This window comes from Carassius carassius, chromosome 34 (assembly GCF_963082965.1).
Source record: "Carassius carassius chromosome 34, fCarCar2.1, whole genome shotgun sequence".
NCBI classification, from domain to species: Eukaryota; Metazoa; Chordata; class Actinopteri; order Cypriniformes; family Cyprinidae; genus Carassius; species Carassius carassius.
In genome coordinates, this window is record NC_081788.1 from 3,360,448 (window position 1) to 3,504,626 (window position 144,179).

The 144,179-nt window shown below is 39.7% G+C and overlaps 2 protein-coding genes across 9 annotated transcripts in view; one reads left to right on the forward strand and one right to left on the reverse strand.

The window, feature by feature from the left end:
- Nucleotides 1-6,510: 6,510 nt before the first annotated feature.
- Nucleotides 6,511-105,785, reverse strand: LOC132115326 (cytosolic acyl coenzyme A thioester hydrolase-like). Of its 7 annotated transcripts, none has more exons than XM_059523732.1 (10): nt 105,573-105,785; nt 95,546-95,663; nt 94,946-95,102; nt 81,854-81,945; nt 81,522-81,636; nt 78,217-78,231; nt 77,941-78,027; nt 35,395-35,511; nt 26,906-27,090; nt 6,511-6,937 (listed from the first exon to the last, which is right to left on the reverse strand). In XM_059523732.1, exons 1-10 carry the CDS (start codon nt 105,617-105,619, stop codon nt 6,839-6,841), a joined length of 1,032 nt encoding a protein of 343 aa, XP_059379715.1. In that variant the 5' UTR covers nt 105,620-105,785; the 3' UTR covers nt 6,511-6,838. The 7 variants fall into 7 exon arrangements, with proteins under 7 accessions (XP_059379715.1, XP_059379716.1, XP_059379713.1 ...); XM_059523733.1 differs by having other exon boundaries at nt 105,560-105,785; XM_059523730.1 differs by lacking the exon at nt 105,573-105,785 and adding an exon at nt 104,775-104,964.
- A 19,084-nt stretch (nt 105,786-124,869) lies between these two features.
- LOC132115333 (espin-like) overlaps nt 124,870-144,179 on the forward strand; it is a 115,764-nt gene continuing 96,454 nt past the window's right edge. Inside the window, exons 1-2 of one of the 2 annotated variants that reach the window (XM_059523748.1) lie at nt 124,870-125,310; nt 127,533-127,726. In XM_059523748.1, coding sequence (XP_059379731.1) covers nt 125,017-125,310; nt 127,533-127,726 — 488 coding nt within the window. In that variant the 5' untranslated portion in view covers nt 124,870-125,016. The remainder of the gene's footprint in view (nt 125,311-127,532; nt 127,727-144,179) is intronic. The other variant, XM_059523749.1, reaches the window with a different exon arrangement.

A 144,179-nucleotide genomic window follows, 5' to 3' on the forward strand; every position in this document is an offset into this window, starting at 1 on the left:
TATAATATCTTTAAATAAGCAATGCATAAGATCAAATTATATATATATATATATATATATATATATATATATATATATATATATATATATATATATATATATATATATATATATTTATATATATATACAGTCGTGGCCAAAAGTTTTAAAAATTACATAAATATTGGAAATTGGAAAAGTTGCTGCTTAAGTTTTTATAATAGCAATTTGCATATACTCCAGAATGTTATGAAGAGTGATCAGAAGAATTGCATTGTCCTTCTTTGCCATGAAAATTAACTTAATCCCAAAAAAACCTTTCCACTGCATTTCATTGCTGTCATTAAAGGACCTGCTGAGATCATTTCAGTAATCGTCTTGTTAACTCAGGTGAGAATGTTGACGAGCACAAGGCTGGAGATAATTATGTCAGGCTGATTGGGTTAGAATGGCAGACTTGACATGTTAAAAGGAGGGTGATGCTTGAAATCATTGTTCTTCCATTGTTAACCATGGTGACCTGCAAAGAAACGCATGCAGCCATCATTGCGTTGCATAAAAATGGCTTCACGGGCAAGGATATTGTGGCTACTAAGATTGCACCTAAATCAACAATTTATAGGATCATCAAGAACTTCAAGAAAAGAGGTTCAATTCTTGTAAAGAAGGCTTCAGGGCGTCCAAGAAAGTCCAGCAAGCGCCAGGATCATCTACTAAAGAGGATTCAGCTGCGGGATCGGAGTGCCACCAGTGCAGAGCTTGCTCAGGAATGGCAGCAGGCAGGTGTGAGCGCATCTGCACGCACAGTGAGGCGAAGACTTTTGGAAGATGGCCTGGTGTCAAGAAGGGCAGCAAAGAAGCCACTTCTCTCCAAAAAAAACATCAGGGACAGATTGATCTTCTGCAGAAAGTATAGTGAATGGACTGCTGAGGACTGGGGCAAAGTCATATTCTCCGATGAAGCCCCTTTCCGATTGTTTGGGGCATCTGGAAAAAGGCTTGTCCGGAGAAGAAAAGGTGAGCGCTACCATCAGTCCTGTGTCATGCCAACAGTAAAGCATCCTGACACCATTCATGTGTGGGGTTGCTTCTCATCCAAGGGAGTGGGCTCACTCACAATTCTGCCCAAAAACACAGCCATGAATAAAGAATGGTGCCAAAACACCCTCCAACAGCGACTTCTTCCAACAATCCAACAACAGTTTGGTGAAGAACAATGCATTTTCCGGCACGTTGGAGCACCGTGCCATAAGGCAAAAGTGATAACTAAGTGGCTCGGGGACCAGAATGTTGAAATTTTGGGTCCATGGCCTGGAAACTCCCCAGATCTTAATCCCATTGAGAGCTTGTGGTCAATCCTCAAGAGGCGGGTGGACAAACAAAAACCCACTAATTCTGACAAACTCCAAGAAGTGATTATGAAAGAATGGGTTGCTATCAGTCAGGATTTGGCCCAGAAGTTGATTGAGAGCATGCCCAGTCGAATTGCAGAGGTCCTGAAAAAGAAGGGCCAACACTGCAAATACTGACTCTTTGCATAAATGTCATGTAATTGTCGATAAAAGCCTTTGAAACATATGAAGTGCTTGTAATTATATTTCAGTACATCACAGAAACAACTGAAACAAAGATCTAGAAGCAGTTTAGCAGCAAACTTTTTGAAAACTAATATTTATGTAATTCTCAAAACTTTTGGCCACGACTGTATATATATATATATATATATATATATATATATATATATATATATATATATGTATGTGTATATGTATATATGTATATATCACACACACACACACAAAACACAGATTACAGATTCGTACAAATACTGCATGTAAGGCCAGAATATACACAGTGGCATAAATGAACAGAGATAGGCAGAATACTAAATACAAAGAAAGAAAATTTAAAATAAATAAAAACATAAATAAATAATAATAATAAAAAAATAATTATAATGAAAAGGCAAAATTATTGTGTCACATGGAAAGACAGCGTCACATAAGACCAAAAGTCTTCCCAAACCAGAATACACACAGGGACATCTCCTTCATTCTTATTATGCAGTTTGTAAAGCAAACGTTCATACAAGGCTGTCTTAGTCATTATGAAAAAGTATGAAAAAGTATGGTAACCCTTACTATGAATTGTTGCTCTGCATTTAACCCATCCAAGTGCAAATTGAGTAGGGAACACACACACACACCATGAATACACAACAAGAGCAGTGGGCAGCTATTTTTACCAGCACCCAGGGAGTGCCTTGCTCAGGGCACTTTAGCCATGGGTATCGAGGGTGGAAGAGAGTACTGTTCATTCACTCCCCACACCTACAGCCCTGCTGGCACTGAGATTTAAACCTGCGACCTTCGGTTTACAAGTCCAACTCTCTAAGTATTAGGCCACAGCTGCCCTTTATGTTGACCCATGCTTTTAGCTCTGGGGTTTTGGGAGTTCTTCATTGTTTTAAGATGACTCTAGCCATCACAGAGACCCCCACCATGATCACTGCAAACTCTCTGTTTGAAATATTTGGCATCTGCTCCCTGTCTCCCAATAGACGCAACCTTGGTGATAATGGTATTGTTGTTCCAAGCAATCCAATCCAAGCTAAATATTTAAAGTTTGGTTCCATAAAGGCTAAGTAAGTGGGCATTCCCAGATACAGTGAATAAAACTACCTCTGTCCTTTTGAAATTTCCAGCAAACATTATTATTTGTCAAACCCATTCTATTGAGTCTGTCAAATAAAACGTGTATAATTTTATGTTGTATAAATTGTCCTCTAGCTTCTTTAACAAATTTACCTGTATTTGACAAAATTATTTTCCACTCTTTGTCCCCGATTTCAACCCCAATGTCCTTTTTCCATATTGTCTTTAAATCAACGCAGTCATTGCTGAGCACATGGTTGGTCATCCTGTAAAATACAGAGGCTTTTTGTTGGGGATGAGGCAGTGTTATGAAGTCCAAAATATGGTTTCTGTGTGTACTGGACTCTTTTTCTCACACACACACACACACACACACACACACACACACACACACACACACACACACACACACACACACACACACACACACACACACACACACACACACACACACACACACACACACACACACACACACACACTGTTCTGTTTCTTCATATTATTTCAAACAGACTGGATGATGATGAGATCAGAGCTCTGTGTGGAGCGCTGGCTGTTGTCAGACTCCTTGTGCAGACAAAAATCTCACTGGATTATTACATTTAATGGCAAAATTAATGTTTGAAAATGTAAGCTGATATTTCCTACTGACACAGTACAGCAAAACATAGAAATAACTGACTTAAAACCTTAAAACCTATATATATATATATAAATCAATAAAATCAACACATACCAAGGACTCTAAAGGCCAAATCACGACTATAACAAATAAACAAATATATATCCATTTTGGAAAAATATTTTATTGTGGAAGAAGCGGTATAATTGTTAATAATGGCCTTTATACAGAAAATAAATAAATAAATCTGCCCCTGCATATGCGAATGAAAATACAGTGCATACTTTTGCATAAACGCATTTAGTATTGCTTGTATTTAGCAGTGCGAGTCAATAGCTGCTCCCCCTACATTTTTGCAGGGCATGTATTAATTGTATCATATAAACCGATGTAATTGCAATGCACTGGCAACAGGCCAGCCTTCGCTCCCCATGTGCATCAGTGAGCCTTGACCACCCATGACCCTGTCGCCGGTTCACCACTGTTCCTTCCTTGGACCACTTTTGATAGATATTGACCACTGAAGACCAGGAACACCCAACAAGAGCTGCAGTTTTGGAGATGCAGTGACCCAGTCGTCTATCCATCACAATTGGGCCCTTGTCAAACTCACTCAAATCCTTACGCTTGCCCATTTTTCTTGATTCTAACACATACAATTTGAGAAAATGTTCACTTGCTGACTAATATATCCCACCCACTAACAGGTGCCGTGATGAAGAGATAATCAGTGATCACTTCACCTGTCAGTGATCATAATCTTATGCCTGATTGGTTTAAATTAGAATTCAGTATTGCATTATCAAACATTTCTAAATGTAATAAATATTAATTTTAAAATATTCTGAAATATGACTGAGATATGACTAAAAACAACCGTTCTATATTTTACAAATTAAATCATTAGCTTATGGCAGAAGGGGTACATTAGTATTTTTTTTTCCATCGCTTAAATCGAACCCGAATCGAACTGCACATATTTTACATAAAGTTGTTTCTAACCACACATGACATTTTCACTTGATTCAAGGCAGATAAAAGCCAGGATACTGAAAATCAATAACAAGAGAAGCAGTAATACAAAAAGAATAACAGGTAAATTACTACAATCCCTCCTGCTTTTCTGCATTGAGCCAGGTGACCTGGAAGTAAAATATGACAGCAAACATTCCAGCCTACTCATTCGCCCTGGCCTCAGGCACAGACGCTCCTCTCCTGCTCTGCTTCATGGAGCTTGAGGGACAGCTCCAGAACTTCAGCATCAGAGCAGACAGTAGCACTCCTATATGCTCATCTACACGCTGAGAAATTCAGCTTGATTCATTCCCCTCTCTAATGCTAGCATCTTTGGCACAGGCCACAGCAACTCTCAAAAAACAAGAACAAATGGATGTGGCATAGTTTTTATACTAAACCAAACTGACTTCTGTGATTTAGGAGAGTTAAACTGTCTTTGTCTGGCATCACATTTCAGTCATTTATATTTTACTTAAAATAGTAACGTATACTAAAAACAATCAAAATACCTTAGCTTATACTGGCATATTGTTGGAAATATTAGCAACGGCAAGCACCACTTACATTTTGTTCAGAAAATATAAACATTATCAATTTACTTTAACTGTGTCCATTGATAGGATCATTTTAATTTTGTGGATAAAAGAGGTAACATCAGCAAAACCGCAAACTAACAAGAACAGAGGGACACTTGACAAATTAAACCAATTACCAAATTAAAATAATCCTGAATCGTTCTGTTTTGGCAAACATGTATTAGAAGCTTTTAATGACTGATACAAATTTGATTCTCAAATCAAACAAATTACTGATTAATACTAAAAATGTATAGTACTCCTATTCCATTGTCTTAAAATAAGACAATATTAAAATATTACATAGACACCTTTTTTCGCCTTTGATTTAAATAATGTCACTCACTACCATCTGTCACATGGTGCAGTTTCCCAGCTAAAATATATTTCTTGTTCATCCCTACGTCTTTCCATGTACTCCCATGAGAACAGAGTTCAGCCCAGTATAAATGCAGCCACTATCCTATTTTGGACTAAATTTGGCATGATTAGATATACAGTACTGTACAAATTATGATAACGAGCTAACATTTTTAAATGCCCTACAGTAGCAGTTTACTTTGGTTGGTTGTAGAGCTATTTTGTTAGAACTACTCTATGGAGTACATTCCATTAATGACAGAAGACGCCCCCTCCACATTTAAAACAGTAAATCATTAGCTTATGGCAGAACACAGGGGCCATTATAAAGAACATTTACCATTTACACAATTTGAATTTAACATTGTTTGTACATTACAGGTTTCAGCTTCTTCATACTTTATTTGCTATCAAGAATCATTTGCTATTTTTTGCTTATATTACCCAGACTCCTGTTTGAGCATTTTAGTATATTCTGCACTAGGACTCCAACTTTTACATAAAGAGGCTGTTTCTTACTACATAAGAAATATGAATTTGATTCCAGGAAATCAATTGAATCTAGATATGTTGTTAACATTTTGATAACAAGTTTTAATTAATTCAATTCAGCATTCTGTTTTCACACCACTGTCAGCCACCTCTTTCTGTGCACACTGCCTGAACTGCAAATCACACAAGCCTGTCATCAATTATCATGCCAATTAAGGACAGCTTATGTACCCACCACAAACACACAGTCATTGCCTGGTCTCCACCAAGAACAGTCAGACTCCTTAGCTCTCTTTTACCACTGGACTTTCCTGCATTTGTTTAATTTTTGGTTTTGTCTCTGCAGTCTATTTGACTGATCTTCTGTGAACGAACCAGCATTATCAATACAATAAAAAATAAACAAACAGCTGTAATCAGCATTTTGATGAGCCAGTTGAACGACTGTTTAAGCCTGCTTACTAAGCTACCCTAATGATGAATTAAATTAATAATTTAAATCATTCAGACACCACACATAGCACAAATGAAAGTACAACTGCATCGAGATATGCTATATTGAGCTATTTATTACCAAATAACCTAAGTAATAAACTTCAGCATAACTACTTGTGCTGCATTCATGAATTATATCTAATCTCCCTATCTTAGAATAATTCACTTGGTAGCAGAAAAACTCCCATCCCGATATAGATCCGGAACAAAGAGAAGTAAGTAGCATCCCAAACTGTCTGCCTATCTATTTGTGATTAGGTTGTAACATTCTGTCGATCAAGGATTATGGTACACTGAACAATATTTCACAGCAAAACCAGTTGTAGTTGAATTAGCATGCTTTTATTAGTTCATAATACAGCTCTGCACATTTCACAAATAATTCTTTACAACAAAACATAAATTATATATATATATTTTTTTTTTCCGCTTAATATACATAGACAAGTTCTTTGGAAAACTCAGAAAATTCAATTAAACCTATATACTTTTCCTATATATACTGTATTTATATATATATCTTTCTATTTAGTGAGCTACATGTGGGATAAAGCAGAGGTTCTTTATTAAGTATGTTGTACATTGAGGCTCTATTATTAAATACTTTTCATCTACAACACAATATGGTGTTTGTGTGGTAAAAGTCATTGTTGTCGCTCCTTATCTGCGAGTCTCTTTGCCTTGTTCTGCAGGTAGCGTGCTTTCCCTTCTTCAAACCGCTTCTGCTCCTCTTCACCTTCCAGCTGCAAGAAAACAAATGACACATTTTACACATTGGTACAGTGAAGTTGGACATTGTGGTGTACTAGAAACCCTGTAAAACCCTGTTTATGCACTGTGAACTAACATTAATAAACAATTAACAATTTTATTTTTTCCCAAAGTAATAAAATAAAGCTTTTTGGATTATATATATATTTTTTTTAATAAAAAAAAAAATAATAATAATAAAAAAGTTATTTCAGTATTTATACTTCAAAATTTCATGTTAATTTCTGTTACTTGTGGTTTCTTTATAATTATTATTATTATTATTATATAAAAAAAAATTATATATATATATAAGATACATGGAAATAAGCCAATTACTGCGGCTTAAAAAACATTCACTAACATTATAAGTGAATTATTATAATAAATGTAATATTTTAAGATCACTGTGCCCTGTGGTACTCACTCTATGGTCATAAACTTTGAGCTCAACTAGCTTCATTCACACGCATGCAAACTCAGGAGACCGTAAATGCACATGAGACGAGAAGACGTCTAACAAACAGAGAGTCTAAACGTCACAGACCGAGAGAGCTGAACAGAAAGAACGTAAATGTTGCAGGTTTACAAAGTTATGGGAAAATGGAGAACAGCAAATGGTATATTTTCAAATTCTTGTTTTTTGTTGATACTTTTATACTGCAAATAATTTGTGGAACAATTATGCGTCCATTCATCAATAGTCATGTGTGAACTTGACAGTTGCAAAAAATTTCTTGGAGACCTAAAAGAACACAAAAAGATGTTTGCTTTCGGAGCTCAGCTTCATCATAGACAAACAACAATACTGTGCAGGATGTCAGTTGGTGTTAGGCTGCATCTTGCAGCTGCACACTACACCATGGCTATTCTTATCATTGGCTATAGGTCACCAGCTAGTCATGCGCGGCAATGGCAGAAGGCGGCCAACCTTAGGGAACAAACTGTGCAGTGACAACTGAAGCAGCCTGGCTGATTAGGGCATATGCACAAATGAGGACTACAGATATAGAAAGCATATCCACAGCAAGGTTATATAAGCACAAGCAGATACAGTAAACTTCACAGGGTTAATGATGTTGAGAAATGTTATGTTCCTGAGGTGACCCAGTTTAATGGAGAGCATATGAACTGTTGCAATCATTTTTATTTAATTTAAGTGTCAGTTCTGGCTGTCAGTGGCTAACATTAATTAAATATTTCATAAAGCTCTGTAATAACCTGGTTTAACTAATGAAACTTGTATGTGAACAGCTGTCTTTTGCAACAAAAGCAAAACAAAACAGCTCTCCCTGTAATTTCTATCTGAAAACATCATGTGACCTTGAAGGAAGCCCTGGCTGGGTCAGTGACTGTCCTGTTGCTCAGACTCGTGAGGCCAAGCCATAGCTGCAGTGCTTGTCTTGAACAAATTAAATTAAGCTGGAGGGAAATTCAGTGCCTCAGTCACAGAGAGACTGACTGGCAGAAGACCAGAGCGATTGCTCAAAGTGGAAAACATTATAAAATGTAAGTGTTAAGGAAAAAACAACAGTAGTTAAATGGAAACTACAAATGGAAATAGCCAATATGGATGCTGAAGAAAGTTTGTGTGGTTTGTTTTATCTGCTAAGACTGGAACTGTTTTGGAGTAGGCCTCTACACAAATACATGAATGTAGACACTTCTAGCTATGCAAGCTTGAATTCACATACCACATGCTCTCTATGTGTCCCAGCATATATAGCAACACAGGCACTGTCATATTCTTAAAGTTACTGCAATGGACACTATAGCAGGACTTAACCATTACTTCTCCTCTCAGCTCAACTACTGTAATGTCACGGCAAAGAAACTTCTGCAGAAAGTTAATTAAACTGATTAGTCAACCCACTTGAGAACTGGGGTTCCTTACACCACAGTATCAGAAGAAAACACATTATATACAGTATGGACAATGAGACTGCACACTTGCAATGGTATAACCAAATTAAATTAGTAGTATTCAACTGGTCATGTGGTTATCTCAACACTTCTGCCTCCATGAGGGCTCCATGTAAACATTAGCAAAATAAGGAAAAAGTAGACTTTGAAAACAGTATTATAACTTATAAACGACAGGACATTGTAAAAAATAAAATAAAATCAAAATTTCAATAATATGAATCCATAATGAACATTGCACTAGATACCCAAAGTTACTTCAGCCATGAACATAAGAATCTATTCCTTAAGCATGTTTAAATGAACAAGAATGGCCTGACCTATACTTTCAACAATGTTGAAATTGAAATGTATTGTTGCTACCTAACATAGTTCCCTTTCAGTCGGTCAATCTCGACGCCACGTCGGTGACCGACGAATATGGGATATCGCTTCGATAGATCTACTTCGAGTGTAAACTAAACGAGCCAATGCACATTGGCATGCAATTATTGCATCCAGCTGCCGCTGATCACTGCGTGAGTATAAGAGGGCAGCAGGTGCAATGCATACCAGCTTTTCGCTTCGGAGTTGAGCATTAGTATCGCTCTGCTCAACTGTGTCTGCTGTGAACTACGAGTTCAGCACGCTCTCGGAAGCTTCGTGTGTTGGCGAGACGGCGCTTCAGCGGCGGTCGTTCCTGTGTCGAGTGGATTGCACACTGCAGGCCCCTGTCGTGTTGCAAACGGCCAATTCCCCTGTGCGCCTAAGCACTAAAAGAGCATTTCCTAAAGAGCTAATTTCTCTAAAAGAGCTTCACAGGTGCGTCTTTGTAAAGACGACGGATCGTCCTTATAAGGATGCCGTTTCACCCATGCGTTTCTGGGTGCGGTCGTTACCTGGCAACGGGTGATGGTCACGAATCGCTGCCTCACGTGTCTGGGCGTCGAGCACGCTGAGGTGGCTTTCGTGGATGAGTCGGGTTCTCACTGCGGGAATATGACCATCTCGGAGCTGCGAACCAGGCTTCGCTACCTTAAGGGGGGCGGAGTCCCGCTGCCGCAATCTGGGGCTCGTTCTGGCGGCCGACAGACGAGAACCACTTCCGGCAGTAGCGCGGATGGTTTGAGGGTCACAGTGGTGGCAAACCCCGCAGGGAACCAACCCTCTGGGGACCACCACTCTAAGGTCTGGCAGACATGAGGGACACCGACAAGGTCCGGTTTCTCAATGCCCCTGTGTCCCAGACCGGCCTCTTTGGCGACGCAGTCGAGAACTTGGCCCAGCAAGTCTCGGCTGCCCAGAAGCAGACTGAGGCGATCTGACACATCCTGCCCTGGCAGGCAGCTGCTGCCTCTACCCGCCTGCCGGCCGCAGTGCCCCAGCCTGCTCGTCGCCGAGGGCAGCCCCCTGCATCCGCCCCCACTCACGCGCCGCATCTGCAGCAGCCTCCAAGTGGTGCCGTGGAGCTGGGGGCAGGCAGGCTGCCCCTCCCGTCCCGGCCCCCGTTAAACTTGGCGGTGAGCAGAAGAGCAAGAGGCCCCGGGACGGGTGACCCAGAGAGAGGTAGCTGCTTTCTGGGGGATGGTGAAGGCACCTCTCCCTCCCCTGGAGGAGGGCCAGGCGGAGAATCTGGAAATCTCGACAGGAGAGCAGTTTTCTCCCTCTCTGGGTCCCAGGAGGGCACGGAGAGTTGTGGACGGCCAAGCTCCGGACCTCACTCATCCTCCTCCTTAGCCAGATGGCAGCAGCGGGCGGTTCGAGAGCGTCAACAGAGGCCCTACTCACGTACCCTCTGCCAACCCGTGGAACCAGGTGAGCCCTGCACCCCACACTCGCACCACACTCCGGCCTGCTCACAAGCCGCCCGAGTTGGGTCCCTGTGTTCCACCTCGCTGCCCCACTGCGGGTACGGCTGTGGTTCCGCTGGTCCCGCTTGTACGGTTTTTAAGCGCCTGGTCAGCGCTACCCAGCCTGTCTCGCTGGCCACTGCGAGCCTCGGCTATGCGATTCAGATCGCCCGGCATCCCCCCAAGCTCTGCGGTGTCCGCTCCACTACAGTGAAAGCGTCCGATGCCCCTGTCCTGCGGGAAGGGATCGCAGTCCTACTGGCGAAGGACGCGATAGAGCCGGTCCCTCCAGCCGATATGAGGATGGGGTTTTACAGCCCGTACTTCATTGTACCCAAGAAAGGCGGTGGGTTACGACCGATCTTGGATCTGCGAGTTTTGAATCGGGCCCTCCATCGGCTACCATTCAAAGTGTTGACACAGAAACGCATTTTCGGGTGCGTCCGTCCCCAAGATTGGTTTGCAGCGATCGACCTGAAGGACAAGCACTTTCATTTGTCCATCCTTCCGCGCCACAGACCTTTTCTGCAGTTTGCGTTCGAAGGACTGGCATATCAGTACAAGGTCCTGCCCTGCAAGCTGTCCCGGTCTCCCCGTGTCTTTACGAAAGTCACGGAGGCAGCTCTCGTTCCTCTCAGAGAGCAGGGTGTTCGCATTCTCGACTACTTAGACGATTGGCTGATACTAGCACAGTCTCCAAATCAGTTGTGCGAGCACAGGGATGTGGTGCTCCGGCACCTGAGCCTGTTGGGCCTTCAGGTCAGCTCGGAAAAGAGCAAACTCCCATGGAGGATCTCTTTTCTCGATATGGAGTTGGATTCGGTCGAACAGACAGCACGCCTCACAGAGGAACGTGCGCGGTCGGTGCTAGCCTGCTTGAATACGTTCAAGAGAAGGACAGCGGTCCCACTGAAACTCTTTCAGAGGCTCCTGGGGCATATGGCAGCCGCAGCGGCACTTACACCGCTCGGCCTATTACATATGAGACCGCTCCAGCACTGGCTTTATGGCCGAGTCCCGAGGTGGGCGTGGAAGCACAGCACTCACCGGGTCCAAGTTACACCGGCCTGTCGCCAAACCCTCACTCCGTGGTCAGATCTTGCATTTCTAGGGTGCCCCTAGAGCAGATTTCCAGGCATGCTGTGGTTTACACGGATGCCTCCACCACCGACTTGGGGGCCACGTACAACGGGCATGCAGTCTCAGGGGTTTGGACGGGCTCGCAGCTGCAGTGGCACATCAATTGCCTAGAGTTGCTAGCAGTACACCTTGCCTTGAACCGTCTCAAAGGTCTCTTGTGAGGCAAGCATGTGCTGGTCCGAACGGACAACACTGCGACCGTTGCGTACATCAACCGACAAGGTGGTCTGCGCTTCCGTCGCATGTCGCAACTCGCTCGCCACCTCCTCCTTTGGAGTCAGAAGGTTCTGAGGTCACTTCGTGCCATTCACATTCCAGGCCTGCTCAATCATACAGCCGACGAGCTGTCTCGAGCAATGCTCCCGGGAGAATGGCGACTCCATCCCCTGACGGTCCAGCTGATTTGGAGATGGTTCGGAGCCGCTCAGGTAGACCTGTTTGCTTCTCCAGAGACCTCTCACTGCCAGTTGTTCTACTCCCTGACCGAGGGAACTCTCGGCACGGATGCACTGGCACACAGCTGGCCGCGGGACCTACGCAAGTATGCGTTTCCCCCAGTGAGCCTTCTCGCACAGACACTGTGCAAAGTTTGGGAGGACAAGGAGCAAGTCTTGCTAGTAGCGCCGTATTGGCCCATGTGGACCTGGTTCCCTGAACTAGTGCTCCTTGCGACAGCCCCTCCTTGGCCAATTCCTCTGACGAAGGATCTACTGACTCAGAGATGGGGCACCATTTGGCACCCGCGTCCAGACCTTTGGAAACTCCATGTCTGGTCCCTGGACGGGACGTGGAGGTTCTAGGTGACCTACTCCAAGAGGTAGTGAAAACCATCACTTCGGCGAGAGCACCGTCTACGAGACACGCTTACACCTTGAAGTGGAACCTGTTCGTTGAGTGGTGTTCTTCTCGCCGAGAAGACCCCCGAAGATGCCCGATTGTGGTCGTGCTATCCTTTCTGCAGCAAGGGTTGGAGCGAAGGCTATCTCCCTCCACCCTCAAAGTCCAGGTTGCCGCTATTGCTGCGTACCATGACCCCGTGAATGGGAAGTCTCTGGGTAAGCATGACCTCATCGTCAGGTTCCATAGAGGGGCCAGGAGGTTAAATCCTTCCCGGCCCCCCTGTATACCCTCTTGGGACCTGTCTCTAGTGCTTAAATCACTACAGCAGGGCCCATTCGAGCCTTTGCATTCAGTTGAGCTAAAGTTTCTTTCATTGAAAACTCTGCTCCTGCTTGCACTGGCCTCCATCAAGAGGGTAGGGGACCTGCATGCATTTTCGGTCGACGATTCGTGCCTACAGTTCGGGCCGGCTGACTCCCAGGTAATCCTGAGGCCCCAGCCTGGCTACGTGCCCAAGGTTCCCACTACACCCTTCAAAGACCAAGTGGTGAACCTGCAAGCGCTGCCCCTGGAGGAGGCAGACCCAGCCCTGGCTTTGCTTTCTCCCGTCCGAGCATTAAGGTGCTACGTAGACCGGACACAAAGCTTCAGGACCTCAGACCAGCTCTTTGTCTGTTACGGAGGCCGGCAGAAGGGAAGTGCCGTCTCTAAGCAGAGGATGGCCCACTGGATTGTGGATGCCATAACCCTTGCTTATCAGGCTCAGGATGTGCCCTGCCCATTCAGGTTGTGAGCTCACTCAACTAGAAGTGTTGCATCCTCCTGGGCGCTGGCTCGTGGCGCCTCGCTGACAGATATTTGTAGAGCTTCATCTACAGCGATATCGTTGACTTCATTGCAAATAAATGCACAGACACTATTTAGCTGAACAGAGATGACATCACTGAATTCAATGATGAACTGCCTTTAACTATCATTTTTGCATTATTGACACTGTTTTCCTAATGAATGTTGTTCAGTTGCTTTGACGCAATGTATTTTGTTTAAAGCGCTATATAAAGGTGACTTTGACTTTGCGGGCTGGGCAACCCCTAACACGTTCGCTAGGTTCTATAGCCTTCGTGTAGAGCCGGTATCCTCCTGTGTTCTCACCTCAAACGGGTAGTGGCACTGAGAGGCCCCGGTTAGTGTCGGCTTGCTTAAACCCCTCCAGAGTGTCCGTATTGTAGACCCTGTTGAGATCCTCCATCACCCTAAGCAGCTGGACGCAGCGGAACGTCAGGCGCCAGACCTTCATGATGAATCTGTGAGAACCATGGAAGGGTGGGTTCCATATTGAGACCTAAGCGGTACTCATATGTGTATAGTCCACGGTATAGCCTTAGAGCCTGTGTTTCCCCGGCAGACTTCTGCCTTCCCAAGAGGGTTTTAATCACCTCAAATTTCTCCTTATACTCCTAAACGGATGCTATATGTGTATTTGCCTCCGAGACCTCCTTCGGGAAGGATGGGGCTTCCGCAGCGTCCCGGCTCCAAGCGGACCGGGTACGTTTTCCCAGTGTTATCCAATCTCACCCAGTGAGGTAGTGCTTTGACAATGGTGAGTGGAGCTACTTGTTCTGAGCCCCGGCCCACACCTAATAGGGGCGCAGGCGGCTCGCACAGGGCACTGGAAGGGGCAGCACCCATGGCGCTTTGATAGGGATCCCATATTCGTCGGTCACCGACGTGGCGTCGAGAGTGACCGACTGAAAGGGAACGTCTCGGTTACGTATGGTAACCCTCGTTCCCTGAAGGAGGGAACGGAGACGCCACGTCCCGTCGCCATGGTTGCTTTACCGCCGCTGAGCTGCCGGGTCCCCGGCTCGGCTCCTCAGCGAAAAACTGGCATGCATTGCACCTGCTGCCCTCTTATACTCACGCAGTGATCAGTGGCAGCTGGATGCAATAATTGCATGCCATTGTGCATTGGCTCGTTTAGTTTACACTCGAAGTAGATTGGTCTATCGAAGCGATATCCCATATTCGTCGGTCACCGACGTGGCGTCTCTGTTCCCTCCTTCAGGGAACGAGGGTTACCATACGTAACCGAGACGTTTCATAGATTCTGCCTGGTCTGACCCTAAAACATAGTTCAGTTTGTGCAACTTAATGTAAAAAAGTTGACCCAGTCATATTAAGTAACATTATAGCTTGGATAAAACCATTTCATTTTGATATTATTTTATTTATTTTTTCACCAAAAATGAACCATAAAAAAGTTTAATATTGAGTAGTCCAACTTCTGAAGCCATACAAAAGGAAATAGGAACACCAGAAACTCGTATTCACTAAACTTCTCTAAAATGGAACCTCTGCAAATGTCATTTGCAACTGAGTTCAGGTTCAAAAATTGTTTGTTGTATGGGAAAGACTTGCTGTCGTGTTAATGCGCATCTCGTCAGTAAAGCCGGTTCTCTAATCAGCGGTAAATTCCCTCAGCTGCGTGATTTCACATAGAGTAGCTGTTACTACACAGAGCCGTTGTTAACGGAGAAGATGCGCAAATAAACGCTGAAAATGAATGTGGATGTGCGCATCTTCTCAGTTAACCACGGCTCCGTGTAGTAACCGCTGCTCTATGTGAAATCACGCACCTGAGGGAATTTACGTTTGATTAGAGAACCGGCTTTACTGACGAGATGCGCATAACGATCGGCCGATCGTGATCGGAGCAGCCCTAGTTTAGAAAGATATGAGGATGAGTACAGTCGTGGCCAAAAGTTTTGAGAATTACATAAATATTGGAAATTGGAAAAGTTGCTGCTTAAGTTTTTATAAGAGCAATTTGCATATACTCCAGAATGTTATGAAAAGTGATCAGATGAATTGCATAGTCCTTCTTTGCCATGAAAATGAACTTAATCCCAAAAAAACCTTTCCAGTGCATTTCATTGCTGTCATTAAAGGACCTGCTGAGATCATTTCAGTAATCGTCTTGTTAACTCAGGTGAGAATGTTGATGAGCACAAGGCTGGAGATCATTATGTCAGGCTGATTGGGTTAGAATGGCAGACTTGACATGTTAAAAGGAGGGTGATGCTTGAAATCATTGTTCTTCCATTGTTAACCATGGTGACCTGCAAAGAAACGCGTGCAGCCATCATTGCGTTGCATAAAAATGGCTTCACAGGCAAGGATATTGTGGCTCCTAAGATTGCACCTAAATCAACAATTTATAGGATCATCAAGAACTTCAAGGAAAGAGGTTCAATTCTTGTAAAGAAGGCTTCAGGGCGTCCAAGAAAGTCCAGCAAGCGCCAGGATCGTCTCCTAAAGAGGATTCAGCTGCGGGATCGGAGTGCCACCAGTGCAGAGCTTGCTCAGGAATGGCAGCAGGCAGGTGTGAGTGCATTTGCATGCACAGTGAGGCGAAGACTTTTGGAAGATGGCCTGGTGTCAAGAAGGGCAGCAAAGAAGCCACTTCTCTCCAAAAAAAAACATCAGGGACAGATTGATCTTCTGCAGAAAGTATAGTGAATGGACTGCTGAGGACTGGGGCAAAGTCATATTCTCCGATGAAGCCCCTTTCCGATTGTTTGGGGCATCTGGAAAAAGGCTTGTACGGAGAAGAAAAGGTGAGCGCTACCATCAGTCCTGTGTCATGCCAACAGTAAAGCATCCTGACACCATTCATGTGTGAGTTTGCTTCTCATCCAAGGGAGTGGGCTCACTCACAATTCTGCCCAAAAACACAGCCATGAATAAAGAATGGTATCAAAACACCCTTCAACAGCAGCTTCTTCCAACAATCCAACAACTGTTTGGTGAAGAACAATGCATTTTCCATCACGATGGAGCACCGTGCCATAAGGCAAAAGTGATAACTAAGTGGCTCGGGACCAGAATGTTGAAATATTGGGTCCATGGCCTGGAAACTCCCCAGATCTTGATCCCATTGAGAACTTGTGGTCAATCCTCAAGAGGCGGGTGGACAAACAAAAACCCACTTATTCTGACAAACTCCAAGAAGTGATTATGAAAGAATGGGTTGCTATCAGTCAGGATTTGGCCCAGAAGTTGATTGAGAGCATGCCCAGTCGAATTGCAGAGGTCCTGAAAAAGAAGGGCCAACACTGCAAATACTGACTCTTTGCATAAATGTCATGTAATTGTCGATAAAAGCCTTTGAAACGTATGAAGTGCTTGTAATTATATTTCAGTACATCACAGAAACAACTGAAACAAAGATCTAAAAGCAAACTTTTTGAAAACTAATATTTATGTAATTCTCAAAACTTTTGGCCACGACTGTAGATTATGACAAGAGCTTTTGTGTGGGTGATCTTTTCCTTTATCAATGTCCATTAAAAACACACAAGCTGTAGAAAACTTGAGCTGCGGAGCCTGGCTATTAATTAATGAGAGAAATGTGGTTTGGGTCCCTGAGCCCTTTCACTTCTTAAATTACACAAATTACACTTAAAGCGTTTTGGCTAAAATAACTTCAGAGAAATGACACTGTTATGCAACATCAAGGCAATTAATAGCCTGCTAATATACCAGATTTCTATACAGAAGATATGACACCACATTTGTGCTGTTTTGTCAACAAGCAACCAGTGTTGGGAAGGTTACTTTGGAAATGCAATTGGTTACAGATCACACATTACCTTATTAAAAATGTAATAAGTAGTGTAACTATTTTAGTTACTTTATGTAATGTAATTGATTACATTTGATTACTTTTCTAAATTTCTAACAGAGTTTTTTTAACTGTTAATCATTTTCAAACATTTATACCAGGCAGGGTTAAGGTAACAGTAGTACACTGATTACCGTCAGACGTTCAAAATCCTTAATCACTTGGATTTAGATCATAAAAAATTATTATAAAGCACAGTTACCAAAATATCTGTCTTTAGCACCTGTTTTTACTTGGTGATTATACAGTATACAGACTTGGGTGGTTTATTGAGGACACAAATGTGTATAATGGCATGGGTACTACAATGTAAACATGGTTTACGAGGACACTTCCTGTGTCCCCATAATTCAAAAGACTTTAAAAACATACTAAATTGTGTTTATTGAAAATCTAAAATGCACAAAGTTTTCTGTGAGGGGTTTGTTTAAGTGTAGGGTATATAGAAAAAGGGTACATAGAAAATACAGTTTGTACAGTATAAAAACCATTATGCTTATGGAGAGTAACCATAAACCACTAATATCAACATCTCTTACATCCATAACCACCTTTACATTGATTCTCATACATAACCAAAAAAAAAAAATTGTTTATAACAATGGCAAAATGGCTCTCATGCAGCCTAGAGCCAAAACTTACCTAAAATGTTAACATTATCCTATTGATGCCTAATCTAGTATCACATCACTACTCTTATTTTGCAAACTACATTTTACTATACTGTGCTGATGATCCAGCTGTTAAGAAGAAAAGTGCTTTAACTATAGCTCTGTGATCACCAGTGTCTCAATTAACCTTTCGTTCTTTGGTCTTTGCAGCTGCTCCTAGAATGCCTCTCCATGTTAGTGCACAACTAAACACTATACAGGTATCTTCTTTGAAAGTTTGTATTTTTTATTTTTTGATAATCTACTGTACGATATCGGAGATGGTTAAAATTTTACACTCTGTAAAGGTGCTCCGTTTAAAATATTAATTGACTTCAAGATGGTGGCTTTCAGAGTTCAGGATATATGCCAGAACACCCATGACATCTTGACCTCGCCAGGTTCTTATTTTTAGCGCACCTAAAATTTGAAATGTTTAGGCCGCCCTTTGCTCATCTTCATGTCAAGGATGTTTAACAGATTGTTCATGCTGCTCTTTTCCAGGGTACGAAAGAATACAATGACCAGAAGATAAAAAGCTTCAAAGAGAACATAAATGCACTATTAAGGAGGCTTGAAACTGAGCTGTTATTTGCAGAAAATCTTCCCATTCACCAAATATTTGCTTCTGCATATACTCGTCAAAAATGGCACAAAGCCTTTTGATGTACCAATTATAATATGGACGCACAAATTTCTGTCTGTCCGCAACACAAGGCTATATGGCTTCAGAAGACTTATATAAAGCACAGTAATATAAAGCACAATCAATATGAACTGATGTTATACATTACAATCCTCCACGTCCGCTGCGTTCTCAAAACTCAGGCATTTTGATAATACCTAGAATATCAAAATCAACTGCGGGCGGCAGATCCTTTTCCTATTTGTCGCCTAAACTCTGGAATAACCTACCTAATATTGATCGGGAGGCAGACACACTCTTGCAGTTTAAATCTAGATTAAAGACCCATCTCTTTAACCTGGCTTACACATAACATACTAATATGCTTTTAATATCCAAATCCGTTAAAGGATTTTTAGGCTGCATTAAGTAGGTAAACCGGAACCGGGAAAACTTCCCATAACACCCTATGTACTTGCTACATCATTAGAAGAATGGCATCTACGCTTATATTAGTCTGTTTCTCTCTTATTCCGAGGTCACCGTAACCACCAGATCCAGTCTGTATTCAGATCAGAGGGTCACTGCAGTCACCCGGATCCAGTACATATCCAGCCCAGATGGTGGATCAGCACCTAGAAAGGACCTCTACTTCCCTGAAAGACAGCGGAGACCAGGACAACTAGAGCTCCAGATACAGATCACCTGTAAAGACCTTGTCTCAGACGACCACCAGGACAAGACCACAGGAAACAGATGATTCTTCTGCACAATCTGACTTTGCTGCTGCCTGGAATTGAACTACTGGTTTCGTCTGGTCAGAGGAGAACTGGCCCCCCAACTGAGCCTGGTTTCTCCCAAGGTTTTTTTCTCCAATCTGTCACAGATGGAGTTTCGGTTCCTTGCCGCCGTCGCCTCTGGCTTGCTTAGCTGGGGTCACTTCATCTACAGCGATATCGTTTACTTGATTGCAAATAAATGCACAGACACTATTTAAACTGAACAGAGATGACATCACTGAATTCAATGATGAACTGCCTTTAACTATCATTTTGCATTATTGACACTGTTTTCCTAATGAATGTTGTTCAGTTGCTTTGACGCAATGTATTTTGTTTATAAATAAAGGTGACTTGACTTGACTTATAATACTTTTTTTTTTTTGGATCGCTTCTAGTCGTCATATGCTTACTGTGGCATGCAAACGTTTGGGAACCCCTTGCAGAATATGTGAATAATTTTAACAAAGCAAGAGAGATCATTGGAGCATGAGAGTGACCGTACAGTGACTGTATGATTGTGAGATCCATCTTTTCACACTGAGGAGAATTGAGGGATTCAAACACAGCTATTAAAAAAGGTTTAAACATTCACTGATGCTCTAGAAGGAAAAACGATGCATTAAGAGCTGGGGGTGAAAACCTTTGGAATTGGAAGATCAAGGTAAATTGAACTTAATTTGTGTTTCGGGAAAAATGCAAGTATTTTCTGTTGCTTCGGAAGGGCAGTACTAAATGGATATTTCAACAAAATAAGAAAAATTTGGACCTGTTCAAAAGCTCTTAATGCATCGCGTTTTCTTCTGGAGCATCAGTGAATGTTTAAAACTTTCTTAATAGTTGTGTTTGAGTCCCTCAAAGATGGATCTCAAAATCATACAGTCACTGCTGGAAAGGATTCAAATATGCAAAGATGCTGGAAAACTGAAGAATCTGCAGGACCTGGAGGCTTATCCTGAAGAACAGTTCTGTTTAACTGTTCAGAAAAAACAAGGGACTCATGAACAACAATCACAAAACCGTCATGGATCATCCAAGTAACCACACACAGTATTAAGAACCAAGGGTTCCCAAACTTTTGATTGAGGTTACTGTATCTTAATAATTTCAGCTATTTTTTTGTCTTGTGGACTAAATGTAAACATCTTTTATGTACAATATCTTAATCAGGACAGTACTAAATAAAAAATAACATGCATTTTGTATGATCTCTCTTATTTTGTTAAAATTATTCACATTTTCACAGATTCTGTAAGGCGTTTCCAAACTTTTGCATACCACTGTATGTGTATGGAAATGGACATTGTGAACACATTTCAAAACATCTCTTTTTGTGTCCCACAGAAGAAAGAATCTCATACAGATTTGGAACAACACGAATTTTCCAGCTATTTCTTTGGTACTAAACCAAACTCTAGCTATATTCTGTCCAAGTGCTATAAGTCTGTCTGACAGATCATGCATTTTTATTGGCTCCTTACCCAAGTCTATTGCCATATATGCAATGTTTATACACATATGTAGTATGTATACTTCAGGAAATCTTATCAATATGTTTTCACACGGAAAGCACTGACTACCAAGCAATGAGTGAATCATGTATTTCTGTTCGTTTTCATGTTTGATGCGTGATATCACACTTTTAACCTCTTATTGCACACACATCACAAGCTGTTTCTAAAAATAAACACTGTTATCATGCTGCAAACCCAGTGGTTGCTAGGGCAACTCAACTTGTTTGTTTGGCATGGACTAGCTTTGTGTTTGTCAAAAGCATTAATGGTTCCAGAAAGTCTGTGTGATTACACTGCAAAATAATTGGTAAAATGTTTTTTTTTTTTTTGTAAAACAAAAAATCTAAACACTTAAAACCAGATGCATTTATTAGAGATGTAAAATTAAGTCATGTCTTAAGGTAAATATTTTGCTATTTATGTAAATTTTGTGTTAAGAAACTAACCAACTAACGTTAGTGAGGTTTATGCTAATTTCATGATACATTCTCCTGAAATATATTATTTTACATCATTTTGCTCCCCAAGTAAATTTATATTAAAACTCTTTAGATATTATTACTTAAAAAAAGTATACTGTTCTTATGAGAACATGATATTTTCCTTCATCTTGTCTTACAATGAAATGTTTCCTGAGAAAACCCTCACTCCAAAAAGACAAACCTCTGAATGTCTGGGTGATCCTTGCCGCTTTCATTATGAGCAGCATGGCATTCAATGGTCCCACCCATCCCATGATCCCCCACTTCTCGGCGCTTTCGCACCAAGTGCTGTTCACCCCTCCCCCAGCCCATAACTCCCCTCCACCAAGAGCTAAATCTGGATATCCTAAAAATAGAATGAAAGATCTTTTACTGAAGGAAGAAGACCTGAAGTCTGAAATAGCAGGAAAAGTCTGTCAATATACTATTTATATTCTGAAACATGAGAATGAACAGCCACATTATGACTGATGCTCATGCAGTTTTCATTTGCGTTTCCATTTATGGAATGGAGACCTCAAAAAAATAGGGCTGAAAAGCAATAGTTATATCTAAACCAAGTAGCTGAACAACTCTATATTTAGGGATACATCTGACAGAAACCAAAAGTCCAAAAATTAAATTAACTTTCTTCTGCTGTGAGGTAATACATCCCTTTAATGTTTTTTATGTAATAGCAGAGCTTAAACAGCATTTTTTTTATATTATAGTCACTGATTAATTACATTTTATAAATAAATTTATTAAAATAAATAAATAAATAAATAAATATTTATTCATTTAGCAGACTCTTTTATCTAAAGCTACTTACAGTGCATTCAGGGCTAACATTTGTTTTTTTGTACCTAACATTACATTTGAAGCGATGCATTTGGAGAAACGAAAAGTGTTCTTTGCACATTAATATAAGACAGTAACAAGATGTATTATAAATCGGCATTAAAGGTTATTGCAATCTTTTGTGATATATTATTCAAAAACTTTAATATACTGTGATATACAATTCATTTCATGGCATTTCAGAAGCAGCATTTTAAGTTCTGTATAATATTAGAAGATGTTAAAGACAGATGACGTGAGTAACATAGTTGACCAGACACATTACATGACAACAAATCTTTATTTAAAACAGTTATATTCAAAACATTATAGTTTAGTTATAAAATAAAGTTATGTTTTGTAAACAGTTTGGTAACACTGAATAAATTATGCATATCGTATAGGCCTAAAATAAAATACTGATCTGTTTATAACACTAACAGATAACATTGTTGAATTTTTTATTTTTATTTTGGCATGTAATGTCAGCATTAGGCATTTCATAGACCACCATGCATTTTAAACAATTTATATATCATAATTATATTTAAAATTTAAACTTGCATTTTTATTGAATACGTGTAGAACACAAAACATATAATAATTTACTGCATATTGCAGTATTGTGCTATCATTGATGTTCTATGGGCTATTATCTAAAATTTCTCTTGAGATAAATGTAAATTGTAACAGATTTTCCATGTATTTTATAAACTGGTGTGCTCCTTTAGAATTCAAAACTGCAACGGTCACCCCAGTCTTAAAAAAGCCTGGCCTTGATCCCTCTGGCATTCTAATTTATATTTAAAACATTATATATAAATTACACCTTATATAAAAAACACCTTCAATACCATGACTTAGGTGCCCTTGAGCAAGGCATCGAACCCCCAACTGCTCCCCGGGCGCCGCAGCATAAATGGCTGCCCACTGCTCTGGGTGTGTGCTCACAGTGTGTGTGTGTGTTCACTGCTCTGTGTGTGTGCATTTCGGATGGGTTAAATGCAGAGCACAAATTCTGAGTATGGGTCACCATACTTGGCTGAATGTCACTTCACTTTACCTATTCTATCTAAGCTGCTAGAGAATGTGGTGGCAGAACAAAAATAAATAAATAAATAATCCTATGTCATCTCACCACTTTAAATGTTTCTTATTGGGCTTCCTCTCCCTTCACAGCACTGAAACGCCACTTCTGGAGTTCTCAATGATCTCCTCATGACCACTGACTCCGGTTCCATTAGTATCCCAAGTCTCTTAAAACCTCTGCTCTGCTTTCAAGACCATCTCTCATAGTATTCTCATCTTGCATCTTTCTGCTCTTGCCATTTTTAAAACTACCTGTCTGTCTATACTCCACTACTTCCCCTTTCTCTCATGGTGTTCCTCAGGGTTCTGTGCTTGGTCCTTTACTTTCATCACTTCCATTAGGTCACATAATTCATTGGCATGCTGATGACACCCAAACTTACATAATTTTTTAATCTTCTCTCTCTTTCCTTCACATTACCTAACTTACTAAGCTTTAGTAACATATTATTGCATATCTACAGGGCTGTCGCTATTTTAGGGGCCCCCACTGCCCAAGGGGCCCACTAAATCCAGCAGTTCTTCTATATATTACTCTACTCTTATATGAATAATGTTAGTATATATGTTTCAAAGGCCTGAGAGTTTAATGAAAACCGGAATTTTATTAAAAATCCTTTCCAAATATCTCCTCTGTCCCCTCCATAAAAATGGTTTAGTCTGATCATTATTAATTATTTCAACTCAGTCAGCTACAAAAAGGAGAAGGACCAAAAAAAATCACAGGTCCACTAGTTAACAGAACCAATCAGAGTTGAGGCTGCTGCAAGATCAGTTGAAGTTAGAAGTAAAGTTACAGTCGAAGTGAGAGTGACTGAAAATGCTGAGGGAAACCAATCTGGGTACCAGTAATTTCAAAGGGAGAGGGAAGTCAGGATAACGGCTTGCTCCTCTCCTAATCTGTCTATCAAAACGTTATTTTGCAAGACAAGACAACAATTTGAATGCAACTCACTGCACTGATGGATACATTTATCAGCTATATTTAGTAAAATATTATGCAGTAGCATATTATCTTCATAAAAAATGGTGACAATGATACATTTAAGTGGTTTTATTTTACATGTGACTGCATTCTTTCACATTCCTGAACATTTACCTCAGCTGTTAGACATTTATATTGCTTGTAGGCCTTCTTGTATTAATGGTAGGTTTATTTAATTATTTTATTAATTTCTTGTCTTTTTTATTATTAATTTGTACTGACTGATAACTTAAAACAATGTTTCAAGTTATTAATCAGTTTTGATTTAGTATTTTTTTATTAACTTTGTATAGCCTATAGATTTATATAAAATAAGCAAAAGCAACATTTGTATTGTATTGTTGTGATTAGCTGTCAAATGTACTCAAGACTGGTTCAAAATTGTGTATTAATGCTGCAAAGTGTGGCTTTTATGGGTTTTCAGTAGAGAGCTGAGATTGCCTCCTGTCACTATCATATCGAAGGCGTCTCTGCATGCCTGCTTACAGCCAAAATGATGATTGATTGACCTTCTGTTGAATATCTGACTGAGGTCATTCTTATGTAAATGCTTTATTTGTTGCATAACTCATGTGCTCATGAGGGTCTTAGGGCACAAGATTTAGCATATCATTTGCAGTTCATTTCATGACCCAAATTATTTATTACATAATGAAAAATTACAAACCATATAAAACACAAGGAAACTGCTCATTAGGGTTAACCATAAACTTCAGCACATAGTCTTTTTGGAAGTGTTGGGTTCACTGTGATCAGACTCTTCTGCTCAACTTCTGCTCTCAGAATTTTCACCTGGTGAATAATAAACTAAGAGAAAAAAATTCCATATACTTTCACAGAAGGTGTTTTAGTTACCATAATACCAGTACATGCAGCACTACCTTTTAGGCTCATTTTTAAGACAACAGAAACAATTGTGAGATCACATATAAAGATGTACTTAAGTCTTACTTGAGTGGTTACACTGTTCAACTAATTAAAAATAAATGTAAACTATATGAATTAAATTTAAATTCACATGCAATTAATTGCTCAAAACATCAGTCAGGCATACATAAATTGGTACAGGTCAAACACATCTATCTAGTGCAACAACAATTATTGCAGAAAAATGCAGCACAATGTAACACACATAAAATTCAATAAATAAATAAAAATACTGCCCTTAAACTACATCCTTAACAACCCCATGCCATCCCCCATTTATATGACTTTCTTTCAGATGAACACAAACAAAGAGTAATCGTAATCCATCTCTCTGCATATAATACAAGTGGATGGGATATTCAAAGATGAAACTGAGAAAAGTACACAAAGTGAATGAGATGGTAACTCATACAATCCCTGTTGATGAATTAGTGTCTTCTGAAGTACAATGATGGCCAAGTGTAAGAAAAATACTAATATTTTTAACTTGGGTTCCCTTTGTGTGGTTTTTAAAAATGTTTCTTTCTGTTCATCTGAAAAAAGAAAATAATATTCATCTGGGATGGCATGAGGGTGAGGAAATCATTAAATAATTTTAATTTTGGGTGGAGTTTCTCTTAAATGAGCCAGATGTTAATATAAGATCATTGATGATACAATATACATTATACAATATTGACTTTTAAAGCCATTTTGTCTATTTAACGCCCCGTCTGCAACAATAAATAATCTTTTAATTGTTGATTTATCTCCTTTGGTGTGTTTATCTCAGTAAATGTTGGTATGTAGTTATTTTCAATTAATTACATAATTAATGAGCACATCATGTAATTAATTAAATAAAAACAATTTAACTGACAGTCAGTCATAACTGTTTATCAATATATCTTTATAATACTACTTATTCACTCCCATGTAAGAACATCATTAAACATGATTTACAGTTAATTTATACAGTGTTCACTTAAACATTTTCTGATGATTTGCAACAATTAAAAAATAATAATAATAATCATGGCCACCAAAATATTAATTGTATTTAAACTCTCATCACTCATTTTATTTGTACTCAGTCTTGTGCATTCAGACAATATACTACATAGACAGCTAATGACTATATCAAAACAGATATAAATAATGGTGAACTTTTTAAGCCATAAATTTCCCTGTGTCACTGTTTATCGAATGTCATGCATACATGTTTGAGTTTCCGTTTACCATATTTAATGTGATAAGATAGAAGATAAAAATAAAAAATAAAAGATAAGATAAAATAAAATTGCAAAAATTTAAGTTGAAATAATGTAAGAAGTAAAAAGTAATGTTTTTTACTGTGATCAAGTAAAAGTACAAGTGGTCAGTTTAAATTGTACTTGAACAGAGAACGAATACCCCAAAATAATACTTAAGTACAGTAATCAAGTGCTTGAAAAGACCAAAGACTGAAAGCATCACCCTCATGAAGATAATTTCAAATAATCATCCAAAGTGTTTTGTGCTGCCTTGTGTCAAAAAAAATAAAATAAAAATCTTAAAAGGTAGATCACCAAGTCTCATGCACAAGACTCAGAATACATACTAGACAGCACTTCTTACACTAAAACTTGATTTTAAGTTTGGTATATTCATCAATATTACTATATTACAGTGTACAAACAAGTTCTGCATTACTCACCTTCAGTGGTGGTACAGGAAGGGGCTTGTTGTCTTTGTCCAGGGAGATGTAGGTGAAGAAGGCTGTGACAGCCCTATATTTTCCCTTCTCAGTCTCCACAAGTGGGTCAGCATCTACTAAAACCTCAATCTCCATTGACTTATTACTGGTGAAGGTCATTCGGCCGGAAATAGTAATGACACAGCCTGCAGGGAAATATAATTTTATTACATCTACTGATCATGCCATAATAATTTAAAACATATATATATATATATAGTACAGACCAAAAGTTTGGAAACACTACTATTTTTAATGTTTTTGAAAGAAGTTTCTTCTGCTAATCAAGCCTGCATTTATTTGATCAAAAATACAGAAAAAACAGTAATATTGTGAAATATGATTACAACTTAAAATAATAGTTTTCTATTTGAATATACTTTAAAAAAATAATTTATTCCTGTGATGCAAAGCTGAATTTTCAGCATCATTACTCCAGCCTTCAGTGTCACATGTAACATCAGTCTATCACATGATCATTTAGAAATCATTCTAATATTCTGATTTATTATGAGTGTTGGCAACAGTTCTGCTGTCTAATATATTTGATCAATAAAAGGTTAAAAAGAACTGCATTTATTAAAAAAAAAAAATAATAATAATAATATATATTCTAATAATATATTTTCTTTCCTATAACTTTTTAATAAATTTAACACATCCTTGCTGAATAAAAGTATTGATTTTATTTAAAAAAAGAAAGAAAAATTACTGACCCCAAATTATTGACCAGTAGTGTATATTGTTATTACAAAATATTTATATTTTAAAAACATAGCTTCTTTTTTTTTTTTTTTTATTCATCAAAGTATCCTAAAAAAGTATCACATGTTCTGAAAAAATATTAAGCAGCAGAACTGTTTCCAACTTTGATAATGAATCATCATATTAGAATGATTTCTAAAGGATCATGTGATAATGATCCTAAAAATTCAGCTTTGCATCACAGAAATAAATGATAATTTAAAGTATAATAAATTTAAAAACAATTATTTTAAATTGTAATAATATATCACAATATTACATTTTTTTCCTGTATTTTTGATCAAATAAATGCAGGCTTGATGAGCAGAAGAAACTTCTTTTAAAAACATTAAAAATAGCAATGTTTCCAAACTTTTGGTCTGTACTATATATATATATATATATATATATATATATATATATATATATATATATATATATATATATATATATATATATATGTTTATATTAGCACAGTGGATATATGCCCTACTATATATAAACACACACATGTATAAAGAATTAAGTTGCTTTTAAGCTTTTCTGGTGGAATAGTATATTTAACAGTAAGCGGGAAAGTTAGTGTACTAGATGATAGTTTATGTATTGTGAAGGGAGGAGCACAAGACAGACACAGTGGGCGTGGCGTCAGGCCTCGGAGAGGCTTTTATTAAAAGAAAATCAAATAAAACGGGATAAAGGTGGCCAAAGGGGAAGAGTGTCCAAAACAAACAGGGAATCTGGTGTCCTCGTCGTGTTGCGGGGTTCGTGTGGGTCGGGCAGTGTTCATGGAGGAAGGGTCCAGGTAAGGAGCAGAGTCCGGCGGCCGTACACGCTCTGCTCTTCGGTCCGGGGCGCGAGGGGCTTTTAAACAGCGGCGGTGATGAGGCTCCATTTCCTTCAGGTGTGCCCCATCACACGCCGCCAGCCCTGACTCGTCCAGCGCCCCTCCTCTCACACACCCACTCCAGTCGGGAGCCTGGTGAAGGCCAGCGATTTAGGACGGGGTGCCGGTGACAATCAGGGAGGAGGCAGCTGACTCACAGTATATACTAATCGAATAATTATATAACAACAATGCAGTTACAAATTCAGTGACAACCTTCTTATTATGATGAATTAACAAGTTTTTTTATATTATTATTATAAGGAAAAAATTTTTTGGTGGTCTGACATGCCACCTAATGAGTCAAGTAAAATAACTGTAATCACAAGGATTTCAGACACTTCAAATGTGATACCTGCGGAGTCCAATCTTAAGCATACATTTTCATTTATTTGGCCGATGCTTTTATGAAAAGTGACTTGTTTATACATGTTTATATATGCACACATTAGTGTATTAAACTTTAATTAGTACATAAGAAGTGTAGGAATGTTCTACAGGTGAGTTATCTGAAGCCTAGTAAAAACTGTTATTTCAGAAACTGTTTGTGAAACTGTTTTTTTAGTTATGTTTTTTACTTCTCACTGGTGATGCAGCTTTGACGCCAGCCTCTATTAAACACACTCCAGAAATGGACAGACCTCATTATCCCTTGTATATACCACCTTCATGGATTCTAGAAAAAAGAATACTAAAATGTACTTTTAAGCATTTAATGGAGCCCTGAGGTAGATGCAGAATGGCTTAATAAGACTTGGGGACTTTGAATTTCTAGTTACAGTGTAGAAAAGTGGATCTTGCCCATTTAAAAAGCATTCGTAGCAATTTGTCATTAAGAACAATGGTGATAAAAAGAGTATGGTTAAAATTGTTAGGTCCATTTCCTGGCTTCTTTGATGTATACGTCTAAACCTTATTTCCATGGAAACAGAGCCTGAGGGCAGATATATTATTTTGTTCTATCGTTCCTTCAGAGACATTCCGGTCAATTAATCTGGTCTCTTAGGAAAAATGTACAGTTGGCATAGAATATCAGATATACATAAAAATAAATAAATAAATAAATAAATAAATAAATAAAATCAAAATGTGGTTTTTGAGTATTCAATGTTTGTGTTCTGCTCCCAAATCTCACATTCCATCCTTTTCATTAAAATAACATAAGTGTGGCAAGCCTTTTGAAGTACAGAGCGAGAGAGAGAGAATGAAGGGAAAATATGTAAAGAAAATTGCATTATTTTAATACCAAGTTAATTCTTTGATAGTAGTTAACATACTGTCATGTCACCTTAAAAAAAAAGTAAACATCTAGGCGTAGTGCTGTAACTGACTAAACATCATGTGCAATTTTAAATAAGCCTAAAGTTGAACTGCTCAAACTGGTTGGACTTCGAGAACTGTATTATCTTGATAGAGATAAAGAAATATCTGCAGTTCTTTGAAAGCTATTCTGGGATTTGACTTCCCAAATAATGTATTGTTGTGTCCTTGGAGAAATCTGAGCTGGTCAGCCACTTCTGGGAATAGTCTCCAGTGTTCAGTCTTCTCATTTGAGAAGTAACATAGCCACCATTTGGTTCAGTGTCGAAGGACATTATAAATAGTTTGTAACCTCTCAGATTCATTTATCTCAACAGCTTTTTTTTTCAGCAATTTTGTTTTTGTGACACTGTAGAAGTTTTGTAATGACTACTTTTCTCTGATCGAAAACATGCATTTTAAACTCAACAGTACAACATCTTGTCTTTGTTAAATAACCAACTCCTAAATAACCAACTAAAGCATGTTGTTCTCTTACTTTCAAGAAAAGTGACTTCTGGAACCCACTATTTCAGCACAAATGAACAGCTAGCAAAGCACATGCTAAATGTACAGTATCTTATATTGCATGTAAATTTAATGAACAAGATAGTACTTGTCACTTGTCATATGTCCTTGCCGAGTATCAAATATTTTATCTGATCATATAAAACCACTGAGAGAGATACATATGCAATAAAAGAAGGTACAGTGAATACTTTTTGAAGTTTTCACCTCATAATTTTCAAGGTATAAAAAAGAATAATACTGAATGCTATACTGAATTCTGTTTGTTTGTTTTGTAGTCAGCCTAGTCTTAATAAAGACCAAAATACTGATTGCCAGCATCAGCAGTAATAACTGTAGCTGATTAACCTGCTGATAAACAGAAGTGTGTTCTGAAATCCACATCAGTGGATATAATCTATAGACCGTATAGATGTACTGAAATCCACAATGCTATGATGTAAAACACTTGTTTACCATATCACTGTGCAGCTCCCATAGTGAACTGTTATTTTCTATATCCTGCATACAAAGTGGGAGGTGTAATGTTAGATACCAGAGGGAAAATCTGGGATTTTTAATGACATGCTTTGTCTTTACCAGAGAATGTAATATGCCTGCATGTGGTTGTCTTAGTACAAGGAGGCAGGGTATGAATAGTTCCACTTATGACGTTTATAAAAGGGTGCCCGGGAACGGTGAAAGACAAGTTTAAAGCATCCCACAAAGTTGACCTAGCCATTAAAGCCATTAAACCATTTTGCCATTACAAGTTTTGACCTAACTTAAGTTCACTGATTCCAGGAAGGGATGCTTATGTTTGATGTACAGCAACTAGGACATCTGGAAAAAAATCAACGCTGTGCATCACCACAGGCAGTCAGCACGCTCATTCCCTTACACAGCAGAAACAGAAAATCTATATCCTAGTCACACAAACCACCCTTTCCTTTCATCCACCCAGCAAACAATAAGAGGAAAAAATCAATTCTACAAAGTGAACAATAAATGTAATAAGAATGAAAATGAATAAGAAATTAAAAGGGTCACATGACGTTGCTAAAAAGAACATTATTTTGTGTATTTGGTATAATGTGTTTATGCTGTTATTAACTAATTATTTTCCACATGCTGTACATTATGGTTTCTCCTCTATAACCCGTTTTTCTGAAATGCATTGATTTTTATAAAGCTCATCATTCTGAAAAGCAAATGCTCTGATTGGCCAGCGATCCAGTGCGTTGTGATTGGCCGAATACAATTCCAGCGTGTGATGGAAATGTTATGCCCCTTACCAGATTCAGGAAACTTTCCTCTGTAAAGTGTGCTGCATACACTAGAATATTGGGGATGTACTGTTCTGGAACAGTGTTGTACATAAAAATTAACCACTGATTTCTAGTTGTGTCCTCTTTTGGTAGGCCGTAGTTTGGTTTTAGGAGGGCGTGGCTGAGCGTTCACTTTTATAAAGAATATCGATTTGGGTTTGAGACTTTAATCTTTCCAACTTTATGGATCTTCTGTATGCATAAACAGCATTTAACACTCGCAAGACAAAGGAAAACATGAAATCACATCATGACCCTTTTAATTGTTTCTGTAAGGCATTTTAAATGAACAGAAAAATAACAGAATACCAGTTCGGAAAGACGTGGAGTAAATAAATACATTTAGGTGTGAACTATTCCTTTAAAACATGCCGTAGTGTTACTAATAAACCATTAACAGCTAAACTGCTGTTACTGTCTGCACCCCAGTAAGCAGTGTTGGTGGTAACACATTAGAAGTAATGCATGTTACATAATTAGATTACTTTTTTCAAGTAACGCAATACTTTTTAATTTACAAGAAAATATCTGATTAACTTTTTTTTCAAATAAGTAATGCCAGTTTCCTTTTTTTCCCCCACTGTGAGAAAAAAAAGAAAGAAAAGAAAACATTCAGAATTCCTCAAAATAAATAAAATCAGTAAAAAGCAAACTCAGAATATGATACAAACCTGAAATATTTAAATTATGTTAATTAACACAGCAACACTTTAGTTTAGTGGCAATTATCACTATTAACTAGTTTCTCGTGCATATTTCTAGCATATTGGTTGTTAATTAGTAATTATAAAGCACATATTAATGCCTTATTCTTCATGACCATATTTTAGATCCCTTAATCCAAAAAAAACATACTAAACAACTACCTTAATAATCAGCAAATTAGGAGATTACTGGGGCAAAAGCCATAGTTATCAGTTTGTTAACAGTAAGAAGTGGACCCTAAACTAAAGTGTGACCAATAACACAAATACCCATTAAGTATTTAATCCCAGTTTATTGACAAATATCCAGTTCAACCATACTAATAAGCAAAAAAATGACATTAGTTAACAGCACATTTGTTTTTCATTGCTGTATTAAGAGTATTGAACTACTTCTGCTGCGTCCTATACTTCATGCAATCCAGAATGGCAGCACAGCAGAAAGGTTTGTTTGAGCTGTGTCCTTTACTCATTTCACTTTTCTAGTGAACCAATTTTACTTTTGCCAAAAATAGAAAGTTTTTTTTATTAAAAACGAAGTAAGTTCAGCCCAGATGAGAAAAAGTAACATAATGCATTACTTTCCATAAAAAGTAATTCCTCAACACTGCAAGTAAGCATGCGCCACAAGTCTATACTCACTGTTCACTGTGTCTTTCAGACAGAATTAACATTTACACATTAATTTTCTCTTCCAGAGAACTATGCAGACTGTGTGGCATCAGATCACCGCTCTTTCCAACTGAGCATTTGACCAGTCAGACGGAGTTTAGTTTTGGAATATTTGTTCTCCCTACTAACTGCAGAGTTTCAATTATGTTTGGTGATGGCACTGATGTAGAAATGAACACTAAACAGTTAAAATCTAAACAAAGTAGCTGCCGCTGAAATAAGACTCAGAAAACTGAATAATTAAAAATCCTGAGAGCTTTACCAAGTTCATGTCAGAAAGATACAAATGGCTTTGAAGATATTTTAAAATGAGAAGAATGATTATGAGCAAGATTTTGTGACACACTAGAAAGAATGTGCTTTTTGTATATTTACACACCTTTAACAAAACATTGGCTTTTTTGTCGTCTCATAAAGTTAGCACATGAAAAAGTTTTTGAGTATGCAAACATGAATGTGTCAGATGAGTAATGAATTAATGGAGAATGTAATAAGCAAATGAATAAGTGGAATGGATAATTCGTTTTTGTTCAGTTATTTAATATGGAAGAATAGTAAACCTTAAGGGTTCATGTGGCAGCTGAGTCAAGCTCTCAGTTTATTTTAGTGGAAGTATGAAGAGTCCCTGCTTTGGAGAAATTATGCATAGCCACAGTGTCATCCATTGTACAGTATATATACAGAAGATCTGTGAGGCTGTTGTTTTCTTGAATTCTCAGTTATACAGAGTCCTACAAATTCAAGTTGTTTTATCACGCACTCTGTTTGCTCCCCTCTGGTATATGATTGCATGACGCTACTTAGGCCCAATCCCAATTCTACCCCTTAGCCCTTCCCCTTTCCCCATGAAGGGGTAGGGGTGTCTCGATTCTATTTTGGTTGGAGGGGAAGGGGTAAGGGGAAGGGCCAGATAGGCCTTCAAACGAAGATTTTTAGGGACCACACTTCAAATGAAGGGGTATGAATTATCTTGGCAACATGGCTGCTACAGCGAACAAAAAGACACATAAATGTAAGCTTTTTTGGCATAAATAAAGATTTTTACGAAAAGTAATCATCTGTTTTATGTTACATTCAATTGTGAGTTCATATTAACGGTCATGTTACTCAAAGAAATGTTTGCAAAAAATCGCTAATATTTGCTAACGTCATATCATTACAGACTGCATGAAAGTGCCACAGCATATGTCTGATCAGGGCCATAACTGCCGTAGACACTGAAGGGGGCTAATCCGCCCAATAATTAGAAATCGCTAAACCATTTTCTCAAATATTGCCTAATCGAGAGAGAGAGAGAGAGAGAGAGAGAGAAAGAGAGAGAGAGAGAGAGAGAGAGAGAGAGAAATGAAGGTTGCGTGTATTCGCATCTGTGCGTTTATCTTTTTAGAGAGAGTTTACTTAAAAACAGCGATTTTATCCTCTCATCGCTGGGGAAATATAATGTAGCGATTCAGTATGTAAACTGTATTTAATAAAAGTCGTGGGGCAGCGTTGACAAGTTTATTTTCTCCTGGATGTGTGAGCTGCGCGATTTTCAATATGTGTGTGTGTGTGTCAGTAAGCAGCTCATTAATACAGAACGATAATTAAAGGCTCTAATGCACACCAGCACACCAGTATATGTGTGTATTGTAAGAGCTAGACGACGAATGATGGCGTGTGACGTCATGGTAGTGGTGTCCCAATCCTTGGTGGAATATTTTTCGTGGCGGGGGTCTTGCAGTTGTTTTTAAAGACAAGTTTAAGTGTAGACTTTCACCTTCTGCGTCTCAGTTAATTACGCTGAATTCTTTTAAATCTGTGTTATGTGTTTTGATTTATAGACCCCCAAACTCTCATGGGGATTTTATACAGGAGTTTTCTGAATTTTTATCTGGTATTCTTCTTTTGAAAATATTTTAATTTTGGGGGATTTTAATATACATGTATGTGTGCTGTCCTTCAAAGACCCTGGACAAAGAATTTTTTAATTTATTAGAGTCGTTTGATTTTTTGCAATGTGTTTTGGGTCCAACTCATGAACGTGGTCATACGCTTGACCTTGTATTATCTTTGGGATTTTCTATTTATGGCATGAAGATTTTACTTGGGTTTTGAAGCATATGAGAAACAACTTTACACTAAACTTTTTACAACCCATGCTACTTAAAGGCTGTCTGTCTTTAACTAAATCACAACTGAAGACCACTTTTTGGAAATTACATGAAGTAATTGAAGATTAAATTTCTGTGAAAATCAGAAACCATGTACCAACAATATTCTGTATGTTACAATGAAAAGAAGCAATATATGTATGTGTTTTTTAATTACCTTTCTTGATCTTACGATGAAAGTTAATGGCATCTACAGATGCCGTCACAATGTTGGTCTTGCAATGACGAGCAGCAACAATCCCTGCCACCTCGTCCATCAGTTTCATGGTCACACCTGAGGATGACAGATATCAGGGCAATTTACAATCTCATTTACAATCAGAAGCATCAAAGTAAAAACCATCCAAAGGTCATTCACATAAACCCCCCTTCCTCAAATCTTGCCCTGGAGGTCCAACGCACTGCAGAGTTTAGCTCCAACCCTGATCAAAGTCACTGGTCTGTGATTTTCGAATGATCCCAAAGACAGTGATTGGCATTGATTAGCATGCTCAGGTGTGCTTGATTAGGGTTAAAGCTAAACTCTGCATTAGGGATGTGCACGGATAGTCGAACATTCGAATATTCGTTCTGCTCTAATTATTCGATAAATAAAAATATTCGAATTTCGCAAAAAAAAAAAAAAAAAAAAAGTTCACAATAAAACCTAATTTGGTCACTTTCTGTGATTCTCCACGGCATATTTGAAGGTGTATGCAAGCAAAAAACAATTAATGAATGATTAAGGGGCCATTCACATATCGCGCCTAATAAGGCGTGGAAAAGGCTATGCGCTCCGCTTTCTCCTTCTTTCCAAAGCGCTCGGGCAGAAGCGCTCCTGAGGCGACGCGTTCTCTCCATGAAGACGCGGAAATTTCAGCAAAGGATAAATGGATTTGCAGCACAAAAAAAATCGCTTTCAGTAGCTCTGCTACTAAATTTATTTCAAAATGCCAATCCATATACAGCTATGATCAGCTGTTCCTTCATCTTGGCTGAGCTTTCAACGTTGTTACAGGAAAGGATGAAGCTGAATGTTTAGTTCTTGTCACATGACCCGCGGTTTGCTTGCGGCATTCTGAAAAGTTGAGATGTTTTTAACTCGATGCGGTGCGGATGGGCCTAGAAAAAACGGGCGCGTCGCACCGCGTGCGCATCGCGACCACACCGCTTCCCTTATGGGCGTGCATACCACACGCCTACATTGGAAATAACGAACTTGAGCATGCAAAAGACGCGATATGTGAACGCCCCCCTAAGAGCTGCGGTCTTCTACAGTACTTCAAATATGCCGTGGAGAATCACAGAAAGTGATCCAAGAACATTGTTGCAGCATCTCTCAAGCAACGAATAAACAACGTTAACTTGGAGAATGCAGTGAAAACTCCTCTTCTCGCGTCTGCCCTAGACCCTCGGCACAAACATCTCAGGTTTCTCGATGAAAACATGAGAGAAGTAAGAAAAAAAAACTTTTTTGAACATTATCGGATCATTTCCCTTGATGCGAGTGGTGCGGATGCAGCCGCCGTCACCAACGATGAAGAAGATGCAATGCCCACTCGTCGGAAAAGGCAGAGCCAGTTCTCCAGCGATGATTACAGAGAGTCCAGCCGAGACGAGTGGGAACAGTTCTTGCTGGAGCCATGTATTCCACCAGATGAGGATCCCATTCAGTGGTGAAACGAAAACACGAAGCGCTTCACAAAACGTATTCGGTTAGCACACCGTCATTTGTGAGTCCCGCCAACGTCTGTGCCGTCAGAACGCGTTTTCTCCGCGGCCGGCCTTATTGTTAACAGACTAAGGAGCCGACTTTCCTCCGATCATGTTTACATGCCCGTATTTCTTAACAAGAACATTTGAAACAATAGAAAAAAAGCAAAAAAGATTTGCCGACAGTTTAAAAGTTAGGTGTAAGCTACATTCTGTACAATAGCCTAATTGCTGCAGGCTGCTTTACGTTTTTTCTTTGTTCACTTTTTTTTTTTTTTGCTTTTAATCTGTACTTTTGTTTGTTTGCACGCATTTTTAAAGGTTTTCAGCTACAAAACATGATGTGTAATGTTCAAGCTTATTGTAAGCTTGTTCAAAATGACGAAAACAAATGTTGCTGAAAAATAACGTCTGACTCATTAAACTTAATTTAAATAAACGAATATTCGAATATTCGTTTTTTGTGAGCTCAAATATTCGAATGTGATATTTGTGGAAAACGCCCATCCCTACACTCTAAAAAATGTTGGGTTATTTAATCTACCCAACCGCTGGGTTATGAAATGCTTTACCCATTATGGGTTATTTATATGGAATTTGGGTTATTTTGTGCAACTCATGCGTTATTACTCATGCATATTACTTTATGTCCTACAATCCAAACAATCCATTTAAATCTAGTTTTCTAATCTAGATTTTACCTGTGTGTGTGTTTCTGATTAACAGTCCTACATCAGATATCAAAAAGGCACTGGCTTAGGGTTTGGTTCAGTCATTTACCTGTTTGAAAGACTCAAGCAGTGGCAACGTGAGTTTTTTTTTTTTAATGTCATTGAGATTTATTTGGGTTGTCATGATCCTCAAACCGATTTAGTTTGATTTTTAAGGTTGCAATCCAATTCGATTTTCAATTTAAACTATTCTTCGTTTACTGGAGTCAGCCGAGGGCTCTACCAGGCCCCCTTCTGTTTTTGCTAGATTTCCTATGTACTGTAGATCTCCTATTTCTGGTGAATCCTCACCAAAGAATACACACTAGGGTTTGTACATGTGAAAATTTTCCCGCAGGTCCTTTAAAAAGTTTTAAATAAATAATTGGGAATTTGAGGCCTTAAATTAGAAAAACTTCCATATTTCAGTTTCTGACAACTTTGTTCTTTTTTTACAGAATGTACCATATCAGATGAACACAGTTTGCGTCACAGTTTAACAAATGGTTGAGAAACAATTCTCAGCCCCTCAGCCAGATAGAGACCTACAAAGGACCAAGTGGATTAGGGACAACAATTGGACCATCGATCAGATCCTCGAAGAGTTCCCTCGCTTAATGACCAAAGGCATGGTAGGTATAGGGAAATATGATCTTACTTATGAGGAAACATTGTTTATAATGTCTTATTAGTGTGCCACATTAAATTGGTTTTAAAAATGTGTTTTCCATTTTACAGATTGCACGGGACTTTCTTGTCCTACATGGGGATGCTGCATCAAAGTTGTCTGAAACTTGGCTACCCATTTATGTTGAGAAGATCCTGTACCTGTAAGACAGGAGGGGAAGCTGACATTGCCCCTGGATAGATTAACACCAGGTAATATATTCTTGTCAGCAGATCTTGTAAATGAAGGGAATGCAATGGAAGATGTGGGGTATTCACGCAATTATATACGATGAAATTGCAGGTATTGTGAAATCACAGGTATGCTATTTCACATCGTATTGACACCTATGTCTTCCTACAGATGGTGTTGGGGAACTCACCCTGATGCAGTTGCCAGCCTTGCTTCTACCTACAATTTACAAAGTTGGCCGTGGCCACGGTGTGAAAGTAGTTCGCCTCACCATACAGGAATGCATCTTGGCCTTCATCAACCATAAGCCTGTAAGTCCTCAAGCACATCTAAAGGGGAAACTTTATTCATTTTGTCAACATATCTGAGCTCAAGACTGTGCACGCACACATGCATATCCAGGTTTGTTTTACTATACTTTTGGGGACAGGCATCAAATATAGCCCGACAGTATTAGCTGTTCTACAAGCTTACAACTCGTTGGTCACTACCAAAGCATCCTAGAACACCTCAGCAATGCTACAGGTTGTTTACCTCTGTACCACACTGATGCAGTAATTTGTTCTAAAACGGGTAAATTGTTTTCTGTAATGTGAGCTATATGCTCTAAGACTTAGTCAAAAGGTTTGGAATATTGGTTATTTGCAATGAAATGTAAACTATTACAGTTCAACTTTTTTAATTAGAAATGCACTGAATCTTTTCCAAATTGTAAAGCTAACTAGACTTTATCATAAAACAGTAATTTCTCTAGTGAGGACCAGGAAAATGGTCCTCACAATGTCTGTATTTCAATTCTACTATAGTAATCGATTGACATTTGGTCCTTACTCACTCGTACTCTCGCTCTCTTGTATTTTCTTTTTTAGCCTGGAATAAACATGGTGGAGTACCTCCATGAGGCCAAGGCATGCAAGCCATATCCCCACATCCTGATGCTGGGAAATGATCAGAGTGCATTTCAGGCCTTCATCTAAAATGGTTAAGTTTATTCAAACTAGAATTCTTGCTTGCAAGTAGAGCTAATGGCTCTTAAAAGCAGCAATTAGGAATTTGAATTTATTCACTATAGAGCTGCTGTTGGTCTGTTGAATGTTCAGGATGTTCAATCGAAATTGTTGTTTTGCTCTGAATGTTTGAACTGAATCATTTCTACTATATTGTTGATATTAGTGTAATAAATGGGTAAAACATTCCATTGCTTTGTTTTTGAATTTAATTGTTTATTGCATAATATGCATAAATCTAGCATGTATTCGGTTCTAGGTTTGTAGTTTCACAGTTTTATATGGGTAGTCTATTGCAGTTTATTTTCCTATTGTAATGTTAGAATTAATCTGGTTTATGGGTTAATTTTACCCAGCTTAATATGTAGTTGAATCAACCCAAAATTGTAATTAATTTGACCCAGCATTTGGGTACGCTACATAACAAATATGTAGTTAAATCAACCCATAATTGTATTTAATTTGACCCAACGTTTGGGTAGAATATTTAACAAATATGTAGTTAAATCAACCCATAATTGTATTTAATTTGACCCAACGTTTGGGTAGAATATTTAACAAATATGTAGTTAAATCAACCCATAATTGTATTTAATTTGACCCAACGTTTGGGTAGAATATTTAACAAATATGTAGTTAAATCAACCCATAATTGTATTTAATTTGACCCAACGTTTGGGTACACTATTTAACAAATATGTAGTTAAATCAACCCATAATTGTATTTAATTTGACCCAACGTTTGGGTAGAATATTTAACAAATATGTAGTTAAATCAACCCATAATTGTATTTAATTTGACCCAACGTTTGGGTAGAATATTTAACAAATATGTAGTTAAATCAACCCATAATTGTATTTAATTTGACCCAACGTTTGGGTAGAATATTTAACAAATATGTAGTTAAATCAACCCATAATTGTATTTAATTTGACCCAACGTTTGGGTACACTATTTAACAAATATGTAGTTAAATCAACCCATAATTGTATTTAATTTGACCCAACGTTTGGGTACACTATTTAACAAATATGTAGTTAAATCAACCCATAATTTCATTTAATTTGACCCAACGTTTGGGTAGAATATTTAACTCATCTGTTGGGTTAAAAATGATCAACCCATCTTGCTGGGTCAAATTAACTACTGTTGGTCTGGTGCAATAGTGACCCAGTGGTTGGGTTATAGAACAACCCAAGTTGGGTTATTTTTAACCCATCATTTTTTTGTGTGTACTCTGCATGAAAGTGGATCTCGAGGTCCAGATTTGAGGATCCCTGACATAAACTGTTGGTTATTCTGAAAGAAAACGCAAAGACACATAAAAATGGTCAAATCTCCTGCTTATGGTGCATATATAACTAGAATTCACTGCATCAACAGTATGTGCAGTAAATATCCTCTGTCCTCACAATAAAAAAAGCAAATTATTTTAATGCTTTACAGGAACAACAATGATAATTTTCTCACTAAAATTATTGCTTTTGAATTTTGAAATAGCCCTGTTGTCATGACAAGAGCTCAGTGTCAGGCTGGATGGATGATGACACTGCTATGACAGTGTTGCAGTGACATTTAAATGTGTGAAATTCTATCATTTAAAGCCAAAATAGAACTAACAGCATAATATAGGCAAATAACAACAGCAGCATCATAAAAACTTAATGCAAGCTAATAGTCGAGAGTTCATTTAATTATCATCACTATTTTGGCTGATATTGCTATTATCATACTAAATATATACACAAGTGAAACACAAAACCTGTTGTTATATGACAGAGATTTACATTAAAGCACAAATGATGCAGTATCATTACTGCTTAGTAAGCACTGTAACAGTAATCATTTAAACTGCATAGTGCACGGCTGGGACAAAGTTCATTGCTTTATGAATTATACATCTCTCATGGCATGCTTTATGAATTATACATCTCTCTGGGCAGAACAGGTCACCATCAGTCTCAGGAGAATCAGACCACTTGTTCTGAATCACAATATCTGACTTGGAAATTTCACTGTCCAAACCCATTCCAATAGGCTTGTGTGAGGATAGTTTGTGTGATATAGATTAGTTGATAAGTTGTTTTTCTTTTATAATCGTCCCATTAGCCAAAGCTCTGAAATCTAATTTGGGTTGCATTCAGATTCAAAAATGGCATAACAAGGTACCATGGCCCATTTGACGATATAGACAGAATTGACCCCAAACGCTATTGGTACTTACAAGTATTAGAATAATGTGTGATCAGTGTTGGGGGTAACGAGTTACAAAGTAACGGATTACAGTAAGATATTACTTTTTTGGGTAACGAAGTAAAGTAACGCATTACACTAATAATATTGGTAACTACACTTCTTTACTAGACTATAGGAACGCGCTTTCCTGCGTTACACATGCCGTGTTTGCCTGTGTGTAAAGTTCTGGGCCAGGTTTCCCGATAACTATTGATCTTAGCGATTAGAGGCGCCATAGTGTACGTGATTACGTCATCGCATTTTGACAACACTGATTCGTCAGAAGAAACCAATGCTTTTGTTCCTCTGAGCCAAACAGAAATGATTGGTGATGCTTAGTCCCACCCCCGTGCCCAGATTGGTTTAAACTCTCCCATATTAAACCAATAAGTAGTCTTTTGAACTACTACTTAACAAAGCCTACTGCTTTGGAAAATGAACGAAAACAAAGTGAAAGTCTGTGGTGAGTGCATGAATACAAACACACAATAACACATTTGCATGAGAAAACTCTCCGAAAAAGCACAAAAAACACTTGACAGAGTCGTTTGACATAAAACAAATCAAAAACAAGGATAAAACAGTTTTACATATCTGATAAAGCACTGGAATTTATGTCTTGGTTGCGATGTCCCGGTAAAATCGATTCTGACACAGATTAGCCAACGGATCGATCATTTATATTATGCATACTATGTAAATCATTATATAATTATACAGTTCATAAAGATAGTTGCACTATTTTATTTTTCTGTTGCACTCTGAATATTTCTCACTCATTTTGAATGTAGTTTGTGAATCATTTGCACTGTTTTTGCACTGTATTGTTGAAGACAATTTGTGCAATTGTTTTTACTATATGCTGCATAGTTTGTGTTTGTTGTTCATACTCAGATTGAAAATATATTTCTCAGAAGAAGAAAAAAGAAATGCAATTTATATTTAAAAGAAAATCTAAATGAATGTTTTATGCCTTCATTTGATAACCAGAAAAATCTAAATACACAACAGAATTTCTGAGGGGAAAAAACATTTCATAAGGCTATTTTAAGAAAATTTAATAAATGAAGTTGTTTTTATGCATTTAAATAATTACACATGCTAAAAAAATAAAACATATGGTGAAGAATTTTTAATAAATTGCTGTGAAAATGTATAAGTGTTATGAATTAAATTAATTAGACATGCTTTTTGATGAATACAATTAAATGTAACCATTAAAAAGGAGTTGAGAAAAAATAAAACTGATTTTATAGGGCCCTAAAAAAAGTAAAGTAATAAGTAGTGAAGTTACTTTTCAAATGCAGTAACTAGTAAAGTAATCTCATTACAATTTACAGAAGTAACTAGTAACTAGTAACTAATTACATTTTTTGAGTAACTACCCCAACACTGTGTGTGATCATGATCAGAATTTCTAGATGAGAGTAAACAATGCCAGAATTTTTTATTTTAGGGTGAACTGTTGCTTTGAAATCAGTGATATATATTGCACTGAATATACTATAAAATGTGTTTTAACATATGTTGCTTGCATTTTACAGTTTTTTAAGAAATCGCAACATTAAGAATCATATAAGTAAAATACAGAAAAAATAAATAATAAAAATAGTTTTTGATCCATACACATTTAAAAGTTTCAAATTAAATGCTAATTAAAAATAAAATCTGTAATTCATGCCATGTCTAACATTCATGAAACTCTTGTCCAAAGCACACCCTTCACATCTGGTTCCTCTTGCAAATACATACAATAGTAGCCATAGTTTTTACCAGAATACATGGTGATTTGAGTTGCACCAATTTTGTAGGTTACTATACTATTGTGGAGTTTTTTTTATACATGATGCCTTAGAATTTGGGTAATGTATCAACCAAAATGCCTAATACAATCACAGAGCTAATATATATTTTACTAACCGCTCAGGAGCAGAAATGATATGAACAGTCAGCTCATTAAAGTCACTGTGAAGACTGCTAAGAATGGCCACAAATTCAAGAAAATACAGTATATGGAAGATGCTGGTGCTCTCCGGGTTCGAAAAAAAAAAACATCTGGCATGATAAATGTAAGCAGACTGTATGTGATTTAAGGCCTTTAACGACCATTTCTAACGGTATGCTGTAGCATTAAGAATATGACATCACAGCAATAACCAACAGATGATTAAAGCAGAGAAAGTTTTTTTAAATTACCGTATTATTATTCTGTAACCAATTACAGTGCAATAGTTTTGAATGGGGACATGTAAATTCGTTTTTTTTTTCATGCTAAAAAAATATATCAAATAATGTAACTTAAGTATCTTGATAATTATGTCTGTAGTATATCATGAGAACACAGCACACAAATGGCATTCCAATGTTTCCTTAGAATGATCTTTGTAATGACACTTGATCTAATGATCATTCTAAAGGTCATTAGATCAATGCTAATCGATTAGATCAGGGACAAATGTTTGACATAACTATTATGGTTGTAAAAAACTGTATCTTTCCATCAAAGAATCATAATCATTTAGAGCTAGATTAAATAAATTATATATATATATATATATATATATATATATATATAAAATAGAACTCAAAACGGATGGTTAATTTAGCAAGAAGGTCAGCAGGTTGCGCAGATACAGAACAGAATGACAATACTAGGAATATTTATATTCCAAGATGATTTGTGATTCACAGTGCCAATGCATGTTTTGTAAGCTCCCTTGACACCAGACAGGCAGAGACTTGACTACTCTGGATCACTTTATGAGCTGGTTTTAGCGATGGACCCTGGTGACTCTCATCCCCAAGATTGATTCCCTAAATATACACATGCACTGAAAGCACACTCCACCCTCAAAAACTCTCCAAACAATCTGTGGCAAAGTTTCTTCACAAATATCAGCTAGTGAGAATGCATCACCTCTGGAAGTGCAGAGATGTGAAAATATAGGAGAAGCATGAAATGGCTGTTGAAAGTTGCATGAGTGCCATAAAAGGGGTCATTTTGGACTTAAGAATATGAGTTTTGTCAGGCAAGAGGCTCCTTCTGCAAGCTTTCACACCTGATCCTGTGTGATTCAACACCTTGTCTTCCCTGAGTTGCAAACTATTCACATTCATATGACAAAATTCTACAGTGGATATCCTGTTAAAACTGCAGCTTTTATCAAACAATGATAATTCAAGTAAAAATCATTTTTACTACATTTAATGTAATACAGAAATCAACAAAATGCATAAAACAGACATATAAACTTTTAAGGAATATATACAATTATGGTCACACTTTAGTTTGGTGACAAATTCTCTATATTAACCAACTATTAACTATGATTTATGACTTTACAATATGCTGCTTATTAATGGTTAATAAGCTAGTTTGTTAAGTTTAGATATCAGGTAGGTTTAAGGGATGTAAAATATAGTCATGCAGAATAAGACATTAATATGTACTTTAAAAAGCCAATATTCTAGTAATATGCATGCTAATAAGCAAATAATTGATACTAGCATAATTTAAATAATGCCTATGCTAATTTTATTTTCCTTTGTTTTGTTAATATTTGCTACTTAAATTTTGTTCCTCTTCAGGAACTCGAGCTGCGTCGAAAAACGCTTTGGGGGAACGTTTTTCGACGCAGTGTCTCGTTCCCTCGAGGAACTAGGGTTACATACGTAACCTAGAGACATTTTTTCTAATGTTGATTTAAAGGTGGAAAAAATATATATTTTTTTATTTTTCTTGGATTCATTTTTAGATCTTAAAAAGCTGCAATTTTAAACAAGTGTGTAGTCCAGTGTGTAGTCCATTGTATGATATTTTGTTGGTTCAAACTGGAATAGATAGTATACTGGTATATCCATGCTCTTGACCAACAAGACTTAGCTGACAAGCATGGTCCTTCTAGTGAACCTGGTCTTACTAAATTAGTTAAAAAGCATTCTAGGGATGCCACCGGCATAACATTCTGGGATATAAGCATCCATTCCACAATATATGCAGGTTGGTTCAGTCACCTCTTTCCACCTGGTATTAAGATGCATTTTCTGTGCAGTGCACAAATAGATTTGAAAGTACAAAACCATGATACGTGGCTTATGAGCACATTGTGAACATTATGAACATGAATGCTAGTGAATTAATAATAACCTAGGGAAAAGAATGAATGAAAAGGACAAAAGAATGAAAAAGACAAAATAAAAGACATAAAAATATAAATAAACCAACACCTGAAAACAACTGTGACAATGAAATTGTGTCACAAGTGTTTGTTTCTTTCAAGCATTCATATCTTTGCTCTGTTCTCTTTCTGTTCTGTTGTTTTCATGGTGACATGATCCGGTCTTTGAACTGCTGTTAATTCACCACACAGACTTTCATACTTCACAGTACACCCTGGACTACATTTCCCATAATCCATTGCACCAATCACAAGTTCACCTGATAACAATCACACCATGCACCTGAGAACAATCACACACACACACGCACGCACGCACGCACGCACGCACGCACGCACGCACGCACGCACACACACACACACACACAGCACAATCAAGACTTCTTCTCACACACTGCCAAGTATTGTTTAGCGCTTATCACTCTCCTAGAGAGTTTACCTTACGGAGTCACTTCTAGTTTCATCTTAGTTTGTTTCCTGACCTTTTGCCTCTGTGTATCGGATTAACCTTTTGTCTTCTGTTTCGGACTGTGTTCGCACCTTTCCTGGACTATTGCTCGTGTCATTGGATTCCCCCTCTTGACTACCCCTCTGGATATTGTTCGCTCATCGAAGACCCACGCTTGGTCTAGGATCTTTCTTTCTTTTTTGTGTTATACCTGATTGCCATTGTTTGACCCACGCCTGTTTATGACCAAGTCTCTTAATAAAGCCTTGCATATGGATCCACATGTCTCACTCACGTCTCTTCAGCCCCATAATACATGGTCTAGTACATCAGGCAAAAAATAAATCCAAGAAAGAAAAAGAAAGGAATAATCCAAGAATAAATTTAAACACAAGCATTTCATTTTTTTTTCAGTGTCATAAGGACAAAAACTCAGTATTAAGATCAGTGAGAATGTCTATTACAGTTATTTAAATTCATGAAAGCTCCCCTATCCATCTCCATCTGCCTTTGGTAAGGTGAAATGAAAGTCAATCTGACTGACTCTCATGATGGGCAGAGAGTTTTTGCCACTGCAGTTAAATTATGGAAGCGACATTTGAAAACTGATTTTATTTTATTTTCTGTTATTTATATATGCCTCCATAACTGTCAGTTTAGAATGATTTCTATTGGCTGATTTGCATAGACAAATTAATCTAAGCCTGGTGATACAGTCAATAATACGGCAGATATCTTAATATATCTGACTTCTGTCACACTTCTGGACTGTTTGTTGTGTTTTCTCTGCCCATGTGCTCTGTGTGACCTAGTTCTGTCTCCCATTCATTAAAGGGTTAGTTCACCCCAAAATGAAAATAATGTCATTAATTACTCACCCTCATGTCGTTCCAAACCTGCAAGACCTTCGCTCATCTTTGGAACGCAAATTAAGATATTTTTTATGAAATCGGAGAGCTATCTAATCCTCCACAGACAGCAACCCAACTGAAATGTTTCTAGGTCCAGAAACATAGTAAATTTGTAGGTAAAACAGTGGTATCAGTGGTTCAACTTCAATTTTGCAATGCTACAAGAATACTTTTTTTTTTTTTGTGCAAAGAAAACAGCATATAACATAATTTGCTAAACCATTCTTTTCTCCTGAGTTAAGTCTTCTGCCATTTTATACCCACGGTTTCCCTTAAGCATAAACAATGCGTATTACACAGATAAGGCTCATGTGCATGCTTTCCCCCGAATGTAAACCACGCTGACACGCTGATTACATCCAATATGTTCCTGGGTACTCTCCAAAATGGCGGAAGCCATAACATGGGGGAGAAAAATGGTTGAGTAAATTATGTTATTTTTTAGTATTCTCGTAGCATCGCAAATCTGAAGTTGAGCCACTGATGTCACATGGACTGTTTTACCGATGTATTTACTACGTTTCTGGACCTGGGAACATTTCAGTTGTGTTGCTGTCTATGGTAGGGTCAGATAGCTCTCCGATTTCATCAAAAATATCTTAATTTGTATTCTGAAGATGAATGAAGGTCTTACGGTTTTTGAAGCGACATGAGGGTGAGTAATTAATGACATCACTTTCATTTTGGGGTGAACTAACCCCCTAAGTCATTTGCTTCAGGTGTGTCAAGTAGTGATGTTACGTATGACACTGAAGCTTCGATGTGCATAACAAGCATGCACAAAATGTCTAGTGAAGACTCGCATCAGGGCAAGTATTGGTTTGCAAGAGACATGTGATCGACGACAAATGAAGTCTCACTTTCTATCCAATCACATGCGTGTTTTGCTTTGCAAGAATGTTAGATCCCCAGATCTTACTTAACGAGTAAGTTTTAATTCTAACTTATTCAGTTACATTTTAGATACCCAGTCATACAAGTAATATGACGAATAAAAATTATTTCAGGAAAATTTTATATTTGTCATATGCAACTCATATGTGTACATTATACTTCTAATGCCTAATAACCAAATGACTTAATGAACGGGAGACAGAAACTAGGTCACACAGAGCACATGGGGAAAGTAAACACACCAAACAGTCCAGGGGTGTGAAAACTTCAGACTGAAATTGAATGATTCAGGATATCTCACCCACCGGTTCTGCAATTAAACGGTCACCATAAAAGTCACCATTAGAAGGATTCGCTGTTATAATCTTCATCGTGCCTTCGACTCCCTAACAGCGTGACAGAATACCAGACAGCAAACAGTGAACACAACACAACTTAAGTATGTTGGCAAATGAAGATAATTAACTAGACATACCTGAACCAAATGACTTAATGAACGGGAGACAGAAACTAGGTCACACAGAGCACATGGGGAAAGTAAACACACCAAACAGTCCAGGGGTGTGAAAACTTCAGACTGAAATTTAATGATTCAGAATATCTCACCCACCGGTTCTGCAACAGTACCCAGATTTTACAATAATCTAATGCAATGATAAAAATACAAATTGTATACTCATACATTGTATACTAATACAATGATAAAAAAGTATGAATAAATAAATACATAAATAAATAAAAGAAAGCACTTTTATTAATATTATCAATCATTATATAGTATACAAGCTGTTCAATTAATTGACATGATATGAACTGAATAGGAAAATTGAACGTTTGATTATAAAATAAGCAACATCTATTTATTTATGCACATCAATTAACAATAGCCTAATTACATATAATTATGTGCTGCATTTCCCCCCCCAAAACCAACCTATTTCTGGATCATGGACTATCAGCTGAGAACCATGTTTATTTAGTTACTTGTTTGTTAGTTTGTTTATTACATTAAGGAGCCTGTCAAAGAAGAAACTTCTAAAAAGTTTAACATCAACAAGACTGCAAAAAGATGCTTGCAAAACTGAATATCTGTCTGTATGCAAATGACCATAATGGCAACTGCACAGTCAAAGAATGATGTATGGTTCCTGGGCTCCAGCTCTGAGAGGAGTAATGAGGGCTCAATGGGAAAACAACAATTAAAAAGCCAGTCCCAGAGGAACCTTTGCTGCTAGCAAGTGGTTAAATTATAACATTTCTTGTGATGATTACCCACATTTTTTCCCCCTGAACAGGCTGAGCCGTGAGCCACCATGATAAATGATGAAATATTCCTCTTCAATCTAGTACTCTTAGGCCTGGTTTCACATACAGGGCTTAGGTTTAACCAGGACTAGGCCATAGTTCGATTAGGACATTTAAGTGTCTTAAGTGTTAGAAATGTGCCTTATAAATAACATTACTTGTGTGCATTTTAAGACAAAAAAAATAACACTAAAATATTTTAAGATCAGTCAGTGCAAGTTTCTTCCGGACAGGCATTTTAGTCTGAAACTAGGCTTAAGCCTCGTCTATGAAACCTTGGGATAATGCTCAGTTGTTTTTGTTTTTTTTATCTCTCCACTACATTTCAGACAATTTCAGGTCTACTTAGAAAAACAGCTGTACCATCAGCAAAACCAAACAATCTGTTTACTTCACAGTATAGCACCCTCTCTCTTTTTTCTTTTAATCTTAATGGTAAAATAAAAATAATTATTAATAAAATGCCTTTGTAATGAAGTGTTAACACAGAAAGAGGTTCTGAGAAATTCTCAAAATAGAAACAAATATTTGCTTTATACTTGTACACTGTGAGTATTACCAGCTGCTAGTTAGTGTGGCAGCTTACAGCAACAGTTTTACTTTATTTAAAGCCTTTGTGAGTCATAATGAATTCACTTGTGGATGTTAAATACCTAAGCTAGCAAATACTCTGATCTACAAAAAATGACTTATCACTCTATTTTTGATGGACCTTTTAATCTACACATCAACTAACTTTCACTAGAGTATTAGTAGACTTTTAATAAGTGATAAAACTTTAGTCAATAGTTGTCTCAAAAATCATTCACTCTCATGTGTTTTCAAACCCATATGCTCTGATTTTTCTTTATAAAACACAAAAGCAGTAGTTTTTAAGCATCTTCACAGACTCATCTCTTGCATACAATAGCAGTTCATAATATCTACTTCTGTCACGTTACGAAAAGGTATAACAGCATAAAAGTAAGGTGAAAAATTCAACTGAAATTCTGAACAAACTAAAATGATTCCCCTCTGCTGAAAAGCTGAAATTTCATTCACGTCCGCTTTTTTTATTTTTATTTAACGGACTACAAATTGTAATGGGAAAAAAGCTGCAAAAACTATTTGTCTTTTTGTGTACAAAAGGGTGAATAAATGATGGATGAATTGTCTGTCTTCCACAAATCAATGCAAAATAAATATAATGTTTGTGGTTATAATCTTGCAAACACGTTTCATTTTTTAAACATTAATTTGCAGTGCTGCATGCTTGCTTGCTCGCTAAGCTTTCAATAGAAGCTCATCACTGCACACACATTTTCCATTCATGCAACGGTTTCTGCCCAGAGTTGTATTTAATGCAAAATATTCCTTTAACATATTTTTAGTAGTTTAATATCTGGTAAAGACTCAGCTGGGTTTACTCATACACAACTCCCACTTTCTTACTACAGATAACAGTGCCATATTGGCACACAGCCTTTCTTACGGAGTAACACACACAGATATAAACACACTCACACTTGATCTGTGATGAATGTAACCTGTCTGCACTCTATAATCTTTTCTGATGGAGCTCGGCTGGAGGAAATCCAGATGCATTTATGCACCCATCTGTTAGTTTTATCGATGCCTCCTCTCCACACACACACTTCATCTCTGTCCATTAACCGACATACTTTCTCGTCCCCACACACACAATCTCCCAAAAGACACATTGCTCAGGCTCCAATGATTCAGCTGGCAGCTCTTTCAGTCTGTGTTTTTCTATGATCTCATATGTTCTCCCATGTGAACGCAGATCCTAAACAGCCACTAGACCAGAACTGCAACTCCTATAACGTTGTTAAGATCATACGATTTGTATTATGAAGTAATGTTTAGTCTTCATCTTGCTTTATAACCTTATTTTTAAGACAACAGGATCCATTTAACAGCTAAAAGTGAACTGTCACACTGAACTGTCTTTCATTCATTTAGAGTAGGCATTCCCAGACTTTTCTGTCAGCAAAACCCCTCTACAGGTAACATGTGAACAAGTGAAAGCGCTGAAGACTCTGATGTGTCACAGTGAGAGCTGTGTTCTGTGGCTATGTGGGTTGACAGATTCAGATTCTATTAAACCTTTAAAGATGAGAAAACATGATCCCATGCACAATGCCTACACAAGACTGCTATTCATAGCAACCTGTCACACAGCAAAGTCAAATGAGCTTTGAATTTTTAAAATCTTCTCTCAGCCCTCACATATTTCCCTCTCAAGAACCAAAGCACATTACACTATCTTACCTTCTAGTTCAAAAGTGTTGTTTAAAGCAACATCAACTGTTTATCTGAGCAATAAATGACAGAACCCGCAATTCAAAATCTGCAGCAGGATTATATGCTTTTCAGAAATGATTTGAGAATTCCTTTTTGAATTCAAATTCACTTCATTAATTAGAGTTAAATTTTCACAGAGCTAGAAAACGGGAAGCAGAGTTACAATGAAGAGTGGTGAAAAGTGATGAACTTAATTTTTAATAAAGTTAAGACAGGCTCTGAATTTTAGGCTGTAGATTAATGGAAAATGGTGGACACTTAAAAATAAAGACACTTTATTTTCCAGATGCAAATACTCATTGAATTTCTTTAAATTATAACTCAGTAAATCCAAAAATGCACAAAATCATTTTCACAGACTTTGAAATTAACTTTTCCCTACTTCTGGAATGACCTGCCCAACTCAATCTTAGACCATCTTCAAGAAACAGCTAAAAACACATCTCTTCCATCTTCATATGTTTCTCTAACTTTAGCACTCTCTATTCTAATTTTAAGAAAGAAAACAAAAACCTCGACCCTTTAACACTTGCACTCTCAATTTAATTTATATCCTTACTACTCGTCTTTGTTTTTCTGTTTATTTATTATAAAAACAAACAAGCAAACAAACTTTGCTATATGTAATGCATTACACTCGGAGTAGACTGGTCTTTCTAAGCGAGATTCCCAATTCGTCGGTGGCAACGTTTCGAGGGTTACATACATAACTGAGACGTTTTATAAAGAGATTTGTGAGTAATGAGTAAAGGAAGATTTTAAGTTTTTTTCATTCTTGGAGCTTTACAGCTTTAGTCACTAAGAACAGTTGTGGCATGGAAAAAGGCAGCCTGAATAATCATCAAAAACGTCCCTTTTCTATTGCAGTGAAAAAAGATAACATATCGGTTTGGAACAATATGCAGATGTGATGACTGACTTTTCATTTCTGAATGAACTGTTTATTTAACAGCATAGGAAAGGGGAGAAAAAAAGAGAATGCTTCTTCAACCAAAGTAAAATTATTAACTTGAATGCCAGACAAGTTATGAATGAGATAAATACTAATAAGACAGAAATGAGATGGAGGCAAAAGGACAATTCCATATCAAAGAGGGAAATCACAGCTGTCATATTGCTTTTGTGTCGTGCAACAGAGGTTGCCAAGGGCCAGGCACAAACAGGATCTCCCTCATCCCTCTGACAAACAGCCAGTCTCTGATCCTTTAGAAATCCATTCAGGATATTCAGTAGCTTTGGTCTGCTTTCATCATGCGTAATGGGGAAAAGCAGACGTGGAAACAGACGGTGAAGGCAGAGAGCGAGAATGTGGACATGTGTGTAAGACAAACGTCCTTGCATACAGACACAGCTGTGACAGAGAGCTTTGGGGGGGGGGGGGGGGGGTTGTATTTTCTCTTGCACTGGTCTGCTCATAGGACTGAGTGAACCATCTTTCTATCTTAAAAAAAAAAGAAAGAAAAAAAACACACCTAAACCTTATACCAGTGATTCATATTTTATACCTTTAATTATTATTTAAACGAAAGAACAGCAATCTATTCCACTCTCAATACCCATGGCTGAAGTGTCCTTGAGCAAGGCACTAAATCCCCAGTTGCTCCCCGGGCGCTGGATCTATAGCTGCCCACTGCTTCGGGTGTGTGTTCACGGTGTGTTCACTTCTCACTGCTGTGTGTGTGCACTTGGATGGGTTAAATGCAGAGCACCAGTTCAGAGTATGGGTTACCATACTTGGCAAATGTCACGACTTTCACTTTTCACTTTCACTTAACTATGTATTTTATTATATTTCTGTTACTGCAGTTTTATATAAATAAATAAAAAAATCATGCCTGTTTCTCTTACGAGAGTTCTCTCGTACTGCGTCTTAGCTAAGATGCTACGGGAAAAGTCTCTTTTCACGATACACTGAAGCAAAAAATTATCCTTAATTTTGAATTATTGTAAAGCGCATTTGCAGCAGCACACAGCCATAGGCGAGACGGCTCCCTCGCTCATTGGCTGCTCTGCGGCAACTGCATAAGCCTATCGAGCGCAGGCTGATGCAACATCAGACCAATGAGGTCACCCAAAGTCCCGCCGAGACGGGTGTGGCCTAGCCCTATAAAGGGAGCTCGAAAAGGCTGACTCACCTGATTTTTCATCTCTTCAGCGAAGCTCACGCACCGTTGATCACGAGAAGAAGCAACGCGTTGTCTGATCAGCATCTCAGTGGGACGAGCCATTCCTGAAGCTGCTGGCCAACGCCACCTTCCACTGCCGTTCCTGCTGCGCTCTCCGGCGCCCATATCCTTTTTTTAATTCCTTTTATCCTGTGTGTGTCGCAGAGCTGCGTCTTTTTAAAGATGCCTTCTTGCGGCTCGTGCAGAGCCCCACTCAGCGAGGGAGACCGTCACGTCATCTGTGTCTCCTGCCTGGGTGAAGATCATGCAGTGCTCGCGCTCGCTGACGGCGGATGCCCTCACTGCGAGCTGTTGCCAATGGTGACTCTGAGGACTTGCTTGGCTTTTTTCTCTGAGCCTGCATTCTCTGCTGCGCTGTGGCGCCGTAAAAAGCGCCGCTTCCAGCGGATTCCGGAACCGTCTCCAGCTCAACCCAATCACGCTGGCCGCGACGAGCCTCGGCCTCGAGTGGTCTGCACCAGCGCCCCCTCTCGTTCCCGGCTGGATGGTTTCCTTTCGGATGAGCGTACTTCTCCAAACTCAAAGCCCGCCCCATTTCTTCCTGAGCTTCACGAAGAGGTGGCAAAGGTTTGGAACGTTCCATATTCAGCACGAACTTGTTCGTCTGTCTCACTAGCATTCTCCACACTGGATGATGCTAAAAACAGGAACTACCAGTCACTTCCGCCGGAGGAACAGGCGATAGCGACGCACCTTTGCCCGTCCTCTGCTGGACGGCGGACGAAAGCGGTGTTGCCATCTAAAGCCTGACGCATGACGTCATCTCTGCTCGCGCGGATCTTTTCTGCTGCTGGGCAGGCTGCGTCTGCACTACACACCATGGCCACGCTGCAGATATTCCAGGGTGATCTCCTCCGTAAGCTGGACGAGATGGGACCTGAGGCTATCTGTCTCGCGGATTTGAGGAGTGCTTCGGATCTCTCTCTTCGCGCTACTAAATCCGCTGCACAGGCCATGGGACGAGTTATGGCTTCCGCTACGGTGGCTGAGAGGCATCTATGGCTGACGCTCTCAGACATGGCAGAGTCTGAACGCACTGCGTTCCTCGACGCCCCGCTGACTCCCGCTGGCCTCTTCGGATCTTCTGTCAACGAGTTCATTGAGAGATTTGTCGAGGACCAGAAAGCGTCGCAAGCATTCAAGCAATTCCTCCCGAAGCGCTTCGGTTCTGCAGCGAGTCGTGCTAGACCGGACCCGCAAAGCTCTCAGCCACACCCCCCACCTCCTGCTGCTTCATCGCAACAGCGTCAGCAACGCAGCTCGAGACCCCGTTCTCGCTCTACCGGCCGTCGTACCGTGCCGCGGGGACCACGGCAGAGGATTATGGTGAGGCTGGAAGCCCCGAAGCCATCCTAGCACTCCTAGGAAAGCACCGGTGTACGAGTCCCACCGCGGCCGAACTCTCACCCAAGCGCGCCGCTGTTTCAGTTCCAGGGATTGTGAGTGTCTCAGCATCTTTTGCAATGCGCAAGCCTGTACAGTTGCCCGCTTGCCTGCACACAAAAACCGTTATCTCGGCTACCCAGATATTTCCCGAAAAAGGTGCATTTCTGGTGTCCCGGCCACGGCCGATGGTGTTATAAATGTAGTGACGATGCCCACTGCTCAGTGCCCATCTCCACATATAAGCACAGCCCTTCACACAGGGCTCGCGCCCATAAAAGCAACTCAGGTCGATCGCGCGCACTACATAGTAAACGTGCCCACTCCTCAGTGCCCACAAACACTATGTCACACACGTCATGTGGTTTCTGTAAAAACGAAACCCGTGCACGTTCGTTCTGCCCAGGCAGACAGCGAGTCAAAAGCAGTAAATGTGCACGCTTACAGCCCACAATTACTCACAGACAGCACGAGTCCCACGGGACCCGCTCAGCCCTCCCTCACTCGGTTAAGCACCGTGGAGGGGTCGAGGACGAGCGATCTGCCCGCTGTGATCAGTGCGCTCCCCGCCTCAAATGTCACAGGCATAACGCCCATGTTACAGCACATCGAAGCGTTGCCATTGCCCTGCCAACAGAGCGCGCTTCGCATCCAACCCTTAGCCATTTATGCAGTACGTTTACGAAGTGCATGGACGCAGCGCTCGCTCCTCTCAGACTCAGAGGCATGCGAGTGCTGAACTATTTGGACGACTGGCTGATTCTGGCTCAATCACGATCAGAGCTCATGGAACACAGGGCCATTTTACTCGATCACCTCGAGAAACTTGGTTTCAGTGTCAACTGGACGAAGAGTTCGCTGAACCCCAGTCAGACGACACTGTTTTTGGGTATAGCTCTGGACTCACGCTCCATGATGGCGCGGCAGTCGCCACAGCGCGCGTCGGGCATTCAGCACGCAGCGAGCTCTCTCCGCTGCGGCGCGACCTTCTCGCTCAGAGAATTTCAGAAGATGTTAGGTCTCATGGCCTCAGCATCACCAGTTCTTCAGTTGGGCCTGCTCCGCATGCGCCCCTTGCAGTTCTGGCTGAAAGCGCGAGTACCGCGCAGAGCGTGGATATCCGGTCAGTTGCGTCTCAAGGTCAATCAGAGCTGTGTTACAGCCTTGAAACCCTGGACAGCGAACGACTGGTACCAATCAGGTGTAAGCCTGGGGACTTCCTCGAAAGTGAAAATGGTGTCGACGGACGCTTCCACTTCGGGATGAGGAGCGCTGCTCGAGGGCAGACCGTTCTTTGGCCTGTGGTCAGAACGGGAAAAGCTCCAATATATCAATATATCTGCAATATATCTGTCTGGAAATGCTGGCAGTAGAGAACGCGCTGACGCGCTTTTGTCAAATATGTCTGTGGTGTCCTACATAAATCGCCAGGGCAGTCTCAGGTCCCGAAACCTGTACAGGTTGGCGGAACGCCTCCTGGTTTGGGCTCAGCGCATCTTGTGCTCGCTGAGAGCAGTTCATGTGCCTGGGCTACGGAATCTGGGTCCAGACAGACTGTCCAGAAACAACATTCCCACGGGCGAATGGTCTCTACACCCACAGACAGTCCAGCTGCTGTGGGAGAGATTTGGCAGGGCGGAAGTGGACCTCTTCGCGTCCCACGAAAACGCTCACTGCCCCGCATTCTTTTCCAAGAATGAAAGCGCGCTGTCACAAAGGTGGCCGCGCTGCTCGCTCTATGTTTTTCCCCCCGTCTCCCTCCTTCCGCAGGTGATAGAACGGGTGAGGGAAACAAGATGCTCAGTACTGCTTGTAGCACAACTTTGGAAGAACCAACCATGGTTTCCAGATTTGATGCAGTTAGCAGACACTGCCCTGTGGCCAGTGCCGTTGAGGAGGGACCTCCTCTCGCAGGCCAGGGGCTCGATTTGGCACCCTCAACCGGAGTTGTGGTCCCTCCATGTGTGGGCGCTCAACGGTTACCTGGTGATCTCTCAGTGGGAGTGCTAAATACTATCACTCAGGCTAGAGCTCCGTCGACTCGACGGCTATATGCCTCGAATTGGTCAGTATTCTCCAGCTGGTGCACAGCTCGGGGAAGTTCACCCCTTAGTTGTGAGGTGACAGAGGTTCTCTCCTTCCTACAGGAGCTGTTGGATAAGGGCAGAGCCCCCTCCACGCTCAAAGTTTACGTGGCGGCTATCGCAGTGTTTTCTGAGACAAGGCTCGGTCAGTCAATAGGAAGGAACGATTTGGTCATCCACTTCCTTAGAGGAGCTAGGAGGCTGAATCCTCCCAGACCTCCGTCAGTCCCTGTATGGGACCTCTCGACGGTTTTGGAGGCCATGAAAGGTTCCACTTTAAAGCCTATCCAAACGATTAGCATCAAATATCGGTCATTCAAGACAGTGTTCTTGTTGGCTCTCGCTTCAGTGAAGCGTGTGGGTGACCTGCACGCGCTCTCGGTGAGCCCGACGTGCTTGGAGTTTGGGCCTAATGACTCAAGGGTCATACTCAAACCTAGGCACGGTTATTTGCCGAAATCCCTCAACACGCCGTTTCGGGCTCAGGTTATTTCCCTGTCTGCCCTGTCGGTGTCAGGAGAGGATGGAGACTCGAGTCTTCTTTGCCCCGTTAGGGCTTTAAGAGCTTATGTGTCTCGCTCCGCTGTCTTCAGACAGACTGAGCAGCTGTTTGTCTCGTTCAGTGGACGTTCCAAGGGAATGGCTGTTTCGAGACAGACTCTATCCAGATGGATAGTTGACGCTATAGCGTTAGCTTACGCTTCCAGGGCGTCAGAGCACACTCCACAAGAGGCGTTGCCTCGTCGTGGCCGTGGTCTAGTGGGATCTCCTTACAGGATATATGTATGGCAGCAGGAAGGGCCTCGCCGTCTACATTTATCAGGTTCTATAACCTGGAGGTTCCCGCCCTGCAAGCAAAGCTGCTGTCGGTAAAGTTTAATCAGGGTCCTGATTGGAACTCTGAGATCGCAAGCGCTATGTGCTGCCAACTGTTATATGGGCAGTATTGCGTAAGACCCACGTTACCACATTGGTCAGGCCTTGCCTTGATTATGTGATGTCATATTGCCGCGTCTACGGACGCTGCTAGATATGGGACGGAGGGTCACCCCCCCTCCTGTTCTAGGACTCTCTGTGAGTCCCTCTGGTGATTGTGCACTGTAAATCCTGGGCGTCGCTTCCAGGTTTATTGGTGTGTGATCCCTGCACGCACGGCGCTTTACATTGGGTTCCCGTAGCGTCTTAGCTTAGACGCAGTACGAGAGAACTCTCGTAAGAGAACGTACTCGGTTACTAACGTAACCTAGGTTCTCTCTAGAAGAGGGAACGAGTACTGCGTTCTCTGCCGTGCATACGATTCACTCTGGTTCGCTTCGGCAATGAAATAAATCAGGTGAGTCAGCCTTTTCGAGCTCCCTTTATAGGGCTAGGCCACACCCGTTTCGGCGGGAAGTGGCATGGAGGGCGCGAAGCGCTTATGATAGGCTTATGCAGTTGCCGGAGAGCAGCCAATGAATGAGCGAGCCGTCTCGCCTATGGCTGTGTGCTGCTGCAAATGCGCTTTACAATAATTCAAAATTAAGGATAATTTTTTGCTTCAGTGTATCGTGAAAAGAGACTTTTTCCGTAGCGTCTTAGCTAAGACGCAGTACTCGATCCCTCTTCTAGAGAGAACCGAGGTTACGTTAGTAACCGAGTACGTTTATTCACATTGTGCAAAAGACCTGGAAGTACTAAAATGCTACCTCATTTCTAGGTTTTGACGAAACAAAACAAAACTCATCAATACAGGAATCTATTCACATGATTGCACAAGTCTAAGTAGTAGGCATTTTATTCCTCAAACCTCCAGAAAATACTACAGACAGGACAAAGATGAAAAGCTTCTAATCCGCATGCATCAACCGCAAGCAATCTAATGGAGTACTTTAAAATGGTATGTTTGCCTATATGCAGACACTGATCATTTATGTCAAAACTCTGTATTCTTTGGGTTTAGTGCACCATCCAAAAATGTTCTCATCATTTACTCACCTTCGGTCCCAGATGCATCTGAGGTTCTTTCTTCAGATGAACAAAGATTTTTAGTCAAATAATCCTTCTCTGGGAGTCAACACAACACAAGCAAACACAAAGTAAACCATACATCTACAGCTGATGAATTAATATCTTTTGAAGTGAAACATTAGAGATGTGTAAGAAAAAATAAATTAAAAAAAGTATGTTTTTACTATAATCTGTCACTTTGAGGTAACTGACAGTTGACATGCAGATTTATGAGACCTTTGTGAAGCATGATGCAAGTGTATTTTGAAGCTCACCCAAGAAGTCAAGCAGAAGCAAAGAGGACCATAACTTCTCATGTGATTTTTACAATGTGCTGATGTTTAAGTCAAGCGTGGACTCATGAACCCAAATATGACAGTTGGCCAAAAATTATGGTCCATGGTTTAAAAAGTTTAATATATTAGCATTTTTCAAACAAATACCTAACTTTTCACTTCAGAAGTCAATAATTCATCAACTGGGGTTGTATGGATTAGTACTTATGTGGTTTTTGAAACTTTTGTGTCACATACATTTGCATTATATGGACTCACAGAGATGCATTACTTTTCTATAAATCTTCATCTTTGTTCTTCTGAAGAAAGAAAGTCATATATTGGCATGAGGGTGAGTGAATGAGGAAAAAAAATATTGTGGGGTGGAATTTCTTAACATTGAGAAAAAAAAACTGCACACATTTTATCATCCAACACTAAATCGTAATAGTTTTAATGGTACTCTTAACAACCAATGAACATTTGAACACATTTATAGCCTAGGTTTCATTTGCTTATTCCCTGACCTTCATTCAACTCTCCCTTCATGACTCAAATCACTTTTTTATCTCACTTTATCATCTTACATAAAAATTAATGCCGCCCCTGTAGTCACCTCTCCTGTGCTTTTCAACTAACCATTAACAGAATTGCCTCAGTACCTCAATTTGTCTTGAACCAATCTTCTTATTCATCTTATTCAGCAAGGGCAAATGAATCAGATCAATTTGACCACAGTTCCATCCTCAAGACCATCATTAGCCAGAAACAGTGGGGAAAAGATGAGTGCAGGAGACTATGAGAACAAACATTTGCTGTTGATGGATCCAGGTCAACCAGGAGGCTTTTCATTGTTTTCTATCCTGGATGTTCCTTTTTAGCAGAATAATAAGTTTGTGTAATTGAGACATTCACTAAGATGTTTTTACTGGTGCACAAACTTGCACACACACAGGGTTGAGATGCTACGGGCCTAGTACAGAAGAGGAAGAAGACAGATGTATTAAGAGTAAATTAAGTGTGTCTAATCTAGGAGAAAACTATTTGCGTTTATCAGTTTTATAGCTCACTATACCAAATGTTCAAAGAAATCCTCTGAAAGTGTTAGATAAAGATTATTACATTCCTATTTTGAGCAGACCTTAGATGACATTAAAAACGGAACCCTTCAAATTAGTCCTCCTCCTCAAATGAGTGTTCCAATTAGATTTTTTGCCTTTGAAGTCAATATGAAATCAATGGACCTTATTTAATTTATTTTTTATATTATTATTTTTTTTTTCTATTTCATTTACAAGCCTATTATGTATGATTCACATAATTTAGAACGTGCCCTGAATCATAAAAATTATGTAATTTTTGTCTAGTTTAACTTTTTTGCTCAATCTCTGAAACAACTTTTGATGACCAAAACCTGCTTAGGCATTGTTTTAAGATTTTTAAAATCTTAGCAAAACTTATAGGAATAATCACCCAAAAATGAAAATTTGCTGAATATTTACTAACCCACACTCTGTCCAAGATAGCATTTTGTTTTCTTTATCAGAACAGTTTTAGAAAAATTCATCTGTATTCATCACTTGTTCACCAGTGGTTCCTCTGCAGTGAATGGGTGCCGTCAGAATAAGAGTCCAAACAACTGACAAAAACATCACAATAATTCACAAGTGATCTACACCAAAGGTCCCCAACCACCGGTTCATGACCCACTACCGGCCCTAGAAGAATTACAGCTAGCATACGGCCCCTCCCTAGAAAAACTTAAATGATGCCATTTGATTATTTTAATTATTACTCAAAATGGCTCCGTCAAAGCGCCCACGACGAGTTACATGTTGGAAGAGAGGTAGCTAACGCAAGATATTTGGGGATTAAAACCTGTCTTGCATTTTGAAAGCTGTATATTTTAGTTTAGCTGTATATTCAATGAAGTAGATATTTTCTCATGTTTCTAATGAATTTCCAATATAACTAATATGCAATATTAACGGTGAGTGAATAATATGAATATCATATATATATATATTATTAGGACGTTTTGTGTGGGTAATTTGGTAGTATAGTTTGTTTTTCTTTTTTTATGGGAAGTATCTCAACAATGAGAGGTAAATGTTGTTTTGTGTCATCTTAAAGAGGGGTTTGTGCTCTTTAAAACAAAGTAGCCTATACTTGCAATCTGGTTCATTGAAAAAACTAGAAATGTCCAACTAGAAATCCTGCTCTTCAATAATACAGGACTATATAACCAAAATGGATCCTTACTAAGTGTACTTTTAATAACTCTTCCAACTAATTGTAAATAGTGTTCATGTAGCTCAGTTGGTAGAGCATTGCGCTATGAAGCGCAAGGTTGGGGGTTCGATTCCCTGGGAACACATGATAGGTTAAAATTGATAACTTGAATGCACTGTATGTCGCTTTGGTTGAAAACGTCTGCTAAATTCATACATTTATTTATTTAAATTTAAAATTTATTTAAATTTAATTGTAATCATCTCTCTCTCTGTCCTTATGTATAGTCAAGCCAGGTTGAGTTTGCAGTGGAGGAGAGCACTTTTGATCACCAGGGAGTCAGTCAAGAAAGAGTGAGTACACTGGTCCACTTGCACTGGTACACTGGACCATGGCACTTAGTTCTCAGCTTAGTAGGGGTTTTTGTGAATGGAACGCTAGATATGCATATCTACAGGGACCACAAGGATGGTGTACTGGTTGATTGTGTCCAACCGATTGTGGTGGGCCGGTCTGAGCAAAAATGCCAGGGCCATTTTTTTTGTCCCAGTCCAGCCCTGCCCGAGCCCACCGCTGATGGTGAGCCAGAGCCACTTCCCGCTGCGACCGATGAGCTATCGCTAGAGAGAGCGTCAGAGCTGAGGATCATTGCGGAGCCAGAGGCCGTGACGTTGGTCCAGGTGTGTGAGCCTGCAACACCGCCTTCCATGAGGAAGAAATCCACGGACAGTGTGAGCGTGGAGACCCCTGCACCGCAGCTGAGGGTGAACTGAATATGGCACGGCAAAAGGGCCAAAACGAGAAGGAGGAACTCATTGACTGGGAATCTGATATGGAGATTGAACTGCCCCCTCTCCTCTCTCCGTTGTCTCCGCTGGTCTTATCCAGCCCTCATTCATTGATGGTTCCCTCATCCAGCCTTGAGAGGGCTTCCGATTCTCCAGTGCCTGCTCCTAGAAAGTGTCCTCCAGTGCCTACTCCTAGAACGAGCACTCCAGTGCCTGCTCCTAGAATGTGCTCTCCAGTGCCCGCTCCTCCAGTATCATTGCGGTGAGAGCCTCGCAGGACTGCCATCCTCCAGGTTCGCCATGGTTGGAGTCTCCCTCACCTCCACCTCCAGCCTCTGAGGCCTGGACTACACCTCGGCCACTTGGCTTCACCATGGCTCCTAGCTCCCTCCTCTTTGTCGTGGCCCAGCAGTCCACAAGCTCTGCCTGTCTCCCTCGTCCCTCCGACTCCGCCTTGGTCTGGCGTCATTTATCCTGTGCCTCGGGACTCCACTACTCTGGCTTCACCTCTTCCCTCCGGCTCTGTCAGGCTCCTTCATCCCCTTGGATCAACCGCTGTCCTCTGTCGTTCCGGCTCCACCATGGCCTCTCAGATCCACGTCGGTCGCCGGAGCAATCGGCTTTGCCTAGGTAGTCCGGATCCTCCCCGTCACCCAGGCTCTTCGGCTCTCCATCTCAGCCTTTGGCTCCTCCACCACCTGCTCTGCTGCCGTTGGTCGGCCCCATAGACTGTAAAAAAAATATGGACGTAGTGTCCGTGACGTCACCCCTAGACTCCTCAATAGCGGTTTTGAAGCGCAAAGTGTGCAGAGCGGGCCGTCGCCATCTTGGCAGCGCGTCACCGCGCGACTCTCCCGGATAATCGAAAATGGGCAAAAAGGCGGGAGCTAATTGCTGAAGCCACGCCCACCTAGCGCGACGGCATTGTCAGCAGCGGCAATCCACCTGTCACTCAAGTGACCACGCCCTTAATTATGCAGAATTTTAAGTCTTAATATAATTTAAACGGTGAGTTTTAAAAAAATTCACCCCCCTCACAGTTGTCATGAAGGGCAAAATTAGCAATATAGACCAAAATCATTTTTTGAACCAGGCTGTAAACATGTTTTTGTCTGCTTTAAAGTTGGGCATTTTAACATGGGGAGTCTATGGGATTGACTCCCTTTTGCAGCCAGCCTCAAGCGGCCAGTCGATGAATTGCAGTTTTTGTCACTTCCTTATTGGCCTCACGAGAGAGAGCGCGAGGTCGGCCCCCTGGAGTCAGAAGCCAATCCTCCTCCAAGGCTCCTCCCTCCGTCGGCTCCAGAATGAGCTGCTGTTATGGATTTGGCCTGGGTCCAGCTGGACTCCTCCTGCTACAAGCTCCTCCTTTTATCCTTCCCCGCTCCTCACTCCATCATCTCCACCCTGGCTCCTCCCTCCGTGGTCTCTGTTGTCCTCCTTGGACTGGAGTCATGTGGATTGTGATGTTTTGATCAGCTGTTGGGACTCTCTTTCTGATGCAAACATTCACTGCAGAAGATCCACTGGTGAGCGAGTGAAGTAAAGCTACATTTCTCCAAATCTGTTCTGATGAATGAACAAACTCATCTACATCTTGGATGGCCTGAGGGTGACTACATTTTGAGCAAAAGTTTATTTTAGAGAAAATTAGTGTCATTATTCAGTTCCAGTCAGTTCAGTGTTCCATCCATCCATCATCTTCCACTTATTCGGGGCCGGGTCACGGGGGCAACAGTCTAAGCAGAGACACCCAGACTTCCCTCTCCAAAGCCACTTCTTCCAGCTCTTCCAGGGGGACCCCGAGGCGTTCCCAGGCCAGCCGGGAGACATAGTCCCTCCAGCGTTTCCTAGGTTTTCCCCGGGGCCTCCTCCCGGTGAGACGTGCCTGGAACACCTCCCTGGGAAGGCGTCCAGGAGGCATCCGAAATAGATGCCCGAGCCACCTCAGCTGGCTCCTCTCGATGTTCAGTTCAGTGTTGATTCAGTTAAATGGCTGTTTAAAGTTAACCAATTAAAAATGAGTTCAATTCAGTCATTATGCAACTCATGTCAGTCAGTTCAATGTTGACTCAATCCAGTTTGATAACGTGTCAATGTTGCAAAATGTATCAATAATGAAACAAATCAGATTCCGCTATATAAAGAAGCTCTACAGAAAACAAAGTCTGTTCAAGTTTTGTTCCTCATCCAGTCAAATCGTCCTTAAACCATTTTTGTCCTTTCTATTGGTCCTACTTTATATTAGGCATCTTTAACTACTATGTCCATTACTATGTACTTATATTAAAATTATGATACAAAAATTATGCCTTCTGTAGAGCTGCTTATAGCTGAATTGAACTTTTCATAATTTATTAACTTTAATTAGTTATTAAACTCAACTGAATCAACTCTGAACTGACTTGAGCTGAATAATGACTTTATAGCAGACTTTAAAGCTTTATAGCCGAATTTGAATTTTAATAAATTTCCAATCCGTTATAATCCTGATTATTACTGTGAAGCTTTGATACAATCTGTATTATATGAAGTGCTATAGGGATAAAGGGACGGAAGGACATTCTCCCATAAAGGACAATGGAAAAGAAAGTGTATTACTGATACAGTGATCAATAGATGAACTTGAACGAACTGAATTAACTGTTTTTTTTTGGGGGGGGGGGGGGGGGGGTTATGATTCTGTGCAGAATGACTTTTTGCATGAATATGTAAACAAAAACTAAAGCCCTTAATCTTTTTTGGCCTCGATTCAATAAAAAAAGGGGAGTTTGCACATGCAAATCTTGCAGCCACAATACTAGAGTTGTAGATGTTTGCCAAGGTGTTTCTCTCCAGTTGCTAATGTGTTCTTGAGTGGTTGTTGGTGAATTGCTGAGCAGATGCTAGAGTGTGATAGGTAGGTTTTTTTTGGGGTTTTTTTACCAGTCCATCCTCAAGATTACGTGCATGTCACTAGCAAAAGTGTTTTCTCCAAGAATGCAACAGAGTCGGTTATTTGATACAAATTAAACAGTGATAAAATAAAACAAAACAAAACAAGTCTTATGAAATATGAGAAAAAATAAACATATCTAAGAAACACTATCCAACAGCTACACAAGCAAATAACGTTTCAGAAGAGGAAAGTGTCTATTTTGCCTCCCTGGAGATCATTGTGTTCTCATTGAGCTCTTAAAGTATGAACTTGAAGTGGAACAGCTAAATAGAGGCAATAGTCAATAGTCAGGTTTTCCTGACAATACAATAAGACCTGTCTGCATGCTCAAAGACATTCCACAAATCAACTTCAGTGAGTCAAACTGGCAGAAATAAACTAATTACAAAGTAATTCACTTCAACCTTCAATCACATCTGTCAAAATCATGTCACAATCAAATAAACTTGAATTTACTGATCTGTAGGTGATGTAGTTTTTAGTGTGCACTCAGTTGGTTTAAAGCACTCAATATGAATTTTGCTGTAATACTGTAGGTAGTAAAAACTCAAAGGTGAAATTTTATGTGACTTTGTTAAAATAAATTATGTTACTATAATAATACATAATACAATAGTATTGCTTGCTTGTAAATGTGTTTCATCAATTGTGTAAACAAATGGAAATGTAACATGAATTTGAGTGATCACTTGACTTGCTTTGGCTTGAATGCAGCAGTACAGAACAAAAAATAATATGAATAACTAAGAAGATATGAAATTATTCTCTCTTTTTCTGATTTAAGGGTCCTCCCATTTCACATTATTGATGTACCACTACTAATTTGACTTTTATCCTCTGTTCTTTCTTACATACAAGTAATTAATCCATGTGATAAATTAATTGTAAATGACCATTGCAAATGGTTTCTGTGTGTGTAAATGACAGCATACCAGTTTTAGAACCTCAGTTGTCAGGCAGCTTCGCATAAAAAACTAAATTGATTTTACTTAGATACATATGCCTGATAGGAGACATTTTCCAAAATGAAAATTAAGGTTTAGATTCAGCTTTGGGTGTCAAAAATCCCCTTTTACGGCTTCTACACAGACTGTGCTGCTGATATACTTGTGTTTATGTAACTCATTCAGGTCAGTGAGTCGACTACTTGTCATGCATGTATAAATGGGCCTGTGGGGGTTACAGCCAACCCTCTACATTGCAAGTAAATGCAACTAAATTCTGCTCTTGGCCATGAAATAATGTCTGTCTTAAGCCATTGACTAATAAATTGTTTTAACTGGGCAATGATTGAGTTAGAGGCTGAGAATTTTTTTTTTGACACAGCCTATGTGGATGTCACATAATAAAAGAACAAACAACTCGGACAAGAAGACACAATTGAGTAGGTAATTAATCATTAATTATTATTATTATTATTAATTATAATAAATAAATATTTAATAAAGTTAAATAGAATAAATATTATTGGAATACATTTTACAAGACAATTCTATTTAAGTCTTTATACTTAAAAAAAATTATGTTTAATTCAGTGTGCTACTTGTTCCTTTGTAATTATTTCGGAATTTTACAAGCAATTTTTTAGTGAAAACTGTTTCAAAATCCATCAAAGGCATTTTTTTTCCCCTCAGTGTGGCTGGTATTAAGGTTACAGTTAAGGTTTGTGTATATAGATTTCTGAAAAATCTGGCTACTCAAAGTTTACCATTTTTATTTAACCTGAATGAAGATTTGTTCATTCTGGGGAATGAGAATTAAGCATCCAAGCCAGGAAAATGATTTGATCTTCCCTTCAATACTGACTTCAATATGACACTAAACTCATTTCAGGGCATCGAAAGAGCTGTTGTGCATTTAAATAAATAAAGCAGGAATACAGCCAATTGGACCACAGACAGTTGTGTCTTATTTCTTCATCTTCACTGTACGATTTGACTGATGTTAACTATGATTTCCACATTATTCCATAAAGAAAAGTGACGTGACATACAGCCAAGTATGGTGACCCATACTCAGAATTTTTGCTCTGCTTTTAACCCATCCAAAGTGCACACACACACAGCAGTGAACACACACAAACTGCGAACACACACACCCAGAGCAGTGGGCAGCCATTTGTGCTGCGGCGCCCGGGGAGCAGTTTGGGGTTCAGTGCCTTGCTCAAGGGCACCTCAGTCGTTGTACTGAAGGTGGAGAGAGCGCTGTACATTCACTCCCCGCACCTACAATTCCTGCCAGCCCGAGACTCGAACTTGCAACCCTTGGATTGCAAGTCCAACACTCTAACCATTAGGCCACAACTGCCCCCACTACACAGGGTTTGGAAAACAAGATGCCTGACTTCCTAACTGAAATTGAACCCCACAAGTGACTGATTTGAAATTTGAAATGGGAAGCAACTTGATAAAGGGTCACCCATAAATGGCACACACCACGCACATAGTTGAAATTGTCACAAATCCAGTCCCCTCCCACTAACCACCAGAGGTCTCTATCACCTTTTGACCTGGACTCCCATTTCCCATAACCCTCTGCCCTGGAACTGATTATGGACATGCCTGTTTACTAAATCCTCTCATGGTGTTGACGCCTACTTATGAACTCCGTCTACCTGCCATGGTCAAGGAGACCATTTTTGTGATCGTAGCTCCGTGTAGCTTTGTTTATCTGTAGAATCTTACTATCACTTTCTGTTGTTTAAAGTGACAAAATATAACTTAATTCCCATCATATTTCTGATATTATCTATCAATCTAATCTGATTAATTTGATTGTTCACTTTTGCAGTGCACCTGCATCGCATTAGTACTCTTTAGCTTGTCATTAGAATTTCCATTCGTGCCTATTGCTGTTTTCTTTCTCCTCTCCCTCGCTTCTCTCTCTCTCTCCAGTTTTTCACAAGTTCAAACAAACAACTGTGGTAAGAATCTTTCATCAAACACGGTGAGTAATGGCTTCTCCTGCTATTGTTATTTGCACCTCTTGTCACACCTACAGTTTATCTATCTCTGTCGGTGATGAGGGATTCACATGTGATAAATGCAGGGAAATAGTTAGGCTGACAGAGAAGATTTCAGAATTAGAGACACGCATCCAAACTTTAATTGAGGGACAGTAAGAATGTGAGGGCTCTAGATACGGCTTTGGGTGCGTCTAGCTCAGGGAGTCCTGTACATTGTTCGGTTCCGGTAACAGCGCCTTTGCAGCAGGGCAAATGGGTGACAGTCAGGCGGCATAGTCGCAGGTCAAAACACCGCTCTTCTGTTCCGATTAAAACATTAACCAGGTTCTCTAATTATCGGCGATTTTATTGCACGGAAAGAGAATATAGAGACACCAGCCACCATAGTCAAATGTTTACCGGGAGCCAGAGCGCCTGACATCTTGGCAAATTTAAAAGTGCTGGCTAAAGCTAAACGTAAATACAGTAAGATTGTTATTCATGCCGGCGCTAATGATGTTCGACTTCGCCAGTCGGAGATCACTAAAAATAACATTAAAGAGGTGTGTGAACTTGCAAGCACGATGTCAGACACTGTAATATGCTCTGGTCCCAAGATCCAAGATTACTGTTACAATCATGAGCCACGTCCAAGGTGTTGCTTCAATTTATAACAATGTTTTCAGGGTTTCTCAGAGGGCAGGGTTCAAGTATAACTTGTTTGAAGTAATGGTGCTTCATATAACATTATCCAGAGAAACAAATGTTAATGATAAATCCCCTGTGATGTTTGTACTGGCTACTGTATACAGGCCACCAGGGCACCATACAGACTTTATTAAAGAGTTTGGTGATTTTACATCCGAGTTAGTTCTGGCTGCAGATAAAGTTTTAATAGTTGGTGATTTTAATATCCATGTTGATAATGAAAACGATGCATTGGGATCAGCATTTATAGACATTCTGAACTCTATTGGTGTTAGACAACACGTTTCAGGACCTACTCATTGTCGAAATCATACTCTAGATTTAATACTGTCACATGGAATTGATGTTGATGGTGTTGAAATTATTCAGCCAAGTGATGATATCTCAGATCATTATTTAGTTCTTTGCAAAATTCATATAGCCAAAATTGTAAATTCTACTTATGGAAGAACCATCACTTCTAACACAAAAGACTTCTTTTTAAGTTATCTTCCTGATGTATCCAAATTCCTTAGCATATCCAAAACCTCAGAACAACTTGATGATGTAACAGAAACTATGGACTCTCTCTTTTCTAGCACTTTAAATAAAGTTGCTCCTTTACGCTTAAGGAAGGTTAAGGAAAACAGTTTGACACCATGGTATAATGAGCATACTCGCACCCTAAAGAGAGCAGCCCGAAAAATGGAGCGCAGTTGGAGGAAAACAAAACTAGAGGTTTTTCGTATTGCTTGGCGGGAAAGTAACATATCCTACAGAAAAGCATTAAAAACTGCTAGATCCGATTACTTTTCTTCTCTTTTAGAAGAAAACAAACATAACCCCAGGTATTTATTCAATACAGTGGCTAAATTAACGAAAAATAAAGCCTCAACAAGTGTTGACATTTCCCAACACCACAGCAGTAATGACTTTATGAACAACTTTACTTCTAAAATCGATACTATTAGAGATCAAATTGCAACCATTCAGCCGTCAGCTACAGTATCACATCAGACAGTGCACTATAGACCCCCTGAGGAACAGTTCCACTCATTCTCTACCATAGGAGAGGAAGAATTGTATAAACTTGTTAAATCATCTAAACCAACAACATGTATGTTAGACCCTATACCATCTAAGCTCCTAAAAGAGGTGCTTCCAGAAGTCATAGATCCTCTTCTGACTATTATTAATTCCTCATTGTCATTAGGACATGTCCCCAAAACCTTCAAACTGGCTGTTATTAAGCCTCTCATCAAAAAACCACAACTTGACCCCAAAGAACTAGTTAATTATAGACCAATCTCGAATCTCCCTTTTCTGTCCAAGATACTAGAAAAGGTGGTATCCACACAATTATATTCCTTCTTAGAGAAAAATGGTATATGTGAGGATTTCCAGTCAGGATTTAGACCGTATCATAGTACTGAGACTGCTCTCCTTAGAGTTACAAATGATCTGCTCTTATCATCTGATCGTGGGTGTATCTCTCTATTAGTTTTATTGGATCTTAGTGCTGCGTTTGACACAATTGACCACAAAATTCTTTTGCATAGACTTGAACACTTTGTTGGCATCAGTGGAAGTCCATTAGCATGGTTTAAATCGTACTTATATGACCACCATCAGTTCGTAGCAGTGAATGAAGATGTATCCTATCGATCACAAGTGCAGTATGGAGTACCTCAAGGCTCAGTACTAGGGCCGCTACTCTTCACGCTTTATATGTTACCTTTGGGAGATATCATCAGGAAACATGGTGTTAGCTTTCACTGTTATGCTGATGATACTCAGCTCTATATTTCTTCGAAGCCCGGTGAAACGCACCAATTTGAAAAACTAATGGATTGCATAGTCGATATAAAAAACTGGATGACGAGTAATTTCTTTCTGCTAAATTCTGAAAAACAGAGGTGTTAATTATAGGACCTAAAAACTCTGCTTGTAATAACCTAGAACACTGTCTAAGACTTGATGGTTGCTCTGTCAATTCTTCGTCATCAGTTAGGAACCTAGTTGTGCTATTTGATCGCAATCTTTCCTTAGAAAGCCACGTTTCTAGCATTTGTAAAACTGCATTTTTCCATCTCAAAAATATATCTAAATTACGGCCTATGCTCTCAATGTCAAATGCAGAAATGTTAATCCATGCATTGATGACCTCAAGGTTAGATTATTGTAATGCTTTATTGGGTGGTTGCTCTGCACGCTTAGTAAACAAACTACAGCTAGTCCAAAATGCAGCAGCAAGAGTTCTTACTAGAACCAGGAAGTATGACCATATTAGCCCGGTCCTGTCAACACTGCATTGGCTCCCTATCAAGCATCGCATAGATTTTAAAATATTGCTTATTACTTATAAAGCCCTGAATGGTTTAGCACCTCAGTATTTGAATGAGCTCATTTTACATTATAATCCTCTACGTCCGCTACGTTCTCAATACTCAGGCAATTTGATAATACCTAGAATATCAAAATCAATTGCAGGTGGCAGATCCTTTTCCTATTTGGCGCCCAAACTCTGGAATAACCTACCTAACATTGTTCGGGAGGCAGACACACTCTTGCAGTTTAAATCTAGATTAAAGACCCATCTCTTTAACCTGGCATACACATAACATACTAATATGCTTTTATTATCCAAATCCGTTAAAGGATTTTTAGGCTGCATTAATTAGGTAAACCGGAACCGGAAACACTTCCCATAACACCCTATGTACTTGCTACACCATTAGAAGAATGGCATCTACGCTAATATTTGTCTGTTTCTCTCTTGTTCCGAGGTCAACGTGGCCACCAGATCCAGTCTGTGTCCAGATCAGAGGGTCACTGCAGTCACCCGGATCCAGTACGTATCCAGACCAGATGCTGGATCAGCACCTAGAAAGGACCTCTATATCCCTGAAAGACAGTGGAGACCAGGACAACTAGAGCCCCAGATACAGATCCCCTGTAAAGACCTTGTCTCAGAGGAGCACCAGGACAAGACCACAGGAAACAGATGATTCTTCTGCACAATCTGACTTTGCTGCAGCCTGGAATTGAACTACTGGTTTCGTCTGGTCAGAGGAGAACTGGCCCCCCAACTGAGCCTGGTTTCTCCCAAGGTTTTTTTCTCCATTCTGTCACCGATGGGAGTTTCGGTTCCTTGCCGCTGTCGCCTCTGGCTTGCTTAGTTGGGGACACTTCATCTACAGCGATATCGTTGACTTGATTGCAAATAAATGCACAAACACTATTTAACTGAACAGAGATGACATAACTGAATCCAATGATGAACTGCCTTTAACTATCATTTTTGCATTATTGACACTGTTTTCCTAATGAATGTTGTTCAGTTGCTTTGACGCAATGTATTTTGTTTAAAGCGCTATATAAATAAAGGTGACAAAGGTGACATTAACTGAATTCAATGAACTGCCTTTAACTATCATTTTTTCATTATTGACACTGTTTTCCTAATGAATGTTGTTCAGTTGCTTTGACGCAATGTATTTTGTTTAAAGCGCTATATAAATAAAGGTGACTTTGACTTTAACTCCATACCGAAGTACCAGATAGCCAGACAATGAAAATATAAATATAAAAAATATATATAAAAATTATTTGTGTTTGGGACGCTGTGAGCACAGAGACTGTAGTGTATATCGTAAGTTTGAAAGCGTTTAACTTAAATTATCAATATGAATAAATAGTGCTCATAAACGGCTGCTGAGGTCATATTCTCAAGTGAAGCGAGTTGAGGCCTGGACCCGGAAACAGCGCTTCTTACGTCATCACTTAACAACCGAATACTTTCACCACCATTAAAAGGCAGAAGGTGCATAAATACACTTTTGTTTACTCCATGTAGTCTAAGAGCTGAGGTGTACATTGTGATTTTCTGAAATACATTAAGTTAAGTTCGCAAAGGTCTCTCTCACACACACTCTCTCTCTCTTTCTCACACACACACACACACACACACATACACACTCAATATAATGTGCTGTTATACTCCATATAGCTTCATATACAAGTCAGAAACTAAGCCTTTCTTGCACAGGCCTATCTAAATGGTTAATGGTCCCACCTAGTGATCAACTGTAAAAATAACAAATGTTACCTCTTCCCAACAGGGAAAACCACCAACAATCAAGAATCTAACACACACACAAACACTATAATTTGCTGTTATACTCCATATAACTCCATATACAAGCCAGAAACTAAGCCTTTTTTTGCACAGGCCTATCTAAAGGGTTAATGGTCCCACCTAGTGATCAACTGTAAAATTAACAAATTTTACCTCTTCCCAAAAGGGAAAACCACAAACAATCAAGAATGCATGCTTATATGGTGTCATGGCTTTGCAATCAAAACATGTCGTTATAATGGAAGTCAATAGGGCAAAAACAGCCACCAACAACAAATTATGGAGAAAAAGATTAAATCTAATGTTGCACAAAAACTAAAAATGCATCAAAGCCAATGTTGCTACTAATCTTTGACATGCCCAAGACTGTTATTAAAAGTAAAAAAAAATCCAGCCACAATTCCTTTTATATTGAAAATAAGTCATTTTGTATGTTTTTTTCCCCCAAATCAGTGACATCATTTATGAACTTGGCAGTTAAAATCTTTAATTGTTAAAATCTTGGATTTTTAAAAAACATTTGGTAGTTTTGATCAGGACTGAGGTTGATTAACAGATTTATGCAAAAGAAATTGAAAAAAAATATGAGTCTGATACATTTTTACAGCAGTTTAATTGAGTGGATGTTTTCATCCCGAACAACTCGAAAGGGTAGTGAATTTGAACAATCCACAAGGGTTAACAAAAACCCACCAATACTCACAAATTAGAGTACTTCATAAGACCAATAATAATAAAGAAAATTAATTAAAAAAAAACATTTTTAGTGAATTGTTGGCCTTCTGGAAAGTATGTTAATTTACTGTACACTGACTAAGTACTTGGTACCTCAATTCAATGTGGTATGGAGGTGATCAGTTTGTGGCACTGCTGAGGTGGTATGGAAGCCCAGGTTTCTTTGACATTGGCCTTCAGCTCATCTGCATTTTTTGGTCTCTTGTTAGTTCCGGGACATGCTGGGACACTTGTTCTAAGGGCACGCCGTAGAAAGGCAAGGTCCGATCAGGGGCTGAATAGGCGGTGACACATCGGTGTGATGGTGACACGTTGTGTACCGTGGCGCCATGCCCATCTCGGGACCTGGGAGTGTAACCAGTACTGAAGTGGCCTCATATGGAGCAACCAGAGAGCCGTGACTGCGGCTACGGATGCCATATGCCCCAGGAACCTCTTAAAGTGTTTCAGTGGTACCACTGTCCTGCCTCTGAAGGAACTCAGGCAGTTCAGCACTGACTGGGATCGCTCGCTGGTGAGCCGTACCGTCATACTCACCGAGTCTAACTCCATACCGAGATAAGAGATTCTCTGCACCGGGGAGAGATCGCTCTTCTCTTGGTTGACCTGAAGCCCTAACTGACTGAGGTGCCGGAGCACCAAGTCCCTGTGATCGCACAACTCCTCTCGGGACCAGGCCATAATGAGCCAGTCGTTGAGATAGTTGAGGATCCTGATGCCCACTTCCCAGAGTGGGGCAAGGGCGCCCTCCGTGACCTTTGTGAAGACACGGGGACACAGGGAGAGCCCGAAGGGGAGGACCTTATACTGCCACGCCTGACCCTCGAATGCAAACCGCGGAACGGTCTGTGGCGAGGGAGGATCGAGACATGACTTATTCCGAGGTCACCGAAGCCACCAGATCCAGTCTGTATCCAGATCAGAGGGTCACTGCAGTCACACAGATCCAGTACGTATCCAGACCAGATGGTTGATCAGCACCTAGAAAGGACCTCTACATCCCTGAAAGACAGCGGAGACCAGGACAACTAGAGCCCCAGATAAAGATCCCCTGTAAAGACCTTGTCTCAGAGGACCACCAGGACAAGACCACAGAAAACACAATCTTCTGCACAATCTGACTTTGCTCCAGCCTGGAATTGAACTACTGGTTTCGTCTGGTCAGAGGAGAACTGGCCCCACAACTGAGCCTGGTTTCTCCCAAGGTTTTTTTCTCCATTCTGTCACCGATGGAGTTTCAGTTCCTTGCCGCTGTCGCCTCTGGCTTGCTTAGTTGGGGTCACTTCATCTACAGCGATATCGTTGACTTGATTGCAAATAAATGCACAGACACTATTTAACTGAACAGAGATGACATCACTGAATTCAATGATGAACTGCCTTTAACTGTCATTTTGCATTATTGACACACTGTTTTCCTAATGAATGTTGTTCAGTTGATTTGACGCAATGTATTTTGTTTAAAGCGCTATATAAATAAAGGTGACTTGACTTGACTTGACATGAAGTACACATCTTTCAGGAAAATCGCTGAAAACCAGTCCTGGGGCTGAACACATTAGATAATGCGTTTCTGTGTCAACAACTTGAACGGGAGCTTGTGCAGGGCCGATTCAAGACTCGCAGATCCAGGATAGGTTGAAGGCCACAGATTTTCTTGGGTACTATGAAGTAAGGGCTGTAAAAGCCTGTCCTCATCTCGGCTGGAGGAACCGGCTCGATTGCATCCTTCGCCAGCAGGACAGCAATCTACTCGCACAAGACAGAGGCGTCCCGGACTGTCACCACAGTCTCGAGCACACCATTGAACTTGGGAGGTCGCCGGGTGAACTGAATGGCGTAACCGAGTCGGACCGTCCGAATGAGTCAGCGTGACAGGTTGGTCAGCGCAAGCCATGCTCCCAAACTATGTACAAGTGTCACCAAAGGGAGAGTCGACATACCCGCAGTGGTGCAGCGATGGGGAGTTGTGTCGGATGGCCCAGAAGGCATCGCGTTTCGAGTCATCACGGCCACACTTCTCGTGTTCCAAGAGGAACTGGCCAGAGACGCGTGGAGAGGCATTGCGTCTCCAAACCGCGACCTCTTGACCACTGGCGAAAGAGCAGGCTGAGGCACTGCCCGCGACGGAATGGTGGCAGCCAGAGGATCACGTCGGGGCGAGATGGTTCTACCCTCGTGCATTTGTTAAAGCCTTGGCTTGGTGAGTTTGCAGGATAGCCATGAAATGCAGGGAAGAGGCAGCTTGGCCCGCGGCACTGTAAGCCTTGGCAGCAAGAGCGGCCGACAGCTTACAGGCCTTGGGTGAGACGCGCAGACTATTCCTCCCAGTGGCGGCGTTTTGCAGACACAAGTGCACCGCAATCGCACTCTCCTGCTGGGGAATGTCGACGCACCCCTAGCTGCCCCGCCATCGAGAGTAGTGAGGATCGAGGAATGAAACGAGCTGCTTCCGGCCGTAAAAAGGGGCCATCCACGACTACATCACTTCCCGATCCACATCCGGGAAGAAAGGAACCAGAGCAAAAAGTGGTTGTGAGCCGCGCTCTACACCGAGAACCAATTGAACAGCCATGAGCACTGAGGGCTGGGCGGTGCATACACCTCCATCCTGATGCTCACAGCTGCCCGGGCAAGCACGGCTGTCAACTCTTCGGCAGTGGCGACAACACCCGAGGAGGGCAGCCCCACGAATCTTCATCCACAGAGGTCAATAGCCCATCCCCGATGCTGCAATCGACATCTGATCCCCGGCGGCAAACTGAATGACCCGTTGGGACTGCCATAAGACAGCCCAGCAAAATCACCCAGCAGCCACACAGGACAAACACTGTGTGCTTTGTGGAGTATAACAGCTTTCATACAACCACTCGGCTCCGAAGCAAATATATAATGAGTGGATGCACCTGTCGCCCTTTATACCCGTTGGCACGGGGAGTGAATCAGGTATGTTAAATCCACTAGCTAATTTGCATTGCAGTTTTCTCTTAAACTCAGAGATGAATGGCCTCCCAAGTGAGACCCCATATGTCGTTCGACATAACTCGTAGTGACCGACAGACTTAAACTACTTCAGTCTGTGTCCATTGAATTTATTTAATATACGAGTTTCACAATTTGAGTTGAATTACTGAAATAAATGAACTTTTCCACAAAATTCTTATTTATTGAGGTGCATCTGTAATTTCCTACAGTAATTTCCCCCCATGTGCAATAACCTAGAGTGCTGTCTAACACTTGATGGCTGCTCTGGCAGTTCTTCATTATCAGATAGGAACCTAGGTTTGCTATTTCAAAGCAATCTTACCTTTTTTTTTTTTTTTTTTAACCGAATTTTCCCGTAAACAATATGTAAATTTCAACCTATGCTCTCCATATCAAATGCAGAAACATTAATCCATGCATTTATTAATGCTTTATTGGGTGGTTTCATCTGACCAGAGGAGTACTGGCCTCCGAATGAGTTTCTCCCAAGGTTTTTTTCTCCATTTTTGTTACTGATGGAGTTTTAGTTCCTTGCCGTTGTCGCTTCTGGCTTGCTTAGTTGGGGACACTTAATTTCTAGCAATATTGTCAACTTGATTGCACAGATACTATTTGAACTGAACTGATCTGGACTGGATGAACTGACTTTAACTTGCTTTACTGGCACATTATTTTGAAACAGTAAAGTTTAATACTGCTGTAATACTACTTTAATACTGCTTTGACAATCTGTATTTTATAAAGTGCAATATAAATAAAGGTAATCAATAAATAAATAAATATAAAAAGGTTTATTACCTCCATGTACAAAGCCATGCAGAGTGCAGTCAGATGGGCCGACAAGGTGGATCAGACTCGACTGACTAAATGCAACTGTGTAGGGTTCTAAAAAAAAGAAAAAAGAGAGAAAAACCTAATAAATACACACATACAAATGTAATTAAATATAAATATCTGCAAATAAAAGTAAAAAAAAAACCTTGTTATCTGAGCAATAAAAAAAAATACATAAATAGTTTCCTGATGCCACAAAAAATATAATTAATAGTTCTTTAGATAAATATTCATACATACCTTTTGTTTGTCTATCTGTGCAGCATCAGAGCAAAATAACAAAATGAAATCAAGTTAAGACTTGATTCATAAAACGTTTACTGACAAATGAAATGTCCAACAAAGAGAGCAATGACTAACAAAAATATGAAAAATGGCCAATAAACCATGATGTTAATTGGACATGTACTATGGTAACACTGTTTTTGGACAAAGACCATTGCATATTTTGTCAGTACACTGGGGCCAGTTGCACAAACTTAGCCACCATGTTAAGACTGTCTAAAACAAGTTTGACCAACTAGCAGTTGTCAAGGGGTAGTCAGTCTTACTTTTCCAATTCAAATAAGACCAATCTACCTTTCCATAACTGAATAAAAAAAATTATGACCAGTCTTGAAGAAAAAAAAATGTGATGACTAACTTAAGACCAGTCTAAACAGTTTATACAGCTGGATATTATAGTACCTCATTTTCAGTACATTTGACTTTTCAGTACATTTTCGGTACACCATTTAAAGATGATGATTTTAAAGATGATGATGCTAGTCATTCAGTACTATGCTATCAAAGAACGTATCGGTTATGTATTGTAACCCTCATTCCCTGAAGGAGAGAACAGAGACGTCATGTCAAATTGGGAATCTTGCTAGAGAGACCAATCTACTTTTGAGTGTAAACTAAATGAGCCAATGCTCATTGGCATGCGATGATTGCATCCAGCTGCCACTGATCGCTGCACAAGTATAAATAGGCAGCCGGTGCAAGGCATACTCAGGTTTTTGCTGAAGACCAGAGCCGGTGATCCAGCCTCTCAGTGGCTGCTGTGGCGACAGGATGCAACGTCTCCATTCCCTCCTTCAGGGAACAAGGGTTACAATACGTAACCGAGACGTTCCCTTTCAGTCGGTCACTTTTGACGTCATGTTGGTGACCGACGAAATTGGGAATCCCTTCCAAAACGCCAAAGATGCTGCCTCTTCCAGTGTCCTGTGTGAGCCACCTTGAGTATAGGCCAGGGCTCTCAGCAGGAAGGCCAATCACTGTTTGTCTTAGCACTACTCAGTGAGATTGGATAACATTGGGAAAATGGACCAGTTTCACTTGGAACAGAATTTACACATGGGATCCACTCAGGTCACAACATATGGACCCAGCCCTCTACCAGTCCTCAAGGATTCATTGAATAAGGGCCTGGTCCCAGATGTTCCACCACATCTGGCAGCCGAGGGGGAGCTCGACAGGGTCTACAGTATGGATTCTCTGGAGCAAATTTCACTATTTGTGACATAGCAAGGCACCACGAGCCAGTGCCCAGTAGGATGCAACACTTTTAGGGCAGGGCACGCCCTGTGCCTGATAAGACAGGACGATGGCATCCAATATCCAATGGTCCATCCTCTGTTTGGAGATGGCATTACCTTTCTGCCGACCTCTGTAACAAACAAATAACTGCTCTGAGGTCCTGAAGCTTTGGGTCCTGTCCACGTACAATCTTAAAGTGCGGATGGGACAAAGCAAAGCATTGTGCCAGTGCATCTTTGAAGAGTGTAAACAGCTGAGCAGTGAGAGTTTTCTTGAGAGGCAAACAGGTCTACCAGAGTATGAATGGCAAAAAAGTGACCTCAGATGCTTCTTAGGCCTGGTTCACACCTGACACCGAAGCATCGCGGAAGCGGCACGGAATGGAGGCCGCTTCCTTTCGGCGCCCATGTTAACCTATGGTGTCGTTCACATGAAGCGCCAGTTCGGCGTCTGGTCTATTTTTTGCGTGAGCCGGGAGCGATCCGCGTCAATTCCGGCAGGAAGTCACACCAAGAAACACGAGACAATCCGGTCAATTGTCAAAATATAAGCAATTTTCAGATTAAAATACAGCAAGTGACAAATGCGATCATATTTGTGTATCTAAACAGACTAGAAAGATGAAAAAAAAAAACACAACACACACACGCACGCACGAACAACTGAGCAGAAGCGCTTGTCGACCGCCGTGGACAGTACGCGTCTGGTGTGAACAGGCAGGAGCCGTACCACGCATGATTTTCCGTTCCGCATCGCTTCGGCGTCCGGTGTGAACCAGGCCTTACTCCAAAGGAGGAGGAGGCAGGTAAGTTGCTAAATCTGTCTGCTTCTGTGCAGCCGAGAACTGCTGGGCGAAGCTCTCGACCATGTCGCTGAAGAGCTTCTCCACAGGCCACATAAGCACTTCTGGTCAGACCAGACGAGTACCTACATGCCCGGAAGGGAAGGGACAGTTTGCGCCGCCAGGTGGAAGCAGTATTAGGACAAATAATCCCCTCCACTGGGAGGACCCCTGTATACTCCTGTAATCCTAGGGATACCGCCCCAGCTACTGTGTGAAGTAGTCTGACTTCTGCCAGGAAAAAAAGTAGATCGCGCCAGGGGCACCGCCCCTTTTGAAGTAACGATGCCTGGACCGCAAGTTCAAGATGGTAATTTTCCCGCAATGAGAACTTGACTCATCAACGAACTTCACCTCAATGTGCTTAATGCCCATGCACGCAAGGCATCGATCATGACCATCACCTGGTGCTGTAACGACCGCATCCAGAAACACACGGGTGAAACAGCATCTTTAAAAAGACAATCATTGTCTTTACAAAGACGCACCCCTGTATGCTCTTTTTTGAAACTGCTCTTTTAAGTGCTGAAGCACACAGGGGAGATGGTCGCGTGCAACACAAACAGGGGTAGTGCAGCCTGATGTGTGCAACCCACTCGACACGGGAAACCACTGCCGCTGTAGTCTCACTAGCGAGATTCCCAATTCGTCGGTCAGTGACCTGACATCGAAAGAGACTGTACCATGGTTCTGCCATGTACATACTTTCTGTGAGGTATATGTTTTACATCTGCTATACAGTATACAGGTGCATCTAAAAAAATGTGAATATCATGGAAAAGTGCTTTTTTTTCATTCAAAAAAAGCTAACTTTCTTATATTCTAGATCTGAGATATTTCAAGAGTTTTTTGTTTCAATTTTGATGGTTATGAAATTTTAGGAAAATTAAAAATTCAGTATCTCAAAACTTTTTAATATTTTCCGAAAGATCAATAAAAAAAAGGTTTACAAAACAGGAATTTTCAATATATCCAAAGCAGGTTTAATTACCTTCAGAATGAAAACAAAAAACTGAAATATTTCAAATATACAAAAAATTATGACCTTTTCCATAATATTCAATTTTTTTGAGATGCACCTGTATTGACCCTGATGGGTATGATCCATGCCATCACTAACACATCAAATACATGACTTCAGTGATGATAAGCATATGAAATGACATAAAGGAAGTAATACCTGGAAGAGAGACAGACATGATGATCTCACCATTCCTCTCCTTGGTCTCTAATCGCTCTAATTTCTGAGCCTCATATCTCTTTTTACCTGCTTCCTCTTGTTCTGGGCTGGAGTACTGCAATGGACAAAAACACACTCTAGTATACATATTGACACAAGTAATTGTTTGTAAAAATAAAAATGTCTAGATTAAGAAATGTCCGCAAATCTAAAGAAAATTATTTGGCAAAACCTTTGACATTTGAGAAATCACGTAATAGTTCACTTCGATAAAGAATTTCTAATGTCAATCTTTAAAGAAAAGACGTGTTCACTGATGCACAGACTCTTACCTCAATAGGAGGAACTTCAATGATTTTGGCCACATTTGGAAGGGAGAAAGGGACATACCATAGCGTTGCCTTATTGGTCAATTTTTTGGCACCTACAAAAATGCAAAACTAAAATCAGCATAATCAGAATGAATGTGAATCCCTTCAAATGCAGTGCAATACATACAGAGTAATGTAACCAGTGTTGCCTAGTCCGTGGTTTTCCAGTGGAATTGGTATACTTTAACACTGTTGCCGCGGGATGTTTTTCATGTTCACAGGTTGAAGCGACACCTATGAAATGTGACCAGGGGAACCCCAACTGCACTTTTTTGGGGTTCAAAACCAACATTCACTGCCATTATAAAGCTTGCAAGAGCCACGAAATTTTTAAATATCATATCAGTCATATTAACCTAGAGTAGGATGGCTTGAGGGTGAGTAAATCATGAGTTAATTTAATTTTTTTTTTTGGGTGAACCATCCCTTTAAACTCTGCTAATTAAAAGGTTATAATGATAATAATGTTAGATTTGATGTGCCATTACACATGAGATTTACTGTTTTGGGTAGGCTGTGTTTATAAGACACAAGAGATGATTCTTCTGCACAATCTCACTTTGCTGCAGCCTGGAATTGAACTACTGGTTTCGTCTGGTCAGAGGAGAACTGGCCCCCCAACTGAGCCTGGTTTCTCTCAAGGTTTTTTTCTCCATTCTGTCACCGATGGGGTTTCGGTTCCTTGCCGCTGTCGCCTCTGGCTTGCTTAGTTGGGGACACTTCATCTACAGCGATATCGTTGACTTGATTGCAAATAAATGCACAGACACTATTTAACTGAACAGAGATGACATCACTGAATTCAATGATGACCTGCCTTTAACTTTCATTTTGCATTATTGACACTGTTTTCCTAATGAATGTTGTTCAGTTGCTTTGACGCAATGTATTTTGTTTAAAGCGCTATATAAATAAAAGGTGACAAGACAAATTTCAGAGAGGAAACCAGTGCAATTGAGTAAATAAATAAAAAATTAAAACAGTCACACAGAATAGCAAAGCTTGAATAAATAATAAAATAAAACCATCAATGTCTGTGATAATGACATCAAATAAGGAAATTCTGCTTTGCGTTCTAAAATCTAATTTCATGAGATTTCAATTGCAAGAGAACATGTATTATTTATAGAGACTCAGAGGAGATGAATTGCTGAATAAAGTCATTATTTTAGTTTTCTTCGTGTACAAAAAATATTCTCGTCACTTCATAACATGACGGTTGAACCACTGATGGCAGATGGACTATTCTGATGATGCCTTTCATACTTTTCTGGACCTTGACAGTGTAATTTACTTGTCAGTTAATGGTACAGTTATAAGCCTGCTGATTTACTTCCAAAATATCTTAAATTGTTTTCCGGAGACGAACGAAGCATTCAAGGGTTTTGAACGACATGGGAGTAAGTGATCAATTACAAAATTAAAATTCATTTTAAGGTGGAGTATCCCTTTAAACCTATCCCAAATTTGACAACTTCCTTGCTATCTACTAATAAGAAGTAAGTTCAGAGTTTATTTTGACAAAAATAAATGGTTAGTTAATGAGAATTATTATAATTTTAGCTATAAAGAACTAGAAAGGGAACCCTGAAAATGTGCAGTTGAAAAATCCAGTTCATCCCTCAACACCTTATTCTCTGCAAGATCTTGATGTCAAAATCTAAATTAAATAAAAATAAAAATTAAATCTTAATAACCAAACATTTTGGGGATATAAATTGTGATGTATGCGCGAAAAAAAATAAAACAGTATTTATTTTACATTCCTTCTACTCTCATTTATTTTATTTTATTCATTCATTCAGTCTTCACCTACTTATTTAATTTTTCATTCATTCATTCCAAAGCCAAGGAATCCTGATGTTTAACAAGTTAGGTTGAAAATTTCCAAATGATAGTAATACAAATGCACCTTATAATGTTGCATTCTCTGTAACGCCTAGACTCTAGAAAACACTGTAGCATCTCAGACAGATGGTGGTATGGTGCCACAGACACTGACCATTTTGATATCCAATTTTGACAGATGTTGCAAGGTTTCAGTACAGAGACTAAAATGGCAAATAAATGAGAGCTGTTTCTCCTACATTTTAAGAGCACGATACAAATCATTTAAGACTGAACTGTACCAATTCAGCAGAAATAGGAGGATTAATTCTGACAGACTGCATTTAGGAATAGCATTTGCATTTTACACTCTGTTGAAGTCTTCCAGAAAAGCCGGTTGCTAGGACAACCATGCAGGGATGCTGCTGCTACCATAGCAAGAGAATAGCTTCTCTAATTGGTTTCCACAACAGCTTGTCTAATGGATCTAAACAGCAGGATATTTACATGTTTTACACTAGAAAAGAATAATGGGTAAAAATAGCTCCCTTACTGGACACATGAAGATACCATATACTGTATATCATTTTCAATTTTGAATAATATTGTTTTACAGTAAAAATAGTTTATATAGAGTTATAGATCTCCTTATGTGATGTGAGCATAAGTATTGGAACAGTTGCCTCACAGGTCTTTCTAAGTGATCAGCTGTGTCCTGTTGCATTAATTCTTTAGATATTAATAACAGGGAATGTGTCTTATCAGTTATATCCATTTCTTCTGCATTCTAAGTCTTGCATTTGATGATGACACACACAAACCAGGATGAAGATGAGGAAGCCAACTCTGAAAGAAAAGCAAGCAATTTGGATGTCAATTAGAACTATAGGAAAAACAAAGGGCATGGAGCAATCAAAAGTTTGGACTACCGGTGACATCAGCAACCAACAACGACCTGATTGGCTAAAAAAATTTGACAGAATTACAGACGCTACACAGCTAGATGCAATCCTTGATCAGGACCAAAAATAGAAAGGAGCGCAGTCTCGATGGGGGTATGTAACGAGTGGGGCGGGGCCGAGGGATGTGGGAACACGAGTGAGGCCGGTGGAGTGATTGGGAAATCAGCGACACCTGCGACCCACCACCGGTCTCGAGTCCCACGTAGGAAATGGAAGGGTATAAAACTGGAGCGACAACAGTGAAGGATGAGAGAGGACCAGGCCTGGGCAGTAGTTTAGGTTTTGGTTTTATTTTGTGCGCATCAGTCGTCCGTGAGGGGCTGGTGCGCTATTTTGTGTTTATTTTGATCATTAAAGTTTTCCATTGATTGTGCGCCGGTTCCCGCCTCTTTCTTCCCAAAAGATTACAAAGGTTTTATCATTACTGTGGTGCCGAAACCCGGGAGAAGGAGGGACGTGCTGCTGAAGATCCCTCGCCGCTGTGGTGAATCCGCAGTGCCATGGAGCAGGTGAGGAGGATGCCGCCATGGACACTCGAGGCGGTGGACTGGAGTGAGTTGCCGGGGACGGGGACTGTCCTACCCCGAGGTTCCCGCAGGTACCCGTGAGCGGTCCACCTGGAGGGAGTGGGGGGGGGGGGAGTGGAGCGCAGTCTCGATGGGGGTATGTGACGAGTGGGGCGGGGCCGAGGGATGTGGGAACACGAGTGAGGCCGGTGGAGTGATTGGGAAATCAGCGACACCTGCGACCCACCACCGGTCTCGAGTCCCACGTAGGAGATGGAAGGGTATAAAACTGGAGCGACAATAGTGAAGGATGAGAGAGGACCAGGCCTGGGCAGTAGTTTAGGTTTTGGTTTTATTTTGTGCGCATCAGTCGTCTGTGAGGGGCTGGTGCGCTGTTTTGTGTCTTCACGATGATTAGGAAGTTTTAATGCATTACAAAGGAACAGTTAGATTTGGCTGCATTAAAGGCTGGGGAAAAGCATTTCAAAGCATAAGACCAAGAGTCTGGTGATGTCTATGGGTTGCAGACTCACTGCTCTGATTGCATGCAAGGGATCTGCAACTAAATATTAGCTTTTAATCTTGTACATCTGCTTTAAATTTAACTGCTCTAATACTTATGCTCACATCAAATAGTGGGATGAACTCTAAAAGTGCTGTCCTTTTTATTTGGTAGAACATGTGTCTAAAGACCTAATAATAAAATGTGACATTCTGTAGTTCTGTACTTTTAATCATATTTGCAAATGTCTTGACTGCACAGCAGAGAAAGCAATTTTGTCTTTACTTTTCCAATACTTATGGAGGGCATGTAAACATCCAAGTTCTGACAAGCTACACCATATCGCGTTCATTATTGAAGACAATTCATCTGCGATAATGAACGTGATATTGCGTAGCTTGTCAGTGATCTACGGCTCTGTCTATTAAATGCCACTCCATCTGAAAGCAGGTGATGGAGAATTAGCTGTAATCACAGAACCGGCTTTACTGACGAGATACGCCTGATTATCGCATGCGATATTTCGCCCAGCACTATTACATTTTACAATATTTTCAAACAAAAAAAATATTTCACAATATAACTGTTTTTGTTGCATTTTAGATCAAATAAATGCAGCCTTGGTGAACAGAGAGTCTTACTGTTCTAAACATTTTGACTTGTATAATATAATCTAACATTCCCCAACAGTGATTAGGTTACAACAATAAAAGGTAAGTTATAATAGCTTTTCTTAAAAAAGTTTTAAAAGCATAGCTTTTTAAAGTATCTAACACAAATTGGAATTGGAAGTCAAATTCTGATCCTATATTTATCTGAAATATTGTCTCTTAGCAACAAACATCTCTCTAGCTAACAAGTTTTTGAATCATAGTGGATTTATATGTTGATTTAGTACACTGCTAATTCAACCTTTTCAGATAATGATTAAAATGTGTATTCTCATTGTAAATATACAGACACTTTAATACGGTGTTGACTGCAGATGTTCACTATATTTGAGTCTGTGGCAAGTAATCTAAATGTTTTTAGTGACTTCGGTCTACCGGAGTAGATTGCTCTTGATTACAATCTCAGATTTTCCATTACTGCCAGCCAACACTTTAATCGCTGGTATCAAAATGAATTCATTGATCAGACACGAAAAGAAAAGATGTTGTGCAGCACAACTGTGTACAGAAACATGAGTGATTGCAGGCGTGTTGAACAATTTGTTTAGAGATGGACTTGCCTTTAAAGGCACTGCCAACCCTAACATTGCTTCACGCTTAATACAGATTTGAACTTGCATGAAATATGCAAGGCGGTGGCATAAATCTACTATACATTTGACAAAATTAGGTGCATTCAGTCAATATATATATATATATATATATATATATATATATATATATATATATATATATATATTAGGGATGCCACAATTCTCAATATAATATTGAACCGTTCGGTACGACATCCACGGTTCAATACGCGCTTGTGAATTGCGGTTTTTCCGGTTTTACGTTTAAATAATTTAAGTTTGTTTTATTTCTCTCCGAATTTACTGTTTGTGTGTGCCTGGTCTACGAGCTGAGAGGAGGAAACTCCTCCCCGCGAGTAAATATTTAGGGGGCACACTTTAACATGGCGAGTGGCGGTGAAGTGAGGCTACAGTACGAGGAAGCGCCGGCGGCTTTCAAATCCGTAGTGTGGAGACATTTCGGTTTTGCCGTCGACTATAACGCCGAGGAAGAAAAAACGGTAAACAAAAAAATGACTGTCTGCAAGCATTGTTTTACACGTGTAGCCTACTCAAACGGTAACACTTCCAACATGACTGCACATCTGCGGCGCCATCACCCAGCAATATCACTGTCTGAAGGCAGGATAGCAGAGCAGGTAATAAAGTCCTCCAAAAAACAACAGACCCTCTCTGAATCCTTCCAGCATACATACCCAACTGGTTCCGAGAGACACATAAAAATAACAAAGGCAGTGGGGGTGTTCATTGCGAAAGATTTGCAGCCGTTTTCAGTGACTGGAGATGCAGGCTTTTGTCATCTTATAAAAACTCTCGATCCGCGTTACAGACTACCGTCTCGCACTTTTTTCAGCACCGAGATAATTCCCGACCTCTATGAAAAGACGTGCAACAGTATTGTGCACGAATTGGCTAAAGCACAGAGCCTTGCTCTGACCACAGATGGTTGGACCTCGCGGGCAACCATGAGTTACCTCACTGTAACTGTTCACTACATGTCGTATTGGGAAATGAAAAGCGATGTACTCCAAACGCGTCCCCTATACGAAGGTCATACAAGCGCTCATTTGGCAGAAGAGTTGACAAACGCAGTGAATACGTGGAAGCTGAGGAGGCCAAATATGTTACTCCCAGTCACCACAGATAACGCTCCGAATATTGTGAATGCAGTCCATGAAGCTGATGGGCTGGGGCCACAGATAAGTTGTTTTGCACATGTTGTAAACCTAGCAGCCAAAAAAGCATTGTCAATCAACACAGTGTCCTGCCTCCTGGGGAGGGTTAGAACAATAGTGACTTTTTTTCACAAAAGCACCAAAGCCCACCATGTTTTGACTGTGAAGCAGGAGATGTTAAACTTGCCCAGACACAAGTTAATTCATGATGTCACAACTCGGTGGAATACAGTACATGACATGTTGGAAAGATACACAGAACAGCAGCCCGCCATCTATTCTGCCTTACTGGACAAAGATCTGAAGCTGTCTGTCAAGAACGTAACCATGTTGAATGACAGTGAACAGAAACTTGCAGAAGAACTGATTCAGGTCCTCACACCACTGAAAACAGTGACAACTCTCATGAGCAGTGAAACAACCCCCACTCTATCAATGATCCTTCCTCTGAAAGAGATGATTCTCAAATCCATGTCACCAGGAGACCAGGACAGTGCGACAGTCAAAGTCAAAAAAATTCTGGAGCATGAACAGCAGGTACTATTTGATTTGTTTTTGGTTTTTATCGTTTGTTATTTTGATTGTTTTATCTATTTAGATGTTTTTTATATATTGTGTCCTTTTCACTGATCAATATAATTTCACATTTATCATATGTTACACTGGAGGTGGTTGTGGTTCTGAGCTGTGTGTGCTTATACAGTATGTGTAATAATTATACTAAAGGATCATTCTCTTTGATGCAAAGGGTCTAGTGCAGAATCCTGTGCCCTTCACAGATGAAGACAATCCATCCTCTCCCCCTCCCAAGAAGAAGACCGCAATGTCAGAGGTATTTGAGGAGCTTTTCAAAACTGAGGAACAGCAGGGTAAGCCATTTCCCCAGATCATTGAGGAGGAAGTCACTACTTACAAGTTAGCAGACAGTATTCATGTGGATGCTGATCCATTCATATGGTGGAAAACAAATGAATGCAAGTTCCCCCATGTAGCAAAAGCTGCACAACAACACCTCTGTGTCCCAGGAACCTCTGTTGCGAGTGAGAGAATTTTCTCCACTGCCGGGGACATTGTAAGTGCAAAACGCTCTCGCCTTGCTGCAGAGAATGTTGACAGGCTTATCTTTTTACAGAAGAACCTCAAAATTCAAGAATAGATAGCTGACCTAAGTCAAATTGCACTTTACATTCTGAATAAAGGAAACTGTACTGGAGTACTGTTAAGGTTAATTAAGATGGTTTATGTTTACTGAAGTACAAGTATGTTTATTTGAAATGGTCAATTTATGTTTACTAACTTGACATGTATGCTCAGGGGCGTAGTTTATGGGGGGGATGGGGGGGAGGTAACCCCCCCAATATGCAAATCCATCAGTTACAACCCCCCCAATATTTCAACGTGAAAATCACAGTAGATCAAATGAAAAATATAATATGAAAAAATAGAATTCATTTATTTTGTAAAAATAATTTTGTTCCTAATCAAATATGAGTATGTCATAATAAATCAGACAAAAAATACTCCCCCTCCATTGAACCGATTGGTAACGCCCAACCATTGAGTCGCACTTTCACCAAAACAAGCGAGTGGTGTTTGAATGGGAGAGCACACGGTTAATGTTAACGCAAAAAATGAAGAGAAGCGCTGCACAGCGGACTATAATTAACTGCTGGTCAGAGAGGGATGCAAAAAAATAAAGCATGTACTGAGAATGAGGTATGAGAATATTGTGTAATAGTTAGTACACACCACATATATTTAGCTAGCTAATCCATTGCAATGTATTTAGCTATAACTATCAGTATAACAAGTTACCTAAGCAGCTGTCTGTTTTGCTAGTATATTTTTCAATAGTGTCGTAATTATCAACGACAAAAGTATTCACATCTGTGTTTGTTTTCTTACTATATTAATCTGACTTTTGAACGAATTGGATGAATTAACGATTTAAGTGGCTAACTCATTAAAACAGTGAAACACTGCCGCCTACTGGCGGTTTCAATACTTAATTTCTTTCTTTTGATAATCTCTACTATGTTAGAATTTTATGAATGATGATTATACACAAATTTCATAACGTTATGAAGTTTATAATCTCTTAACATGTTTTTATAACAGATTCGAGGTAAATATAGCTGCAGGGTAGAAAAGTCAGCAGAGGGAGAGGAGGAGCAGGTGATCAGGTAAAGAAGATGCCATTCAATCAATAAAATAAAATAGGAAACAGTATAGAAAAACAGCAGCTTTGTAAAGTTAGGCTATACATTAATGCCTTTAATGTTTTAAATATGTGTTTCCCTTTAAAAAAAAAAAAATGCATTAAGGTGGAATGTAAAATCTTAAAATAAATGTCTAAATGTTGTCTCTTTCATATTTGTATATGTTGAATTTGTAATCAGTTAAAGCATGTTGCCAGATAGATAGATAGATAGATAGATAGATAGATAGATAGATAGATAGATAGATAGATAGATAGATAGATAGATAGATAGGAAGAAATAAATTATCCAATAACAATACACATAAAAAAAAAAATTGAAAAAAATAACGGGCAGCATACAACATTCAACCCCCCCCCAAAGTTCAAACCAAATCTACGCCCTTGTGTATGCTTATTTTCAAAATTTAGGAATTTATGTGTTCCCCAGTTTGTACATGGGCTACCTGCAGCTGTGTGTTTGTTAAAAAAAAAAAAAAAAATTATATTATACAATACACTAGGAACTAGTGGGCTTTTCTTTGCTCTTAAGTAAAATAAAGGAGTATTGCAATAAAAAATATTTTTTTTCTTCTTAACCTTTTACTGTTATATGGTCGTTATATATCTGTTATATACTGTTATATATATATGTCGATGAATATTTTTGAAAGTGAGTTTCTGTATTAACACAAGTGATGACTCTAAAAAGCCATTGCGCATATTCAACGCAACACTTTCATGACACACTTCATTATACACATTATTAATTCTTGTGACATGTTTTATACACTGCTTTGTAAATAGCAATTGTAAATAACATGTAATTAGGAGTCTGAAAACATCACATTCAGTTTACACTTAAATTCATTCAAAGCAGTTGTTCTCAATTCCAGTTCTGGAGAGCCACTGCTCTGCACATTTTATATGTCTCTATTATCTGACACACTCCGTTCAGTTCAAGGATATTTTATCCGGGGAATTTGTATACTTTTTTTTCACAAGAGATAGTAGTTTTTCAATGTTGAAAATATCAATTTGAAACCTATGTCAGTCTAATAACCTACTGGTTCTTCAAAAGTCAAATGTGTAATTAAACATTTATCTGCAACATGGTTTTGTCAAAATAAATATAAGTTAAGCTAATCAAAAAAATGCATTGGTTGTTGTTTAGCATATTGCCAACCACGTTGGGGAAAAATTAGCCTACAGAATTAAGCTAAATCTGGCAAAACCGTTAACATTCAGTTTAGGCAATGTGTAATTTAAATATATTACAATTATAAAACTGTAAAAGGATTAGGGAGATCTTTATGGATAATGTTAGTGTTAGGGTTGGAATTAAAACTACTTGAAATTAATTTCTTATATTATTTATAATTAGCTTTATTTATAGTTAACATCACTACACAAGTGGGAAAATATAAAACATAAGTATCAGGTCTAATATCTGTCGCCAGCTAGGTAGACGTGCTAGACTGCATGTGTTCATTCTAATGTGAATTTGCATCTTGTTTAAGTGCATGTGTAGATGTCTGCCCTGCCGATGCAATCATCATGGCCCCTGCATTCAGAGGCAGGAGACCCCTGAGGAGTTTGAGCGAGACAAGGCTGACAAGATTGGCCCTGACTGTCTGTGTGTTTGTGTGTAACCCAAGACAAGAGTCATGGGATGGCCTAGCCTGAGTTTACACATGTATATAAACAGAAAAATTTGCATACACAGCCTTTAAACATGTATAAGAACTGGAAACAAAGGTTTATGGAAGGTGTTTTTTCATAACCTTGCTTCTTTGCTGTATGTTGATGCTAGGGAAAGGATTTGTGATGCTGAAGACTATGTATCATATATGTATTGGATAAAAAAGTATATTTTGCAAAAAGTGAGCATGATATTACTGTTTACAGAGTAGACTGCTTTCCTATGAAGGTATTGCTCTGCAACTGCTGCCTGTGTTGGTGACGCGTGACATTAAGTTAACATGACAGAAGCACATAAAGTCTGCCCCCATTCTGCGAGGTTCCCCGCGGCTCAGCACGAGCCTTTAAAGGGGCAGAGCTGCCTTAAAAAAGAACAATGACTGGTTAACATGCAGTGTGTGAGAATGAAACACTGACTGTGTTGAAAGATGCTTATATCTTGTGGGGTGTATCATGTGGGGTGATGTTGGCGCAGTGGATAAGACACATGCCCTTGGTGTGAGAGACCCGGGTTCGAATCCACTGTGAGACACCAATGTGTCCCTGAGCAAGACACTTAACCCCTAGTTGCTCCAGAGGCGTGCGACCTCTGACATATATAGCAATTGTAAGTCGATTTGGATAAAAGCGTCAGCTAAATGAATAAATGTAAATGTATGTAATGTATATCGAATGAATCGCATTCATTATGCTTATAATGCACGTAATGATCAGTTCTTCTTCTACAGAAGTGTTTGTCTAATAATAGCTATTCCTTCGAAAGTATAATGCACTATAAGACACACAATGTGTTACTACTGAATCCAGCCATGCCTGGATACATAAAGTTTACTTGCATTAAGCCGTGTGTGCTGCATAGTAAATCTCAACTGCTTGATTTTTATATAATCAAAAAACTCAAGCTATATTATAGCCCAGTTATGTATTAAAAGATGGATATCTCTGGATATCTACAATCGACTTTACCTGCGTACATACAGTATACTCACATAAAACAATATATACTATAAAGCAAGTCTCTAATGCGTTATTGTTTATATTAAACTGTGTTATTGCACAGCTCGGTATAGAAAGTTGGATATATATTATATCCCAACTTTTTTCGCATAGATAAAGTAAACTCATATAAAAGGGCAATAAATAAATAGGTAACACCTTACAAATAGGCTCCATTTGTTAACATTAGTGAACCACATTTGTTAATGAAAAACAAAATCAAACTTTGTATGTTATTTAATTTACTAAAAATAGACAGTTGTATTATTAAACTTTATTTATCGGTTAAATTGTATTGCTCAATGTTAGTTAATGCATTTAATATAGTTAACAAATGGAACCTTTATTGTAAAGTGTTATCAATCAACTGTATATAGCATATCTTAACTGCTTGATTGCATGTATTGTTGCAAAATGTAAAAACTATATTATCCTCAAGCTCCAAACTGTTAAATGCAACAAGGCGTGAAGATATTGAGATATATACATTTTCTGTAATGCAATTGTGACAATGTTGTGAAAAGTGCTATGTAACAAGTACTCAAATGTGGCCACTCCTAAGCAGAGGGAGTCCAGAGGTGTCTTTCTTCCTTTGTAGTAACTTCTGCAGTAACTTCCTCCACTACTACTGACTGGGTACTTCACCCACGCCGAGCTGGATGCTTTTTCCACATGACAACCCTGTTGCTGTGGTAACAACATGTTCCTTGGGGACAAGGCTTTTGTTTAAGCTGTACAGTTTCTTCTTCTCTTGTATTGCTTTTTTGTTTATGACACACTATCCCTCAGATGAGCAAATCTTAAGGTGACCAGGCCTGTTTTCTATGATAAAGCACCATATTTCTTTATATGAGTCTTAAGTTTGACTCACATCATATTCAGATTAGTTGTATTGAGCTATAGCTCCATCTTGAGATGAGATCTTAGAAAGAGGGATAATGTAGCATCAGCTTTTGAACTGTAATTGTTTAAATAAACTGACTACTGATAAATTAATATGAATATGGCAAAGCGCTTAAAGTTTTCAGTCGAATTAAGTCACCTTTGTTTATATAGCACTTTATAAAATACAGATTGCATCAAAGCAGCTTCAGTGTTAAACAGGAAAATAATGCTGTAGGGTATTTGGCCAATTTTGAATTTACCTATAAATTCTTACTTCTGAAGGTAATGTGAGAGAGCAATTAAAGCTCATTTTAATTTGATAATGTGATAGGCCACAGGATGTTGCCTTTTCATGTTTGTCAGTATCCCAAACCACAATGAACTTTGACACAGAACTCTTGAATAATAAACGGCGACCTTTAACCCTGAAAATGAATGTACACAATGAAATCCGTTCGAACCTGTTTTAACCAGCTTCAATGGAATCTCAATTATTAATGCAAAATGATTACAGATGCAATCTTTTTATTCACAATTAATGAAGAAGTTATCTTGCAGTTATCATTAAAAAACAAAATTCTTTGCATTTTGTGCCAGTACTCCTTTTTTTCTAAGTTTCTCATTTAGAGTCTCTAGTGTTCTTGTTTAGTTGAATCTATTGTGGTTTATGTTAAACAGTAACTGTGGACATAGTTGTTTTTATGTAGTAAAAAATAAAAAATAAAAAGTTTGAAGATGCATAATGTCAGGTTTTATGTAAATCTAACTGAATGCCACTAGTCCTCGCACATCTCATAACGATTGTGGACTGCCAATTTTGATTATGCAAAAACTGTGAATGAGGCCTGAGAGCTGTTGCTGAAGGGAATATTTTTAATTAATATCTGTGCTCCACACATGATACTAATATGAGTTCTAAAGACTACAAATGAAGTGCATTTATCATATGTGCTACTATAATGATACTTTTATTGTCTGTGTTTTTTAAGAGCTTGGCAGCATGAACATAAAATCCATTAAACAATTTCATTAAACAATCCTGTATAACTTTTCACTGACCTGTGACTATGTTCTCTGAGAGAACATTGACCTGCACCTCGACCGAGTGTTTGGAGGTGTAGGTAATCTCAGCACTGACGTGGGCCACTTCACCGATGAACATTGGGTGCAGGAAGTCTGTGCGCTCCACCCGAGCCAGAGCAGCCACACAACGATCCTATTCACCAAAACTAATTCTTATTCAATTGCACTTTACAAATTACTAGTATTACTAGTACTACAGTACAACAGCTGTGTGTGATACATTTTTACTGTGTACAATGTGCTACATATTTAATGTTGCTGTGCCCTCTACTGTCTACAGCAGACAATAGCAATTTTTAAGCAGAAGACATGGAAAAAAAATTATACTACTGTGACAAACACTGTATTGCTTTGTAACGATTTGTATTGTAAAAAGCACTATACAAATAAACTTGAACTGTATAAACACAGTACAATTTGACAGGTTGGCTGACTTTGATCAAATCAATCAGAATGTTCAGTAACATCTTTATAATGTTCATCTATTCTAGCAAGACACATCACACTAATGTTAAAAGCCTTGCATTCAATATTGCTCCTATGACGTAAGACTAAAGGGCAGCGAGAAAAACTCACCCCGTTTTGAGTATTGCAGTGGCGTGTGCCAATGATGCATCCTGCTTCCTCAATCATCTTCAGGATAGTGCCACCATGAACATTGCCAACAATGTTGGCATCATCAGGACGCATGATCCTGAAATATTAAAGAAAGAAAACATTTGCATTTCATTTCCAGGTTTTATAGGGATGCACAATACAGTATATTTATAACCATATACAATATTGCTCATATAGACCAATATTTTGTATATTGCAAATCCCTAAATTATACATTGACTTGCATCTCACCTATGATAAACAACTGTAACAAATCAAGTGCTCACAAATAACAATAATATTACATTTATCTTGATATCTTATGAGAACTTATACATAGGTCACGCTGACCCAAATCCAAGGCTAAAAGATCCACATATTGTCAAGTGACTATAAGAATTACTACAGCCAGTAATAATATTTATATTAGATCACATCCTTAAACGTGATTGACTGAGCAGCATTTCCAGAGTGCTGATACTTAACCTAGCAATACTGGATGTTTTGCTGTTTGTGTCACTCTGCTTTTCATTTTAATGGCGACATAAAAGACAACAACAACCACAAATACACATGATGACACAACATAAGTTAACACAGAAGCAGACATGATTACATACATTACACAACCAGTTTGGTGAGAAATTTTGAATAGCCAAAACAGTATCCTGTCGTAACAAAAAACTTCTCAAATGAAACAACGAACTAAAGTTATGATACTCATTCACTGCATTCTTTTGTTAAACATTCAAATCAATATGAAATACATTGTTACAAACACACAAGTCTAAAACTTTAGAAGAATATCATGATCTTTCTCTACGTCAGGAAAAGTATGAAATGAATCAATCTTCTGTCTAGAAGAGTATGATGAAGTAGTCAACACTACCTGCTGAGCTCATAATGAGACGCCATGACTTCTTAAAAATTAGACGACAGTCTTGAGAAGTTCCCACCACAACAGTGACCATATCAGTAACTGTAACATTTCTTTAGTTCATTTCCTCTGTCAGTGCACACACATCGTTTGTGACATCATTATCTTCGGCACTAGTGTGAGTGTTTCACTGACACAGACTCCACCCACCTTCATTTAAATGTTGTGGGCCTTCAGTAGACTCACAGAGCTTGAGAAGGATCTGAGGATTCTTTGTGTGTGTTGCTTCAAGAGATCTATCAAGCATTTGTGTTGTTTGACTTTGTTTTATATAAATGTATTCTTCATTCATTTATTATCATTTAATAATTGTATTATTCCATTTAATCATATAAACATTTATAACAATCTTAAGCCATTTATATACTCATTTCATTGATTAGTCATTTATATTTACAGTATATATTCATTTACATGTTTGCTATGTGTTCTTTATTATTATTCCTTCTCAATGGGAGTCAATGGCAGCCCTATGAAGGGAACAAAGGAAAATTATAAAATTTGGCACAGTTGTAGTGATGGTCATGAATAGTGATCTGACCAACTTTAGGGTCTCTGGGACCAACTCTATAGCACCATCACCAGTTGAAACATCACTTTTCAAACGGTTATAACTTTTGAACCCTTAGTTTTAGACATATTTATTCCCCAAAAAATGGTGATCTTAGGACTGAACTGCACAAAAATGACTGAGCAGTATTTTGATATTAATCTTTGTTTAAAAGTTATGTTGTGAACTTGATGTTGACCCAAAACTGGTCCAGAGGTTGTATCTCAGCCAAACTTTGATTAATCAAAACGAAACTTGAGACACTTCTTTAACACTATGACTAGGGATGGGTACCGAAACCCGGTATTAAAATGGCCCCGGGGTTAAATTATGAAAGACCGTAGTATCAGTAAGATCTGACGGTAATCGGTTCTGCTTTCGGTACTGGAGGGGGAAAAATTAATGCACTATGTATTTTTGCTTAATAATGTTATCGTGCACATTTTATCTTACCAAACATTTTTAATTTGCGATATTATTAAGACGTTTGTCTGTGAAATCTGCGAGATCTCTCATGCGCGCCGCGGAGGCTGTCTGTCAGTCACACACACACACACACACACACAAACAAGAACGAGCGCAGACTCCTCAGGAGCGCAAGTGCCCGAAGGCCTTTGGGAAAAAATCAGAAAACGGCGTGCCTAGCGTTTCCACGCGTTTTTAGACGCGATATGTGAACGGCCCCTTACAGTACAAAAACTCCTGCTTAATACAAAGAGTGACGATGGCGGAGACAGTAAAACGTTCCAAAGTAAGGTTATACTTCACTAGAGTTGATGCAGACAACGCTGGTTGTCATAAGTGCAACAAAATTTTTGCATGTAAGGGCGGAAACACAAGCAATCTTTCAAAGCATCTTTCGACTGCCTTACACAACACAAAAGTAACACAACACAAAGTACCGATAAGAATACCGTTAAAGTACCGGACCGCTAAGCAGTATCGGTAATAGTAGTAATACCGTTAAAACCTTAACGATACCCATCTCTAACTATGACCTGAGGGTTCATACTAAACATGACAATGTGTTCCAGAGATACAAATACTTTGGCAAAAAAACCAAAGTATTTGTAAACACTCATAACAAAAAAACACTCATAACTTTTGAAAAAATTCACCAAATGTATGCCTGTCCACCATATCATAGTAAATGAAAAAGTTTTTTCGCTACTCCATCTACAAATTTTGTCCAAAATCAGGTCAGATGATCTTTGGACTGAGCCTCACAGAAATGACTGAATGGCTTTTAACTTTCGCTACTGTTCCTGAGAAATACCTCTCTGAAGTAGACTGTGCCTGTGTTTGTTGACTTATGCTAGTTACTTTATGCTGACTGTTGACCATTCTTTCTAATGTGGCTCTTCAGCTTTCAAGCTAACCATAAGCTACGTTAGCACTAAGTTTGCTTTACATGCTTATCTGGTTAACATGCTAAAGAACTTTTTTGTCAGCTCATTATCACACTGAAACCTCTCCTCAGCAGCCTGGTGAACGTGCATGAGTGACTAGCTCAATATGTTACAGCATTGATCCCAAATGCTTCATGTTGTGGGTTTGAAACTCACTGTGACACATGCCCAAACTGCAAGAGGTACTGTGGCATGAAACGATGACACACAGTGCATTTATGTACAAGTTCATCATTTTAAACTCATTCTTAGTTGAACTTCTGAACTTCAGTATCTGTGTGAACATCCATTACCCCAGTGGCACAAGACCATGTGAAAAGCACTTGACCTATGATTGTGGGTTCGATTCTCGTGTGGTGCAACTTTATAAAATTGTGTGTAAGGTTGTGTTGTTTTGATTACTTTTATCCTGGCCAGAATTGTACTCATCTTTATTCCTCTTTGAAATAAATGTTTTTATTCATGCTGTGTTCATTTACATTAGAATTTCTGTTCATTCGGGGTTCATTCTTACCTTTTTTCATGTTCATTCAATTTCTGCAGTTTTTCACTGCTTGAAGCTATATTATATTATTATTTTTATTGAATTTTTTTTCCATTGTTGCATGGTTTCAAGGGCTTTTCATGTTCTTGAGTAAGAGATGTTTATGTCACATGACATTGTTATTGCTTGTTGGTAAAATAAGTCAGAGCAGCGAAAAACGCAACTTTTCAAAGATTTTTCAATAAATTCTATAATTTAATAATTTAATTTAATAATTATTTTGTCTGCTGCTTCTGATCTTCTCTGGCTTTGCTTAGTCAACTTCTTGGCTGATGATAGGTATCAGACAAAACACTGGTTTTGGGTATTAGACAAGTTTGCTGACTAGTTCTGTTACCAGACAAAAGGGTTATTTTCTGACATGATCTGGCATCAGGGGCTGACCAACTTCATAACATTTTATTCAAAGTTAGCAAAAGAGTGCGAAAGATCAGTCAGATATCTGTTTTCTGACAGCATCAAACTGTGAGTTTATCATTAGCAGGAAAAACAAGATCTCTCCCTCTCTTCCATATTCATTACACTCAAACCTTTACCTGGGGGAAAAACAAAAAAGCTATTTTAATAACTTTTCTAATCATGAGCTAAGATGCAGTGAAGATGGTGGGTAGGGCTTTGCGCTTTTGAATATTGAGAAATTAAAATTTTTTATGAATGTAATGACAAATTTAAAAGTGTCAAAGCATCAAAGATTGAGTTATTGTTGTTGTTGTGTCTCTATGCCAAGTCGTACTGCATCAAAAAAGTGTTTTGTATTCAGTTTCTGCTTTAGTTTTTGCATCTTATAAAAACAACAAATATCCTATCTGAGAATAAGAGGATAATGATGAATGCAACGGACTTCTCTAAGAAACAAAGCCTCAATAAAATGTAGCATAATTCCCTTTTTGCAACTAGACAGTACCAAAGTGACCCAATTTGTTAAGCAACAACAAAATAGATTTCGCAACAAAAGTGGTTCACCCTTGGTACCAAGTAACCATGTAAATTTGACTACCTCTGAGTAAATTTGGTATCTGCACAACAATAGAATGTTAATATAATGTGTGTGGCTTAGGGCTGGACGATATGGCCAAAATTTATATCACGATATATTTTTTATAATTCCGATATGAAAACCATATATATCTAGATACACACACAGTACAGACCAAAAGTTTGGACACACCTTCTCATTCAAAGAGTTTTCTTTATTTTCATGACTATGAAAATTGTAGATTCACACCGAAGGCATCAAAACTATGAATTAACACATGTGGAATTATATACATAACAAAAAAGTGTTAAACAACTGAAAATATGTCATATTGTAGGTTCTTCAAAGTAGCCACCTTTTGCTTTGATTACTGCTTTGCACACTCTTGGCATTCTCTTGATGAGCTTCAAGAGGTAGTCACCTGAAATGGTCTTCCAACAGTCTTGAAGGAGTTCCCCGAGAGATGCTTAGCACTTGTTGGCCCTTTTGCCTTCTGTCTGCGGTCCAGCTCACCCCTAAACCATCTCGATTGGGTTCAGGTCCGGTGACTGTGGAGGCAGGTCATCTGGCGCAGCACCCCATCACTCTCCTTCTTGGCCAAATAGCCCTTACACAGCCTGGAGGTGTGTTTGGGGTCATTGTCCTGTTGAAAAATAAATGGTCCAACTAAACACAAACCGGATGGAATAGCATGCCGCTGCAAGATGCTGTGGGAGCCATGCTGGTTCAGTATGCCTTCAATTTTGAATAAATCCCCAACAGTGTCACCAGCAAAGCACCCCCACACCATCACACCTCCTCCTCCATGCTTCACGGTGAGAACCAAGCATGTAGAGTCCATCTGTTCACCTTTTCTGCGTCGCACAAAGACACGGTGGTTGGAACCAAAGATCTCAAATTTGGACTCATCAGACCAAAGCACAGATTTCCACTGGTCTAATGTCCATTCCTTGTGTTCTTTAGCACAAACAAGTCTCTTCTGCTTGTTGCCTTTCTTTAGCAGTGGTTTCCTAGCAGATATTCTACCATGAAGGCCTGATTCACACAGTCTCCTCTTAACAGTTGTTCTAGAGATGTGTCTGCTGCTAGACCTCTGTGTGCCATTGACCTGGTCTCTAATCTGAGCTGCTGTTAACCTGCGATTTCTGAGGCTGATGACTCGGATGAACTTATCCTCCGCAGCAGAGGTGACTCTTGGTCTTCCTTTCCTGGGGCGGTCCACATGTGAGCCAGTTTCTTTCTAGCGCTTGATGGTTTTTGTGACTGCACTTGGGGACACTTTCAAAGTTTTCCCAATTTTTCGGACTGACTGACCTTCATTTCTTAAAGTAATGATGGCCACTCGTTTTCCTGTACTTAGCTGCTTTTTTCTTGCCATAATACAAATTCTAACAGTCTATTCAGTAGGACTATCAGCTGTGTATCCACCTGACTTCTGCACAACACAACTGATGGTCCCAACCCCATTTATAAGGCAAGAAATCACACTTATTAAACCTGACAGGGCATATAATTCCACATGTGTCAATTCATAGTTTTGATGCCTTCAGTGTGACTCTACAATTTTCATAGTCATGAAAATAAAGAAAACTCTTTGAATGAGAAGGTGTGTCTAAACTTTTGGTCTGTACTGTACTTAGTGGTGGGCCGTTATCTGCGTTTACGTGCTGCGTTAACGTGAGACTCTTATCAGGCGATAAAAAAAAATATCGCTGTTAATGTATTCTCAAAGTTGGGTTGGGAGCCGGGTCTATACTAAGAAAGCTATAATGACTTTCACCTTGATATTTTATTTACCGACTGGCTGAGGCCAGCCTAAAAAGATGCTCAGGACAGTTGACGGGCCACTGCTGCGCATCATCACGAAAGCTTATTTGTTTCACATGTTTTTAAGCCTTACCGCTTGTCGATTTAAACATTAAAGCATCCAAAAACAAGACGTGGAAAAGCTGAAGAGAGTAGCTGGTTACTCGCACGCTGTGTTCGGTGCGGAGAGAGAGCCGCGTATCACGGACAGCGACACTGAACCGAGCTCTCTTCTGCGAAGTTCTCCTCGAAGTCCCTCCTGCACCTGAACGAACGAATACAAATCGCAGTTTGAACAAACAAAAAGATGTGAAAGAGCCCAATTCAGTACTCGCGGTGTTCTGGTGTTCAGGGCTCACGAGAAAGGCGTCTCAAAACACTTGAACACCGAATTTGCTTATTTTTACTCTTGTGCCGACAAATACATACAAAATATGTCAAAATATCCACCTTGGAAATTATGCTCGAAAAAACTGTCAGTTATTTCTTAAGTGAAAGTAAACAGTTGAGGAAAAAAATTGGATGTGTATTATATTGGATGCGTTCATCCTCTCTTAAAGTGACCGCACGTTATTTAGCTACTGGCTGCTGTAATGTCGTCCTGGAACGCAACTGGAATCCGTTAACATGGGTGCGTAAAAAAATATGCAATGCATACGCACTGCAGACGGAGTATGTGTGAAACAGCCGTAAGGTTGTTTGCACCTTGTGCAATGTGGAATTAGTTTACAGCTTTTTCAAGCACTTTGTGATGCATTTTGGAAACAAGAGATGAGCCCCTTTTCTAATGCACCACCTAGCTTGATAAACCCGTTCTCAAAGACTTACTGTGTGTCAATTTTATTTGGGTAACACACATATTCTAAATGCCTTCGGCCATTTTAATCTAGATTAATTTCAAGATCACAGTGAGATTAATCTAGATTAAAAAAATAATCTATGCCCACCACTAATATATATATATATATATATATATATATATATATATATATATATATATATATATGCAGTACAGACCAAAAGTTTGGAAACATTACTATTTATAATGTTTTTGAAAGAAGTTTCTTCTGCTCATCAAGCCTGCATTTATTTGATCAAAATTATATTAAAATTATATTATTACAATTTAAAATAATTGTTTTTAAATTTATTATACTTTAAATTATCATTTATTTCTGTGATGCAAAGCTGAATTTTTAGGATCATTATCACATGATCCTTTAGAAATCATTCTAATATGATGATTCATTATCAAAGATGGAAACAGTTCTGCTGCTTAATATTTTTTCAGAACATGTGATACTTTTTTAGGATACTTTGATGAATAAAAAGTAGAAAAAAAAGAAAAAAAAAAGAAGCTATGTTTTTAAAATATAAATATTTTGTAATAACAATATACACTACTGGTCAATAATTTGGGGTCAGTAATTTTTTTTCTTTTTTTTTAAATAAAATCAATACTTTTATTCAGCAAGGATGTGTTAAATTGATAAAAAGTGATAGTAAAGAAAATATATTATTAGAAAATATATTATTAGAATTTTTTTTTTGTTGTTGAATAAATGCAGTTCTTTTTAACCTTTTATTGATCAAATATATTAGACAGCAGAACTGTTGCCAACACTCATAATAAATCAGAATATTAGAATGATTTCTAAATGATCATGTGATCGACTGGATGTTACATGTGACACTGAAGGCTGGAGTAATGATGCTGAAAATTCAGCTTTGCATCACAGGAATAAATTATTTTTTTTAAGTATATTCAAATAGAAAACTATTGTTTTAAGTTGTAATCATATTTCACAATATTACTGTTTTTTCTGTATTTTTGATCAAATAAATGCAGGCTTGATTAGCAGAAGAAACTTCTTTCAAAAACATTAAAAATAGTAATGTTTCCAAACTTTTGGTCTGTACTGTATATATATTGAAATATCGGAAATGTGTTTAAAAATCATAGCACCGTTACTGAAAAAAAATTATATCGCAACACATATTGAATTATTGTCCAGCCCTAGTGTGGCTACACTGACTGTGTTTGGTCACTATTTGTTGCTAAATGAGAGAAAATGCAGTACTATAAATCCATATAAATCATTAAAATAAAAGCCACACACGATTTTTTATTATGTAAGTCTTTAACAATATTTGTTGTTGTTGTTTTTTTTTTATGTGTTATCTTAAGAATACAATCCAAAGACAAACACAAAAGCATTATAAGAACATTTATGCCAAATCAGTTTTAATGTGGTCAGAGGGGGAAATCTGTTAATGCACCAGTATACTGTAATATTCATTTCTTTGTACAAGTCAGGAAATACAGAAAAGTTCTCATATGGCTCAGTCTGGGTCAATCTAGGCTTGCACAAATCTTGACAAAACTTGTGGAAAGGGAGCTATTACATTGCAATCCAAGTCTGCTAAAGCACCCTTAAAATATAAAATTATCCCTGAAGCTTTTATTTCACCACAATATAAGCATATGGAAATAATAGTGGTAAATTTAGTAATTTATCAGAACTGACGACTGTCCGTTTACAAGATTGCAACCAGCCATTTGAGTGGGATGTGGGGGCGCAAAACTTGCAAAGTGACTACTGTTTTGGTACAAGTGCAAAATGAATAAATAAATAAATAAATAAACAATCCTCTATTTTATATCTCTGTACAGCTGTACTATGTAAAATGTATCAATTAAATGACTATTGAAGTCTCTCAGTGCTATTGTTAGTGTTCATGCCGATGCTGGAGTACATAGTTGGTGTAGGTTGGTCACGTGATACCTGATCATTTTCTCAGCGCTGATGAGGATGGACCAATCAGTCGCTTGGTCTTATTAAATTATTGTATGTTTTAGAAATTACCATGGCGGATTTTCAATGGTATCAAATCAGGTTAAAAACAGTCACCGGAATGAACTCAATTAAACGACTGTACGTTTTATCAATGGTATGTTTCCAGCAGATAAAAACGGTCAACAGACCTCGATGTAGTAACGTTACTCCGACCTCTGGCCACCCAGGTTTGTTTCCACAGATGGTGGAGGAGTTTGCTCTGCCTCAGCGCCATAAGCAAGTAACGTGTAGGTCTGCAGATTTACAGAAACACACCGGGACAAAAACTCCGACTAAAGTCTCACGAATGTTGCACGTTGTTAATTCGATGGCGATTGCTGTACCACTTACAAGCACAAGAGGGCAGCCGCTTGAGCAGCGCGTGATAGCATTCTGTACCACCGCGCGCTAACCGGCAATCCACTGTCAGGCTTTTTAACGTTCAATCCTGAAACAAATGGAGTTACTTAACATTTGAGTGCCAAAATTCATGCAAAGAAAACAGCAAGCACGACAGCCATTTCGATTCATTTTCTGCTTTTTATTTACCCGGTTATATCAGGATCTGACCGAAAATATTTGCTATACCACGGTATTACTCCCGGATATGTCTTGAATATATAATTTCTGTCCCGACGACCGAGATAACCTTGTTTTCCGGTCTATGCTCTACATCAGCATCACTGTTGAGGTCATCACAGACGGCATGACCGGTGTGAAGAAAAATGCACCATCATCCGAACCTTATTCAAGTCATTTGAAATAAACAAAAGTAACATCCTCGCGTATTTCGTTTATTTCTTTAAATGCAGTGATATCCGGAAATGATCTTTATTCTATTGTGGAGCAGACTTCGGATTATATGGCCGCTTCTTATCGTACGTAAACTAAGATCCGTTCACTGAGACATTAAAAAAGGTTAGAGCTAACGTACATAAGAGTCTTACCTGCATATCTGGATGGATGGTGTCGCTTGTACATTAGAAATGGACATCGTGAGCTTGCGTCGCGGCTCGTCTTTATCCCAAATCCGCGTGTCGTAATGAAATGGACTGAGTCAGGCGGAGCTGCAGGTTTGGAGGGTAGATCGATTGGCTAGACTACTTCTAGTACTGTGGTAAACGACGTGGTGAAACCATACACCGATTCTGCTGTTAATCATTTAAGAAAAGCAAGGGCGCGAATCGGTTATCAGCTGATGTTGAAAGTTTACTTCCGTTTATTAACAGAAGTACATGGCGATAGCTATAAACTGTTCCTGGGATGTTTTCTATAAAACAAATAAACATTTTATTTTATAATAATAATAACAACAGCAACTACAGCCGTTTCTACATTGAAGACTTTAGTCGCGGGTTTGTCATGTAAATCAATTGTTGTAATTCTGCACACTTCACTCGTTTGATGTAACTAAACAACCGAAAGGTGGCAGCAGTGACCGGGTTTTCCTGCAAGCGTTCATCTTCAACAGGACTACAGGACGCTTTGAAGTTAAAACAGCTGTCACTGATTATGTTTGCATTTATTTATTTATTTAGCAGCCGTTTTTTCCTCAACGTACCTCACGGTGCATTAAACCTATAGGCCGACTGTTTTTATAATCAGGCTTATTCACTATGATAGTGAATGATAGGATAGTATGATAGTGCACTATTTTCGTTTATTTAGAAATAATGATGCAAGCAAACCATATGGGTAGCTTACAACCTTTATTATAAAAAAAGTATCATTACATATAATAGTATCAACATAAAAATAGCAAAACACATAACTGTAGAAACAGGGAAATAAATGGATCATCTCCAAAAAAAAAAAAAAAAAAAACATTTTATTGAACAACACAAGAGTGCTTACATTTAAGGGTGGTTCTTCAACTACAGGCACTTTTGGCCTTGTGAACTTGAGGGGAAAAAAAGTGTTCAAATCAAAATTGTCACAATCTAACAGTTAAATATAACTAGTCTAGTTTAATAATCCATAAGAGAGCGCACTTACATTATAAGACAAATTGGTGTTTTTTGACATATTTTCCGATCCGCAATAAACAAATGTCATTTCCATCACATGTCATTATTTGATTATTATTTAAAATTAATATGATATACATAATTTCTTAACAGTGTATAACTATATTGCAATTACCATAGATTTGTGGATTAAGTAAATTAATTGTCATGAGGCCCAAACACAAAGCTTACATCCACCACAACCTGAAATATAATATTGCATTGGTTAGATACATTTCTGAACATTACTACTTGTGTTATTACATTAAGTGGAACATTATCCCATAAACTATGCAGAAATTTTTAATGAGTGATTAGAATTTTGTACATATTTTTTTAAAGAGTTATGAGGTGGTGGAAATGACTGGGTGTTGTGGAAATGACAATGAATGGATGTCCTTGTAGAAAAACAGAAAACATTTATTTGAAACACATTTAACAAATCATTAGTCAGTAGTCTGTTTGGTTTCATAACCAGATGAACAGTTACAGCCTTACTGTAAACAACTAACCACAAATAATCACATGAAAAATGTAAGTTAGGCATAAATTGTAATTGAAAAATTATAACATTATAATCAGTTAGATGAACACTGTTTTGAATTTTGGAATACTTAAAAAACACCTAAAAAGTTAGTCATGTCAATGCTTTATAACACGAACTAATAAGCATCTTGAGCATGCACATGGAGGCTTGTCCAGAGGGCAATTATGGTGACCAGAGGGTTTGTGTGTGAGAGATAATGTGCATGAAAGTGAGGTAGTGTGTGTGAAAGAGTTTATGAGAGAGGGAGTGTGTGTGTGTGTGTGTGAGAGAGAGAGAGAGATGTGATTCAACGCCAAATCTTGCAGATTTCTTTCCCAACTTCTGTTTTAGGCCCAATCCCAATTCTACCCCTTAGCCCTTCCCCCTACCCCAACGTTTCGCGTGTTCACATGAAGGGGTAGGGGTGTCTCGATTCTCTTTTGGTTGTAGGGGTAGGGATAAGGGGAAGGGCCAGATAGCCCTTCAAACGAAGATTTTTTGGGACCACACTTCAAACGAAGGGGTATGAATTATCTTGGCAACATGGCTGCTACAGCGAACAAAAAAACACATAAATGTAAGCTTTTTTGGCATAAATAAAGATTATAATGAAAAGTAATCATTTGTTTTATGTTACATTCAATTGAGAGTTCATATTAACGGTCATGTTACTCAAAGAAATGTTTGCAAAAAAATCGCTAATATTTGCTAACGTCATATCATTACAGACTGCATGATAGTGGCACAGCATATGTCTGATCAGGGCCATAACTGCCGTAGACACTGATGGGGGCTAATCCGCCCAATAATTAGAAATCGCTAAACCATAAGGGAAGGGGTATAAAATAGAATTGGGATTGGGCCATAATCTCCTTGTGACATTTTATCACTGGTACGGGCTCAGGGATGAGGCCTATTATATCCATGGGTTGGTACCTGATGACATCATCTCTCAGTGGCCAATAAAAGCGATTGATCCCAATACCGGTAATTGTTTTCACTTGAGCACCACTTAGACCTTTCTCCAGTTGACTTCTGCGGCATCTTAAAAATAGATCAAATGAAATTTCAACAAAAATATATTTGAATAAAAACATTAGCGTTGTACATTTCAATAAATAAAATATTCATATGTAGCCACTCATTCTATGAATTGCACCTTGTAAGCATAAATGTCATTTCCACCTCACCTTTGTCATTTCCACCCAAGAAGGTAATGTGGTGGAAATGACGGTGGTGGAAATGACAATTCTACAGTATTTTGTAAAAAAATATCCAAGCTAGTATTACAGATTAGCTATGAATTGGTAGCAAGCATTCCATGCATGCAAAATAACTATATATGTGTTAAAAAAAAATCTATTTATTTACAGACTCATTTGATGTTACACCATGTTTGGAAATGGCATAAATATTTTCATTTCAAGCAATTTTTACCTTGAGTTTTCTTCTCCAAGTTGCTGAAGAAATTTTAAATCTCCTCCATGTCAGACATGTGCTGTGATGTCATTGTTCATCTCCATAGAAACTACCCAAACAATCTTTCAAAAAAACTTTTTAAAAGGACATTACAGCGTTGTGGTGGAAATGACGGCAATACTGTGGGACAACTACATTTTGTATATAAAATCACATTAATAGTTGTCTGACCTTAAAATCCTCAATTATGTTTTGTTCCCCATCGAGGGAGAGACGATGCGTCGATAACGCTTTGGGAACGCATTCTGCGTGAGTGCGTCTGAAGCATCCATGTCAACTAGTCCAATGGGGAGAGTGAGCGTCAGGAGTGACGTAACGACCAGGAATTGATAAAAACCCTAACCGGAGCAACCGGTGTTAGCTTTCTGTGCCTCAGCAAGCGATCTGTGTCAAACCTGTCTGTCATATTTACTGTTGTTTTGTTCAAAGTTTATATATCATGGCGAAGCAACTATTCAAACCGTGTGCTTCTCCCTGCCCGTGTTATTTAACGGGTGGGGATACACACGAGCTTTGTGTAGTTTGTTTGGGAGTGGAGCATGCGTTATCAGCCTTCGAGGAGACTGATTGCCCGCATTGTGAGAAGCTTTTGCTTCGCATGCTCCGCTCCCGCTTGTCACTCTTTGATGAGAAGAGCGGCGATCCTCGCGCTCCTCAGGGTGCAGGACCCGCTTCTGCCGAGGCAGAACGGAGAATGCATTCCTGGGGTTCGCAAATGGATCTCTCAGCGGGGTTGGAGACGGGTCCGAGGGCTCTTTCTCCTCCCTTACCTGGGAGATCCATAGCTCAAACTCCGGTGTCGGAAGCCCGCCCCGCGGCTTCTTCCGCCCGGGGGGAGAGCTCATTGCTTCGTTGCTCTAGCTCCGAGGAGTTAGATGTAACGGGCAGTGAAGGTGACACAATCAGGGGGGAAGAGGATTCGCCATCTCTTTCCCCAGCATATGAGGAGTTGGTTGATGTATTAACACGAGCTGTAGATAAGTTACATATATCTTGGCCATCTGATAAACAGAGCGCTCGTCCTAAAAGCAAATTAGACGAGCGTTTTCTGTCTTCTAAAACATCTCCTACATCACGGGGTCTCCCTTTTTTCCCTGATCTTCACAGTGAGCTGTCTAGATCGTGGAATAAGCCATATTCATCACGTCTTTTCAGCCCTCAAGTGCGCATTTATTCTGATATAAGAGGGCTGAAAGAAAATGGTTATGAAGCGATGCCCCGGGCGGAACAGACGATCGCGAGCTATCTTTCCCCTGGTTCAGCGTCATCTATTAAGAACCCGACTTTGCCCACGAAGCCTTTAAAGATCACATCTAATTTAGTGGGTAAAGCTTACACAGCAGCAGGTCAGGCTGGAGCTTGCCTTCACTCGATGGCTTTGCTTCAGGCTTATCAGGCTGAGCTGCTGGGGGAGTTAGATAACAGTGAGGGAGTCAGCCGTGACGAAATTCGCGAACTTCGTCGGGCTACGGATTTATCTCTCAGGGCGACTAAAGAAACAGCACGTGCTATTGGTAGATCTATGGCTGCTTTGGTTTCTACAGAAAGACACCTTTGGCTTAATCTTTCAGATATTAAAGATAAAGATAGATCTTTTCTTTTAGACGCTCCCATTTATCATGAAGGTCTGTTTGGTGATGCTGTGAATGAAGTGGTTGAAAGATTTCAAGAAAATAAAAAGCAATCTGAAGCTTTTAAAAGTTTTCTCCCTCGCCGATCTAATCCTGATGCTGCTGGGCGTGCAAGGCAGCCCCAGCCTTCATGCTCCTCATATCGTGTTTTTCAAAAAGAGAGTGTTGCGTCTTGCGCTCCTCCTCAAAAATCACGGGGACCGAGCCAGCACTCACAGCTAAAGCAATCTAAGCAGAAGCCGGATCTGAGGACTGTTCTTCTCGCTAAGAAAGCTTCGGCTCAGAAGAAAAGGTCCTGACGCCAAATGGGTCAGACCTGTGAGGGCAGCCCCAACCGAGACGGTGCGGTGTACACCTCAGTATACGGTGCCCGTCCGGTCTCGGTGCTCTCACGGGGCCGTCCTGCCAACCCCGCCACCCTTGGTGCCTCGGGGCTCAGCGGTCTCCAGCGGGTCTCTGGCGCTGTGTCTCTCCGACGCTGCGTCGGGCTCGCTCCCTCTGAGGAGGGTTCAAGAGCAGTTAGCTCCGGTGGTTCCTGCGTTTCGGCTTCAGGTCCCCGCACTAGCTGTTCAAATTACACCAGAGGCCAGCCTCGAGAGGCTGGTTCCCTTAGTAGAATGTCTGACAGAATGGAAAAGTCTGCCGAATATATCTCAATGGGTCCTGCAGATAGTAGAGAAGGGTTACAGAATCCAGTTCGGTTCTCGTCCCCCTCGCTACAACGGGGTGTTGCTCACAGTAGTGCATCCCAAGCAGGCTCTGGTCATGGAGCAAGAAGTGAAATCTCTTTTAGCGAAAAATGCTATAGAGCAGGTGTATCTTCCCGACAGGGCATCGGGTATTTACAGCCGTTATTTCATTGTTCCAAAAAAGGATGGAGGGCTGCGTCCCATTTTAGATCTTCGTCTGTTCAATCGTACAGTTCAGAAATTAAAATTCAAGATGCTGACACTCAAACAGATCGTGACTCAAATCAGATCCGAGGACTGGTTCGTCACGATAGACCTAAAAGATGCGTACTTCCATATCTCCATCCTCCCTCAGCACAGGAAGTTCCTAAGGTTTTCTTTCGGGGGCAAAGAATACCAGTATCGGGTACTTCCCTTCAGTCTAGCTCTCTCACCCCGCACATTCACGAAATGCGTAGATGCAGCTCTGGCCCCGCTCAGGCTGCAGGGCATACGTATTCTGAATTACTTGGACGACTGGTTGATTTTAGCGGAATCAGAACAGTTGGCGGTTCGGCATCGAGATGTCGTCCTCGCTCATATGCAGAAGTTGGGTTTGAGGCTCAATACCAAGAAGAGTGTGCTATCTCCATTACAGAGGACCACTTTTCTTGGGGCTGTATGGGATTCGGTCACGATGCGAGCCGCTCTTTTGCCCGCTCGTGTAGCCAACATCCTCACAGCCACATCAGAGCTAAAGCTAGGCCAGTCACGCACTGTAAAACAGTTCGAGAGGTTGTTGGGTCTCATGGCAGCAGCGTCCAATGTGATCCCCTTTGGCCTGCTGGGCATGAGACCTTTACAGTGGTGGCTCAGGACCAGAGGGTTCTCCCCGAGGGGAAACCCACTTCGTACGATCAAGATCACGCGGCGGTGTCTCCGAGCCTTGGTCATATGGAGAGAACACTGGTTCCTATCCCAGGGTCCGGTATTGGGAGCTTTTTGTCATCGGGTTGCCATCTTGACAGATGCTTCCCTTACCGACTGGGGAGCGGTAATGGAAGGCCGCTCAGCTCAGGGTCTGTGGGAGAGCCATCATCACTCTTGGCACATCAACTGCCTGGAGATGATGGTGGTCTTCAAAGCTTTGAGGCACTTCCTGCCAGACATGAGGGACCATCATGTGCTGGTCCGCACAGACAATACATCGGTGGTCTCTTACATCAACCGTCAGGGGGGTCTGCTCTCGCGCCTACTCTGCAAATTAGCGCACCAGATCCTCCTGTGGTCCCTGGGGAAATTACGCTCTCTGAGGGCAATGTATATACCAGGAACTCAGAATATTGGAGCAGACACCCTGTCGAGGTAGGTGTTGAGGTCAGGGGAATGGAGGCTTCACCCCGAGGTGGTGGAGCTCATATGGGAATCTTATTGCCAAGCAGAAGTGGATCTGTTTGCGTCTCAGTACACGACGCACTGTCCACTATGGTTCTCCCTTACTCATCCAGCCCCCCTGGGGTTGGACGCTATGGTACAGACGTGGCCGAGGCTATATCTGTACGCCTTTCCCCCTGTTGCTCTGCTCCCAGGAGTTCTGGAGAGAGTCCGCCAGGACGGAGTAAGTCTACTTCTCGTAGCTCCACACTGGCCGAGCCGAATCTGGTTTTCGGACCTGATTCATCTCCTCGACGGTCCTCCCTTGGAGATCCCGATCAGGAAAGACCTTCTATCTCAGGCCAGGGGCACTATATTTCACCCCCGGCCAGAGATTTGGAAGCTTTGGGTGTGGCCTCTGAGGGGGCGCAACTCATAGAGAGTGGTCTCTCAACTGAGGTTGTGGAGACCATTCTTAGCTCCAGAGCTCCAGCTACGAGGAAACTTTATAGACTCAAATGGAATGTTTTTTCTTCTTGGTGTTACCAACATCAGTGTGACCCCGTCCACTGCTCTGTTGGCTCAGTTCTTGAGTTTTTACAGGACCGCTTCACTTCTGGTCTATGTCCATCCACCTTAAAAGTTTACGTGGCGGCCATTTCTGCTTTCCACGTCCCAGTGGGTAGTGCATCTCTGGGTCGTGACCCTCTTATCTCTCGTTTCCTTCGTGGCACCTTGAGGCTGAGACCTGCAACTTGTACTAGAGTGCCGGCCTGGGACCTGGCTATAGTTTTAGAAGGCCTTTCTAGGGCTCCTTTTGAACCCCTAGATTCTGTCTCTGAGAAGTTTCTTTCGTTTAAGACTACCTTTCTCCTTGCTATTTCGTCCCTAAAAAGAGTCGGAGACCTTCAGGCTCTCTCGGTTTCTCCCACCTGCCTTGAATTTGCACCTGGGATGGTCAAAGCATTTCTCTACCCTAAGCAGGGATACGTCCCTAAGGTACCGACCATTGTGCCGAGACCTATTGTTCTGCAGGCTTTCTGTCCTCCCCCATTTGCATCATCGGACCAGGAAAAGTCTAACCTCTTGTGCCCGGTGCGAGCATTGGACACTTATTCATCGGACTTCTTCTTTTCGGAAATCCGATCAGCTGTTTGTTTGTTTCGGGTCACCTAAGATAGGTCTTCCTGCCACTAAACAGACACTTAGTAAGTGGATAGTTGGGGCTATCCTTCTTGCCTATGAGTCTTCTGACCTACCGTGCCCTTTGGGGGTCAGAGCTCATTCTACTAGGAGTATGGCGGCCTCTAGAGCCTTATTATCTGGGGCCTCTCTTCAGGATGTTTGCGATGCGGCAGGCTGGTCCTCGCCACTCACATTCATCAGGTTTTATAGCCTAGACCTGGACGCTACTCCCGGGTCTCAGGTTTTTAATTCTTGAGCCGTTGGTTTTTTCTGGCTGACACTCAGGCACTTGTTATATGGCGGTTTGGGTATTCTCGTTCCCAAAGCGTTATCGACGCATCGTCTCTCCCTCGATGTGGAACGTCTCGGTTACGTCTGTAACCTTGGTTCCCCGAGAAGGGAACGAGACGATGCGTCTCCCTGCCATACTTCCTTCGTTCCTGTGATCGACTTGCTTCGGCACTGTCGAAGCTAACACCGGTTGCTCCGGTTGGGGTTTTTATCAATTCCTGGTCGTGACGTCACTCCTGACGCTCACTCTCGCCATTGGACTAGTTGACATGGATGCTTCAGACACACTCACACAGAATGCGTTCCCAAAGCGTTATCGACGCATCGTCTCGTTCCCTTCTCGGGGAACCGAGGTTACAGACGTAACCGAGACGATTCTTTTACTGATACTTTATTCAATCATATAAAAAAAAAATGATGAAATATTTTTTTACACTTCTTTTTCATTATTGAAGATCAGAAGTCTGGGCATGGGACAAGCACAAAACAGCAATATTTGCATGTATAATGATGTTTAAAAAGGTGAAAAAATAATTATAGACTACTGGTAAAAATTTCCTTCAAAAAGTACTTTCATTGTAAATTTAACTATGAAAGTGTGAATTTTTCAAAATTAAATGTTTTTTATAAAATGGACATGAAAGTGCCCATAGTCTAAGAATTGCCCTTAAATCATTTGCACCAACCCAGAGTATTAAAGGATGTAGTGCAAATGTCTTACAATTAACAACCCTTTGGGTTTTACATAGGCGTTTTCAAGAGTCACTGATGATTTAACCTGCAGAATAGCATGAATCTAACAACGTTATGTACAGGTTACGCACAGGATCTTTTTGAAAGTAAACAAATTGAACGGGTCTATTCCATTACTATACACGGGACTGGAAAAACGTCTCAGGTTACTTATGTAACCATGGTTCCCTGAGTAGGGAACGAGATACTAAGGGAACGAAGCTAATACGCGTAACCCTTACCGTACAAGATTTTAGAAGGTGCGCAGAGTCTTAAAAAAAAAAAAAATGTTTACAGCCTGGTTCCTTTTCTGGTGCAAAAAAAATTATTTTGGTCTACATAGCTAATTTTGCCCTTCATGACAACTGTGAGGATGGTGAATTTTTTTATAACTCATCCGTTTAAATTATATTAAACCTTAAAGTTCTGCATAATTAAGGGCGTGGCTGCTGTCACCGCCGTCGCGATAGGTGGGCGTGGCTTCACCAACCAGCTCCCGCCCTTTTGCCCATTTTCGATTGTCGGGGAGAGATGGCTACGGCTCGCTCTGCACACTTTAGGTTTCAAAAACACTCATCAGGATTTATTCAGGAGTCCATGTTTTTATACAGTCTATGACTTTCCCCATGATTGTGTATCCTAGTGAACGAAACTGAGAGACCATTTTAAAGGCTCAGGAAATCTTTGCAGGTGTTTTGAGTTGTTTAGCTGATTGGCATGTCACCATATTCTAATTTGTTGAGATAGTGAATTGGTGGGTTTTTGTTAAATTTGAGCCAAAATCATCACAATTAAAAGAACCAAATATTTAAACTACTTCAGTCTGTGTGCATTGAATTTATTTAATACACAAGTTTCACAATTTGAGTTGAATTACTGAAATAAACTAACTTTTCCACGACAATCTAATTTGTTGGGATGCACCTATACAATACTTACAGTTGATTAGATGACACATATTCATCTAATTAAAATTACAAGAGACTGCACAAGATGATTCTTCTGCACAATCTGACTTTGCTGCAGCCTGGAATTGAACTACTGGTTTCGTCTGGTCAGAGGAGAACTGGCCCCCCAACTGAGCCTGGTTTCTCCCAAGGTTTTTTTTCTCCATTCTGTCACCGGTGGAGTTTCGGTTCCTTGCCGCTGTCGCCTCTGGCTTGCTTAGTTGGGGTCACTTCTTCTACAGCGATATCGTTGACTTGATTGCAAATAAATGCACAGACACTATTTAACTGAACAGAGATGACATCACTAAATTCAATGATGAACTGCCTTTAACCATCATTTTGCATTATTGATACACTGTTTCCTAATGAATGTTGTTCAGTTGCTTTGACGCAAATGTATTTTGTTTAAAGCGCTATATAAATAAAGGTGACTTGACTTGACTACACAGTTTGCAAATATGTCTTGGGCAGGATTGAATGTGTACCCCTCTTTAAGGCTATTAGCGTCATCTGTATATATATCTGTATATATATACAAATGCTTTGAAACTATTTTACATCATATGACCATAATATAAGATGAAATGGAAAAGATATTTGAAGAAAACTGACCATTAGACGGAGTGGATTGAATATTGGTCAGGAATCTTATGGTCATCTCCAAAATATCCGCTTTCTCCAGTTTATAATAACGGCAATTCTGTAATGAAGGACAGACAAGGTAAGAAAACATATAATACACATCAGCACTTCATACAGACTATCAAATACTGTGCTTAGCCTATGAAAAGTACTTAAATCTTTGCTCTTGAGAGGGAGAATGAGCACTTTTAATCGGCTTTGGCTCTCGTTGATGCGCGCTCGTCGTTTCTTTTCCAGTAAGGGTTTTACAGTTCTTTTCAGTTCGTTTGTTTGTTTTTTTCTCATGGCCATGGTGCGGGGCGCACAAGTCAGAGCAGATACAGCACTGGCGTTGGGAGTCATGTTGAGCTTGCTGTGAGTAGTTGTCGTCTGAACCGAAATGCCATACTGCAATATTCTGCGTGGGGTTTATATTCCTAGCCGGCGCGTCACAGAAATGCACCCACGACTCAGACAACTCCTCCGGTCAAAGAACTTTAGACTGTAGAACAAAAAGATGCGTCTGTAATGTATTAATTATACTTGTCTCTTAATCTCTTTTTGGAAATCAATATTTATAAACCAACATATATTGGTTTATATCCAATATATTTTATTTATTTATTTTTCCTCCCTGATGGTTAGATTTTAGAGAAATTTTTACAAAATATACTAGTGTAGTTTATACATTGTCTGCTTATGGACTACTATAGTTTATTTATATGTATTATTTTGTTAGAAAAAAAAGAAAACAGTTGTAACAATTTGCATCTATTATTTAACATTCTATTTTTGTATTGTTCTTTCATATAAATGGTTGAGAAGAAAGCAATGAAAAGAAAAGGGATCCTGGTGACGCAGTAAGGACACGGGATTGGGGTCAGTTTTAGGGCGGGTTAAGCATTCATAATTCAAATTAAACAGACAGATTTCCACCCATGCAGTTTTAACGTAACATCTGTCTGTAAATTGTTATTAACAATAGTTGTTGTTGTTGTTGTTTTTTTTCCTCGTATGATGATGTGGGTTTTACACCTGTAGGCTACCTCTGGCATTTATGGGGAGGGGTTAAGTGCACGCGTCCCCCAGCTAACCGAAAAGTTGCCATGCAAATATTTGGTCACTACGTTCAACATGATAGATTGTCAAATATTTTCAGCTATGGTTCCTCTGAGCCCCATTGGATCCACGCGTATAGCACGAATCATGGAGAGGTCTCCAGATGGCCTCCCCTCTACCAACCCCCTTTTAATGATGCTGTAACTTGTTGTGCCCCTGATCTTTCCTCAAGTTCCTAGTCTTTCATTGTTTTCTAAAATAATTTTTGGCTTCTTTGACCCACCTGCATGTGCCACGTTAATGGATTTGAATTACAAATAGTCAAACAAAAGAGATGTGTTATTCGTTATTTTGCACGTACCGCGTTACCGTCGCTTCCACATGTTAGTGATGAACATCTAGTTTGTTGAAAAAGCACCATTAAAAGCGGAAAGAGACTGGGATTGCAAGCATGTGTCAAAATATTTAAAATGTTTTTTTTTGTTTGTTTGTTTATAACTAATGATGTGCAGTTTCAGTTTGTTTAATTATTTATTTGTCACTATTTTTATGCGCTTTATGCTAGGGCGTCTGTAATGATATACTGAACACAAGGGAGCACCAGAGTGTGTTGTTGCTTTCGATAATCAGTCCGTGCCCTGCGACAACGCCCACTTAAGATCAGTTCAGTTTATAACCCTTTTTGTTCCCTTTTGTATTTTAGCATGGGTGCCCCATCTGTGCCACACATATATTGTGGCAGGGTGAAGTAGGACACGACACGAGGATGAGGGTGGGTTCCCCGAAGGGTGGATTTTATTTAGGGAATCCGTGAAAGAACGGGCGATGCTGTGAGGTGGTTTGGGTGTTCGGTGCTCGCCGTCTTGTCTTGAACGTTGGCTGTCCCCGCCCGATGTTGTAGGGTGAAGTTAAAGTCCTGGAGCGCCAGGAACCACCGCGTCACCCTATTCCGGAGTTCCACAAGACTTTCTCCGGCTGCCCCTTCCTGGTCAGGTCTGTCAGGGGAGAACCCCAAAAAGGCCCCTACCTGTGTTTTAGTGGTGGGCCGCGGCGCAGAGAGGATAGCTGCCACCTTCTTCTCCTTAGGTCGGATCAGGCCACGACCCACCTGATACCCCAAATACTTTGCCTCGGCTAGGGCCAGATGACACTTCCGGGGGTTGGGACTTGCCAGTAGCCCTTGGTGAGGTCGAGAGTGGATATGAACTGGGCCCTTCCCAACCAGTCCAGCAGCTCGTCGATGCGGGGCATCGAATAACAATCAAACTCGGAGACCTCGTTCAGGCGGAGGAAGTCGTTACAGAAGCGGATGGTGCCATCGGGCTTCGGGACCATGACAATGGGGCTGGACCACGAGCTGTGTGATGGTTCGATTACCCCTAACCTCAGCATCTCCTGTACCTACTCCTCGATAGCGTGTCGCCGAGCCTCTGGGACATGGTAGGGCCGCTGCCGGACGATGGTTCCCGGTGGTGTGTGGACATCGTGCTCCAGTACGTGGGTCCGCCCAAGCTGGGGGGAGAACACATCCGGAAACTGACTGACCAGGTGCTGCAGCTCCGACTTCTGGGCGGCGGAAAGTTGGGGATCCATATCCACAACCACGGGAGTGGAGCTGGCGTAGGCGGAGAGCTGGGGCCCGGTCCCAACCCAGCGCTTCAACAGATTTATGTGGTAGAGTTGATCCTCCATTCTTCTACCGGGCTGCCGCACACGGTACGTAACGGGGCCGACCTTTTCTGTGACTGTATAAGGGCCTTGCCAGGTAGCGAGGAACTTGCAGGCAGCTGTGGGCACAAGGACCAGGACGTGGTCTCCTCGCTGGAACTCCCGTGGTTGGGCCGCCCGGTTGTAATGCCATTGCAGTGCTTGTTGTGCTTTTACGAGATGTTCCCGGACGATGGGCATCACTCTATCGATCCGTTCCCTCATCTCACGCACATGCTCGATGGTGGTTCAGTGTACCGCCGGTTGTTGTTCCCAGGCCTCTCGGGCCACGTCGAGCAGTCCGCGGGGCTGTCGGCCGAAGAGCAGTTCGAAGGGGGTGAAGCCAGTGGAGGCCTGAGGGATTTCCCGAATACCGAAGAGCACATAGGGGAGCATCTGGTCCCAGTCCCGCTTGTCTTCGGCTGCCACCCGGTGCAGCATCTGCTTTAACATTTGATTAAATGGCTCGACGAGCCCGTCGGTCTGGGGGTGGTATACAGTGGTGCGGAGCTGTTGTACCTTCAGTAACTTGCAGACATCCGCCATCATCCGGGACATGAAGGGGGTACCCTGGTCAGTCAGGATCTGCGACGAGATGCCGACCCAGCTGAAGAGGAGGAAGAGCTCCTGGGCTCGCCAGCCAAGGTCGTCCTGGGGAGAGGGGAGCTTCTGTGGGCATGGGCTCATCCTGTGGGCCGGGAACCGCCGGCCTGCTCACCGGATGCTGGGTGCTCCTGGACAACCATTCGGGGAAATGGCGGCGCTCTCTCCCCTATCTCCTGGTGTTGGGTGGCCTCCGCCAGCTCGATGGCCTCAACAAGTTCATCTATGTTGGCTGGGTTCCGCATCCCGGCGGCCTGACGTAGTGGGCAGGGAAGGGCACGTAGGAGGCGGTCGACCACGATGCGCTCCGCTACCTGGTGTACGGTGGGACCCCTGGCCAGCAACCAGTGTTGAGCCAGACGGGAGAGGTTATCGGCTTGGGCCCGGGCTGGCTGCCGTGGGTCGAAGGTCCACTCGTTGAACAGTTGGGCAGCGCTGATTGGTGAGAACCCCATTCGTCCCAGGATCTCCTTTCGTAGATCCTTGTAGGAGGTGCTTAGGGGAGGTAGCGGAGTTTGCGGAGCTGTGGCTAGGCAGATTCCATGATTTGTTGCTGGCGGATGCTCACCTCTGTGAGATGTTTCAGCAGCTCTTCCATCGCCGGGGGAGGAGCGCCACCTGGGGAACCATAGAAGACTTTTGAGGTAGAGATTGTGAGGGAAAAAACAAACAAACAAAGAAATCCAAACCAATCCACTTGTTGCACGCGTTGAGGTGTAGGGTCGTCAGTGTCCACTTCACTGTAATTAAAGCATCTGTATTAAAGTTTTTTCAGTCAAATGTATTGAGTGACTTATCTCTTTAAGTTTGGTGTTTTATTAACATTAAACGGAATAATTCACACATGTGATAGTGTTTTGTTTTTTATACCTTCATGTACCCACTCACAAGTTGTTTTAAACCTGAATGAGTTTCCTTCTTCTGCTAAAAATCAACTCTAATTTGAAGAAGATGGAAAACCAAACAGTTGCCGGTTAACAGTGACTTCCATAGTTTGGTTTGGTTATTCAGATTCTGCAAAATATTTTATTTTGTGTGCAGCACAAGAAGAAATTAATATAGGTTTGGGACAACATGTGAGTGAATAAACAATGACAGATATTAAATTTTAGGGTGAACTATCCCTTTAATTACAGTCGGCAGCATGTAGCCTACTGTCCCTTTAAGACCTGCACGCATCTGATATACAGACATGCTTCTGTTTCTTTCAGTTCTTTACAACTGAGGCTATACATAAACCTTCTGTGTTTTGACAGTATTAACATAAAACAACTTATTTCAGTAATCAGGCACAGTTTGAAGGGCTTTTTCGGTTTCATGTTGCGCGTTGAGTGAGCTCAGTCAGAACAGCAAACAAATGAAACTTAAATAACCAGTAAGGTTTTAAGCAGATGCAATTCTTTTTCTTTTTTAGTTACTTTTGTGTATAAGTGCAGTGTCCCGTGAGAGTAACTCTAAGACATCAGTTAAATGGTGTTAAGGGGAAAGAAAAGTGAGATCTCTTCAACATCTCCAATATTTCTAGAGAGAAATGAGGTTTAACTTCAAATGGAGATTTTTGCTTGAGTCTCCTGGGTTGGCTCCTAAACACTTGTCTCCTGGGAGGACCAAAATTCTAACACTCTCACAATGATCTCATTTAAAGTTTTAGAAGAGATCTCATCATCACCATGCATTGTGCTCAGACTATCTCTTTAGAAAGAAACTCTGGATTTCTCAATTTTCTCTCCTCTTAAAGTTTAGAATAGATCTCAACACATTTCACAGTGTACTCAGACTTTCCTCCTACACTAAGACTCAGGGGCTCTCATATTTCTCTCCTCAATTTCAGAAGTGATCTCAACAACTCTACAAAGACACATTGTGAGAGTGTTAGAATTTTTGTCTCAGGTGACAAGTGTGAGAAGCAGGAGACTAAAGCTTGATATTCGGATATGTACAGTATAATGCTATTTAAATGATAGTTTCAGTATATACAATTTTAGTTAATGAAACCAGATTGTAGATAAATGCAATTGTTCCTTATTAAAATAAATAAATAATAAAACAACAAAAAATAAATAACTAAAGAAACCGAGCATTTTAATGATTTATACAACAAATCTAACAAAACTAACAGGATTATGATGTGTGTATTCGAGCTGTCCTGTGAGACTTGTCTTGCACAGCCCCTGAGGAATTAACCATTAATAAACCTGGCTCGTGCTTCTCGGTATAGTCAGTAAAAGAAATGGACACAGCAACCCCATTGGAACTCAATTGAGACAATGAAGCCCATTTTTAGCGATTTTTAGCACTTCCGTTTCTGATGCGCAGACTCAAACTAAGCTTGATGACGTCAGCAACCTGTCTGACAGATGTAAATCTTCTAGTAGCTGTGCGTGAAAACTGCCATCGTTAATCTTGCAGAGACGGCGAGCTTGAGCGGGGAGTTCTTTGAGTGAGCATTCTGTATTTATTATTCTGATTAATTATTTTGTATAGTATTTTAAAATGTAACACCAGGGCTTGTATCTATGGGCTTCTCTCTTGATGTCTCCCTGATTGCCTGCGAGCTTCTCCTCCTGTCTGTACGGTAATTTCTCTACTGTGCGACAGAGAGTCGAGTGGTTATGACGCAATCGTTAGCCTATTTTTACAAAAACTGTTTCTACGGGGCCATAATGTAACATAGAAGGTAAGCCCTTTATACATTGTCATGTATCTTTAGAAATAAATAATGGACAAATGGAGTCTTTAAACGCCTCAGATGTAAAGTTATTCGCTGTCAAAGTGACGCCAAAATGAATAGGAGTCAATGGGATGCTAACGCAAGTGAAGTTCTGCTACAAGATGGCGGCACACGGCCAACTTCAACTTCCAGTCGACTTCCTTCCCGCCTGTGTATAGTCAAATAGATGAAGATGGCACGCTACTGACGCCAGTGGGAGAGGTCAACGTCATTCACGCGGCAGCTCCAGCAATTGCTGTTGTGCACGTGAAGACGATGGGGTGTTGCGTTTCGGTTATATACAAAAAAAAAAAAAAAAAAAAATGTTTTTTCAGTTTGACAAGGGACACCAACAATGACAACAATTTGGTACTTGCCCGAACCCACTGTATAGTCCTACATTATACTCAATAAATAAATAAACGAATTAATGATTATAAAGATCGCATCTAACGATTGCATTCTGATGAATGATAGATAGAAAGATGGTGGATGATAATATGCATTTACTTTATATTACAGAGCATATAAATAGAAACAATTGCTAATTTAGTTGTCATAGCAAAAAAAAAAAAAAAAAAATAAACGAATAGAAAGAAAGAAAGAAAGAAAGAAAGAAAGAAAGAAAGAAACAGGGCCAACCCTTACTTGAGACACTAAACCCTCCAGGGTAAACTTGTTATAATTATTTTTTTACAGAATGTAGCCTATAAATTACATTTGATATAATTCGTATGAATGTATTTATTAATGTAGGCTATTAAGGTAGCTATAAATGTGAAAAGCTGGCATTAATGCACAATATTAAATCATAAATTATATGTAAAATTATGTATTTAGAGAATTGGGTAAAATTAAATACTAGAATCATAGTCAAGAGATTAACAAAAGCAAAAGAGATGTTTAAAATGTAAATCTAACGCAAAGAATTGTTAAATAATAACATCATTATACTTTTTTTTTAATTAAATTATATTTCCAAAAACAATGTGTCACTGTGGCCTTCTACCTCAAATCTCAGGGAGACAGCTTACCCCCAAAGATCTAGAATGCCGCTAATGAAAAACTATTATTATATATAGTACAGACCAAAAGTTTGGAAACATTACTATTTTTTATGTTTTTGAAAGAAGTTTCTTCTGCTCATCAAGCCTGCATTTATTTGATCAAAAATACAGAAAAAAACAGTAATATTGTGAAATATTATTACAACTTAAAATAATAATTTTCTATTTGAATATACTTAAAAAAAATAATAATTTATTTCTGTGATGTAAAGCTGAATTTTCAGCATCATTACTCCAGCCTTCAGTGTCACATGTAACATCCAGTCTATCACATGATCATTTAGAAATCATTCTAATATTCTGATTTATTATGAGTGTTGGAAACAGTTCTGCTGTCGAATATATTTGATCAATAAAAGGTTAAAAAGAATTGCATTTATTCCAAATAAAAAAAAAATCTAATATTCTAATAATATATTTTCTTTACTATCACTTTTTATCGATTTAACACATCCTTGCTGAATAAAAGTATTGATTTTATTTAAAAAAAAAAGAAAGAAAAAAAAATTACCGACCAGTAGTGTATATTGTTATTACAAAATATTTATATTTTAAAAACATAGCTTCTTTTTTTACTTTTTATTCATCAAAGTATCCTTAAAAAGTATCACATGTTCTGAAAAAAAATTAAGCAGCAGAACTGTTTCCAACTTTGTTAATGAATCATCATATTACAGTAGAATGATTTCTAAAGGATCATGTGATAATGATCCTAAAAATTCAGCTTTGCATCACAGAAATAAATGATAATTTAAAGTATAATAAATGTAAAAACAATTATTTTAAATTGTAATAATATATCACAACATTTTTTTTTCTGTATTTTTGATCAAATAAATGCAGGCTTGATGAGCAGAAGAAACTTCTTTCAAAAACATTAAAAATAGTAATGTTTCCAAACTTTTGGTCTGTACTGTATATATATATATATATATATATATATATATATATATATATATATATATATTATTTTTTATGACTCACAATCAATTAACATCACAGCAAGGAATTAGTAAGACGCTAGAGTTCGTCATCTGCGTTTTCTATTGCATCATTTTATGAATGAATAAAATAGAGAAAACATGAAACAGTCTTCTTCAGCAAATCAGAAATCATGTTTAAAGAAATATAAAAGAGACAAACCAATAAATGCATAAATAACCTTGTTTTAGAAAATAATTAAACCAGACAAGAGAATCCTGCTCGTACAACAAAACACCATCATGACGCGCTATCCCTTTAATATCTGAGCCGATTTAAGTGAGGACAACACGTTACAGTTCTCCTCCCCTTAATGGATTATTCACAAGTTCAGTCCCTCAAGACTTCTGAACGGGCAGCCCATTTACTTGATCTGAAGCAGACGCGTTGCGGTGTTACTGTTTTGTTAGTCTGTGTGTTTACCTGAATCAAGGAACGCAACAGGTGAAATGTAGCACAGACAAGATCAGTAGCTATAGCCATTGGATACGTTGACGACCAGTAAGACCGTAATGAAATGCATGGCTGGTTTTCTTAGTTAACAGCTACGCGGTGAATGGAGGTGTTTTTTTTTTTATTTTTTTATTTTTTTATGCCATATAATGAATAATAATAGATCATCTGAATATATTTCTTAGGTGTAGGTCGACACCTTTATGGTGTGGTGATACAAACAAAGATGGATGGACAGAACAAAGTAACTCGCTGACCGGTGGCTGCGCGGAACACGCGAGTGGACTTGTGTTAACTGACGCGTAATGGTGCGCTTATAGTCATTTGTTTGGAGGCGCTGCGATCATCATGGTGGTAGAGAGGACACTTCTCGCAGCAAGGCAAGGGGATGTACAAACTCTAAAGGTACAGTTAGCTGAGAAGGTACTCAACAGTGATGTGAAAGATGTGTTGGGAGCGACTCCCGTACACCACGCCGCTCGAGCGGGGAAGCTCACCTGTCTGAGGTATTTGGTTGAGGAAGCGGGTTTACCGGCGAACAGCCTGGCGAGGAACGGCGCAAGTCCTGCGCATGACGCCTCAGCCACCGGCAACCTGACCTGCCTACAGTGGCTCGTGACGCACGGAGGATGTCGAGCGGCCGTGAGTATCTTTACGAAGACTTTCAAGGCTAACAGTGTCCGTGTAAATAGAACGTAGCAACAACATATCTCCAGACAATTATTAGACTACATATAAAGCAGGGTACAGTGGGTGCTCTATATATATATATATATATATATATATATAGGTTAATTTCAATGATTAGCATTTTATAGCATTTTTAACCATTTGTAACATTTGAACAAGTCTTTTGTACATATATATATATATATATATATATATATATATAAGTATAATAATTTCAGATATTCTCATTAGCATACAGAATCGCAGCATATTAACAAAAAAATATTGGGTGAAATTGGCAAAAATTACCCATAATTTCACACAATTGGACGTGGATCAAGATATTTTTCTGTGCATAGTTATATCAGACATTCACATCTTGTGGTGGTGTTTAATGTTATTTAGTGAGTTAGGGAAAAATTAGCTGTAGGCCTCCACAATACTCTGGGCCCCTTTTACTCAATCTCACCTTTCACCCCATTAGTGATGAGCCCACTGTCATCTTGGCTTTTAAAGTCATTAAAGGGATAGTTCCCCCAAAAATGAAAATTGGCCTATGATTTACTCACCCTCAAGGCATCCTTCGTTTATATGACTTACTTCTTTCAGACAAATCCATTCAGAGTTATATTGAAATTGTCCTGGCTCTTCCAATCTTTATAATGGCAGTGGGCAGGTGTTTCTTTTCAAAAGTTCAAAAGAAGTCCAATAAGTGCATCCATCCGTAATAAAAAAGTGCCTCATACAGCTCCGGGGGCTGAGTGAGGCGAATCGATGTGTTCTTTTAAGAAACATATCCATATTTAAAACATTATAACCACTCGGGAGCGATTTCAGCTTCCTGACAGCCTGATGGATGAAGCTGTCCTTCAGCCTGCTGGTCCTGGCCTGGAGACTCTGCAGTCTCCTCCCGGAGGTCAGAGGGGTGCAGAGGGCTTTGCGAGTGAGACGGGTTCCATAAATTTCCTGGAGAGAGTGGAGAGAGACACCAATGATCTTCTCAGCTGCTCTTACTATGCGTTGCAGAGTCTTTCGGCAGGACGCGTTGCAGGCACCATACCACACAGTGATGCAGCTCGACAGGATGCTCTACATGATGGGGGGCGGGGCTCTAGCTCTTCTCAGTTTTGTGGAGGAAGTAAAGACGCTGCTGTGATTTCTTGGCCAGTTTCAGTCCAGGAGAGGTCCTCTGTGATGTACACACCCAGGAACTTGGTGCTGCTCACTCTCTCCACAGTCGCACCGTTGATGGTCAGAGGAACATGCTGAGTGTGTGCTCTCCTTAAGTCAACAACAATCTCCTTCATCTTCTCCATGTTCAGAGAGAGATTGTTGTTACTGCACCACCCGGCCAGGCGGCTCACTTCGCTCCTGTCATTTGTCTCATCTTTGTTGCTAATGAGAACCAATACAGTCGTGTCATCCGCAAACTTAATGAAGATCCGCAAACTCTGTGGATCACATATCATTCTCAGTAGGTGAAACATACAGTATTTTCTGTTTGAAATGTAGTGGATTTGTTATACATGCTCAATTAGTTGTAGCACAATCTGTTGCCAGAAGTAAGTTTTCAAAATAAATAATAAAAAAAAACACTTACTTAATCCTTTACTTTTTCATTAGTACTCATCTGAGTCTATGAACCTTTGTTGTTAGGTATTATAATGAAATACCTTAAAAATAAATTGATTAATAAATAAAAAAATAAATTAATAAATGAATCTAGTTGTACACCTCACCTCATTATTTAAAAAATGTGTTTTTCATAATGAAAAAGTAACTGGAGGTCTTGCTGTTGTCCTTTTTTACTTCGGTGCACATGCTGCCATCAATGGGGAGCGCAGCGTCTGCGGCAGGGCTTCACATTACATTATTGTGTTTCATACCTGCACAGCAAGTTTGAATGACTACAAAATACTTTGGTCAGTTAAATATGATCCAGCAGAGACTCTGGGTCAACATATGTGATGAAAATTATTCATATTTTGTCTCATACAGTACAAATAAATCTGTTGAAATACACCCATGTTCCTCATCAGTACTTTATAACATGCAGCATGTATAACATGTAGCTTGCAGATTGTTGCCTTTGAACAATTTAGAAATTTACCATTGAAATATATTTCTGTATTCCAGCTGACTGTTAGTTAATGTATGGTATTTTTTAAATATATTATGTACTGTGTTGTTTACAGGATAAGGACAGCTCAGGGGCCACTGTCCTGCATCTGGCTTCTCGCTTCAGCCATCATGAGATCATTGATTGGTTGCTCAAAAGTGGGGAAGGGGATCCTACTGTTGCCACGGATACGGGGGCGTTGCCTGTTCATTATGCGGCAGCTAAAGGGGACTTACCCTCACTCAGGCTGCTACTGGAACACAGCTCACAGTAAGATCACTCTCTAATATTGGGACAGTTTCATACCGGGACCTTGTTTTTATTTATTTATTTATTTGTTTATTTTTAATAATTCAAACACTTTTCTAACCATTTTACAACTTTACAGGACTCATGAATGTTATTATGACTGTTCTTAAATTTTTGGAAATGGAATAACAGTGTTGTTAGGTGCATCCTAATTTGCATATTTGCAATTTTGATTATAAATAGTGTGATTTTCATTGTGTGCACACTAAAAATTTCAAAAAACAAAACTGCCCATCAAATGCCCAGATGTTGCATGTGCAGAAAAAAAAATACTCTGCCTTATATTATAGCCTTGTACTCTGATGCTGGCTGGAAAACTTAACCTTATATACAAACCCGATTGCTAAAAAGTTGGGACACTGTACAAATTATGAGTAAAAAAGGAATGGAATCATTTACAAATCTCATAAACTTATATGTTATTTACAATAGAAGATAGATAACATATCAAATGTTGAAAGTGAGACATTTTGAAATGTCATGTCAAATATTGGCTCATTTTGGATTTCATGAGAGCTACACATTCCAAAAAAGTTGGGACAGGTAGCAATAAGAGGCCTGGAAAAGTTAAATGTACATATAAGGAACAGCTGGAGGACCATTTTGCAACTTATTAGGTCAATTGGCAACATGATTGGGTATAAAAAGAGCCTCTCAGAGTGGCAGTGTCTCTCAGAAGTCAAGATGGGCAGAGGATCACCAATTCCCCCAATGCTGTGGCGAAAAATAGTGGCGCAATATCAGAAAGGAGTTTCTCAGAGAAAAATTGCAAAGAGTTTGAAGTTACCATCATCTACAGTACATAATATCATCCAAAGATTCAGAGAATCTGGAACAATCTCTGTGCGAAAGGGTCAAGGCCAGAAAACCATACTGGATGCCCGTGATCTTCGGGCACTTAGACAGCACTGCATCACATACAGGAATGATACTGTAATGGAAATCACAACATGGGCTCAGGAATACTTCCAGAAAACATTGTCGGTGAACACAATCCACCAAGCCATTCGCCGTTGCCGGCAAAAACTCTATAGGTCAAAAAAGAAGCCATATCTAAACAGAGAGATCCCGAAGCGCAGGCATTTTCTCTGGGCCAATGCTCATTTAAAATGGACTGTGGCAAAGTGGAAAACTGTTCTGTGGTCAGACGAATCTAAATTTGAAGTTCTTTTTGGAAAACTGGGACGCCATGTCATCCGGACTAAAGAGGACAAGGACAACCCAAGTTGTTATCAGCGCTCAGTTCAGAAGCCTGCATCTCTGATGGTATGGGGTTGCTTACACATCTTGGAAGGGCACCATCAATGCTGAAAGGTATATCCAAGTTCTAGAACAACATATTCTCCCATCCAGATGTTGTCTCTTTCAGGGAAGACCTTGCATTTTCCAACATGACAATGCCAGACCACATACTGCATCAGTTACAACATCATGGCTGCGTAGAAGAAGGAACAGGATACTGAAATGGTCAGCCTGCAGTCCAGATCTTTCACCCATAGAAAACATTTGGCGCATCATAAAGAGGAAGATGCGACAAAGAAGACCTAAGACAGTTGAGCAACTAGAAGCCCCCCATTAGAAAGGAATGGAATAACATTCCTATTCCTAAACTTGAGCAACTTGTCTCCTCAGTTCCCAGACGTTTGCAGAGTGTTATAAAAAGAAAAGGGTATGCCACACAGTGGTAAACATTCAATTCAAGTTTTTCAATTCAAGTTTATTTGTATAGCGCTTTTTACAATACAAATCGTTACAAAGCAACTTTACAGAAAATTATGTTTCTACAATATTTAGTAATAGCTTATAAGTGGTGACTGTCAGTTTGTGCACGTATGACAGGATTTGTAGAAAAATTTATACAAGTGTTAGTCAGCCAGATGATAAACATTATTAATATTATTAATAATTAATAATTATTATATGATGCAGTCACACTTGTAGCAATATTTGTTAGTTCTGTTGTTGATTCAGGGTTAGCATCATCTGGGGTCCTCTGAGGGTCAGCATCATCTCTTCCCAGGTGTTCTGGATCCAGACTGGAGCTTGTGTAAATCCTACCGTAGTTACCACGGGATGTAAATCCTGTGGCAAAACATAGAAACAAATAGAGAGATACTTAGCATAGCTGCTGTTCCAACAAAGTAAAATTAATTAGTTTAACCCAAGCTAAAGAATAAGAATGCACATTTGATCAGATACAACTATACTCACAATTTAAGATACATTATTCAAATGCTTGGCGAAAGAGATACGTTTTTAATCTAGATTTAAACAGAGAGAGTGTGTCTAAACCCCGAACATTATCAGGAAGGCTATTCCAGAGTTTGGGAGCCAAATGTAAAAAAAGCTCTACCTCCTTTAGTGGACTTTGCTATCCTAGGAACTACCAAAAGTCCAGCGTTTTGTGACCTTAGGGAGCGTGATGGATTGTAGCGTGGTAGAAGGCTAGTTAGGTAGGCAGAGCTAAACCATTTATGGCCTTATAGGTAAGTAATGATAATTTGTAACTGATACGGAATTTAAAAGGTAGCCAGTGCAGAGACTGTAAAATTGGGGTAATATGATCATATTTTCTTGACCTGGTAAGGACTCTAGCTGCTGCATTTTGGACTACCTGTAGCTTGTTTATTGACGAAGCAGGACAACCACCTAGAAGTGCATTACAATAGTCCAGTCTAAAGGTCATGAATGCATGAACTAGCTTTTCTGCATCAGAAACGGATAACATGTTTCGTAGCTTGGCAATGTGTCTAAGATGGAAGAATGCAGTTTTTGTAACATGGGAAATATGATTTTCAAAAGACAAGTTGCTGTCTAATATAACACTCAGATTTTTGACTGTAGAAGAAGTAACAGTACATCCGTCTAGTTGCAGATTGTAATCTACAAGATTCTGTGTAGTGTTTTTTGGTCCAATAATTAATATCTCTGTCTTATCCGAATTTAATCCGCAGCACTAAGATCAAGAAAAATTAGAAATGAGATGCAGCCTTGATCTGACACAAGAAGCAGATCATTTGTAATTTTAACAAGTACAGTTTCTGTGTTATGGTGGGGCCTGAAACCTGACTGAAATTCTTCATACAGATCATTTTTATGCAGGAATGTGCTCAATTGTGCATACACAACTTTTTCTAAACTTTTTGACATAAATGGAAGATTTGAAATAGGCCTATAATTTGCCAGTTCACTAGGATCTAGTTTTGGTTTCTTAATAAGAGGCTTAATAACCGCCAGCTTGAATGGTTTTGGGACGTGACCTAAAGATAACGACGAGTTAATGATATTGAGAAGCGGTTCTTCGGCTACAGGTAACAGCTCTTTTAGTAATTTAGTGGGTACAGGATCTAATAAACATGTTGTTGGTTTAGATACAGTGATAAGTTTATTTAGCTCTTCCTGTCCTATATTTGTAAAGCACTGCAGTTTATCTTTGGGTGCGATGGATGAAACTGAAGTGTTAGACGCTGTTTAATCTACATTCGCTATTGTATTTCTAATGTTATCTATTTTATCAGTGAAGAAATTCATAAAGTCATTACTATTTAACGTTGGTGGAATATTTGAATCAGGTGGCGTCTGGTAATTTGTTAATTTAGCCACTGTGCTAAATAAAAACCTTGGATTGTTTTGGTTATTTTCTAGGAGTTTGTGGATATGCTCTGCCCTAGCAGTTTTTAGAGCCTGTCTATAGCTGGACATATTGTTTTTCCATGCAATTCTAAAAACTTCAAAGTTAGTTTTTCTCCATTTGCGTTCAAGACTACGAGTTACTTTCTTGAGAGAGTGAGTATTACTGTTATACCATGGCACAGTACGTTTTTCTCTAACCTTTTTCAATTTGATGGGGGCAACAGCTTCTAATGTATTAGAGAAAATAGTGCCCATGTTGTCAGTAATTTCGTCTAATTCATGTGTATTTTTGGGTACAAATAGCAGTTGAGATAGATCAGGCAGGTTATTTGCAAATCTGTCTTTGGTGACTTGAACAATAGTTCTGCCCAGACGGTAACGCTGAGACATATAGTTAATATCATTGATATGCAGCATGCACGATACAAGGAAATGGTCTGTAATATCATCACATTGAGGTACGATATCTATAGCAGTAAGATCGATTCCATGCGATATAATTAAATCTAGTGTATGATTAAAATGATGAGTGGGCCTGGTGACATTTTGCTTGACTCCAAAAGAGTTTATTAGGTCAGTAAACGCAAGTCCTAATGCATAATTTGTATTATCAATGGGTATATTAAAATCTCCCATGCTTAGCGTCTTATCAACTGTAACCAGAAGGTCTGAGAGGAAATCTGCAAATTCTTTTGGGAATTTTGTATACGGCCCTGGTGGTCTATACACAGTAGCCAGAACAAGAGATACATTAGATTTCTTTTGCATGTCTGACAGTGTAACATTAAGCAGAAGTATTTCAAATGAGTTAAACCTGTATCCCGTTTTCTGGGTAACATTGAGAATATCACTATATATTGTTGCAACACCTCCGGCACGACCAGTCTGACGGGGCTCATGCTTATAACAGTAGTTTGGTGGAGTCGACTCATTTAGACCAAAATAATCATTTGGTTTTAGCCAGGTTTCAGTCAAGCAGAGTACATCAAAACTATTATCTGTGATCATTTCATTTACAATAACTGCTTTGGGTGTGAGTGATCTAACATTTATGAGCCCAAACTAAAGATTGTTTTTGTTCATTTACTTTAAATGTTTCTGTTTTAATCACGATAAGATTTTTTTCTAGATCCTACATTAAATTTATATTTTGACCTCACTATTCGGGGAACAGACACAGTCTTAATAGATTGTACAGCGCAAGTACTTTTATCATTTAAGCAGGTGGAACAAAAGTCATCATAATAGTTATTTGAGGATTGTCTTACTAGTCACATGGAGCGAAGTGTCCTGGAGATGTTGTCAGAGAGCAGCTCCGCTCCGACTCTGCTGGGGTGCAAGCCATCAGAGAACACGACAACATCGAGAACACGAGCACCAGGCAAACAATGAGTGTGCACTTTACCTCCGGCTAACATAGCACTTACGTGTCGGACGATGGAGTCTCTGATGATCACAGCATCGCGTCCTGTCTCTCGGAGGGGAGCGAAGCGGTTCCGTGTGGAGATCTCGAAGACCGGAGGGGGAGAAGTCGTCGCCCGGGACCCGGCTCGCGTCCTCCGCTGTGGATGCACCCAGGGTCCGTGGTGTCCCGGCGCCGGAGTGAAGGACATCTGGGAAGATCGCGTCCTGGGTGCACCGGGCCTGTGCAGAGAAACACACGGAGTAGACGTGGTGGGACTGTTAACAGCACGCTGTATACTTATCCCGAACTTGTGAGCGTCAGCCCGGGATGATTCCAGCGCGGCTCTCCGCTCTCTCAGCTGGGCCCGCCTAACCTCCAGGTCGCGAATCTGCTTCCCCATGGCCTGGAGCTCGAGCTGCACCGAATGCAGCTTGAACGTGTCCTCGCCTGCAATCAAAGGTAGACATTCATCCGCTATTAAAGCAAGTAACAGTTAGTACAGCAGTGGTAATGTGTGTGAATAGAGTATTAGCAATGTAAGTGCAGTTAGCAGCAACCACGCCGCTGATGCTAATGGGCTATAAGCTAATAGCGGAAATAAAACTAGTGATAACGAGGCACTCTGATTGTTTTTGTTGTAGAATACAATAGAGGATATATTCACACGTTATATAAACGGAAACGATGGTGTATAAAATAGATTTTTAAGATAAAAATAGTTGATAAAAAGAATATAGTGACGGAGCTCAAACGCAGTACGGGCGCCAACAACAAACAGCCTTGTCCCAACTTTATATATAGCAATTGTAAGTCGCTTTGGATAAAAACGTCAGCTAAATGAATAAATGTAAATTTGTACAGCGTCCCAACTTTTTTGGAATCAGGTTTTTAATTAATACGCTATATGGTAGAGGACACAGTGAATAGAATAAGTACATAGTGATTGCTAAGCCATTTTATGTATATAAATATGATTTTATATAATCCATGTAATCATCCAAAAGGTGAAAATTAGTCTTCGTGTAAATGTGAGAAATAAAAATAGCACTGTTTGTATAATAGCAATAATTACAAGGTATCCAACGTCCAGTTTAGCAATGTCACTGTTTGATATGAAAAATTAATTCCATTAGGAAGGGCTCTTGGCTTCAAAAGCCATAATGCGCGTAATGATTTTTTAAAGACAAATATGATTACACCTAATTTCCTGCTGTATATGAGGACTATCTTGTTTGCTGATAGACAATCCACACTGGAGCCTGCTGCCAAGATCAATATCCACTATCATTAAACCCAGCATAGGTCAGTTATTACTCCTGGATGTATTTGTGGTGGTACAAATTGCTGTCTATATTGTAAAAATTTAGAAAATGTAAGTAGATGTAAAAAAAAATTTGAGTGAGTGCTACCAACTTGTAGTTTTAGGTAACAGCGACAGCTCTGGCACATAACATGTCAGCACTGTGATGGGAAAAAGGTTAAAAGTTTGTGATAGTCTGAACACATGCATTGACAGAAGTTGACACACATTTCCAAGATGCTGCCAGGGGCATCCTTTGGTTGCTGAGTTTTGTAATATCTTGGACTCGTTCGGTTTCTCTCAACATATAAATCAAGCAACTCATGTATTTGGTCACACACTTGACCTTATTATGTCATATGGTTCTTTTGTAGTTGATGTTGTCATTGATGATATTTCCTTCTCTGATCACAAACCCATTCTTTTTAAGGTTCCTGCTGTAACCACTGCTACTGTGAATAAGCCTGCTGGTTTTTATTCTCGTTTTATAAACTCACTGACTGTTTCTCAGTTCTAGGATGACTATCTAGCTAATGCTGTTGAAAAATCTATCCTATGTAGGATAGATTTTTTAACAGCATTAGCTAGATAGTCATCATTGAACTGATTTCTCTGTTTTACAGTTTGTTCTAATATCTTAGATTTATATTGTTCCTTTTAAAATGAAGCAACCAAAGATAAAATCTTATTATTGGTTGGACGACAACTCTCGCTCTCTTAGATTGGCGTGCCGTAAAGCAGAGAGGAGATGGAAGCATGATCATCTTACTGTGTCTCTTGAGATTTTTAAAGATTGCCTGGTTAAGTTTCAGAGCACTGCTAAGTCAGCAAGATCAAAATATTCTTCAGAACTGATAACCGCACACTCTCATAGAACTAGGGTTTTATTGTCCTCAATAAATTCAGTTATTAATCTGAAATTCCAGTTCTCTAGGGAGCCATCAGCAGGGCTATATGAGAAATTTTTGGCATTTTTTGTTGACAAAATGAGTCAATGTCAATGTCACCTTTATTTATATAGCGCTTTAAGCAAAATACATTGCGTCAAAGCAACTGAACAACATTCATTAGGAAAACAGTGTCAATAATGCAAAAATGATAGTTAAAGGCAGTTCATCATTGGATTCAGTTATGTCATCTCTGTTCAGTTAAATAGTGTCTGTGCATTTATTTGCAATCAAGTCAACGATATCGCTGTAGATGAAGTGTCCCCAACTAAGCAAGCCAGAGGCGACAGCGGCAAGGAACCGAAACTCCATCGGTGACAGAATGGAGAAAAAAACCTTGGGAGAAACCAGGCTCAGTTGGGGGGCCAGTTCTCCTCTGACCAGACGAAACCAGTAGTTCAATTCCAGGCTGCAGCAAAGTCAGATTGTGCAGAAGAATCATCTGTTTCCTGTGGTCTTGTCCTGGTGCTCCTCTGAGACAAGGTCTTTACAGGGGATCTGTATCTGGGGCTCTAGTTGTCCTGGTCTCCGCTGAGTGCCATTTGCTTATCTTTTACTTCACAGACCTTTCTTTGAACTCGCCTGGTAGTCCATTATTATTTTGCCAATATCAACATGTCTCTTTAATAGAATTTCCGATCTCATTACCAAAATGAAGTCTACTAACTCTTCACTGGATGTTGTTCCTTCTGTGATCATAAAAGCAGCTTTTCCAGTAATTGGCCCCAGTGTCCAAGTGTTGATTAACTTATCTTTGGACACTGGTGTGGTTCTGAACTGCTCTAAGCATGCGGTTGTTCAGCCTTTGCTTAAGAAACAAGGTTTGGATGAAAGTTGCTTTAACATTTTTCGGCCTGTCTCAAAGTTTTTCAAAGCTTTTGGAAAAAGTTGTGCAGTTACAGCTGATCACATTCTAAAATACAGCTAATTTATTAGAACCTTTTCAATCTGGTTTCACTATTTATCACAGTACGGAGTCTGCTTTGCTTAAAGTGTTCAGTGATATTTTGGTTGCAGTTGATGCTGGTAAAAATGCAGTATTGATTGTACTGGATCTTACAGCTGCCTTTGAAACCGTGGATCATAATGTTCTTATTTGCTGTTTAGAACATCTGATCGGTATCAGGGGCACAGCCTTACGATGGTTCAGCTCATATCTCTAACATAGGTCTTTTTCTGTAGAGCTAGGCAAGTTTTCCTCATCATCTGCCTCAATTATTAGTGGAGTACCTCAGGGCTCTATTCTGGGACCGCTTCTTTTTAACTTATATATATTCTCTTTGGGGGATATTATCAGGAAGCAGAATGTTTCTTTTCATTTATATGCTGATGATACACAGTTGTACCTCCTGCTAAAAGCTGGGGATTCCATTCAACCATTGCTGGAATGTATCTCAGATATTAAAAAATGGTTATCAAATGACTTTCTCCAACTCAATGAGAACAAAACAGAAATTATTGTTTTTGGTCCCCCAAAACTAAGAAAGGATATTATTAAGTTGCTGGGCAATCACTTACCCTCCATTTCCTCACAGGTCAGAAATCTGGGCGTTATCATAGACTGAGAATTATATTTGTCCAAACAAATTAATTCTGTCATGAGGAACAGTTTTTACCAATTACCGGTCATCACCAAACTTAAATCGTTTTTGTCTTTTCAGGAATTGGATAAGGTTATTCATGCTTTTATTACTTCTCGTTTAGATTACTGTAATTCACTGTACTCAGGTCTTCCTCAGTCATTGCTTTCACGCCTTCATTTGGTACAAAATGCAGCTGTAAGGCTGCTGACTGGGGCAAAGAAATATGACCATGTCACTCCAATTTTAGCTTCTCTTCACTGGCTTCTGGTCCATTTTAGAGTTCAGTTAAAGATTCTGTTGTTTGTTTTTAAAGCTCTTAACTATCAAGCTCCATTTTATCTTAAATATCTCATCATCCCTTTGCCATCTACCAGACTTTTAAGATCTGCTGATAGGGCTCTTTTATCTGTTCCTCATTCCCATTTGAAAACTAAGGGTGACAGAGCTAAATAAGGTCATGTTGAAGGCGACTCCACTAAACAATTGCTTTTCTTTTGTGTGGGGTATTTCTACACAAACATCCAAAATCTAGTTTGAGCAGGTTCTAAATGCTTAAAAATACCAGTAGATTTTGCAGCAATGCCATGAACCATTTTTTTTTTTTTTTTATAAAGAATCCATTTTATTTCTCTATAGTGTAAGGAACATTTTAATAATCTGAAGAACCTTTTTCCACTGTTAAGGATCTGTTGTGCAGTGGAAAGATTCTATGGATGTTAGAGTTTCTTCATGAAAGCACAAATGCCAATAAAAAAACCTTTATTAGGAGCAGGCTCATAAAACAAAGCAAAATTCTCAGGACAAATGTGGAAAAAAAATGGACCAGTACCCTTTAAGGGACATATTTATATATTTACATCTTTATTTACCCCTACAAGGGCCGAAGTAATACATTAAGGGTAAATATTACTACTCAGAGGTACTAAAAAAAAGTTATCCCTCGAAGTTGCTGCCATTGTACCCCTAAAGGTAAATTTTTTGCATTTTTTTTTTGAATAGCTGATTCATGACAGTGATGGGGAAGTGATGCTATGCAGATCAAGCACAGTATTCCTGGGATTTGTCTCCCAAACGCATCGTTAGCTAACTTTGGTCGTTATTTCCATTGAACTCTATTGGTAATGACGGACCTTAATCATGCAGTCTTCTGCATTCTTCACACTCTAGGAAAATTCCCGTTTGTTTCTTACAGTTCACAACCTATCATTCAAACTGACCTATAGGGGGCGCTATGGAGCAACGTAGGAGGTAGACGTGTTTGCTGTCTTCTCCACAGCCGAATCGATAAAATTGTACTCTAATTGTCTCTATTCTGTTTTTAAATGGGCTAAAACGTTAGCTTGACAATCATAGTACTGCACCTGAAACTTAAACCTTGTCAATGCCATCAAAAAAACAACCCCAGGGCATTAAACCCCTTCAGCCGCAACCTGAGGCCTCTGACAACATGGCGATGGCTGACCAAACGGCAGGTCCCATGCTGGAAGAAAAAGACATGTCGCGGATGATGGAGAAGATTTCGGAAAAGATCATCAGTGCCTTTGATGAGAGATTTAATACACTTGAAGCGACTCTTCGAACCATACAAATGGCACATCGAGAGTAAAGGGGAAGTGTCGAGATGATAAAAGAGCAGGCCAGTGACCATGAAATTTGTATCATCTCCCTGGAAACTTCCCCAGGCACTTTAAACAAAGACAACAAGATGCTTAAGTCTAAGCTCAACGACCTCGAGGGCCGATGGAGCTTCGTGGTGGAGCTGATCAAGCAGCTTTTCGCAGACTTTTCTGACCCCCCAATTATTGATCGGGCACACTGTGTACCGCAGCCAAAGCCCCCGAAGGGAACCAAGTCGCGTGCACTAATCGCACTAATCCATTACTTTCAAGACAAAGAGCCTATCTTGCGTCTTCGACAGGGACGCCAGCTTGAATACCAGGGGCGTAAAGTGCTGTTTTTTCCGGATTATACGGCTGAAGTAATGGAACAACACCGGAGCTTCAATGAAGCGATGGCAATGTTAAGAGAGCTTAACGTGCGTCATATTCTGCGCTTCCCTGCCAAGCTTTGCATCACCCATAATGGAAATACAGGAATATTTACATCTCTCACGGACGCAAAGCTATACATAGACAAAGAGCTGAGACAAGTCGCTGAAACAGATCAAGAATAATTGTTGATGTGTAGTGCTATGGAGTTTGGATAGAGACTGTAAGTGTATATTATCCTTTTCCAGATAAGATTCGGTTGTGGAGTTGCATCTCCTGTCTTACCAATTTTTTTTTATATATTTTTTTCTCTTATGCTGATTGTACTACGTAACTGTGCGTGTTAGTGTAATTTAACTCTTTGCTTCTAGTATCGCGTACTCTAGTCATTAGGGGGAGCCATAATGCTCCGTTTGGGGAAGTCATTTGAGGTAATGGGATGGGGGGGGGGGCTTAAAGTTCGAGGTTCAAATTATTATTATTTTTTTTTTATTTATTTTTATTTTTCAGAGGGAGGGGGAATGGTATTATGCTCTTTCTCTGTGATACAAAAGTTGAATGAAAGGGAATGATACAACTAATAGAGGAAATCCTATCTTAACTTTGGCATCTTGGAATGTTAAAGGGCTAGGCCATCCCATTAAAAGAGGCAAGGTGTTTACCTATCTCAAATGTGTTTGAAACACATTTAGCTGTGGGGCAAGAGCATAAACTTAGGGCAAACTGGATTTCTCATTTATATCAGGCTCCTTTCAACAGCAAGGCCAGGGGGGTAGCAATTCTACTTCGCAAGGGTATTTCATTTCAGCTTGTTTCGATGACTGTGGACTCTCATGGCAGATATGTCATGATTTCAGGAAAACTTAGCTCTCTGCAAATCACAATGTTAAATATATATGGTCCTAATATTGATGACCCTCAATTTTTTTAAAAGATTTTTGATCTAATACCATCTGGGCGTGTAAATGTAATTATCGGCGGTGACTTCAATAGTTATTTAGATCCGCTTTTAGACCGTTCATCCGCAAAGCCACCTCCGAGTATAACCTCAGTGCAGATCCTCAATAGATTGATTGAGGAAAGGAACATGGTAGATATTTGGAGGTTGCAACACACAGCAGAAAAGGAATACTCATTCTACTCACAGGTTCATAAATCTTACACTAGGATTGACCGTTTTTTAGTTACTTCTGAACTGATACACAGAATAACTGATACATGGTACCATAACATTCTGATATCAGACCATAGCCCCATTACACTTCAGATTAATAAAGTCCTGTCACGCTCAAGCTATCATTGGAAATTCAACCCTTACTTACTTAAAGACCCAGCTTTTGAAAGCTACATTAACGCCAAACTGGATGATTTCTACATGAATAATGACAAAAGTCAAAGTCAAAGTCACCTTTATTTATATAGCGCTTTAAACAAAATACATTGCGTCAAAGCAACTGAACAACATTCATTAGGAAAACAGTGTCAATAATGAAAGAATGATAGTTAAAGGCAGTTCATCATTGAATTCAGTTATGTCATCTCTGTTCAATTAAATAGTGTCTGTGCATTTATTTGCAATCAAGTCAACGATATCGCTGTAGATGAAGTGTCCCCAACTAAGCAAGCCAGAGGCGACAGCGGCAAGGAACCGAAACTCCATCGGTGACAGAATGGAGAAAAAAACCTTGGGAGAAACCAGGCTCAGTTGGGGGGCCAGTTCTCCTCTGACCAGACGAAACCAGTAGTTCAATTCCAGGCTGCAGCAAAGTCGGATTGTGCAGAAGAATCATCTGTTTCCTGTGGTCTTGTCCTGGTGCTCCTTTGAGACAAGGTCTTTACAGGGGATCTGTATCTGGGGCTCTAGTTGTCCTGGTCTCCGCTGTCTTTAAGGGATGTAGAGGTCCTTTCTAGGTGCTGATCCAGCATCTGGTCTGGATACGTACTGGATCCGGGTGACTGCAGTGACCCTCTGATCTGGACACAGACTGGATCTGGTGGCCACGGTGACCTCGGAACAAGAGAGAAACAGACAAATATTAGCGTAGATGCCATTCTTCTAATGATGTAGCAAGTACATAGGGTGTTATGGGAATTGTTTCCGGTTCCGGTTTACCTAATTAATGCAGCCTAAAAATCCTTTAACAGATTTGGATAATAAAAGCATATTAGTATGTTATGTGTATGCCAGGTTAAAGAGATGGGTCTTTAATCTAGATTTAAACTGCAAGAGTGTGTCTGCCTCCCGAACAATGTTAGGTAGGTTATTCCAGAGTTTAGGCGCCAAATAGGAAAAGGATCTGCCGCCCGCAGTTGATTTTGATATTCTAGGTATTATCAAATTGCCTGAGTTTTGAGAACGTAGCGGACGTAGAGGATTATAATGTAAAAGGAGCTCATTCAAATACTGAGGTGCTAAACCATTCAGGGCTTTATAGGTAATAAGCAATATTTTAAAATCTATACGATGCTTGATAGGGAGCCAGTGCAGTGTTGACAGGACCGGGCTAATATGGTCATACTTCCTGGTTCTAGTAAGAACTCTTGCTGCTGCATTTTGGACTAGCTGTAGTTTGTTTACTAAGCGTGCAGAACAACCACCCAATAAAGCATTACAATAATCTAACCTTGAGGTCATAAAAGCATGGATTAACATTTCTGCATTTGACATTGAGAGCATAGGCCGTAATTTAGATATATTTTTGAGATGGAAAAATTCAGTTTTACAAATGCTAGAAACGTGGCTTTCTAAGGAAAGATTGCGATCAAATAGCACACCTAGGTTCCTAACTGATGACGAAGAATTGACAGAGCAACCATCAAGTCTTAGACAGTGTTCTAGGTTATTACAAGCGGAGTTTTTAGGTCCTATAATTAACACCTCTGTTTTTTCAGAATTTAGCAGTAAGAAATTACTTGTCATCCAGTTTTTTATATCGACTATGCAATCCATTAGTTTTTCAAATTGGTGTGTTTCACCGGGCTGCGAAGAAATATAGAGTTGAGTATCATCAGCATAACAGTGAAAGCTAACACCATGTTTCTTGATGATATCTCCCAAGGGTAACATATAAAGCGTGAAGAGTAGCGGCCCTAGTACTGAGCCTTGAGGTACTCCATACTGCACTTGTGATCGATAGGATACATCTTCATTCACTGCTACGAACTGATGGCGGTCATATAAGTATGATTTAAACCATGCTAATGCACTTCCATTAATGCCAACAAAGTGTTCAAGTCTATGCAAAAGAATGTTGTGGTCAATTGTGTCAAACGCAGCACTAAGATCCAATAAAACTAATAGAGAGATACACCCACGATCTGATGATAAGAGCAGATCATTTGTAACTCTAAGGAGAGCAGTCTCAGAACTATGATACGGTCTAAATCCTGACTGGAAATTCTCACATATACCATTTTTCTCTAAGAAGGAATATAATTGTGAGGATACCACCTTTTCTAGTATCTTGGACAGAAAAGGGAGATTCGAGATTGGTCTATAATTAACTAGTTCTTTGGGGTCAAGCTGTGGTTTTTTGATGAGAGGCTTAATAACAGCCAGTATGAAGGTTTTGGGCACATATCCTAATCATAATGAGGTATTAATAATAGTCAGAAGAGGATCTATGACTTCTGGAAGCCCCTCTTTTAGGAGCTTAGATGGTATAGGGTCTAACATACATGTTGTTGGTTTAGATGATTTAACAAGTTTATACAATTCTTCCTCTCCTATAGTAGAGAATGAGTGGAACTGTTCCTCAGGGGGTCTATAGTGCACTGTCTGATGTGATACTGTAGCTGACGGCTGAATGGTTGCAATTTTATCTCTAATAGTATCGATTTTAGAAGTAAAGTAGTTCATAAAGTCATTACTGCTGTGATGTTGGGAAATGTCAACACTTGTTGAGGCTTTATTTTTCGTTAATTTAGCCACTGTATTGAATAAATACCTGGGGTTATGTTTGTTTTCTTCTAAAAGAGAAGAAAAGTAATCGGATCTAGCAGTTTTTAATGCTTTTCTGTAGGATATGTTACTTTCCCGCCAAGCAATACGAAATACCTCTAGTTTTGTTTTCCTCCAGCTGCGCTCCATTTTTCGGGCTGCTCTCTTTAGGGTGCGAGTATGCTCATTATACCATGGTGTCAAACTGTTTTCCTTAACCTTCCTTAAGCGTAAAGGAGCAACTGTATTTAAAGTGCTAGAAAAGAGAGAGTCCATAGTTTCTGTTACATCATCAAGTTCTGAAGTTTTGGATATGCTAAGGAACTTGGATACATCAGGTTTTGATTTTGAAAATTGAAAATTTACTCACATCATTAGAACAGGCATATAGAATCTCCGGATTACAACAAGATTACAATAAGATTCTGAATTTAAAATATGAATATAATTCAATTTTGGGCAAAATAACTGAGAATCTTTTACTTAAATTGAAACAAAAACACTTTGAATTAGGCGATAAGCCAGAAACTTTATTATTAAGACAATTAAGGGCTGAGCAAGCAAAGCAAACAATTCATCAAATTAAACACAGCTGAGATTGTAACCAATCCAGAAAAAATTAATGAATCCTTTAGGGATTTTTACTCTGATCTGTACAGGTCCTTCTCAAAAAATTAGCATATTGTGATAAAAGTTCATTATTTTCCATAATGTAATGATAAAAATTAAACTTTCATATATTTTAGATTCATTGCACACCAACTGAAATATTTCAGGTCTTTTATTGTTTTAATACTGATGATTTTGGCATACAGCTCATGAAAACCCAAAATTCCTATCTCAAAAAATTAGCATATTTCATCCGACCAATAAAAGAAAAGTGTTTTTAATACAAAAAAAGTCAACCTTCAAATAATTATGTTCAGTTATGCACTCAATACTTGGTCGGGAATCCTTTTGCAGAAATGACTGCTTCAATGCGGCGTGGCATGGAGGCAATCAGCCTGTGGCACTGCTGAGGTGTTATGGAGGCCCAGGATGCTTCGATAGCGGCCTTAAGCTCATCCAGAGTGTTGGGTCTTGCGTCTCTCAACTTTCTCTACACAATATCCCACAGATTCTCTATGTGGTTCAAGTCAGGAGAGTTGGCAGGCCAATTGAGCACAGTAATACCATGGTCAGTAAACCATTTACCAGTGGTTTTGGCACTGTGAGCAGGTGCCAGGTCGTGCTGAAAAACGAAATCTGCTGAAAAGCTTTATGGAGATGAAGATGGAAGCATGAAGTGCTCCAAAATATCCTGATAGCTAGCTGCATTGACCCTGCCCTTGATAAAACAGAGTGGACCAACACCAGCAGCTGACATGGCACCCCAGACCATCACTGACTGTGGGTACTTGACACTGAACTTCAGGCATTTTGGCATTTCCTTCTCCCCAGTCTTCCTCCAGGCACCTTGATTTCCGAATGACATGCAAAATTTGCTTTCATCCGAAAAAAGTACTTTGGACCACTGAGCAACAGTCCAGTGCTGCTTCTCTGTAGCCCAGGTCAGGCACTTCTGCCGCTGTTTCTGGTTCAAAAGTGGCTTGACCTGGGGAATGCGGCACCTGTAGCC

Bases quoted from the DNA above. Each gene is read 5' to 3' on its own strand.
- LOC132115326 (XM_059523730.1), bottom strand. From the start codon at position 104,860: ATGGCGCTGAGGCAGAGCAAACTCCTCCACCATCTGTGGAAACAAACC. The intron at 81,946-94,945 runs GTCAGTGAAAAG...GCATTTTTGTAG, and splicing joins CTCAGAGAACATAGTCACAG to GTGCCAAAAAATTGACCAAT. The intron at 6,938-26,905 runs GTGAGTAATGCA...GTTTTCTTGCAG, and splicing joins TTCCTGTACCACCACTGAAG to CTGGAAGGTGAAGAGGAGCA.